Source organism: Solanum dulcamara, chromosome 11, assembly GCF_947179165.1.
Source record: "Solanum dulcamara chromosome 11, daSolDulc1.2, whole genome shotgun sequence".
Classification (NCBI taxonomy): Eukaryota; Viridiplantae; Streptophyta; class Magnoliopsida; order Solanales; family Solanaceae; genus Solanum; species Solanum dulcamara.
Genome location: NC_077247.1, coordinates 40,483,513 through 40,627,691, shown reverse-complemented (window position 1 = coordinate 40,627,691; position 144,179 = coordinate 40,483,513). Strand labels below are relative to the sequence as shown.

At 33.7% G+C, this 144,179-nt stretch overlaps 9 protein-coding genes across 11 annotated transcripts; 6 read left to right on the top strand and 3 right to left on the bottom strand.

Annotated features, from left to right (window-relative positions):
• The first annotated feature begins 8,113 nt into the window (after positions 1–8,113).
• On the top strand, positions 8,114–9,160 carry LOC129872573 (E3 ubiquitin-protein ligase MPSR1-like). Its single transcript, XM_055947531.1, has 2 exons — positions 8,114–8,982; positions 9,092–9,160. Exons 1-2 carry the CDS (start codon positions 8,278–8,280, stop codon positions 9,158–9,160), a joined length of 774 nt encoding a protein of 257 aa, XP_055803506.1. The 5' UTR covers positions 8,114–8,277.
• Positions 9,161–28,969: 19,809 nt separating this feature from the next.
• Positions 28,970–30,013, top strand: LOC129872572 (uncharacterized). The gene has a single exon (XM_055947529.1). The coding sequence runs from the start codon at positions 29,291–29,293 to the stop codon at positions 30,011–30,013; it is 723 nt and encodes a 240-aa protein (XP_055803504.1). The 5' UTR covers positions 28,970–29,290.
• A 5,649-nt stretch (positions 30,014–35,662) lies between these two features.
• LOC129873310 (uncharacterized protein At5g19025-like) lies at positions 35,663–36,740 on the bottom strand. The gene has a single exon (XM_055948380.1). The coding sequence runs from the start codon at positions 36,445–36,447 to the stop codon at positions 35,791–35,793; it is 657 nt and encodes a 218-aa protein (XP_055804355.1). The 5' UTR covers positions 36,448–36,740; the 3' UTR covers positions 35,663–35,790.
• Positions 36,741–66,817: 30,077 nt separating this feature from the next.
• LOC129874734 (cyclic dof factor 3-like) lies at positions 66,818–71,055 on the top strand. 2 transcript variants are annotated; one of them, XR_008762951.1, is made up of 3 exons: positions 66,818–67,094; positions 68,543–69,968; positions 70,581–71,055. XR_008762951.1 is itself a non-coding variant. In XM_055950076.1 (2 exons), the coding sequence occupies exons 1-2, from the start codon at positions 66,957–66,959 to the stop codon at positions 69,812–69,814; spliced, it is 1,410 nt and encodes a 469-aa protein (XP_055806051.1). In that variant the 5' UTR covers positions 66,818–66,956; the 3' UTR covers positions 69,815–70,211. The 2 variants fall into 2 exon arrangements, 1 of the variants encoding a protein (XP_055806051.1); XM_055950076.1 differs by lacking the exon at positions 70,581–71,055 and having other exon boundaries at positions 68,543–70,211.
• Positions 71,056–75,779: 4,724 nt separating this feature from the next.
• Positions 75,780–82,611, bottom strand: LOC129874111 (uncharacterized). Of its 2 annotated transcripts, XM_055949341.1 has the most exons (5): positions 82,100–82,611; positions 79,025–79,136; positions 77,171–77,646; positions 76,353–76,597; positions 75,780–76,257 (listed from the first exon to the last, which is right to left on the bottom strand). In XM_055949341.1, exons 3-5 carry the CDS (start codon positions 77,620–77,622, stop codon positions 76,016–76,018), a joined length of 939 nt encoding a protein of 312 aa, XP_055805316.1. In that variant the 5' UTR covers positions 77,623–77,646; positions 79,025–79,136; positions 82,100–82,611; the 3' UTR covers positions 75,780–76,015. The 2 variants fall into 2 exon arrangements, with proteins under 2 accessions (XP_055805316.1, XP_055805315.1); XM_055949340.1 differs by lacking the exon at positions 79,025–79,136 and having other exon boundaries at positions 82,100–82,610.
• A 9,817-nt stretch (positions 82,612–92,428) lies between these two features.
• Positions 92,429–93,022, top strand: LOC129872570 (probable calcium-binding protein CML46). The gene has a single exon (XM_055947528.1). The coding sequence runs from the start codon at positions 92,429–92,431 to the stop codon at positions 93,020–93,022; it is 594 nt and encodes a 197-aa protein (XP_055803503.1).
• A 2,901-nt stretch (positions 93,023–95,923) lies between these two features.
• On the top strand, positions 95,924–102,167 carry LOC129872112 (KH domain-containing protein HEN4). The gene is made up of 8 exons (XM_055946988.1): positions 95,924–96,062; positions 96,877–97,472; positions 98,245–98,673; positions 98,767–99,024; positions 99,603–99,866; positions 100,020–100,111; positions 100,415–100,483; positions 100,663–102,167. Exons 2-7 carry the CDS (start codon positions 96,897–96,899, stop codon positions 100,461–100,463), a joined length of 1,668 nt encoding a protein of 555 aa, XP_055802963.1. The 5' UTR covers positions 95,924–96,062; positions 96,877–96,896; the 3' UTR covers positions 100,464–100,483; positions 100,663–102,167.
• Positions 102,168–106,050: 3,883 nt separating this feature from the next.
• Positions 106,051–110,101, top strand: LOC129874344 (pentatricopeptide repeat-containing protein At5g15280, mitochondrial). Its single transcript, XM_055949605.1, has one exon. The coding sequence runs from the start codon at positions 106,084–106,086 to the stop codon at positions 109,924–109,926; it is 3,843 nt and encodes a 1,280-aa protein (XP_055805580.1). The 5' UTR covers positions 106,051–106,083; the 3' UTR covers positions 109,927–110,101.
• A 15,710-nt stretch (positions 110,102–125,811) lies between these two features.
• Positions 125,812–127,696, bottom strand: LOC129874458 (casparian strip membrane protein 1). Its single transcript, XM_055949744.1, has 3 exons — positions 127,362–127,696; positions 127,095–127,218; positions 125,812–126,203 (listed from the first exon to the last, which is right to left on the bottom strand). Exons 1-3 carry the CDS (start codon positions 127,586–127,588, stop codon positions 125,976–125,978), a joined length of 579 nt encoding a protein of 192 aa, XP_055805719.1. The 5' UTR covers positions 127,589–127,696; the 3' UTR covers positions 125,812–125,975.
• Between the last annotated feature and the right edge of the window lie 16,483 nt (positions 127,697–144,179).

Sequence of the window (144,179 nt, the reverse complement as noted above, 5' to 3'; positions counted from 1 at the left end):
AAAATCAACGGGCCATGAGAATGAGCAGAGGCAAGGCAAGGGCAACAGGTCCTTCTTCCAGAAGAAGCCTTCCAACTATGCCTCATCTACCGCCAGTGCACCGATGCCGCAAAACAGGTATGATCGGCAGGGGCAAGGTTGCCAGAATTTCAGACCCCAGGGTTCTCAATCCCAAGCTAGCATGGGTCAAGGTGCGCAAGAGAAGCCACCATGCATCAAGTGTGGCAAGTTTCACTTGGGAGAGTGCAGAGTGGGAAGGATGAGTTGTTATAAATGCGGCCAAATAGACCATTTTCAGAAGGAGTGTCCAGCATGGGGGAACAGGGCCCAATATTCTACCACCGCACCACCGACTAGAGGTAATCAAAGGGGCACTACTTCAGGCACCGACGGAGGTACAAACCGTTTATATGCCATGGGTAGTCGCCAAGATCAAGAGGACTCTCCAAACGTCGTGACGGGTATGATTCGAGTCTCTTCTTTTGATTGTTATGTATTGATGGATCCGGGTGCCACCCTATCTTTTGTGACTCCTTATGTGGCTAGTAAATTCAATAAAATTCCTGAACGTTTTCTTGAGCCTTTTAGTGTGGCCACTCCTATCAGTGATTCTGTCTTAGCTGAGAGAGTCTATAGAGATTGTACTGTGTCCATTTATCACAAGGATACCTTGGCCGACCTAGTTGAGTTGGACATGATTGACTTTGACGTGATCCTTGGCATGGACTGGCTCTATGTCTGTTATGCCTCTATTGATTGTAGAACTCAAATTGTCACGTTCAAATTCCCGAATGAGGCTGTCATAGAGTGGAAGGGTAGTCCGATTGCACCTAAGGGTAAGTTTATTTCATACCTTAGGGCCAGGAAGCTAATCTCAAAAGGTGTGTTTATCACATTGTCCGAGTGAAAAGTGACAATATTGAGTCTTCATCCCTTGAGTCGGTTCCGATTGTCAATGAGTTTCCGGATGTCTTTTTTGAAGATCTGCCTGGAGTCCCTTCTGATAGGGAGATCGACTTCGGGATTGATGTTCTTCCTGATACCCAGCCTATCTTAATTCCTCCTTATAGAATGGCCCCAGCCGAGTTGAAAAAGTTAAAGGAGCAGTTGAAGGACTTGTTAGATAAGGGATTTATTAGGCCGAGTGTCTCACCATGGGGAGCTCCGGTCCTATTTGTTCGAAAGAAAAATGGGTCCCTTAGGATGTGTATTGACTACAGGCAGCTCAATAAGGTCACCGTAAAGAACAAATACCCTCTCCCCAGAATAGATGATTTATTTGATCAGCTTCAAGGTGCCACGTGCTTCTCAAAGATAGACTTGAGATCCGGTTACCACCATTTGAAGGTGAGAGAATATGATATTCCGAAGACTGCTTTCCGGACTCATTATGGCCACTTCGAATTTTTGGTCATGTCCTTTGGGTTGACTAATGCCCCCGCCGCTTTTATGGATCTCATGAACCGAGTATTTAAGCCATATCTTGATATGTTTGTGATTGTGTTCATAGATGATATTCTGGTTTACTCCAAGAATGAGGAGGAGCATGCCCATCATCTTAGAGTCGTCTTGCAAACTTTAAGAGACCAGGTATTGTATGCAAAGTTCTCTAAATGTGAATTTTGGCTTGCATCAGTGGCCTTCTTAAGCCACATTATATCTAGAGATGGTATTCAGGTTGATGCTCAGAAAATTGAGGCAGTGAAGAGTTGGCCCAGACCTACATCCCCGACAGAGATAAGGAGCTTCTTGGGTTTGGCTGGCTATTATCGAAGGTTCATAGAGGGATTCTCCTCCATATCATCACCATTGACTAAGCTGACTCAAAAGAAGGCTAAGTTCCAATGGTCCGAGGCTTGTGAGGAGATTTTCCAGAAATTGAAGACTAAGCTAACCACTGCCCCTGTTCTAACCTTGCCCGATGGTACAGAGGGTTTTGTGATCTATTGTGATGCATCCAGAATTGGTTTGGGTTGGGTGTTGATGCAAAGGGGGAAGGTGATAGCCTATGCTTCAAGACAGCTTAATGTTCACGAGAGGAATTACCCAACTCATGACCTTGAGCTGGCGGCTGTGGCGTTTGCGCTTAAAATCTGGCGCCACTACCTGTATGGAGTACATATCGATGTATTCACCGATCACAAGAGTTTGCAATACGTCTTTAGCCAGAAGGAACTTAACCTGAGGCAAACGAGATGGCTTGAACTACTCAAGGACTATGATATGAGCATCCTCTACCATCCAGGTAAAGCTAATGTTGTTGCTGATGCTCTTAGCAGGTTGTCTATGGGTAGCACTGCCCACGTGGAGGAAGGAAGGAGAGAATTGGCGAAAGAGGTACACAGATTAGCCCGATTGGGAGTTCATCTGGAAGAGAACAATGAAGGCGGAGTTACTATTCAAGATGGGTCTACGTCCTCACTTGTGGCAGAGGTAAAGGAGAAGCAAGACCAAGATTCCATCCTTCTCCAATTGAATGGAATTATTCACAAACAAGAGGTAATGGTTTTCACCAAAGGGGGAGATGGTGTGTTGAGGTACCAAAATAGATTATGTGTGCCGAATGTCGATGATGTTTGAGAGAGGGTTATGGCCAAAACGCATAGTTCCAGGTACTCCATTCATCCAGGCTCTACTAAAATGTATCATGACTTGAAGGAAATCTATTGGTGGGGCGGGATGAAGAAGGATATTGCGGAATTTGTTTCCAAGTGCCCGAATTGCCAACAGGTGAAGGTTGAGCATCAAAGGCCATGTGGTTTAGCCCAAAACATAGATATTCCAGAATGGAAGTGGGAGATGATCAACATGGACTTTATTACAGGCTTGCCGAAGTCCCGAAAACAACATGATTCCATTTGGGTGATTGTGGATAGAATGAAGAAATCAGCTCACTTCTTGGCGGTTAAGACTACTGATACCGCAGAAGATTATGCAAAGTTGTATATACAGGAGATCGTTAGATTGCATGGGGTTCCTTTGTCTATCATCTCAGACAGAGGAGCTCAATTCACTTCCCAATTTTGGAAATCCTTTCAGAAAGGATTAGGTTCAAGGGTGAACTTGAGTACAACCTTCCATCCCCAGACAGACGGCCAAGCAGAGCGCACTATCCAGACATTGGAAGATATGTTGAGGGCATGTGTGCTTGACTTCAAGGGAAATTGGGATGATCACTTACCTCTCATAGAGTTTGCATACAACAATAGCTATCATGAAAGCATTCAAATGGATCCTTATGAAGCTTTGTATGGGAGAAGGTGTAGATCTCCCATTAGGTGGTTTGAAGTTGGTGAAGCCGAGTTGATTGGGCCTGACCTTGTTCATCAAGCCATGGAGAAGGTGCGAGTTATTTAAGAGAGGCTAAAAACAGCCCAAAGCCGCCAAAAATCTTACACTGATGTGAGGAGGAGAGACTTGGAATTTGAGGTGGGTGATTGGGTGTATTTGAAAGTGTCACCCATGAAAGGTGTCATGAGGTTTGGAAAGAAGGGGAAACTTAGTCCTTGATATATTGGTCCGTACCAGATCTTGAGGCGGATTGGGAGTGTTGCTTATGAGTTGGAGTTACCCTCAGAGCTAGCTTCTATTCATCCGGTGTTCCACGTTTCGATGCTGAAAAAGTGCTTGGGCGATCCCTCATTGGTAGTCCCTATTGATAGCGTTGGAATTAAGGATAACTTATCCTATGAAGAAGTTCCGGTCCAAATCCTTGATCGCCAAATTCGCAAATTGAGGAACAAAGAAGTCGCCTCAGTCAAAGTCTTGTGGAGGAACCAATTTGTTGAGGAAGCCATATGGGAAGCAGAGGAAGCCATAAAATCTAAATACCCACACCTATTCGTGCCTACCGAGGAGAATGTTAAAGGTAATGACCATTTCCTTGACTTGAATTCATTTGTGCCTTTTTGAGTTTTGATTGATAATTGTTTGAAAATTTGATTGATTGAATGACTGAATGTTGATTATGATTAGTACCCTGAGTCCATTCCTGGCCACTCGTCATTCGAGGACGAATGATCCCAAGGGGGAGATAATGTAACACCCCTCAAAATTTTCCCCTAGAATTCAAACCCTTCTTGTATACGGGTAGGGTCAAACTCGAGTATTGAGGAGAGTATGCATGAGTTGAGATGAGTCTTTGAGAATTTGAGCAGTATATAAGTGAGGTGGGGTCATGAAGGACCCCTAGGATCAAATTTAATCCAAAAGATTCGTCGTGGCTAAGTTTAGGATGAGTTCGTATAAGGGTCGACTTGTAATGACCCTATCTTTTGAAGGACGTCAATCTGGGTGGCCCACGACCTATTAAATCAAATGTCGTTGAGTCTTCTTTCCAACGCCACCAAGAACATAAATTTTGGAGTTCGGAGTCAAAAGATATGACGATCCTAAGATGAACTAGCACGGTATGAATTTCATTTTGGCCTGGGTTGCAACTGCTGGGGAAATGGCCTTGGCGCTGTAAGGGCGCGACGCGCCACTATCGCGCCATAAACATGCCTCAGTAGTTTGGTCCTTGGCGCGATGCGCCACTAAAAGTTGTGTAGGGTTTTTCAGGCCAAATTTCCAAAACCCAGAAAATATGGCCTTGGCGCTGTAAGGGCGCGACGCGCCACTATCGCGCTAGAAACATGCCTCAGTAGTTTGGTCTCTGGCGCGGCGCACCACTACGAGGTGTGCAGGTTTTAGGCGTATGCAGCCTGGCGCTGCAATAGCGCGTCGCGCCACTATCGCGCCAAGTGCATTTTTAGCCTATTTTCAGAACTTTTGAGGAGGGGTAATTTGGGAACTTACCCAAATTATATATATGTTACCCTTGGTCTTTTGGGAACACACTTTGCAGCCTCACCCTCTCTCTAAAAAGCCCTAGCTTCTCTCTCTTTTCTTCTTCTTCTCCATTTCCAACAAAAAGGAGTCCAAGAGCTTCAAGATTTGAGTCCCCCATTGAAGACCCAACCACAAGATTTTCTTCAAGTCTTCACTAGGGTATGTAAGGCTATCTAAAACATGGGTTGAGCCCACCCATGTGCCCTATTCTTGCTTTGAGGTTAGATGTCCATAGAAATGGAGTTTCTTGATATGGTTTATGCTTGTATGAACTTTGTCCCCTATGTATTTGATTCTATATGTGTTGATGTTGTTGAGCCAAGAAGTTCCTAAATTGAGCCTTTATGTGAGTATGAGTCGATGAAGATGAGTTGTTAAATATGTTTTATTGATCTTCTTAATTATGTGGATTATGATGAAGGATGCTATTTTCTTAAAAATGTTGCTTATCTTAAATGGTTGACTTAAAGCCTTGGAGTTGTGTTGAGTTTCAAAGATTGAGTAAATGGATAGAGGAAATGATTGGTTGTGCTTATATGTTGCTATAAATGTGCATTTAAATTTCTTTTGAAAGATATGTCTGAGATTGACCGGATAGTATGATTGGAAAAGATTTGATCATGATAGAGTTGATGAGTTGACAAGGTTGTAATGAGACTTGTCGATATGATTTAATTGAGTTTATTGGATGGAGTTTTATGAGCATTGAGTCTTGGGAGGAGTATCGAGCACCGAATTGAGCAAGAGTAAAGTCCATACTCGAACCCAATAACTACGTCGCCAAACGTAGGGGGGATTGAACCGTTAAAGTCGGATGCTTCCCCGAGATGTTTGTCCTGACATTATAGGACTTGGTTAGATTGGATCCATGATTGGTTGATTCGTTCATACCCTGGCAAGGTATGAACGGACGCGGTAACAACGTCGGTTTGTTGTACTTTCACTGGCTCATAAGTGATGGTTGTCGGGTAAAAGAAACTCCCAAATAGGTCTTGATAGTACTCTGAGTCAGATTGAGTTGAATTGTATGTGATTGGTCCCGTCTAAATCATATTCTTGTTTAGACTTAGGACATTTGATTGAGTTATTATTCCTCTTGAGTTGAGCTTCCGAGTTGATTAATTCTTTCATGATGTTCATTGTATTCGGCCATTTTACATACTCGTACATTCCATGTACTGACGCCATTTGGCCTGCATCGTTTCATGATGCAGAGATAGGTACTAGAGATCATCAACCGGCGCTCCGTTGAAGATCTACCTACACCCTCAGCTAGTTGGTGAGTCCTCCTAGTTTCTGGAGGATGTTGAGCCTTCATGTACAGTTTTGTTGACATTTCCTTACTTTGATTGTTGGTAGCCATGGACTTGTCATTGACACCTCTTAGACTTTGATAGAGGCTTCATAGACTGGAGTGTGGGGAGGTCGAACTGTTATTTTGAAGAGTCTTACTTTATTGTCTTGTTGGGTTGTAAATGTTTGGCCTTCGGCCCCCATATATGAATAGCATTTCTTTAATTGAGTTTACGCTAAGAGAATGTGATTGAATGAATGTGTGACTGGACCAGGTGGTTTGCTCGGAGGTCAGAAATGGCCTTCGGGTGCCGGTTACGTCTAGGGTACCCTCTCGGGGCGTGACAGTTACGTATTGGGTTGTGTTGGAGGTAGAAAGGAATTTGAATTCTGAATGATTTAAAACTGATGCGAATTGAAAGAGATTGATATAAATTCGTGTGCGTGATTTGCTCAATTAGAATTTAATTTTTACGTGTTGTTTTCTTTTAAAGCTCAACAGGCTCATTAAACTTATGTATCATACGTTATGTATCAGTGCTATACGGATGTATCCAGATTTGGAGTTTTTAAAGGGATTTTTGTAAAATTAAAAAGGGTTGTGATAGAATGAAATTAGGCTTATACAGTATGTGATTCTTAAAATTTTTACAATAATTTAACCTTATCTTGACCTAAGAACTGACGGACAAACCCACTTTGTTCATCGATTTTTCAATTAAATATAAAAGTGAATGTAAATTATTTAATTATTTTTCAAAAATTAATTAATTAAATGGATGAACGGAGCAGGCTTATTTAAAATAAATTTTAACGTTATTTCACCAAAACGAACTTCATTCGTCAATTTCTAATTTTTATTACATAAATATATCCCGCACAAAATTGCGCAAAAAAAACTAAGGAACATTTGTTGTTTAATATAAAGATAACTATAAAAACAAATAGACTAAGTTAGTTTTTTCTCAATTGTTTGGATCGATGTAGTCAGTCGGTTTTGACCATATTTTTAATAGTGTTAGAATCAGTTTTGGAGTTGAAAGCGAACAAAATTTTTGATGATGTGTTGATAGCTATCGCAGGTGGCAATGAATATGATCATTGACTGTAATGTAATTAACTTGGTTATTCTTTTTATTACATTCAGTGTTTCGTGTTTGGTAGGAGATTTCAAGAATTTGATTTATATAGAATATTATACAATCTTAATTAGTTATTCCTTGATTGCTTCCAAATGACTAATTTAAAATGGTTGGATGTCTAGAATATATTCGTTACTTTTATTATAAAAGTAATATTAAATGATATTGGCCCAAAAGAAAAGAGAAAAAATGACATTTCTCATATTTTTGTCTATACACCAGTACAAATTAACATTATTTTCCAAGTCCTTTTAATGTGTTCTGTAGTTATACCTCCTGCTAAGCAAGAACAAGTTCTTAAGGAAAGTATGCATTGCATATAATGAAATTTTATTAAGAACTCATGTATTTTTCTTTCATTTTATCGTTAGAGAAGATATTGATCATTAAATTTAAGAGGCAGATTTATTGTCAATATTGGAAGAGCAAAAAGAGATTCTAATGAAGTTGATAACCGCTAAAGATAACAATAAATCGTAAGCTCTTGATATAGTCATTGACAATAATCAATTTAGTTATACTCTTTTCTTCATATAAAACAGGTGACTCGTGAATTATTTACGCATTTACCCCTTAAATGAACCTAGGCGGTACTAATACAAACTCATCGAGCCTTAATGTGGGTCTCAGTCTCAACTTCTAGAACCGTCCGCACAATACAATTTATAAAATAACTTGACTCGTGAATGTTTTACGCATTTACCCCTTAGATGAACCTAGGAATACGACCTATTTGAGCATCAATGTGGGTCCCAGTCTCAAGTTCTAGAACCATCCGCAGACATCTAACGATACAACTTATAAAACAACATAACTCGTGAATTTTTTACGCATTTACCCCTTAAATGAACATAGATTGTGCTAATATGACTTAATGGAGACTCAAAATGAGCCCCAATCTCAAAGTTCTAGAACCTTCTCGATCTCACACAACATCACTACAGCCTATAAAACAAACATTGCCCTTCAATAAAAATAATGAGTTAGTAAACTATAAGTATATATCTTCGATATGGAGGTGAGATCGGAGTACTTACTGCCATCTCTGGAAGGGCTAACCCTAGATGAAGCCAGATCATTGATTCTTCCTCATATTCTACGATTCATCACCTCTACTCCAGAGTCAGAACATACACGTGACATTGTGGTACAGGTGGATGCGACGAACAACATAATCTCCTTCCTCGAAGGTCATCCTATCAATGCAACACCTATTTTGGAAGGGCTTTTACCTGCATCAAAAGCTTCCATTGAAGCGATGCCGATGGTTAAGGTTTTAGATGAAGGGATTGATTGCTCTATTTGTTTGTTGGATTTTGAAAGTGGTGAGGAAGCTAAGGAGATGCCTTGTAAACATCGTTTTCATTCGATTTGTATTGACAAGTGGTTGGGAATAAATGGATCGTGTCCGATTTGTAGGTATAAGATGCCAGTGGACGAACAATGTGAGAAAAAAAATGAAGAAAGTGGTGACGATGAAAGAGGTGATGATGATGGTGACAGTGATATGGAGGAAGATAGAGTGATGTTTGTTTTTGATGTTGTTGTTAGGCCAGATAGTAGAGGTGTAATAGTATCGATATCAGAAGTGCATAGACATTCCGATGATGTGTCGATAGGTGCTGAAAATGGCGATGTATTTGAAGCTGCCGGAGATGCCAATGAATCTGAAGCTAGAGATGGCGGAGATGATGATGAATCCGCAGCTCAAGATATGGTTATTGACAACAATTAATTTGGTTATTTTCCTTATTTGTTTTTGGCGTCTTCTAGTTAACTTAAATATAAAAAGTTGTTTTTACAAATTATTGTGCAATTTTAATTAGGATGACGATCTATTCGAACCTGAACCTAATACTAGAGGTGGTGGAAATGGCGATGAATCCGAAGCTTAAGATATGATTGTACAAAATATTGTGCAATTTTAATTAGTTTCATTTTGATGGCTATTTTAAAATGGTAGAATGTTTTTTAATATCCTTTATATAAAATAAAAAAAATGGGAGTAGAAAAGGGAAATTGGAGAGGAATCAAACTCTCATTGTTTATGCGTTAATCAGCTGAGCTATTAAGATTCCCCTAGAGCCTGATTAGAAAGTTGACACTAATAAAATGAAAGTTCATGTGGTCAAACAAATGAACTGCATTCCCTACTTTCTTATCAGAAAGTTGATATCTATCAAGGTGAGAAGCTCATAACTTCTCTTTAACTAAGCTATTCATAATTTGGTTAGCCTCTCCTTATGACAGTGAGTGATCTTGCTATTTGCTTGATCCATGTATGTTATGACAATTGTGACTCTGAATTCACCATTAATGTTAGGTCTTTGAAAAGCATATATGTTAAACACTATTGAACTCTAAACTTCAACAATGTTAGAAAGCCATTGTCATCCTTGCTGATTTAGAGCCTTCCAAACAACTTGTTTATAAACAAAAACATGTTTCAATTTTTCATAACAGAGGTGAGACGAGTGCATTGATAAATTGAATTATCAATTACTCTCTCTAAGTTTTTCCATATCTCCAACTCCAAGTTTACCATGCTTAGATTTATGTGAAGTAGAATGTTGTGTATCCCATTGAGAGGTTTAATCCTCCACCAATTCTACAGAGTGCATCTAGTATTCTGCATAAGAGCATTGATTCCTATTTCCTAGTAGTGATCCAAAGAAGCTCCACAATTGTCTTGCCACATTTCCCTGCACAAATACATGCTCTAAAGATTCACGGTAAGTGTTACTATAACATTTACACAGTTAAAACTTGTTTACCAAGTTTAGTCAGATTTTCATTAAAAGGTAATTTCCTTTTTAACAATCTCCAAGAGAGGAATGAAATTTTAAATGTAATTTTGTTATGCCACATTTGGTTAATAAAGTTCATTTTAGGGTAGGGAGTCGTGATATTTTCCACACACTCTTATTGGAAAGATTACCGTCCATAGAGTGTTTTTTGACCTTTTTTCCTATTTTCACTTAAATGATGGCATTAACAATATTTTCAGACGACAGGATGATATTCAATTTCTTCACATTCCAACTCTTTACTTCAATAAAGTCACTGACTTTGATCCTATTGGATTTTGAAGTTAAGATAAAATAGATTTATTACCCATTCAATCATCCTTCCAAAAGCTACAATCAACCTTGTTTAATTTCCAATTAATATTGGGTTCAACCTTTAATTTGATACTCTTCAACTTGCTCCAATCACGAGATTGTTCATCTCCCCTTCTCCTAGACACAAGATGCACTCTGTTGCAGTCTTTAGCTTGTTAAAAAATGAGACGTGGAACGTTTAGTCCTGAAGTTCCACCATCTTTTAGTGGCAAATGTATCACTTATGTCTTGTAATCCTTTAATACCAATACCATCTTTCTTTTCAGGTTTGCACAAGTTTTTTGATGAGCTCCAATATACATTTAGAAGAGGACCTGGTACCCACAACTTCAAACAGTCCCAAAATGAAACTATTCAATTGCCCAAACCAAATGTTTCTATTAATTAGCAAATCGGAAGCAACACATCAAAATTGATAAAAGTGAAATGACATGAGTAACCACAATTTTCAGTAATGATATTCAAAATATAAACACAAGAAGAAGATTCAATATCTATTATAAATATATAAAATAGTATTTTTGATAAAAAGAGGTTTGGATAGATCATTGCCTAATCCTTTTAATCATTGCTGAAAAATCAAAAAGACAACTGCAGACAACGAGTACAATGTATTTGGCTACTTTTTGCGACTACTGTTTAAGGAACAACAAAGAAAAAGCCTTAGCAGTTAAAAAATCATATTAGAAAGTGTAAAGCCAAATATATAAATATCTTTCTAATGTTGATATCACTTCTCATTTAGACACTTCCATTGAGACCTAAAAAATGACAAAGTCGGTTTGTCCGTCTATTATTTCATTAAATAATTTAGGAAAAAATTACTTAACTACATACCTTATATATTTATATTTACTATTATTCCTTATCATTTATAAAAATATCAAAAATCCCTCTTTTATTCTTTCTCTCTTCAACTATCCGATACATCCCATTACTCTTTCATAACTATCCTAATTTTTCGCCTAATTTCAAGCCATCGGGGAAGCAGTTTCATTTTTTCAATTTCAGTCCATCTTCTTCTCAAATTCAAACTTCTAAAGAAGGTAATACAATTTTTCCATTCTCATTCAATTTCAATTTCATGTTTTCTTCACTGTAATTTTTTCTTCGATTTTATTTTTAAAACTTTCTTAGTTTTCATCGACATTACTTGATACATATGGATTTCGGTCCATCGTCTAGTATTGGTCTTACTCAGTTAAACCAACATCAAGGAGTACTCATTTCTCTTGACTCTGATTCATCTTGGGAAGGTTACAACGAGAATAGGTCCAAACATCGTAACGATCCCGTAGTCATGGATAAATTACGTGCAAAATTGAAGTCCAAATCTCCAGTGCAAGAAGCACCCCAAGAAGCAGACAAAAAATTTGAAGGTGTTACAACATGCCCTAATCTTCCAAAGGTATGATTTCTTCTATTCTGTATTGTTATTTTTCTTTTTAAATCTCAATTTTTCGTATACATTTCAATGTATCATTCTTAAAGTCGGTAATGATACATTTAGTCTTTTTTTATATGGGCTAAATGTATCAGATATCTTATTTTTGTATCTATTAATGTTGATACACACTTCGTATGATGATACATAAGGTTCTGATACAAATTTTGTTATTATGTTCCTGATAAATAAAATATACTATTTTTTATAATGGTCATGATACATCATGTACTAATCATGATACCTAAGATTTTACTGATTTTGTGTTGTTCATGATACATTAATTTATATTTTTCTGTTGTTTTTGATACATAAGAGCAAAACAAAGTGTCTCATATCAATATACACAAGCTCTATATGTATACTTATTGGTCATGCTTCTGATACATAAATTCACTTTGTATCATATATTATAATGTATCATGCTATGTTATATTTTTAGAAAGTCAGATACATAATGTATCATGTACAAGTCGTATTTATTCATTTGTTCTGTCAATGCAAGGTTTGAAGTATGTGATCAAAAAGATTCCATCACATTCTTTGAGATTCAGTACTACATATACTGCTAATTTTATTGATGATTTCAAATCATCAATAGGTGAAGAAGGTATTCAGTTGTTTAGGCAAATCATCTTTGGTCACTACCTAGATATGCCACTGTGTAACTTTCAATGTCAAATCATCAAATGTCTCTTACTTCTCGAGGTGGAGCAGAAAAACACAGATGAATTGCATATTTGACACGTTCAGGGTAACATACTCCATTTCTCAATCAAGAAATTTGCTATTATTACCGATTTGCGATGTACCTATAATATTAATAAATTTTATTATTCGGATGCATCCCTAAGCAGATTGTTGTCTAAATATTTTTCTGGTGCACAAAATGGTATAAACAAAAGATGTTTGGTCCAACCTTTCCTGATGGGAGGATGAGAATCTAATGAAGACGTTGTTCAAATGGTTATTCTATACTTTATCCACACCTTTATCTTTTCTCAACTAGGTGATTCACCTATTTTAGTTGATGAATTTAGGATGGCAGAGGATGGCAAATATGAGCAGTTTTCGTGGGGTAAAATAACATTTTTCAAACTGATGAAAGGCATGAGGCAGGAATTTACTACTGCCAAACAAATATATCATTTGGGCGGCATGCCATATGCTCTCAATGTATAAATTTACGAATGTGCATCTCAGGTCCCTTCTGAAATTACCATAAGAGTGGGTAATCATATTCTCATAATTCTTAATTGGCGTATTGTTGTGGTTAAGCCCAAATTTGAGACCTTCATGTCTAGCATTTTCAGTGAGGTATATTTTATAAAATCCTATTCATATTTATATCAAATGTATATATCATCTGTTGCTTATTAACTCTAGTTTAAAATTATTCATTTTTCAATTCTGCTCTGATTCAGTATACATAACATTTATGATAGATTCAATAGTTTTTAATCTGATACATTAGATCTATGTCATGAACTCATGATACATACTCTCAATAATCTTGGTTATGATATATTAGATTTCTGTCATGAACTCATGATACATACCGATAATAGTCTTGGTTCTGATACATTAGGCTTCTGTCATGAACTCATGATACATACTGACGATAGTCTTGGTTATGATATATAAGACTCATGTCATGAACTCATGATACATAATGATACTTGTTTTTAGGCGAAATCCATCGGTGACCCCCTAAAGTTAGCACCAACTTTCACTTAGACACCTAAACCAGGAGATGTTCATTTTAGACACCTCAAGTAAGGGTCGAATGTGTCATCTTGACACTTTTTTGACAATCACCAAAATATATTAGGTGTGTGTAATACACTCGCCTGACATGTCAAAAACAACTAATTAAATAAAGACATGTGGCATATAAATCAAAAATAATTATCAAATAGTGACCAATAATTTGATGACACGTGGTATTTTTTTTATCCAAAAATATAAAAATTAACAACTATTAACCCTACCCACCCCGCCTTCATCTTCTCCAACCCCATCCATCCCAACCCCAACCCCTCCCCCACCCCATCGTCATCTTCTCCAACCCCTTCCACCCCAACCCCAACCCTTCCCCCATCCCACCATATCTTTTTCTTCTCCAACACTCACCCAATACTATCCATATCATTTAAAAAGAAAAATATGAAGCTATAATGACAAACAAAAATATAAATCAAATTGGGTCAAAAAAAATCGATGAACCTCTATTTTTTCCGGTAAGATTAATATAAATCTAAAATTACTCACTAATTAACCCCCACCCCACACCCTATCAGTGGTCTTTCAACACCACCCACCCTGTCGTCGTCTTCTCCAAAATTGATATACTTCGTTGTTCGAGTTTTTTTCGGAAGATGGTTAAGTCGCCGGAAAATTTTGACAGAAATCCGGACATAAAAAATAAACTTAAAAATTTAAAAGTAACAAGAACTAGTGAGCACAGTCGCTTTCCATTTGATGCAAAACTGATGGATACATGTAACAATATATAAAAAATGATGAAGAAGAAGAACAATTTTTTTTATAAAAAAACAGCATCTACATGCCTCAGATAGGTGGAAAACACGCGAGGTGCCAGCTGTGTAAAAAGTGTCAAGATGACACATTCGACCCTTACTTAAGGTATCTAAAATGAACATCTCCTGATTCAGGTGTCTAAGTGAAAGTTAGTGTCAACTTTAGTGGAGCACCGATGGGTTTCGCTTTATTTTTATTTTTTCTGCTTTTTACTTTATTTTTTTTCAATATACATGCTTCAATATTGTCCCAACTCAAGATGAAATGGAATCACTTGGCATTCCTGGCAGTGAACCTCGAAGTAAGACTGCCCCTAGTAAAAAATCCATTCCAGTAGAAACGAATAACAAAGACAAAGATGTCATACCACCAAAGCCATCAAAAAGACCTGTTTTTACTACTATAGAACCAGTGGCAAAGTCAATGGCACGAGGTGCATATTTCGGTCAATCGGACCAAATTGATCATGTGGAATTCAAAGCATTAAAGAAGTCTCTAAAGAAATACCTAAGATTTAAGTTAGTAAATATACTTTTAACTAGTTGATACATTCTGATTTTTGAAATTATTGTTTTTAGGTTGACCGAAAGTTCAAGCGACTCGAAAATAAAATCGATTCAAATCATGCGAATCTCTTGAATGCCATTGCGAATATAGTTCACCCACCCCTCCAGGTATAGTGTTTTTTGTTAAAACACTTGAATTCGTTAGTATGTTTTAATTTTTGATTTTTATAACATTGTAGATCCCTAATCATGACATGGCTGGCACATCATCTCCAATTCAAAATGATGATTTTGTTGAATCATTCCATGCAGTTGAAGAACCTCAACCACTCACTGTATTGAAGGAAAACAGTAATGATCAAATTAAATATGATGGCCCCGAATCACATGAACAATCTCATGGCCAGAAAGATATGCAGGTACATAAATCATGTATAAATTCATAAGTCTGTTTTTTTAATTGTTATACTTAATAATTACTTGATACATTTAATATTCATGTATAAGATCTACATTTTCCCCTTTTAATAGTTAGTTACAGATGTAATTGTTATTATTATAATTATAGAAAGCAGAACCATCCAATAATCCACAACAAATGGAGAATGTATCACCAGATGTCATGAAATCAGATGCTGCAGAAGTGTTTGAAGAGGTTGTTGTTGCTTATACATTAAAGTTAATATATCATAACATATTATTTGATACAGTTAATATATATAAGTTTATTATTGATATTATACATTTATTTTAGAATAATGCATCAGAAGAACCAAATATTGACATGAAAAATGCAACTGACACTTCTAATAAGACTGAGAAAATGGAAGAATAGGTTGAGCAAATTGATAAAAATAAAATCAAGCCTGGAATATCGATAATCTTTCCACCTTGTATCTGATTCATTAGCTTTAGTATTGGTTAGTGTTACAAAAAAAAATCAGTCTTATAAAACAGGATTTCATAACTTCAACTTCGATATCGTCCGAAACTAGAAAAGTGGTAGATGCTCTTGTATACGGACTTTCATTATCGGTCACACCATAGACTGTTGTTAGTCATAAAGAAGTAGTCCAGGCTGAATGTTTACTTTGTGATAGCCAACTACCTACCACTCTTTCATCTAAACCCATTGTATTGCCGGAGATGCGAAGACACATCTTCTACGCAGTAGGATGCCTTCGAAGATCTTACAATCTCCATACCTAACAATATTTGGGTCGAGTGAAAAGGGCAAGGAGAAGATATCTACTGAAAGATATCAAAAGTACCCTTTTAAAGATTTTGGCATATGCTATAGTCCTCCAACCGAGATAATTACCAAATACTCCCAATGAATAGATAAATGACTATTAAAATTACATGCAAACAAGTAAGTATTATATTAATAAATTATTAACCCAAACTATTTATTATATAATTACTCTTTAGTATACGTTCTCATTCTAGAAATCAAAGGAGGAACACTACAAAGCTAAGTGCTCTTCATTTGATTTTGAAAAATGGGCTTTGTAATGACATATCCACAAGATAATATTTGATTCTATCTTATGTCGCAGCCAAACAGATACTGGAATGATGAGGTAAGTTATAATATTTCTATCTTTTATAAATATTTGTTGATCTGCCACAAGTTATTGTCTAATACATGTCTATTCATTTTTTTTCAATGTATCTGATTCATAAGTTTAATGTATCAGATACATATTTTACAGATGTATCTTGTGTGTTTCCAACTATGTATCATGTTGTTTATCTAATATTTTCTTACATTGTGCAACACATAGATGTAATATTTTACTACATTCAGAAGAAGTTCAAGATTCAGTTGGCCAATCAGTATAGATACACAACAACAAATTGTATCTTCAAAATTTACATCGAACCTACACACACATGATACTACCACATTTCTGCTTAAATTTCTACCCAAGAAGACATGGCATGCGCCTCAGTTATATCTCATCACGAGAGGTCTGTCAAGAACATAATCAGAGATTTCTCAATCCCTGTCGGCTTGACATGGCAGTTGGTAGATAAGGTATACATCTCAGTCAACTGTGACAGTGATTTTCATTGAGTGCTAGTTGTGGTTATGTTGAGAGAGAGGTTGATACGCGTGTATGGTTGTGTTTCAGTAATGCTATCGACATAACTTCAAGCTAGTGGATTTCTCGAGAAGACTGAGCATATCGATTGGTCATTACTTGATTCATACAAGAATGAATCAACCAAGAATTTTCTTGAACCATATCACTCATTTTGGGTTGAATATGTTGAAAGGCATCGCGCAACAAGAGAGCGAGAGTATTATAGATTATGCATATTTCATTAATTTTTTGTCTTTTAGTTGTTTGAAAGTGGTTTACTTCTGATTTTACAGGGAATATGGTGTATTCATGGCTACTTTCGCTGAATATCTAAGTGATCTATTGTACTAAATGCACAATACCTCCGTTCAAGATATACCTCTTTATTATGGAATTACGGCTATCAAAAGGCCAATGATGGTTATATGTAACATCTCAAAAATTTCTATGCCAAGACTCGAACCATTCTTTGTAGGCGTATAGGATCGAACTCGGTGACTTTTAGTTGTATATATGAGTTAGTATCAATTCCTAAGAATTTTAAGAGTCTTAGATGTATTTTAGGATCATAAGAGATCTCTAACACCAAGTCGATTCCAAAAAATTTTAATCGGCTAAGTTTCTGAATGAGTTAATATAAGAGTCAACTTCAAATGACCATATCTCTTAGAATATAATGAATTGGGTAGCCTATAACCTATCAAATTAAAGGTCTTTGAGTCTTCTTTCCAACCCACCAAGATTGCATTTTTCTGAGTTTCTAGTCAAAAGTTATGCTTGGTTGACCAGAGAGGTCCGCGACAAGTCCGCATCGCGGACCTGCAGCGAACTTGGACAATTTTTCCAGATTTCATTTTTTGTCATCCAGAAAGGTGTGCGACTTGTCCGGTTTTCCAGATCTTGTAGGAAAATTTTGGAAAAATTACCTAATATCTATATATACGAACTTGGACGCATTTTCGGTTATTTCTTTTCAGTCTTTCACCTCCTCAAAACCCTAAACTTCATCCTCCTCTCTCCCAAATCATCCCCTTCAATTTTTCTCTCAAACTCAAATGATTCAAGGCTCCTCATAGAAGACCAAGAATCAAACTTTCTTAAAAGATTCAATCTAAGGTATGTGGGTTTTCATCCATGTGTTTTTCCACCCATGGACCCCAAATATTTTTTCAACTTGATGTTTCAAATTCTAAATGGTGAATTATTATGGAATTTTACATGATGATTCAAAATGCATATATTATGGTATATTTGAAGCTTTTGTGTTTAAATTGTTATATTGACTCTCATTCATGAAATGAAAGATTTTGTTAGTGATCCTATATGAAGGTTTGAAAGATAGTTTTAAAGTGTATATAGTGGGTTGTTTTAACATGTTTGATTCGATGCATTTATATCACTCTCATGCATATAAGTATTCTTTAAATTTATTTGAAGGTATTTATGACTTGAACCCAGCTAGTCTTCCTATGATGAATGAAGTTGAATTGAAAGTTTATGAAGTAAATGCCTATGTTTAAGGGAGTCTTGTGAAATAATTGAATGATAATGAAAGGGCTTTTAGCCAAAGAAATGATTCAATGTGAAAGGACAATTCTCACATATTTGCATCAAATGAAATGTTTTAATGAGCTGTTCCACAGATGATGATTTGATGTCGAAAGTTATACAATGCTTATGTTATTATGATATTTAAATATTATTTTATGGGATTGACCTAGCACTGAATGTAGCATGTAGATGGGGACTCGACCTAAGGGGTCCTTAAGTAAAGTCTCATATTGCATTAACTATGCGCCAACATAGGAGCCCTTGTAGGCTATTTAGGCTAGTGGATCCACAATTAGCCAATAAAGTTAAAGTTAAAGGACGTTGAAGTTGACGGAGTTCTACCCGGCAAGTAATCTCCCCGTGCCAACATAGGGGCTTATGTTGGATTTCATGTAATAGCTCGCATGGTCTTAAATTTTGTTTACGGTCACTTTCCCATAAAATGAATATTTTAGGGTTTCATATGATGATGTCTAATTCATGCATTCACTTATGCATATTGCTTACTCATGTCTCTCTTATGTTCTTCATTTTATAGCATACTCACATACTTTGTACATTCAAAGTACTAACGCATACTTTTACCTACATGATATCACCATGTAGGAACCGACGTCGCTCCTCGACCTCCTCTACATGGCTAGCTCGAATTAGTTTAAAGATTGCTTGTGGTGAGTTTCCATGGTTCGAGAACAACATCTTTTTTATTCTAAGCTTATGTTATGTAGAACATTAAGACTTTTATTAAGACATTTCTTGACACTTATTTTGAGGGTGAGCTAGGGACATGTCTTAGCCCCCGCCAAGTCTTTAATGTAGAAGGTATGGTTGGAGATAGAAAAAGATGTTATGTTGTCTTTGACTCTTATTAAATGTGAAGCCGCTTAGTCCTTACATCCCCTTTGTTTTCCACTTGATTTGTTTATCATTACCAATAAAATTCTTAATGAATTCTAAGAGATTTGGGTGAGGTACCTCTGGGTGTCTCATTCGTCATGTCACGTCTAGGTCCTAGGCTTGGATCGTGATATTATATCAGCAAAAATGATGAACCACCAAAGCCCAAGAGAGATTTCATATCCTGCTCAAAGAGAAATGGTGGATGTCGAGTAGTTTTTTGAACTTGGTAGAAGTAGAATGTAGACATTTGTTGTAATGACCCTAAAGGTTAATTTTTGATTTTTTGTAAAATGACCATTTTACCCCTCCTATTAGTTTCCCCGAATTATTTCTGATCGGTACCAGATGTTGATTTTTAGAAAATCCTATGAAAAGTTAAGTTTTTGGAAATTTTGAATCTTCATAAGTTTTTAGTATTAAAACTTTAGTATTTGGGGTAAATCAGAGTTACAGGTCCCGGAATGGAATTCTGCCAATTCCAACAGCTCCGAAATATCAAAATTGGCTTAGAAGACTTTACGAAGTCAGTTTTGGAGTTGTAACAAAGTTTTGAGGCCTTGAGTTGAGAAATTGAGAAATTTTAAGCCAAGGTTTGACTTTGGTCAACTTTTAGAGTTTTGATGCTCGGAATGGAATTACGACGACTCCGTTGGATTCGAGAGATGGTTTTTGGTCTAGAAGAAGTGGGGGTTGAATTTTTAGAGGTCCCGAGTTCGTTTTGGTATTTTAAAGGCCTAAGTTGGTTTAGTTGCGACTTTTTGAGTTTTGGGTTAATGAGATCTCGAATTCAAATTCTGATGGTTCCATCAGCTCTGGAATGACCAAATTAGGCTAGTAGCATTGTTGTAATGACTATCGAGGCAATCGATACGAGTTTGAACCATTTTACGCTTTTGACTTTAAAAGTTAGCATATGGTTGACTTTGATCAATATTTTAGAAAAACGCACTCGAATAAAAATTTGGATAGTGCGGTTAGTTCCAGAATGTCTATTTTGGTTTAGAACGACCCTTCGTTCTCTTTTCGAGGCTTCCAGACTAATATCGAGGTCTGTTGTGGAATGTGGCTTAAAATAACTCCTGGGTGTGGGACCCACTTTCTATTAAAATGATCTTGTATGAGAATTCTGAATGCGTCATTGAATCCAAAACATCAAATTTAGTGGGATAGCATATCTGGTTTATTTTTATCGTATTTCGAACGAATCCCGAGCACCCCGTCGGAGATTTTGGATTTTTCCAAAATCTGCAAAAATCTGCAGCAACTTTACCTTTTTTGTGGTTTTTTCTCCAACTTTAAAACCTGTTATCTTGAGTTATATAGCTCCAAATTGGGTGATTCAAAAGGCAAACCTGTGAGATTTTTTGAGGAGAACACATTGAAGAGCTTGAAAACTGATTTGGAGTATTTGATTCAGGTAAAAATCTTCATTTTATTTACAGCAGTGTCCATTTTGGGTATGAGTTTTTGAAGAATTTTGAAGAGTTATTTCTTAGCCTATATAAATTTGATTTGGGTGATTCCAGAGGGAGAACATCGTGGAGGTGTCAGAATCTGCTTTTGGCATGTCGTTTAAAGTAAAAAATTAATTTTTAGTTACAAATTTAGTATTTTTCGAAATTAAATTTTGTTGAATTTTGGAAGAGTGTATTTTGGTCAATATAACTCCATTTTGAGTGATTGTTGAGGCTAGGTTGTGTAGTTTTTCACAAGGAACATCATGGTATAATTTGTTTTGATTGGAAGATTTTTGATTTTGAGAAATCGACGCCTAAAGAGGCTGCCTTGTTTGTTTTCTTAGTTAAAATGTGAGAATTGATTGTTTGATCGTCTTGCGTTATTTTTCCACCACAAATTGTGTTATAAATCTGATTTATGAGCTTGGGGTGACATTTATAATCTGTTTTGTGGGTCAAATCCAGAATTCTGTATGTGAGTCCCACATTTTTCATTTTAGACTCCAAAATTGATCCAACTCTAAAAAATATGAAATTAGTGTCTAGACGACCGTATTGACATCGTGATTCTGTTTTTGACAGCGTGACAACATTCTAAGGTAGTTTAAAAGGGAAAAGCTTCGGTACAGTAATTTGGAGCCCGCGTGTTTAGCCTATAGGTTGCCTATGATTTACCTTTCTTTAGATTGAGTTAGAATGTGTGAAAGCATATTGAAATAGTTAGAATTTGGATTGGGTAGTTTGATTGTATATTTTAGGTGTTAGAAATCATGCTTTAGGCTTGTTATCGGGTCGGATATTTATAAGTATGTGTATTTTATCGTTATTTGTTAGTATTATAAGGAGAGTTGAATGAGCATGTTGTTGATACTGTGGGGTATGTTGGCCTTAGTATAGGATGTAAACTTGCTTTAGATGTCTCAGTGTCGCTCCGATGGACTTAGATCCTTGTAGAATAGTGTAGCGGGCTAGTGCCTGGTAGTTTAGCTTTAGTTAGGTGTCACCCTTGCACTTAAAAATATCGTCATCCATAAATCGGTATAATCATGACTTTCATGATGCATCGGCCATACTAGATTTCGTGATCGTTGACTTTGGCTCCGGTTCCAGTTTTGGCGGCATATCGGTTGACTCATTTGAGAAAAGATTTTTGGTACTGTTGTATTCTAGTTGGGAAGTAGAATGTTTGGCTTCATGGAATAAATTATCTGTGAGCATCCGGATACCAAGTCCCGGCTTCCGTTCTGAATTAGCGGGGAACATCCGAGTACTCAGCCCCGGCCTCTACCAACTTGCTAGTATGACGAGCATCCGGGTACTAATCTCGACCTCGATCATACCAATATATACGGCGAGCATCCGGGTACCCAATCCCAACCTCGATCGCACTTATGTATTATGACAAGCATCTGGGTACCCAGTCCCGGCCTTGGCCACTTTGAATATTCGGGTGAGCATCTGGGTCTCAATCCCGGCCTTGACCCCTAAGTCACTCCTAGATTGATTGACTCTTAGAGATTCTGGGTTTGGAAATGATATAGTACTTCAGCTCCTAACATCGCAGATTCTTAGTTCCTACTCTTGGTAGTTATAGCTATTCTGTGTACTTGACGGGCTTATGGGGGTTCGTTCGGGTTTTTATTTAACTTGCGCACGAGTGTACCGACTGGGCTTATGGGGGACCAGTTGGGTATAGTTAGCTGTAGTTCTCATAGGTAGTACTCTTTTCCCCTTTTGATGCTTATGTTGACTCATATTTAGGCTATTCCTCTTTTTCATATTATTTTTACTTTTTTTGCTCAGTCGGCCTATGATGCCTACTGGTACCTGTTGTCTTGGTACTCTTACTATACTCTGCATCTACTTTCATAATGCAGGACTGAACACTAGCTATCGCCGTGAATAGATCGAGCCTGTTGTAGTCAGCTTCGGAGACTAGGGTGAGCACTTGGCGTTTTTGGATCGTCCCTGTCTCCTTTAGTATGGATGGACCATCTTTTGACTTTTGAGACTAGTCAGTTGTTATATATATTTTTGGTCCACTTTCAGGACTTGTACTTGTCTTTTATTTTGTAGCAGTTCTGTACTTGTGACTTTCAGGTTTTGGGAGGGATCTTTAGTTGTTTACATCATGTTTTGGTTTACTTTCGCTTATTCTTTTTGCCTATCTTTATAATTCGTCGCTCTTGTTTAGTTTCTTCCCTCAAACCTATTACTTGAAGTTCCGGGTTGACGGGTTGGCTTACCTACTGGAGGGTTATAGTAGGTGCCATCATGACCTAAGGAATTGGATCGAGACATTTTTTTGGCAGAAATAGTAAATATTTTTTTGGCTATGTAATATTTGTATGATTTTTTTGAACAACTATTGTGTTAATATTTTGCTGTGCAATTTCTTATGCATTCAATGAATCTTAATTCAATGCATTTGATACATTTCTTAAAATAAATATGTATATTCTATGTATCAGATATAAAATATTACTTATTCAAAATGATACATCACATTAGAACTGGTATCAAAAACATACCACTGATGTATCATTTTTATAGATCAGTTATAGGTTATGTATTTGTAACTTATCAAAATTAAAATTTAGATCTTAAACTCTTTGAATCTGAAATGCAATGTATCAAATAAGTCCAAATGAATATCAAAATTATTGTTGATACATAATTTTTTAAAATATCAGATACATATTATTTCTTACGTATCATGTCTTGTGGTAGATACATTTTTATGATATATCATTTAAATGTATCAGTTGAATGGTTATGTATTATTTGAATATCTTTCAAACTCAAATCTCAGTTAAAATGCTACTTATCAATTGTTGTTGAATATATCTTTTTGTTGGTCACTTTTCTTAATCCTCTCTATTTTTAAGTTGAAGTATCTGCATTACTTTCATTATATATTAATTCAATGTATCAGATACATGTCCAAAACAAATCAATACCATTCATGTATCAGCTAAATAATGTTACTTATTCAAATGATATATAACATCGGTTCATAATATTTCTTACATATCATATCTTGTGGGAGTGAAAAGTCATGTATTATTGAAAAGTCATGTATCGATATTCATTGTGACAAACTCAAATTTCAATTAAAAAGCTATGTATCAATATGTAATGTATCATTATTTTGATGTATATAATACATTTCAAAAATAATTCTATTCAATTCAAATATCAGTTATAAATTGATACTTATTCAAACGAGACACAAGAAAAATAACTCTTACACAAACATATGAATTTGAAAGAACTAAATATTCTAATTATTACCAACTAAATATATGATACAAATTATAAAATATAACCAATAAAATGATTTAATACTTCTTATTTCGCCCCAAAATTTAATGTATCATTTTCTAAAACTTCAAATAACAAGTAGTCCAGTTTTAAAAAAGAGTCAGTTACATAACTAAACTATAAATCTCTATTGAATTTCTCAACAATTCAAAAATTAGGATACATTCTTATTCTAAACGATTAAATGAAATTTATTCAAATTCAAGATAAATCTAAATTGAAATTTCAAATTATCAGTAGTATTAATGTATCATAATAACATTGTGTCACTTCGCCTCAGGTATAAAAGTGCAAGTTTGTCGATTATGACCTTCTTATTTACGACGTCTACAATAATTTGTGTTTGATGTTAGCTTCTCATCTGAGTTTTTTTTCTTCTTTTCCTTGGTCGTCTAGACATCCTTTTGAATCTAGGTGGCAAAACTAATTCATTTCAAACATAATTTGAAACCAACAAATCTTCTTTATCAAGCATTGGAACCATTGGAACCTCATAAGTTTTGGCTAATGCATCTAGTTTGTAGTAATCAGAGCAGTATGGATGTATATCTGTAATATTTTTGCTTTTTAAAAATGTAATTGCATGTGCACAAGATATCTCGTCTAGTTGAAATCTTCCACAATTACATATTTTTCGTTCAAGGCATACAATATATCGTCTTGCAGATTCATAAACTGAAAACATAAATTCAGATGGTGGAACAACCTGCAAAGAGTAAGAAAGTTAGAGATACATTACATGATCTAAATCAAGAAATCTAAAAACACATTGATACATCAACTCACTGGTGATACATAACATATTGAGGACAAGATACATACCTTCATTCTTGAACTTTTAGATGCGTTTAGAATCAAAATCTCTTCAAACCTTCTCTCTAATGTTTCCTTTGTATATGAGAAAATCTCTCTATTTTTTTAGTGCCAAGAACCAAATAGGATTTTAGCCTCCTCCAAGAACTCTAATATAGGTAGTTATCGTGCCTCAACAAGGCACTCATTGATACATTCGGCGATGTTTGAAGTCATCATTCTTCCTCTGTTTATTATTGCATGAACTCTAGACCATTTTTCATACCCAACTATCTCAAGGTACTCCTTAACCCTGTAATCAATTTTTTCTACCTTAGCCATCAATTTTTCAAAGTCTTCTTTTCTGTAGAATTTGACCATTGAGTAGAACAGATCACTCAGTATGTTTTTGCTCCTCTTGAAGTTTGTACACAAGTTCTTCCAAAGATGTCATATGCATTCATAATGGGGAACATTTAAAAAACAATGCTTAAACTCTTCATTATACTCTCATTTCTATCCGATACAACACATATTTTTTCCCTCTTTCCAAATGAGTTTTTGAATTGTTGAAAGAACCATGTTCATGAGGAATCATTCTTGGTGTCGATAACTCCATAAGCTAATAGAAATATGCAACCTAATCAAAAAAACTTCAGTCAAATGTTAGTTTTTTCTAATAGTTGAAAGGTCATGTATTAGTGAAAGGTGTATCAAATTAACTACAACAGAATAACAATAACAAATAAATTACCTGCTCCATCAAGTGTGCTTGCTGATATAAAGGTCCCTTTGTAAGCTGCACTAAGATGTGCACTGTCAACCACAACTATAGGTCTATAGAAATCAAACTCCCTCATAAAAGGGTCTCAATGATATGAACAGATACATAAATTAATTTTGTTCTGACTTGTGCATCCTTATATACGAATTTGGGTGCACATTATTGAGCATATGTATGTATATGGGCATCTTTCTATAACCATCGGCAGGTTTACCCCTTATCATCTCTAGTGCAAGTTCCTTAGCTCACCATGCTTGTTGGTAAGAAATCTCAATTCCCTAGATTGCTCTAATATCTTCAATTACGCCATTTGGGTTGTGAATTCTTTTATGATTGAACAACTTAGGAACAGTTACACCACTTAAAAATCCAACTGTAGTTTGAACCTTTGTTAACATCCTATCTCTTAATGGACAGGTATGTTCACTATTGAAGTACCTAATCTTGAATATATCTGAATTTTTTCGACAAGATGCTTTCAAAGTCCAACCACAGCCAGCAGAATAACATACTAAAATATAGCTGCATGTTTCAGATTCATTTAAATTCAAAAAATGTATCACGTATCATTCAAAATCTATAATATTTCACAAAAAAATACCCAATCACATATACAATAATGTATGATGAACTTTATCATATATAAAAAATTGGCTTTTACGTATCATGAATTTTTGGTTGTACATCATTGTGACGTATCATTTAAATGTACCGGCAAAAGATAATGTAACAGAATTCAATGTATCAGACTCAAATTTTATTTTAAAGGCTATGTATTAGAATTCAATGTATAATTATTTGATGTATCTGATACATTTAATAAAATCATTACTTTTGATATACATTCACTTATAATTCAAATTAAAATAGATATTTTAATATGTATCAGATACATACAAATTCTTATGTATCTAACACTTATTAATATCACAATAAAAGGCGGATATCTATAATTTAATAAGCATTTTTTGAACAACAATGTATCATTAACATTAAACAAGAGGAATGTATCACAATAATTTATAATCAATAAACATATATTTGTATCAGATACACAATACACTAAAAGTCTTACGTCGCTTTTCACATCAGATCTCTTTACCTTGAAATTGAAGTTGTGTTTTATTTTGTATTTCACCATAACAGAGATCAGTGTTGATTTATCCTTATACAGTTGCTTCTCCTTTATATTTGTACTATTTACATCACTTATGTAATTCGTTAATTCTAATTCGAAAATGTAACATGAATCATCAATTTTTGATTCAACCACAACAAGTGCGTGTGTATTTTTTCCTGAACCTTCGAGACAGACAATTTCACTTGACGAAGGATTAAAGCAATGTATTTCTTCACCATTTTTATCACTTGTATCAATGCATAATGGATACATTCCAATTCCATCCTTTTTTTCACCTCCAAATACAGTCTTACTCCTATATTGTTTCTAATTATCATTGGAGATAAATTTCCTTCAATTATGTATCGGATTTCTATGTTTTTCCTCATCTCGTCGATATCTAATTCTGCTGCAATAACAGATTTGAGATTCACGAACGAAATCGTTTGACTAACAACTATTCCTTCGCTCTTGTATCGTGCAAAACTCACATCACTCTCAAAATTCCAGAATGGCTCAACAAAATTGTTAAGTTCATCATGTATCAGTCTCTGTTTTTCAAAGAAACAACCTTTGTTACATATTGGGTTGTGTTGGAGGTAGAGAGGAATTTGAATTCTGAATGATTTGAAACTGATGCGAATTGGAAGAGATTGATATAAATTCGTGTGCGTGATTTGCTCAACTAGAATTTAATTTTTACGTGTTGTTTTCTTTTAAAGCTCAACAGGCTCATTAAACTTATGTATCATACGTTATGTATCAGCACTATACGGATGTATCCAGATTTGGGATTTTTAAAGGGATTTTTGTAAAATTAAAAAGGATTGTGATAGAATGAAATTAGGCTTATACAGTATGTGATTCTTAAAATTTTTACAATAATTTAACCTTATCTTGACCTAAGAACTGACGGACAAACCCACTTTGTTCATCGATTTTTCAATTAAATATAAAAGTGAATGTAAATTATTTAATTATTTTTCAAAAATTAATTAATTAAATGGATGAACGGAGCAGGCTTATTTAAAATAAATTTTAACGTTATTTCACTAAAACGAACTTCATTCGTCAATTTCTAATTTTCATTACATAAATATATCCTGCACAAAATTACGCAAAAAAAACTTAGGAACATTTGTTGTTTCATATAAAGATAACTATAAAAAAAAATAGACTAAGTTAGTTTTTCCTCAATTGTTTGGATCGATGTAGTCAGACGGTTTTGACCATATTTTTAATAGTGTTAGAATCAGTTTTGGAGTTGAAAGCGAACAAAATTTTTGATGATGTGTTGATAGCTATCGCAGGTGGCAATGAATATGATCATTGACTGTAATGTAATTAACTTGGTTATTCTTTTTATTACATTCAGTGTTTCGTGTTTGGTAGGAGATTTCAAGAATTTGATTTATATAGAATATTATACAATCTTAATTAGTTATTCCTTGATTGCTTCAAAATGACTAATTTAAAATGGTTGGATGTCTAGAATATATTCGTTACTTTTATTATAAAAGTAATATTAAATGATATTGGCCCAAAAGAAAAGAGAAAAAATAACATTTCTCATATTTTTGTCTATACACCAGTACAAATTAACATTATTTTCCAAGTCCTTTTAATGTGTTCTGTATTTATACCTCCGGCTAAGCAAGTACAAGTTCTTAAGGAAAGTATGCATTGCATATAATGAAATTTTATTAAGAACTCATGTATTTTTCTTTCATTTTATCGTTAGAGAAGATATTGATCATTAAACTTAAGAGGCAGATTTATTGTCAATATAAGAAGAGTAAAAAGAGATTCTAATGAAGTTGATAACCGCTAAAGATAACAATAAATCGTAAGCTCTTGATATAGTCATTGACAACAATCAATTTAGTTATACTTTTTCCTTCATATAAAACAGGTGACTCGTGAATTATTTACGCATTTACCCCTTAAATGAATCTAGGCGGTGCTAATACAAACTCATCGAGCCTTAATGTGGGTTTCAGTCTCAACTTCTAAAACCGTCCGCACACAGCTAACGATACAACTTATAAAATAACTTGACTCGTGAATGTTTTACGCATTTACCCCTTAGATGAACCTAGGAATACGACCTAATTGAGCCTCAATGTGGGTCCCAGTCTCAAGTTCTAGAACCATCCGCACACATCTAACGATACAACTTATAAAACAACATAACTCGTGAATTTTTTACGCATTTACCCCTTAAATGAACATAGACTGTGCTAATATGACCTAATGGAGACTCAAAATGGGCCCCAATCTCAAAGTTCTAGAACCTTCTCGATCTCACACAGCCATCACTACAGCCTATAAAACAAACATTGCCCTTCAATAAAAAAAAATGAGTTAAGTAAACTATAAGTACATATCTTTGATATGGAGGTGAGATCGGAGTACTTACTGCCATCTCTGCAAGGGCTAACCCTAGATGAAGCCAGATCATTGATTCTTCCTCATATTCTACGATTCATCACCTCTACTCCGGAGCCAGAACATACACGTAACATTGTGGTACTGGTGGATGCGACGAACAACATAATCTCCTTCCTCGAAGATCGTCCTATCAATGCAACACCTATTTTGGAAGGGCTTTTACCTGCATCAAAAGCTTCCATTGAAGCGATGCCGATGGTTAAGGTTTTAGATGAAGGGATTGATTGCTCTATTTGTTTGTTGGATTTTGAAAGTGGTGAGGAAGCTAAGGAGATGCCTTGTAAACATCGTTTTCATTCGATTTGTATTGACAAGTGGTTGGGAATAAATGGATCGTGTCCGATTTGTAGGTATAAGATGCCAGTGGATGAACAATGTGAGAAAAAAGATGAAGAAAGTGGTGACGATGAAAGAGGTGATGATGATGGTGACAGTGATATGGAGGAAGATAGAGTGATGTTTGTTTTTGATGTTGTTGTTAGGCCAGATAGTAGAGGTCTAATAGTATCGATATCAGAAGTGCATAGACATTCCGATGATGTGTCGATAGGTGCTGGAAATGGCGATGTATTTGAAGCTGACGGAGATGCCAATGAATCTGAAGCTGGAGATGGCGGAGATGACGATGAATCCGCAGCTCAAGATATGGTTATTGACAACAATTAATTTGGTTATTTTCCTTATTTGTTTTTGGCGTCTTCTAGTTAACTTAAATATAAAAAGTTGTTTTTACAAATTATTGTGCAATTTTAATTAGGATGACGATCTATTCGAACCTGAACCTAATACTAGAGGTGGTGGAAATGGCGATGAATTTGAAGCTCAAGATATGATTGTACAAAATATTGTGCAATTTTAATTAGTTTCATTTTGATGGCTATTTTAAAATGGTAGAATGTTTTTTAATATCCTTTATATAAAATAAAAAAATGGGAGTAGAAAAGGGAAATTGGAGAGGAATTATATGGTGGGGAATCAAACTCTCATTGTTTATGCGTTAATCAGCTGACCTATTAAGATTCCCCTAGAGTCTGATTAGAAAGTTGACACCAATAAAATGAAAGTTCATGTGGTCAAACAAATGAACTGCATTCCCTACTTTCTTATTAGAAAGTTGATATCTATCAAGGTGAGAAGCTCATAACTTCTCTTTAACTAAGCTATTCATAATTTGGTTAGCCTCTCCTTATGACAGTGAGTGATCTTGCTATTTGCTTGATCCATGTATGTTATGACAATTGTGACTCTGAATTCACCATTTATGTTAGGTCTTTGAAAAGCATATATGTTAAACACTATTGAACTCTAAACTTCAACAATGTTAGAAAGCCATTGTCATCCTTGCTGATTTAGAGCCTTCCAAACAACTTGTTTATAAACAAAAACATGTTTCAATTTTTCATAACAGAGGTGAGACGAGTGCATTGATAAATTGAATTATCAATTACTCTCTCTAAGCTTTTCCATATCTCCAAGTTTACCATGCTTAGATTTATGTGAAGTAGAATGTTGTGTATCCCATTGAGAGGTTTAATCCTCCACCAATTCTACATAGTGCATCTAGTATTCTGCATAAGAGCATTGATTCCTATTTCCTAGTAGTGATCCAAAGAAGCTCCACAATTGTCTTGCAACATTTCCCTGCACAAATACATGCTCTAAAGATTCACGGTAAGTGTTACTATAACATTTACACAGTTAAAACTTGTTTACCAAATTTAGTCAGATTTTCATTAAAGGTAATTTCCTTTTCAACAATCTCCAAAAGAGGAATGAAATTTTAAATGTAATTTTGTTATGCCATATTTGGTTAATAAAATGATTTGCCACACACTCTTATTGGAAAGATTGCCGTCCATAGAGTGTTTTTAGTCCTCTTTCTTATGTTCACTTAAATGATGGCATTAACAGTACTTTCAGGCAGGATGATATTCAATTTCTTCACATTCCAACTCTGTACTTCAATAAAGTCACTGACTTTGATCCTATTGGACTTTGAAGCTGAGGTAAGTAAGATAAAATAGATTTATTACCCATACAATCATCCTTCCAAAAGCTACAATCAACCTTGTTTAGTTTCCAACTAATATTGCGTTCAACCTTCAATTTGATACTCTTCAACTTCCTCCAATCACGAGATTGTTCATCTCCCCTTTTCCTTGAGATTGTGATGAAGTTGATAACCGCTAAATTTAGCAATAAATCTAAGCTCAAGATATAGTCACTAACAACAATTAACTCAGTTATAGTCTTATTATATTTGGTGTCTTTACTATAAAAAATTTGATGTGTACTAAGATTGTACGATCTTAATTAGTTTCGGTTTGGTTGCTTACCAAATGACTATTTAAAAGGTAAAAAAAAGATATTGATCATTTATGCCTGTGTATCAATTTGAATTTACGTTGTTTCCCAATAGCTTTGAGAATGCTAAAAGTATTATTTGCTTAGTAATAGTAAGTAATAATGAAAACAAGAAAGTTATAATTGCTAGTGGGTGAAGAGGATGAATATGAAAGAGATAATGCAAGAAGTACATAGATGGAGGAGATGGAGTGATGTTTGTGTTCTATGTTAACGAGATACAGTTCATTGAGATTTGAATTTAGTGTGAATATCGGAGTTATAAACATACACAAAAAATAATTAGATTAATGTGTTACTGCTGCTAGAGTTGTAATGAGTCAAAATTTCAAAATATGACCATTGACAACAGCTAATTTGGTTATTATTTATTTGTTTATTTTTGTGTCTATCCTAATTATATAGGATTATATTATAAGAATTTAATTTGAAATAAATATAATACAACCATACTCCCTCTGGACTAATTTACTGATCATGTTTGTTTTGCATATCCGTTTAGAAAAAGCAATAAGTTTAGGATAGTTTAACTAAATTATCTTTATTTATTTCTTTTCATTATTTAATATATTTTTTTTTATTTTGCACTACATTAATATATCTCCTATTTATGACTTAGAATATATGAACACAAACAACTAATTATGAGTATTTTTGAATGGTAGTGTCCAAAACATATTCATTAGTTTAAAAATATATAGAAATGACTGACACAAAAGAAGGAAAAGAAGAAGAGATGACAAAATTGGTCCAAATTAAAAGAAAAAGACATTAACCCATCAACTATTCTTTGTTTATGTATCAATTAAAATTTACATTATTTTTGAATTTTTTCTATTGTACGCTCTGAAGTGGATTTAGTTAATTTAAGGCAAGTGTGCATTATAAAGGATGTAATTTAGTTATGAACTCATATATATTAACAAAATAGAAAGTTTGTAATGTCAAATACATAGAGAATCATATATTATTGATGTTATTCCTTATTTAGACATCTTAAGCGAGATTGTTTTGTTATTAAAACCTAAGATATATATATATATATATATATATACTAATTATGAAAAAGAAGATAGAATGCGTAAATTTTACATGTGACGATGCCTTGTTAAATATAAAAAAAATATATTCCTTTTTCGATCAAAGTCTAGATAAACTCATAATTATTTATTTCATTCTATTTCTGCTTCTAAAAGTAAATCAAGATTCAAGGTTGATGTTTGAGTTTCAAATATAATGATGTGGTAAAATACTGAATAAAGTAATTATTTATTTAAAAATTTTCTATAGGAGTTCTCATCTTTTGTTCGTTAATAACGAGTCCAACTAATTAAAAAAGAGTACTTCTTTGAGCAAAACAAGAAACAAACAGTATTTTTCCCAAAGAAAAAAAAATTAGTCCCTCCAAATTGTATTCCACCAAAACACCCACCCCTCATTTGGAACTCTTTTTTGCCCTTTCCTAATAATCATATTCCTTCCCAAAATAATCATTAGAAAATTTCCTTCCTTTCAACCACTGCACAAATAATCATACCATCAATCACTGAAACGGGAGGGCGTCCATGGATTCGTTGGCTCATATACTAAAAATGGATATTTCATTTTACTTATCTATTTTAGCAAAAAAAATTTCATACTATTATTAGTATTAAGTAACTGCATAAAGTAGTATTAGTTAAATTTAAAATTTTAAAATATCATTAATAATGTTAATTTAGTAAAATACACTTCTACTTAAAGTATTTTTAAGCGCTGTGTCAAATCAACAAGGATCAAGTAATATGAAACAGAGAGTACAAACGGCTAATAATTCCATCACCTATAAAAGGAACTAAGGGTCATTTGGTAAGATGCATTACTTTGTTTGATACACATTTTTAATCTACGTATAACTAATGAGACTGTCAATTCTAATAATTATGTTGTTTCAAGTGGATTTTTTTTTCCCCACCTTTCAAGTGGATATTCAGTTGGTTCGAATTTAGTCATTGATTAATTTTACCATCAGGATACTCCAGCATGGAGCCTAAATTCCATAAAACCCCTTGTATTACTACGGTTTTGAACCCCTTTAAAGATGGGAAGAAATTGTTGATACATAAAATCCAAGTACCCATACACTAGAAGTTGAGAATCAAGGTTTTATGTAGCTAATTGATGGTACAATTTATTAGTACAAGGGGAAATGGTACTCCCCTGACTCTCCATGGCATTCTAGTTTACAGTGTGAACTTCTGCAACCTGAAGTAACAGAACCATCATGTGGATTATTAGAGACACTGAGGGTGTATGTCGTTAGGAAGAAAATGTTTTTCATGAAAAATGTTTTCTAGAAAAGAAGTGAATTTCTTACTTATTTTCTTATGTTCAATACGTAACCAAAAAAATATTATTCTAAAAGCATTTGTAATCTTGACAAATACTATTAGAGGTGGGAGGGAGGTTGTGAGGTGCGGGGTGGTGGGGATGGGGACTACGGGGATTGAGGGTAAATATTATGTATGTTGGAGGGTGGAGAGGACACAATCAATATAGAATGCTTCTCGTAGAAATTGTTTTCCCTACTTCTACTAGAAAAGTCGTTTTCATCATTCTTAAAACTTTTTGTTCTAAAGAAAATATTTCACCCTTCGGGGTGACCAGTGGTTTGGACTTGGGACTTCCATGTTGGAGGTCTCAAGTTCGAAATCCCTTGCCGGTGAAAGCAAAGGGTTTGCCTTTTGGGTCGAGCTTATCGCACCAAGCTTGCCTAGTGCAGATTACCTCTCTTGTGTGATTTGCGAGCTATTGCATAGAAGCGGGGCTTTTACCCTGAGTTTCCCTTGTCATTAAAAAAAATATTTTAATGACAATCAATTAGCTGATATGTATGATTAACGGATTAAGCTGAACCTGCAGAACTCACCCTAGATCTGCCTTTACTCACGAGACAATCAATTAGCTGATATGTATGATTGTCCCATCCAACTTCCAAAGTTCTGACACTTTTCAGTGCAGACTAAGCAACACCAAGATCAAGTCAAATAGTTGCACTGGCATATACAAGTGTTATGTTGTTCAGAGTGGTCCATTGCAGTGATGGTAAAGTGAATTCTTTAGCAGAAAAAGTGCTGAAGTCAGAATGCAATCTAAAGATATTTCCAATCTCAATTGACACCCCACATGAATTCTGTTAGGAAACTTACCGTAACCTTTTAAGAAAATATGTTCCCTAACCATATTTAAGGAAAATTTCGAACATGATCGTCATTCTCAAGAGCTGAAAAGGGAAGGGAAAAACAACACAAAAATTTACCACAAAAGATACTGGTAAAGAATCAAACAGAGTGCACAAAGAGCTGACCTTCGTATTCACATAATTGAAAGGACAAGTATCAAAGTATACAAGCCATACACTAATCGAAGTATCCCCAGAAAGTCCGGACATCATAGAAGAAATGATGTGGCCATGAAAACAGGCTGAAGAACCTTACAGATTAAGATGACAATGCTGAGCAGTTTAAAACATTCTTTTCATTGAAAAACAAGAGTTAAACCTTTGTCTCGTGAGTTAGAAACAATTCTGTCAGGAAAATTGGCAATTACATACGTAGCAGAAGTTGTTACTAGCACTCTTGGATCAAGGCACACTATATAAAGTTGTAGAGTATTTTGCTAGCATATTAGATCAAGAATACAGTGTAGGAATATATTGAAACATTTCAAGAAAGAAGCATACCTTAAAGTCTAGTTGCTGCAATTTGAAGTCTCACTTCTTTTCTTAGCCATAACAAAGGTTCTAACAACCAAAATTTAGATAACAAACAGTGGCAGCTTCGAAAAAGATTGATACTGGAGCCTTGAAGACTTTAAGTGTAGTTAAACTAATCACACACATAAAGCAAATACCACTACTACAGTAGTGACATAATTAAAATGAAAAGGCTAGCAAGAGAAATGATTCCAATATACAAACTACAAATAGCTTTTCTATATAATCCATTTGATTTATTGAAGGAAATAGTATCTTCTTATATTATCTGATCATTATGTCTACTTCAGTATAAAATATGTTTTTACAGATAACAACATTACTCCTATTTCTTAATCTTTCGGGTCTTTTTGGGTCCAGGCACTTCCATTGTACCTACAGAGCATCCACATCTCCCTCGAAATATCAGAACAGCTCTCCCATTAGGAGGTGCCATCCTTTTAAGCTCAGCTTCCAATTCTTTATGATGATCGCGAGGCAACTCGAATAATCCCTTCTTATTGACTCCATCTTTTGGTGTAGGATTTGAGTTCTTAACACAATCTTCTGTCTCTAATTGAATATCAAATTCAGCAGCCTTCTTAAGCCCCCGACAACCTGGTTTCCCACATCTCCTGCCAGTACATACTGCAACTGCACAAAGAGCTATTCCAGCAAATAAAATACTAAGTCCTAAACAGATGTATAAAACTGGAGCTTCAAAAATCTCCTCTTTCACCTCAGAACTGATTAATCTGAGAAATTCAGATATTTCATTCACCAAAAGATTAACAGAAGGATACAACAGAACCCCACAAGCACCAATTACAGCAATCAAAATCATTACATCAATCAAAGCATAACGAGATTGCTGACAAGAATGATTCTTGGAATTGGGCATGTTCTTTTTCTTTTGCGTTTGATTGATTTTCCCCAATTGCTGGGATTTGGCCACTGTTATTTCTTGGTCAACTGGCAGTATTGAGCTTTCACAACAGACCATTTGGGGGTTGAATCAAGAAACTGAAAAAAAATCCAATCTTTAACTTAAATCAACAGAAATTCCACAATCCAGATCAACCCAATCAATAAAAACTCACAGAAGATTGAATTCAAGATTCATAAAAGGGAGGGAAAAGACTGAATTTTTTTACAGAAGGGATACGGTACTTGGGGTAGCAAAGACGGCAAGGAAGATTTTTAAGAAGTCAATAGTTAACCATTTTTAGCACTTCGTATCACAAAAGCGTGTAGTAAGGTTCCTTCGTATGAAAGGGTTCATTTCTTGTATTGAACAATTACTACACGCCAAGGATATTTTCCTTTTTGTCCTATCTATTTGGGCTAGATGGACAAATGGGCCAACTTGGTCCCACACGTTACTTTTATATTACAACAACAATTATTTATTTTTTACTTGATTTGGATCTCTTTGGAAAAAAAGAGATTTTGGGAAAGCTTTTTGCAAAAAATATAAATAATAATAATAATCGGAAAAGTTTTACTATTGCCCTAAGAAAAAAGTGTTTAGTTGCTTGATTTTTTCAAACTTATTGTTTGTGCAAATTTGAAGTTGAAGGGTGATCAACAAGGATTGTGATAGACGTAAAGTGGTAAGTATTTTTATTTTTTATTAGGAATTTTGGATTCAAATCTTTTTAGGTATAAAGTTATTCCAAAAGAAGAAAGATGGGCCGTTATGCCTATGCATAGACTACTGGGCGCTCAATAATGTAACGATAAAGAATAAGTATCCCATCCTTCTCATCACATACTTGTTTGACAGACTTGGACAAGCCAAATACTTCACCAAGGTGGATCTCAAAGGGCTACTACCAAGTGTGCATAGCGAAGGGAGATGAGTTGAAGACGACGTGTGTAACAAGATATGGTGCTTATGAGTGGTTGGTGATGCCTTTCAGCTTAACCAACACACCTGCCACTTTTTGCACACTAATGAACAAGATCTTCCACCCCTACTTAGATCAGTTTGTGGTAGTATACTTAGATGACCTAGTCATATATAACAGCACATTGAAGGAGCATGTGGAGAATTTGAAGAAGTGTTCCAAGTCCTACGGGAGAATTAGCTCTACGTCAAGTGGGATAAGTGCGAGCAGTGGCGGAGCCAAGATATATATGAAGGGGGTTCAAAGTAAAAAGAAGCAAACACATGAAAATAACAAGATTAAAAATAGAGTGAAATGGGGAAGGAAAATATTGATCTTAACCTACTAAATTTAACTTGGCTTGTCATGACATTTTAAGGTTCTTCCGACTTTTAGCCTGCTTCATCAAGCCTTCTTAAATTTTTTGTATTTTTTTTCTTTTATTTTGCAGTGTTCTACTTTATTTTGAATTTTTTTTAAATTCTGAGTTAGTGTCCATTCAATCATATGTTACTTTGAAAACCATCAAGATTCTTTGAAAATGTGTAAGAATTGATTAGTAATATTATAATACATATTAAGAAGATAAATAAATGACATTCAATTTTTTAGTTTATTTAATTCCATTTACTAGGTTAGTCATTTATAAAAAGAAAATGAAATGAAGAATAACTTAAATAAGTATAGTTTAGTTTCCATATATTTAGAATAGAATTGAAAAAAAAATAGGAAGAAAATACTATGAAATTAAAGACATAAAATTTAAATAAATAGTTATTGTTAAAAGATATTGATGACTTTTAAATTTATTCATTTCATTAAATTTAATTTATCTTATTTTATATTTAAAAAAATTCAAACTCAATTTTAAGTTTAATAACAATTTTTTTTTATTTTCTTTGAGTTAATTTATGGAAAAGGAGTTATGTAGAAACAAAACGAGCAATAGAAATAAGAAGAATAAAATATAAAGAATGTGCCTTATAAATTAAACAAAGGCAAACTGAGAAAAAAAGAAAAAAATAATGAAAAACATAAAGAATAAAGTGTCACATTCAATGATTTTTAATTATATAAAAAAAAAGTGTCACGTTGAATTCCAAAACAATCTTTTTTGGTTGGGTTAGGAATCTTGAGATTATGAGCTCAGAAGCTAAGCCCATTTCAGCCTTTTATTGAGACTTTTCAAAGAAAAGAAAATGGAGGAAAAATAATGCTTTGCACAAGACTCGAACCCGAGATGTTTTGTCAAACTTTGAACCCTCTTAGGCATTGAGCTACAATTTTCATTAATATTAAGGGGGTTCATTATAATATATATACTTATAAAATCAAAATTTCACCTTGTATATACAATGTAATTTTTTGGCGAACGAGGTCCAAATGAACCCCCTAACCTGCACATAGCTCCGCCTCTGAGTGAGAATTTGCCCAACATAAGGTGCACTTCTTAGGACACGTTATTAGCCAAGGCCGGTTACGAATGGATAAGGCAAAGGTTCGGGCTATCAAAGAGTGGGAGGCGCTTATAAAGGTAACCGAACTTAGATATTTCCATGGACTTGCTAAGTATTACTGCAGGTCGATAAGTGGATATTTCACCAAGGCCTCTCCACTAACAGAATTATTGAAGAAAAATAAGTCGTGGATTTAGGGCGAGCATTGCAAGAAGGCGTTTGAAGACCTCAAGGCCGCCATATCAGAAGAGCCAGTCCTAGCGCTGCCCGAATTCTTCAAGATGTTCGAGGTACACACTAGACTTTGCCATTGAGGAAGTATTGATGCAAGACAGACACCCCGTTGCATTCAAAAGCCGCAAGCTGAATGAGACAGAACAATGGTTTACTATCCAAGAAAAGGACATGGCAGCCATTGTCCATTGCCTACGGATGTGGAGACTACCTGGCTCCAATTTTATAGGTCAACACCGACAATGTGGCCATTAACTACTTCCAGTTACAGAAGAAGCTCACACCAAAGTAAGCTACGTGACAAAATTTCTGAGCTGGATTCGACTATGAACTGGAGTACAAGCCAAACAAGAGCAATGTTGTGGTTGATGCCTTGAGTAGACAGTCCGAGCTTGCTGCCATCACTACAGCCACTCTGACATTCAAGACACTATCAAGGATAACTTGCAACATGATCCGAAAGAAAAGCAACTTATGGAGCTAACCGCTCAAGGTAAGACAATGTGTTTCTGGATAGAAAATGGACTAATACTCAAAGCCAGGCGGAAGATCTATGTGACAAAGCTTAGAACCATTAGGCGGCAGATCATGAAAGAGAGCCATGACACATTGTGGGCTAGATACCCAAAGCAGCGTCGTATGAGAGCATTGATCAAGGCGATCTACTATTAGTCGCACATGCGAAAAGATATAGAGTGCTATGTGCAGACTTGTCTTGTGTGCCAAAAAGACAAAGTCAAGCAGCAACAATCAGGAGGACTCTTTGAGCCATTACCTGTAGCAAAGCATCCATGTGAAAGTGTGACTACGGACTTCATAACTTGCTTGCCGAAGTCCAACGGATATGGGATGATTACGATCGTGATGGACAGATTCTCAAAATATGTTAGCTTCATGCCCGCCACAGCAGGTTGTACCGCTAAGAAGTTTGCCAAGTTATTCTTCAAAAATATGGTGAAGTATTGGGAATTTTCGAGGCATATCATTAGCAACCGAGACCCACGCTTCACAGGGAAGTTTTGGAGAGAGTTGTTTGAGATTCTTGGCACGGGGTTGCACTTCTCCACCATTTTCAACCCGCATATGGATGGCCAAAAGAATCGAGTCAATGCCTTGTTGGAGTTCTACCTAAAGCACTTTGTGAGCGTTTATCAGAAAGACTATGCAAGACTACTGAATATAGCCCAATTCTCATATAACTTGCAGCAGAGCGAGGCCGCCGAGAGGAAACCATTCAAGTTATCCACAAGCCAGTAGTTCGCAAACTCCACATTCACTGCCGACCGCATTTGAGGGTAAGAGTTTGGGGGCCTATCATATGGACAAGGGATTTAAAGAGCACCTTGACATTTCCAAGTCCTTCTTAGATAAGGCAACAAAGAAGATGAAGAAATTTGTCGACTGCAAGCATCATCCTATAAGCTACAAAGTTGAAGACATGGTCTTGGTAAAGTTCAATCCAAGACAATTCAAGGCATTATGAGGAGTACACCAAAACTTAGTACGAAAGTATAGATCATTACCAAGGTAGACAAGATCTCATACAAGTTGGAGCTACCACCGCATATCATGGTTCATTCCGTCTTTTATGTCTGTATCCTCAAGCCATATCATGAGGACAAAAATGATCCTAATCGAGGACAATCGAGTCGGACGCCTATTACAATCACCGTCTATCATGACTGAGACATCGAGTCCATTATCGACTATCGAGCTAAGCAAAAACAAAGACAATGGGCCACTGCCATGTTCCTCATCCACTGGAAGGGATAATCTCCGAAAGAGGTAACATGGGAACAGTACAAAGACTTGTGGTAGTTTAAAGACAAAATCTGAGAGTTCTTGTAGCAGCAATGTGACGCGGTCATCGCTACATTGGGGGGGAGAGAATGTCATAAACCATCACTTCATCATCTTTAAGAGGGAAGAATCTAGAGTTGTGGAGAGGTTAATAGAAGACTCTAGAATGCCTAAGAGAGTTCTTGAAAAACTTAGAATGCTCTAGGTATATAGAGAGCTCTAGAAGAGGGACTTACTTATAAATATAGAAGGACTTGCATAAAAATTATTATTTGCATTTTAGCTCCTAATAAGTTGTATAAATAGGAAGGGTCATCCATTTGTGCTACTATCAAGCAAAGCAAACAATCTTCCAAGCAATACAAAAGTCTTCTTAAAAACTCTCTTGTGTCCTTCTATCTAGCTTTCTCTTAGCGATCTAGTTTGAAAAGGCTTACTTGAGCCTACAAGATCGTGAAAGAGTTGTGAATAAGTTGTTGAGTGCCGCATGGAAGTCTTAGTTGAAGTCTAAGTCCGTGACAATAGGCCTAATATGGATTATATGGACTTTTACAAATGCAAGTTTTTCCTTAAGCTAAACCTAAAAGTACCTTTTTTTTACTTTTATTTGTTTATTCTTTTAAAATAGTTTTTATTTTTATTTATTATTTTTGATATATCAAGAAAAATAATTTTTTATTTCATATTTTTCCATAACATTAATTATAGGTATTATATTAATTATTACTGTATTTTTAAAAAAAAATATTTAAAATTTATAGTAGAGAAATAAAACTAGTCACATGACTATCATTTTATTTTTTTTCACTTGGGGCATACTATAATTGCAATGGGTATATTTCTGATACTATGATATCAATAGGACTATTCTTATTTAATATTAATTATAAAAAAGACAACATTGCCTGCTATCTGGGTCTTCATGTATTTGTTTGGAGGAGCATGCTCTAGAGTAATCTGTTTCTTACCCATTCTTGAAACTGACTCTAGTAGTAATGATGTCCTTTTTGTCTATAACCATAAAATTAAGGGACTGATTAAAAGTTTCAACTCAAATGAATAGAAAGTATTGCATCTTTTACTTGTCCAATAAACTAAAAATAATTATTTAATTTACTTATTTAATTTAGAAAATCAAAAAATAATTTATTATTTTATGTTGATTTTATCTTTGCTATTAAGTACTATTCTTTTTATTCTATATTAACTGAATTTGTGAGGCAATGCACACTTATTAGAAAAAACATTCAATGACATAATTTAAATCATATTTTCCACTATTATCATTTGTGAAATCATAAATATAATTTTATAAGTAGTACAATTTATCTCCTAAAAAATATCAAACTTCATTATAAGAAAGGGCAAACATAGAAAAAAATTCTTGCATCCATCTTTAACTTTGAATAATTCAATTATTATGAACAATGGGGAAAAAAAACCTGAAATTCAGTTAATATAGAATAGAGGCCTCAAGTTCCCAAATATTCTTGGCAAGTTATTCTTGTTTGAAGTTTTGGTAAAATTTAACCATGCGTTTGACCACAAATTTTTTCAAGTTTTGGTGAAGTTTCAAAAATATATTATTTTGTACCTGTAAGTTTTAAAAATTATTTAAAATACCCATAAGTTTATGTTATCATTTATAATGAACATGTTCCGTTAACAAAAAATTGTAACATAATTGATAACAACAACAACAAAATAACAATATTGGCAAGAGCAATATATTAATCGAATTAAAAATAAATTATTATTTTTTTCCAATATTGTCACTCAAAGTATTCTTTTTCGGGGGAGGTAATAAAAAATTGTTCTTTTATAAAATCTTTTCACATTTTACGAATAATTTTTTCCCGACAAATTTTCATTTCTAGATCAGATGACTGAGAAGACGAAGTGATGGAGTAAGTTGGTAGATAAATATTTAGTTAGAATTAATAAATGATGGATATTTTTATAAAATATAAAAGTTTGAGATAATTTTTAAATTTTTAAAACTTCTCAAATTCCCAAATTCTAGTTTTTTCTAGAACTTGAGAACTTGGAATTTTTGTCAAATATATTTGCCAAGTAATGACAAATTATATCGACAAACACTAATTCTCAAGAATTTTTTAAGTTTTTCTCAAAATCTATTTGGAACCACTAAACGATTACTTATAATAATTAATAGGATATTACCCCTCTATTTATTATTTGTTAAAGGGTGTGCCAATTATTAAGTCAAATATGAATAAATATAGATGGATGGAGGAAATAATAACAAATAATTATTTTAAAAGTTGATCGTATGTTCCTTTGCAACATTTCCTTCCCGGGTAGTTGAATGATGATGGAGCTTTATTACGACCAAGAGTTGTGGGGTTTTGTGTGGATTTTTTATTCTTCTTTAAAAAACGTATGATTCGATCTGTCATATGAGATAATATATTTACTTTAAAGATTACATATATCACATATTTTAATAAGGCTTATCTTATAAATATTCCTTCGATGACTTGATGGTGTAAAAAATTATTTTTATTAATGGTGTATAAAACTTAACTCTAATACACAAACATATTCCTAAATCATATGCACAACATTTACCCTAAATCTTAATTAGTCTGTTTTAACACTTTTTAATGTTAATGATCTAATGACCCTTCAGGTCATTTTTGCCGTAATGCCTCCTTTTCGTTGTTTAGAGCATTCCTGTATTGACCCCAAGTCATTTATGACTTACTAGCACCGATTGTTCGGTCGTCTGGTCGTTCCTTTGGGTTTTAGGCCTGTTTTTCTGTTTTAGAATTTTTATAACTTTAAAAATTGACCTCGGTCATAACATCAGGTAAACGAACTCAGAGTGGAATTCTGACTGTTCCATCAGCTTCAGAATGGCCAAATTAGACTAATAGCATGGTCTGCACGAGTATAGAGGCAATCGGTGCGAGTTTGAGGTCATTTGGCGCTTTAGCCTTTGAAATTTTGCCTAAGATTGACGTTGGTCAATATTCTTGAAAAATGCACTCGGATAAAAATTACATCAATGCGGCCAGTTCTGGAATGTCTAGTTTGGTACAGAACGATCCTTCATGCGCTTTCCGAGGCTTTCGGTCTAATTTTGAGGCCCATTGTGAAATTTGGCTTAAAATGGCACTGAGGTGTGGAATTCACTTTTTGCTAAAATGACCTCGTATTAGAATTTCGAATGCGTCATTAAGTTCAAAACATCGAATTTGGTGGGGAAGCGTGGCTCGTTTGCGCGCACAAGGTTTCAAACAAATCCCGAGCGCCCCTTTGAAGACTTGGACTTGCCAAATCTCATTTTGCACTAGTTGTTTCTAGTGCTATCACTTATGCGACTCTTAGTCGCTAAAGCGACCAGACCCTACATGGCAGGTGTCACTTAAGAGACAGGTCTGTGGGCACTTATGTGACCTGATGTCACTAAATCGAAGCCCACCTCTTAGTGGGGGTCGCTTAAGCAAACTTCGAAGGTCGCTTTTGCGTAGCCTGTAAATTATTTTAAGTCCAAAATTTTCAGTTAGTGATCACATATTCAAACACGATTTCTCCCTCATTTTAAAGGTGATTTGGGCAATTCAAAAGGCTAAAGTATGGGGTTTTTTGAAAGGGGCGTTATAGTGTGGTCGGAATTAGCTATAGAACCTTTATTTGAGGGAAATCTCTCCTTTTGCTACTACCATTGTTGTATTTTGAGCATGTTGGTGAATTTTGATGCATGCCTATATTGGGACTGATTCGAGCACCAAATTGTGTTCCTTTTTGGAACATAAGTTTGGAATAGCGTTTGGGACTTTTTTACGGAGTTAATTCCAGAATTATCAAAGTGGGTTCCTCATTTTCGATTTTGACTCTAAAATTGATCAGTCTCTGAATTTGATGTTTTAATGTCAAAACGGCCCTAATAGTGTTGTATACCTATTTTTAATAGTGTGATAGCGTTCAAAGGCCGTTATAAAGGGGAAAGTTGTATACCTTTTTTGACTTTGAAAAACAACTTGCATTCTCCCACTTGAAAATTTAATTGAGAATCAATTAAGTTTTCACACCATCCTTTCTACCCAACTACTGCAATGTTACGTTTCTGCTAGGCCAATAGAAGATCGACACCATATGAACTTATTACTATTGATCGGCTTCATAAACATATCTGCTAGGTTGTCATCAGTGTAAATTTCACACTGCCTTCTTCCATCTTCTCACAGACAAAGTGATACTGAACTCGTATGTGCTTTGTCCTTGAATGAAATGCCAGATTCTTTGCAAGATGCAAAGCACTCTGACTGTCACAAAATAGAGCAACCTTCTCTTGTTTGTGCCCGAGATCCTCCAGTAACATCTGCATTCATATTGCTTCTTTGCTAGCTTGTGTAGCTGCTACATATTCTGCTTCAGTCGTAGATGTAGCCATGATAGATTACAATTTTGAAACCCAGCTTACAACTCCTCCAGCAAGAGTAAACATATAACATGTGGTGGACTTGCTTTTATCAAGATCACCTGCATAATCTGAATCTACATAACCTTTAACAGTAAAGTCTGATCATCTATAACACATTGTAACATCTGAGGTACCCTTGATATATCTCATGATCCTCTTAACAGTATTCCAATGCTCTCTACCAGGATTAGCCATGTATCGACTAACCACTCCCACTGCTTGTGCAATGTCAGGTCTTGTACATACCATGACGAACATTAAACTTCCCATTGTTGATGCATACGATACTCGACACATCTTCATCCTCTCTACTTCATTGCTATGACTCATACTTGAGGATAACTTAAAATTAATAGTAAGTGGGATAGAAATTGACTTACAATCTTGCATCTTGAAGCGTCTCAAGATTTTCTTCAAGTAGTTCTTTTGAGAAAACCAAATCTTCCTATTATTTTTGTCTCGGTGAATTTGCATCCCTAGAATCTTATTTGTTAGTCCTAAGTCCTTCATTTCAAACTTCCTAGCCAACTGTGCCTTTAAATTTGTAAGACGATCTTTGTTGGGGCCTGCTACCAACATGTCACCAACATACAACAGCAAAATAACAAAATCTTCATCACCAAATATCTTGTAATAAACACAAGGATCTGAACTATGTCTGTTGTATCCAAGGCTTATAATGAAGGAATTAAATCTCTTGTACCAACATCTCGGCGCCTGTTTGATACCATATAGAGATTTGTTCAACCTGCAAACCAAGTTCTCTTTTCTCTATTCTTTAAAACCTTCTGGTTGGAGCATGTAAATTTCTTCTTCAAGTTCTTCATGAACAAATGCAGTTTTGACATCTAACTGCTCCAAGTACAAATCAAATGTAGCACACATCGCCAGGACCACTCGAATTATTGTGAGCCGAACCATTGGAGAAAATATCTCATTGAAGTCTATACCTTCTTTCTGAGCGAATCCTTTCACCACCAATCTTGCACGATACTTCACCACTTGATCATTACCATTGCGCTTGATCTTGTAGACCCATTTATTTCCAATGGCCTTCCTTTCTTATGGTAATTGAACAAGATCTCATATTTTATTTTTATGAAGAGCTTCAATTTCTTCTTGCATTGCTGCCATCCATAGAGATGATTTTTGGTCTTTCATAGCCTCATGAAAAGTTGAAGGCTCTCCATCTTCTGTTAATAGACAGTATGTAATATTGCTCTTCATAGAATAATCTGAGTGCCAAGATAGTTCTCTTCTCTCCCTAGTTGACCTTCGAACTTGTGGAGTTTCGATCTTAGCTTGCTCTTCTTCTTCGTGATCTGGTGCTGCTTCAGAAGAAACTGAAACTTCTTCTATTTCTTCAACTTTAACTGTAGTAGTCTCTGATTTTTCTTTTGAAATACTACCTTTTTTTCTTGTATCTTATTTTCAACAAATACAACATTCTTGTTGATTACCACCTTGCGGGCAGTGGGATCCCACATGCGATACCCCTTGACTCCATCAGCATACCCTAAGAAAATGCATTCCCTGGATTTTGGATCTAACTTTGATTTTTCTTGGGTGTTGTACATAACATAAGCAGGACTTTCGAATATATGTAAGCGAGAATAATCAGCTGGTTTTCCTGTCCACATCTCCATTGGCGTTTTCAGATCAATTGTGGTTGATTGTGACCGATTGATCACATAACATGCGATTTTGACTACTTCTTCCCAGAATTATTTTTCCAACCCTGTAGTTGTCAACATAGCTCTTGTTCATTCCAATAAGGTTCTGTTCATCCGCTTTTCTACTCCATTTTGTTGTGGAGTATATGCCATCGTGAACTGCCGTTTAATACCTTCTTATTTATAGAAGTTATCAAATTCATCACCAGTGTATTGTCCTCAATTATCTGTCCTCAAACACTTGATCTTTTTCTCAGATTCAAGTTCCACCCGCGCTTTGAACTGTTTGAAAACTAGAAAAACATATGCCTTTTTCTTGATGGATACACCCAACTTCTCCTAGAGTAATTGTCGATAAATGACATGAAATATTTCGCTCCTCCTGGATGGTGCGTATCGTGCCATCATACATTTTTATTTTGATGGACCCAATACCAATAACATCCAAAGCATGATCGTCTCCCATGAATACAGACCCTCCTGATATAGGATTATACTGATGGAACCATTCTCTCCAGAAAGTCATGTGCCATGTTGCTCCTGTGTCGATGATCCATACATCAATGAAACGTTCTCTGCATTCATTATTTGATATTGCATCACTAAATAAAATAACTCCATCATCCTAGGTACATGCAACATTCCCTTAAGCATTTGATGGCTTAGGGTGTTCACTCTTTTTTTTGAATCGACAATCTTTCTTGAAGTGTCCTTTCTTGTCAAAGTTATAGCAGTTGATATTCTTTTTACTTCTTGATTGAGATCTACAATGATTGTGACTCCCACTGAGGCCACGTTCCATTGGTCTTCCTCTCACCATCATCAAAGCTTCAGCTTGCTGCGAACTTGCTTGTCTATCTTTTTTATTTTTGCACCGATTTTCTTCTTCTAAGACAGTGGCTGCAATTTCATCGAAAACTAGACTGTCTGTATTGTTCGTCAAGTTGATGATGAGTTGATCATACGAGTCAGGCAGACTTTGAAGTAGAAGCTCCGCACGTTCAGTCCCCTTTATTTTGCAACTCATTGGTGTAAGTTGCAAAAACAGAGTATTCAAAGTATTGATGTGTTCAGTAAGTGACATGGACTCTGTCATTCGAAGAGTATACAATCTTCTTTTTAAGAAGATTTTATTATGCAAAGACTTGGCCTCATACAATCCTGTAAGAGTATCCCATATTTCCTTCGCAGTCCGTTTTTCAGCCACACTAGACAACACTTGATCAGCTAGTGCTAAGTGTAGATCAGCAACTGTGTTGCTGTCTATGTCATTTCACTTGCTATCATCAGTAAAGTCTATAGGCCTGCCTTCAATTGCAATTAAGCAATTATCTTTTCTCAATATTGCTTTTATTTTTATTTTTCACAATGAGAAATTAGTCTCGTTGAATTTTTCAACGTCAAATTTTGTTGTACTCGACATTGTTATTTTCTTTACACTCTTTTAGATTATTTCTGAATATTTTTATGAACAATCGTGACAAACTGTACCGTCATCGAAATTTCCTATTCACGTAAATAGTACTTTTCGTCAAATTTTACTATTCACAAAAATTTACTATTCACAGATAATACCTTCGCATAAAATAGACAGAATAACCGAAGGCTCTGATACCACTGTTGGAGAGAGTAAACACCACAACTAAAGTTTGATATGATGAAAATAATGAAAATAAATTGGAAATGAGAATTTTACGTGAAAAATCCCTCAAATAGATAGAGGAGAAAAACCACGGGGTAGAAAGATTTTACTATTCAAATATGGAGTACACTTCTCTCAAAATAAGGATAAAATAACAATTAACACTCATCTCTTGTAAAAGGAACAACTCACTAAAAAGGACACTCAAGGCTACAATATTTATCTTGGTGTATAACTCTCTTTGTATTCTGACTCTCTCTTTCTAGGATGATTTAAATGAGGGCAAGATGCCCTCTATTTATAGGAGAATGAAAACACGTAAAAGAATTTTATGCGTTTTCATATTAGGAGGAAAACGCGTGCTAGCAATCCAATTTTAACAAAAACTGCCTACTTACCTTCCTTTTACTTTTTCAACCTTTTTTTTCTTCCTACTTTTCCCTTTTCCCTTTTTTGACTTTGAAAAACAACTTGTAATCATGTGCTAATAGAATTCCAGTATGCGAACAAGGGCAAAGAAAAAGATGAAGTGAGTTGTTATTTAGGAACGTATATTCATGCACTTCAGTATGCGCAATATTTTGATTTATGCATAAAGAGAGGATTATCCCAACTAGAGTTGTCAATATTGGCCAGCCCAACCTATTTTGGCTTATTCCATAAAGGCTTTAAAATTTTAGGAATCAGCTCGGGCAGATTCATTATTTTGGTAGGTAAAAAATAGTCAGCTTGGGCACCGATATATTGGTCTTACAAAATTATGGAGAGGATTGGGAATGTCACTCATGAATTGGAGTTTGACGGTTGATAATCTAGATGTTTGAATGATTTAATTGATATAGTTTCGATATTCTATTCGTGCGTAATGATGAGAATGATGAAGGAAATGTCCCTACTCTTGACTTGAACTGATTTGGCTATTTTTGAGTCGGAATAGTTGATTGTTTAGAATTCTTGATTTGGTTGATTGATTGATTTAAATGAGTCTCTATTGTTATTCATTCCTCGATTCCAGCTTTGCTTGATCTTCATTCGAGGACGAATTATCTCAAGGGGGAGATAATGTAACACTTCGGAATTTTTTTCGCAAAGACTCAAACATTTCTTCACATGTGTGTGGACTCAAATCGAATGACTTGTAATTTTATATATGAGTTAGGATTAATTCTTAAGTATTTGAAAGGTATTAGATGTGGTTTAGGGTCATAAGACATCTCTAACACCAAGTCGAGTCCAAAAAATTAGTCTCGACTGAGTTTCCGAATGAGTTCGTATAAGGGTCAACTTTCAACGACCATATCTTCTTTAATATAACGAACTAGGTAGCCCATGACCTACCAAATTAAAGGTTTTTAAGTCTTCTTTCTAACGCCATTTCAATTGCAATTTTTGAAGTTCGGAGTCAAAAGTTATGACCCTTTATCAAAATAGTACTACAAAAATTTTAGGCCTGGGCGATCACTGCAAAAATTTCAGGCTTGGTGCCCCAGTGGCGCCCGGCGCCCCTATAGCGCCAGAAAACAACCTCAGTAGTTTGGTCCTTGGCGCGACGCACCACTATTAGGTGTGCGGGGTTTTAAGCCCATTTTGGTTTGGCGCTGCAGTAGCGCGATACGCCACTATAGTGCCAACAGGATTTTTGCCCAATTTTCCAGATTTTGATGAAGGGCAATTTGGACATTTTTCCTAAATATATATACCCTAACTTGTAATGTTTGGACCATAATTTTTCAGTCTTTTGCCTCTCCAAAACCCTAAACTTCCTCTTCTCTCTCAAATTATCTCCAACAAATTGCCCTCAAGCTCAAGGATTCAAGATCTTCAAGTCAAGTCTTGGTTTCCGGTGAGATGATCTTCAAGCAAGGTATGTACGGCTAACCTAAAATATGGATTGAGTTCTTCCATATGCCCCATAAATGTGTTAGATGAAGATTGTGAAAGGTTTGAAACTTCTATGAGGATTTTCTTGATTTTTTCCTAAACTATAGAATATATTTTTTTATATATTATTAATTGATTGATGATTTTCATGACTTGAATTATAGAATAATTATCTTTCATATTTATTTCATAAATTGTAGCTACATATTGACTACAAATAATTTTTTATCTATAAATTCATATGTATTGATGGTGTTCTTGAGTTGAGTTTTGTTGAGAGTATGAATTCATGTATTCGTTCACATGAACCCAAGATGAGATTTCTTTTTTCATAATTGTCTTGACGTTGAGATTGATGGGTTTTGTGTATATGTATTGATTGGAATGAAAAGAATGAATTGAGATAGTTATAAATGTGAATGGCATAAAAATAACGAAACCTTGGTAGAGCTAGAATGTCATTTTTGTTTCTATAAATGGAATATAGAATTAAATAAGAATTTTGGAGTAAAATATTTGATAATAATGTGAATGACGATGTTTGATGATGATGTGAATGATGATGTTTGATGATGATGTGAATGGTGATTATTTAACATGGGTAGAATGATTGATGAAGATGTATGTTGATGATGATGTTTGAGGTGAAATGGATTGGAGTCTAATGTGACTACATGATATGTGATTTGCATAATTTGATTTGATTGGAGTCATATGAGTATAAATTATTATTTGAGAAGGAGTTTTAAATAAATGATTTGTGAACATTTTTGCATAAACTATTTATACACTATTTTGAGTTTAAAGAATGATTAATTTCATTTTTGATTTAAAAATAGTTTAAGCATGATTTGAGTTTGGAAAAGTCTCTTAATTATTATTTTGAGCATAAGTATTTGGAGTATAAACGAGTTGACAATTTTTACATTAAAACATCTATTTTGAGATTGAGTTGAGTAGTCAAAAACTATGTTTTAAATGCATATAATATTTTCTGCATTCACTGAGTTGAGATGGTATCAAATTCAAAAAGAAGAGTTTGGTGATTGAGATGAGTTGATTGTGAAAGAAGGTCCAATGAGGCCAGAATTGATTGAGTTTTGAAAAGAGTCCAATGAGACTAAATTAGTTGATTTGAAAATAAGTCCTAAGAGACTAAATGAATATTTTGAATATTTTACTCACTTGATGGATATGTGCATATTGAGTCTTGGGAGGAGTATTGAGCACCAAATTGGATAAGAGTATAGTCCATACTCGAATTCCATAAACTACGCTGCCAACATAGGAAGGAATTGGACCGTTAAAGTTGGATGTTTCCCATTTCATTATCTTGAAATGATAGGACTTGATTGATGGATGGATCCATGATTGGTTGATTCGTTCATATCTTGGCAAGTATGAACGGACGTGGCAACGACGTGGCTCATTGTGCATCACCTATTTATAGGTGGTGGGATTGTTGTCTGTTAGAGAAACTCCCAAATTAAGTGGATTGTGCATGATATGATTGGTTTGATTGAGATTGTTTGATGATTAAGTTGGATTGTATAACATTACTAAATTCTAATTTGCATATTATTGAGTTGAGTCCTTTGACTTGATTGTTGAGTTGATTATTGAGTTGATTGTATATGATTGGATTGGATTAGATAATATGTGATTGGATTGTACATGATTGGATTGGATTGGATTAGATTAGACGATATGTGATTGGATTGAATAGAATGGTATGTGATTGTATTGGATCGGATTGTATATGATTGGATTGAGCCGATTGTATATGATTGGATTGGATCAGATTGTATATGATTGGATTAGATCGGATTGTATATGATTGGATTGAGCCGATTGTATATGATTGGATTGGATCGGATTGTATATGATTAGATTAGATCGGATTGTATATGATTGAATTAAGCCGATTGTATATGATTGGATTGGATCGGATGATATGTGATTGAATTGGATTGAATGATTTAATTGAATTGTATCGTACACGATTAGATTGGATTGGATGGTTTATGATTGGTCTCTGTCTAAACTGTGTTCTTACTTTAGACTTAATACACTTTGATTGAGTCCCTCTTATCTTTCTGATTTGAGATATTTGAACCGATGTTATTCTACCTTGAGGTATGTTACATTCTGCCATATTACATACTCGTACATTTCATGTACTGACGTCCATTTAGACCTGCATCATTTTATGATGCAGAGACAAGTTTAAGAGATCGTCAATAGGAGCACCATTAGGGATCTATTCATGCTCAGCTTATTAGTGAGTTTTCCCCTACATTCGGAGGACACCACTTATGTTATTCTTGCATCGAGTTAGCCCTTTTCATTTTGATTTGAGGTAGCCATGAACATGTCATTGGCACCAATTAGATAGTAGTGATAGAGGCTTCATAGACTAGATAGTGATGGGTGGATTGAGTATTTTCTTTCCTTGATTTATTCTTGTCAAACTATTTTAATGACAAAGATTGAAGTTTGATTTGTTGGCTCATTGCCTTTCTTTCTTGAGTTAGATTGTTGATTTGGATTGCCCGCCAAATATTCTCTTTATTTTAAGTCTTCCGCTGATTGAATGAATGAACGGATGTGTGATTAGGCTAAGTGGTTCACTTGGGAGCCAGAAATGGTTTCTGAGTGCCGGCCACGTCTGGGGTACCCTCCTGAGGCGTGACACTTGTTAACCAAGTCAATTTATAAATAAAATAATCTTAACAATACTTATTAAATTTGACTTAAAGCAAAGATTTGGTTGAATGACTTCAATCTGAAATCATTATTATTTTATGTAAATATTTTGGATACAACCCTACAAGAAAATATTTTTTATACTTGGATTTTTGAACTTTATAATATTCATATGCATGGTGTAAGACTTTAAGTCTAAACTTCTCTTGTTATTTTTAGTACTCTATTTTAATTTTTACTTGGACCAAGGGCTAACAATCCCACATTGTTCAAGTCTTACAAACTGACGAACTTATTCATATCGGGCTAAACAACCCTATTCTCAAATGGGCTCTAAATATCTTATCCCAACCCTATTAAATTAGGATAAATTACCAAACTACACATCTTTTATTATCATATTTGCTAAAAGTCCAAACCCTTTAAAAAAATTACCAAAATCCCTTATTTTCAGTTTTCCCCTTCATCTTCCGGATACATAACTCAAAAAACATTCTCTCTCCTCTAAATCATTTTCTCTCGTTCTCTCTCCATCTTCAAAATCCAAAATTTTAAGGAATTTACTGAGCATATCCCTAATTTCTCGCCTAAAATCACTCACACGAGTTAGACTATCATCTCTTTTTGATTCTCAACTGCATTCTCTCTCTATTTTCATAGCTTTGCTGCTTCTGATACATCTATGACCTGATTTCCAATGAACAAATTGGATTCATTTAGGAAAATTGGCCTTTATTTATTCTCTTTCTCCTCTTTCCCTTTCTTTTTCTTTCAGATCTATCCTTCTTCCATTTCATATTTCTCCTCTGTAAGTTCTTGTTTTCTCCCCTGTTTTTGTTTCAATCAACCAAATTTCTATATTTATCTCTTTCCAAAACGTTCTATTTTCTTCATTACAGCTTCTTTAAATTATCCACTAATTTTTTTGTGGTTTTTTCAGCTTATTAAAGAAAAAATTGTTAATGGCGAAGGAATTAGTAATTCTGACATTGTCGAGCTGAGGGGGTTGTTGTGATTTTTTTTGTGTTTTTTTTTACCTTATTGAAGATTTACTGATTCTGATACATCTAGTGTATGTATCAAATTCTTATGTATCAAGCTTTAATGCTTCTGATATATCATATTTTTATATCGAATTCTTATGTATCAAGCTTGACTGCTTCTGATACATCTTATTTATGTATCAGATTCTCATTTATCAAGATTTAATGATTCTGATACATCCTGTTTTTGTAACAGATTCTCATATATCAAGCTTTAATGCTTCTGATACATATTATTTATGTATCAGAATCTCATGTATCAAGTTTTACTGCTTCTGATACATATTGTTTATGTATCAGATTCTCATTTATCAAGATTTAGTGCTTCTGATACATCCTTTTTTGTAATAGATTCTCATTTATCAAGCTTTAATGCTTATGATACATATTATTTATGTATCAGATTCTCATGTATCAAGCTTTAGTGCTTCTGATACATCTTGTTTATGTATCTGATTCTCATGTATCAAGCTTTAGTGCTTCTGATACATAGGATGTATCAGAATCTCATGTATCAAGCTTTATTGCTTCTGATACATATTGTTTATGTATCATATTCTTATGTATCAAGCTTTAGTGCTTTTGATACATATTGTTTATGTATCAGATTCTCATGTATCAAGATTCACTGCTTTTGATACATCTACAACCTATATCAATACAAGATGTTATGTATCAGATTCGGCACTGCATATTCATCTCGATTCGCTTGATAAAAATCGAACTTTGGATTGAATTTTTTGTTCACAGTTATGCTCTGTTTTTTTGAGTTTTTCTTCCTCTTCATAACTGTTACATTTTTTTAAGGATTATTTTCCTTAATTAGCATGGTAATTGATTGAAACAACCAATCCTAACTTAAATTACGTTACTATCCATAAATAACTCAACATCATTAATTATTCTACACCCAAAATCTGATGTATCAGCAAAATAAGTAATGTATCAGAAATATAGAAAAAAGAAAAAAATCGGGTAATTTAAGAAAAATGAGTGATATATTGTAATTGGCTTTTTCACTAGAGGATTTAGGTAAAGTACATATTAAATTATGGATTGAGCTATGTTGGCCCAATGGGCCTAGCCTCTATTGATGGCTCTAATCCCAACATAGGATATAGACCGGATGTTGATACTCCACCCATTCCAATACAGGTATAGATATACTTATATAATGTTTGTACTTATAAATGTATTAATGTTTAAGGTAACAATTTATTTTATTTTCATTTCATATAGTATTGTTTTTATAAATGATGTTCTTGGTGTATGATATATTCCGCATGCATATTTTATTTTAATCAGTATACAATTTTAAAAATTTCATAAATAGTATTCTATTTAATATAAATTTCCAAACAATCTGCCGTCCTTTTTAAGATAAAAATCTGAAGGTAAGAATTTTCATGCCTGAATTCAAAAGAGCCATAAATCCAGATATGTTCCTTTTCTTGATACTTTTAGCAAAAATATATTGAACTTATATTAAGTAAATAGTTCTAGGAGTACCTGAATTGTTAATCAAAGACCTTTCGGCTTCTCTCTTAAGCTTACCCAAAGCCCTGTTATCCTTGTTGATGTCCTTCTCATGCTTCTTCTTAATCAATTTAATGAAGTATTCCATAATTTTCTAGTCCAAATCTTCTTCTACAATGAAGAAATCATCCATGTGTGGTAACTTGTGAACATGGTTTTTTGAAACCGATAGGTAATGAATTTTTAAAAAAAAGAAAACTTACCGATATTATTTTCCTAAAAGCATAATATTTAGAATCAAAATAACTATTTTAACATGTCAAAAATTGAAAATTTACCATATTACTATTTCTGAATGTCCATCGAAAGAATGCAGTATTTCTCTTACATAACGTGACACCTTGTGATAGAGGTCCATCAAAGACATGACAAAAGAACATACATTTATCTCCACTGAAATTAATTTGTAGCATTGTCTATATATTGATCATCAACAATATGTAATATAAAGATTTAGCAACAATAATATTGTTGAGATTTCTTTCGATGTTGTTTGATAATATTCACGTCTCTTTTGTATATCTCAAAGTTTACATATTTCCTTCTTTATTGGTCACAAGATCCTTATACAATCAAGACACATTCAAGTAAATCAACTATTTATTGCCCATTAAGGCTCCTTTAGTTGATTGTTGGTCCCGTTAGGACTCCTTAGTTAAAATATCATAGATAATTATTCAAAGATAACATCTGAAGCAAGGTTTATGGAAGAGAGTCGAGTACATCTTGCTTTGGCTCAATGCACTATTCAAGTGAATAATAGTGCATTCTTTTGAATCAATAGACTTAAGCACACTAATCAGCTCTTCTCGAGCCTGATATCGTCTCTTAACTCTCTGAATACTTTATCTGAAAGTAGCTCATCAATATGAATATGATCTTTACTGTTCCAACCACCTTGAGTATGACGGGTAGTCGGACGGATTTGAACAACACACGAATTAGAAAGGAACTTTTATAGAGTTAAATTCTATCGCACAAACTCAGAATATGAAAAAAGTGAAACAATTCCTAATGTCCTATAGCCTCCTGATTATAAGTGTGGTGCACAACACATCCATAAGCAAGACTCTACTTGACACAGCTTCATAGACTTTCTAGAACTCGTGAACTCTGTGCTCTAATACCAAGTTTGTCACGCCCCGAGAGCGTACCCTAGACGTGGCCGGCACTCAAAAATCATTATTGGATTCCAAGCGAACCACTTGACTTGGTCACACACTCGTTTATCCATTCAATCAGTGGAAGACTTTAAATAAAGATACAAATAGGTGGGCAAATTTGATCAACAATCTAACTCAAGAAAGAAAGGTCATAGGCCAACAAAGCAAACTCCAATCTATGTCATGAGAATAGTCTGACAAGAATAATTTAAGGAATAAAAATACTCAATTAACCCATCTTTAAATAATCTATGAAGCCTCTATCACAATTGTCTAAATGGTGCCAACGACAGGTTCATGGCTACCTCAAATCAAAATGAAAAGACTAAACTCAAAGCAAGAATGACATAAGTGGTATGCTCCGAATGTAGGGGAGGACTCACCAATCAGCTGAATGTGAACAGATCTTCAACGGTGCACCGGTTGATGATCTCTAGAACCTGTCTCTACATCAATAAATGATGCAGGTCTAAATGGACGACAGTACATAAAATGTACGAGTATATAATATGACAGAATGAAACAGGTATCAAGGTAGAATAATATCAGTTAAGATATCTCAAATCAAAAAGATGGGAAACTCAATCAGGATGTCATAAGTTTAAAGCAAGAGTATAATATAGACAGAGACCAATCATATACAATCCAATCTGATCCAATCTAATCAAAGTACTATCAAGACCTATATGGAGTTTCTCTTATTCAACAATCATCACATATGAACCAGTGATAGTACAATAAACCGACGTTGTTTCACGTCTATTCAATATTTTTCTAGGGTAAAGAACGAATCCAATAATCAATCAAGTCCTATCATGTTAGGATAATAAAAATAGAGAAATATCCAACTTTAATGGCTTGATCCTCTCCACACCTACACTGGCTACGTAGTTATTGTGTTCGAGTTGTTACTTACTCTTACCCAATTCGGTGCTTGATACTCCTCCTAAAACTCAATGCTCACAAGACAATCAATCCCAATCAAACCAATCAATAAGTCTCACATAGACTCTGATCAGTTCATCAGTTCTATCAAACCAATCCTTTCACCCAATCAATTATCCAATCATTCCCAATCATTTATTTAATAGTAGTTTGGATAATCCTTTATGACAACATTCAGTTGAAACTATTCAATTGGGTTCAATTATGAAGTTATAAAGGATTATCAAGTTTCATCAAGACTATCATCATGTTCACATCCCAATCACAACCACGCACTCACAAGTTCAAGGCTCTAAATTCAATCCTTAGACATGTACATTCAATATTAGTCAAATTACTATTAGAATTTATGAAATAAGTAGTTTAAATTCTTTGTTCAAGAAATAAGTTCATAGAAAACATCAACTACGCAACATTATGTAAAATATGTTAAATTTAAGGAAATTCTCCAGAAACACAATCACGGGAAAATAATACATTCACCAATTAACCTATCACAATCATGGGGCACATGAAAGAACAAGGTTCATGCCTTAGTTTAGCTTTACATACCTGTAACGACGATTATCTACTAAAAAAATGAAGACCTCTCTTGAAATTCAAGAACCCTAGTTTTTCTCCTTCGCTCTACTCCTCGCTCTCAAAAGTTTTTAAGGGTGAATGAGAAGAAAACGCCTTTGGGTACTGATAAAGTGTTAAACTTAGTCACAAAATGGTCTGGGTTAAGTTTGAGAAAGGTGGAAAAAAGATTGGAATGTTCCTCACTAAAATTGAAAAACGTGCGAAGAAAATACACATAGTGAATGTGTTTTATGAGTAACTCATACAACGCATTCGTGAAGTGTGATTTATGGAAAATTTGGTTTTTGGTCAAATTTTAAAAAAAAATGCATTGTAGGGGAGCAAGTCCGGGACGCGGACTAGCCGCGAACCCTTCTAGAAATGCAATTTTGTCCCAAAAAATTATTTTTTGATCCGATTGGCCTAAAATTCAATCGATACTACTTCCCGATATGATTCTTCTCCCTAATTGATATTTCAGCCTTGAATTGACCAAAAAGTTATGGATGATACGTTATGCGAGCGTGCTATCCTCTAGGGGTATTTTAGAAATTTTTGGGTTATAACATAATTTTACAATATGATAACATTCTAGGTGAGTGCAAGTACTTAATAACGAAGCTAGACATAAGAGGGATGTCCAATGTGTTTTGGGAACAAAACAAAGTAGCAGATGCATTGGCCAAGGAAGGAATGAAGAAGTCAGTTTTTGGTGAACCAACTCTTTTCTAGTTCCTTCGGTGTTTGCACAAAAGGAGATGGAAGCAGACATTTCAGGAACTACTTATGTTAGAAAAGCAAACATTAATTCTAATATTTTACATGGCCGAAGTTAATACTTTCATGCATCCCACATCGATGGGTGTCTATCTTTCTCTGCACTCTTAAAATTATAATATTAAATCTCTTTTGAACCAAAAAAATATATATGAATATATGAGAATTCCTGATAAAATATTAGTTAGTGTCCTTATTGATTTATGAATTCTCTCTTTATTTGAAATGATTTTTTAAAATAATTATTACTTAATTATTGTTCTAATAATGTCAAAACCCCAGTCCACCATCACTTGCACCCACACTAACTCTCCGGTGGGAAAATCATTATTACAGCCCAACTAACAACACTCGCAAGTTATAAGACATTTAAATATGTGGAAGCATGTTTAGTAATAAAGAAATGATTGAGCTCCAAAGCTCATTTTCTCACTTTTCCTCTTATTCCGACTAATCTTTGCTAGGAAAATTTATGGGGTGTTAGATCCATGACCACAACCATGATAATTATTTTGTCTTGATTCAGACTGATTATGTGTTGCTATAACATTTGCTTCAGGGAATGGAGCAGACTCAGTGGGACGGATTTCATGACTTTTCATCAGCAAAGTATTATCTTGCTCAGCCACAAGTAGGCATATAAGTAATTTAGAATATTTCTTAAACCCTTTTTCACGATATTGTTCTTGTAGCAATACATTTGAAGCGTGAAAAGTGAAAAAAAGTCTTCTCAAGTAGGTCATCATCAGTGATAGTATCTCAACATAATTTTAATATGAAACTTACTTTATGAATAGCAGAATTATACTCAATTACAGTTTTAAAATCTTGAAATTGAAGGTATATCCACTCATATCGAGCTTTCGATAACACCATAAGTTTTAGGTGGTCATATCGATTCTTCAAATTAGTCCATAATTCAAGAGGGTTTTTCACAGTTAAAAATTAAGTTTTTAATCTTTCATGAAGATGATGACGGAGAAAAATCATAGCCTTCCCTTTATCTTGGCTTGATACTTTATTTTCTTATATAATAGTATCACCAAGACCTTTAGTGTCAAGGTAATTTTAGCATCAAGGACCCATGAAAAATAATTCTTTCCTATAATGTCAAGTGCCACAAATTCAAATTTTGATAAATTTGACATGATGAAAACTAAAGAAAAAGAATGAATCAGAAATAAGAAAGATAACTTAGTATTAAATTTCTGAAACAAATAAATTTAAGTAGATCCTTAAAATATACTCATAGAAAATAAGTTGTTTACAAATTAATGTAACCATAAAAACAAGTTGTAAGAGATTAGTTTATCATATGCAATTAATATGTTATTTCATTGATCTTCAATCAATTTCAAAAATAAAATCAGCAATAGAAAAATATATCAAACAATAGTCCTAATTGCAAAGTACATAAAATTAGTTATAATAATAACATGATTAAATGAAAATTTAAGTAGTAACATAAGATGTTCAAAAAGTAAAGCATGGTGACATTATTATTATTTGCATATTATTAAATATAAGAATAGCTAGAAGAAAATTGTATATACATACTAAAGCTAATATAACTCAAGGAATAACAACAGAGTCAGATATATTAAATAAAGATCATCAAATTAATTAACTGAAAATTAAATGGATAAGTAAGAACTAAATATATAAGGCATGTGTTCATATACCTAAAATAGAAAATTTATTCGAAGGGGGGTAGAGATTCGTGCTGATAACATATTATGAAATAAAAATAAGATATTACTAGTTAAATAACAAAGAAAAAGAAGAAAAGAGTAATAATGTTTCTTTCATTTTTGATGTATATTTTTTCATTATAAAGAGTGTTATTTATAAGCCCCTCCTCCTTTTTCTTGATCACAAATATTAAAGTGCCACATGAACACCCTTAATTGGTCATTAAAGTGTCACATGGATAACCATTTTACAACTTTCATGATGTAATGACCCCAAACCGTCGTGACTGGTACCCACAGTAACCCTCCGGTGGGAGAACCATTACTACAACCCAACTAGCAAACAATCGCAAGATATAAATAAATTTAAAGATGCAGAAAATCATCCTAGGAACTGAAAGTTAATCGTACCAAAACTCTAAACAACTATAAATCTAAATAGGGAACACAATTCCCAAAAGAGTCATCAAATAACACTAATGTCTGAACATCTAAGTCCCGAAAGAAGGACTAGAATCAAAGAGAGAGAGTTCACGGCAGCCTGAAAGAATAGCTCACCTTTGAACTCGGACACTATCACTTCTCTAACGAGGTCTCCCCACAGCCGACTGAATATGCCATGTAGTCAACAAAGACAAAGCAAGTGTAGCATCAGTACACAAAATCAACAATGTACTGATAGAATCACGCGGCTAGCCAGTAAGCGGATCATGAACAAGTAAACTCAACATAATAAGCACATATACAGAATAATTTAACCAGTGTCATCCCAAATAATATTCAGCAAGACCACAGTTCAACAACCTCAATATCATGCAACTTAACATAAGGGTCTTCTCATGGACCTGCAAACACTTAATTTGTGTCGGAACGTGACACCCGATCCAATACTTGTGTCAGAATGTGACACTCGATCAAGTTATGTGTCGGAATATGAAACCCGATCCAATTATGTGTCGGAACGTGACACCCGATCCAAACATACAAGCAATCATAATTTCTCAACCACAGTCAACATTATTATACCAAGAATAGGTTCATCACAAAACAAGTCAGCAAGTGACCATTTCACATCAAATCTAGCATGTTCCCTATTTATATACACATATGCATACCATAAAGCAATTTAACAAGTACTTGAAACACATACGGGAAATAAAATCATCACAATTTGAGCTTCAACAAATTTAAAGTGCAAGAGCTTTTCCTTTCCGAGTTCATTCCACTTGTTCTTGGTCTAAAAACAGTAAATATATATAAAGGATCAACAAAATGACCTAACTAACACGAATAATAACACAATTCTCATGCTAGGCCAACCTATGATCCTAACCCCCATTCTAGGGCTATTTTCCACCATTAGTTTTTCAAACTAAAATCCTCCCTCAATATCACCCACCATAGATTATGGGTTCTAGGAATCAATTAACAAATTTATGAAGTAAATTACTTACCCTTGACACAAATTGGGATGGAAATCAGTAGGAAATCGCCCTAGGTCGTTTATGGTCTTTCAAAAATGAGGTGGGAATGAAATAAACCGTTCTGGGGTTTTTTTCGTCTTAAATTCATGACTGTCCCGCCAAAGCGAGACCATCCCGCTCTAACGACACCGCTTTGGCCGGATAGGCGGATACAGTGAGCTCGAAACTTGAGCTCCAAACTCCCATTTTACAATACACTCTCATCCCATGGCATCTTAAATCATACCTTTCACTCTAAGTCCAATTTTGATAGTTTTACTCACCCGAATGCGATTTCGCGAAGCCATAAATGCTCTGTATCGTCTTGGTTATCATCTAACTAAATCAGATTACCGATTCGATCATTCACCTATCACCAGGTCACCTCAGACCTCACCTGACTCAGAATTCATCCAAGTCTAGCTTAGGCTAAAAAAAATTGAAGCTACTATCTGAAATTTTCTGGCCCAAAATCTTTTCCCATTGGCCTATCCATAACGACGGAGACAGGTCGTTACACGTGATTTTTTTAATAAATAATATTAGTTTATAAGAGGTCATGACTTATTTGTCAAGATAGAAATTAAAGAAACGAAAAAGGACATAAAATATCTTAAACTATTGAATTTGATACAAAAATACTCTTCGTTAACATTTCGGCTCTAAAATGCGCTTGATGTCGACCTATTGATCATAAAATATCCTTATTTTTTTACGGCCACAGTTAACAATATAATTAAAAATCTCATTTATTACGTAACATAATTTCATTAATGTGTTTTATAATTAATTAATCTAAACTAATTAAATTTCAAATCCGGATCCATCTAATAACCTGATACCCTCACCACCTGTAACCCATTAAACTAAGGAGAAAAAATCATGATTTCCATTTTATTAATTATTCTAAATCTAATTTGTTCAAATTATTGTTCATCTTCTTCATTGAATCCAACTATAAAATCGATCCAAGTCACCTTATTCCATCTTCGAAACCCTCCAAAAATTAAAATACAACTTCACAATAATGCTAAGAACAATAATCTAAATCACCCACTTCTAAACCCTCCATTAGAGGTTCATCCGAGCTTCTATTTGACATCTCCATTAGAGGTTCATCCGGGCTTCTATTTTAACGTATTTTAAACTGATCGGGGGGTTCTTTCTAAAAGTTGTAAGTTTTTGAATAATTGAATATGATTACTGTGAAGCAACTTTGATTTGACATTATCTGATTTAATTTATTTAGTGAATAAAATGAGAAATAAAGTTGAAGAAAATTATTGAAACTTCATTTAAAAAGTCGAAGAATTTCACATCTCAATTTCAATATTTGAAAACTGAAGTTTGTAGATTACTCACCCATTATTAAAATCGTTTTGAAAATCATTTATTGAACTTAAAATTTAGATTTACTTATTAATTTGAGGATGTATTTAAAGGAAACTAAAATCATTGGAGAATTTGGAAAAACTTGAAGAACACCTAAATCTATGAGAATCAAGATTTTTTTCCCTTTAGTTAATTTAGATTTTTAGGCGGGCGGGTATAAGGTTATTAGGTGGATCCAAGTTTGAGCAGGTATAATTAGTTTAGGTTAATTATAAAATATACCAATAAAATCATGTCGGATAGAAAATGAAAAATTTAATTATATTTTTAACTAATGCCATCAAAAATAAGAATTTCATAGCCGGTTGATGTGAAGAATATTTTAGAACCGAAAAATTAACAAATGATGTTTTTATATCAAATTCAACAATTTCAGAATATTTTGGGCCCCGTTTAAACACCAACAAGTTTTTCTTATATTTCCTATCCCATTTCTCCATACCAAAAGTAGAAAATGGGAGCTGGCACTGACAAAGAATTGTACTCCCTCATCTTTTAGTTGTCCAATTTGATAAATTATCGAGATATAATTTATCGTTTTATTTTATAATTTTACTAGATAATTGTATGAGTTATTTTCTAAAATATTAAATTTATTATTTTATTAATTACTTCTGGAGTATGTCAAATAAAAAATAGACGAAGGGAATAATTGTATGTTTTATATCTACAAATTGTAGTCTTGATCTTCTGGTTAATCCTCTTATAAGACACTCATTAATCTTTTAAGCAAGGAAAGTGGAATTTGATTGAAAGAAATATTCATTTCATTCCATTTTAATTGTCGGTTTAATGTTATTTTTCATATTTATTAAGAAAATAATAAATATAAAATATAACTTACTAAGTTAGTTTTATTTAATAAGGGTAAACCGATTTCTTCCTCTTAAATATTGTGCAATAAAAATATAATTAAAACAAACTTTTACTTTACTCTTGACTTCTTAAAATAATTAATTATTTTAAGATAACATTTTTTTTAATCTATAGTAATTGTTAATTTGGGATAGAGGAAGTAAGAAGTAGAAAAAAATAATCCTTAGAGCAATTAAAGTATAAAATAAAATAAAATTGAGGTCATGCGTACATCAAGAAAAGTATATTTGGTCAATACTCATATCTTATTTGTACAGGCTTACACCTCAAAAGAGATAGAAGGTGCATATCTTGGAAAACTACTTCATGGGGATGGCTCCCCAATCAAATATGTTGGAAAGTCATTACTGTTGAAGTGATTTTACTAGGAAGACTTTTTGAATCTGCTATTAATAATAACTGAAAGAATGTGAATTTTTTGTTGATACGATCAAAATATGTGTTGCTACGTTATGAGAGATAGAGTGACGCTTTCAATTATGTTTGATCGTGTTGATTTTATATATATTTCTAGATGTTTGATCAAAATAGCTCATAGATTAGCTAGATTTTCTAATTCTTTGTTGAATGAGATTTCTTAGGTGAGATTTTTCTCAAGCTGGATTGTACACTATGCCCATGATACATAGAAATGTGTAGTTCCTTGATAAAATAATACAAAGTGGTAAGTCTCGATAAAAAAAAAAAACTCGTAACTTAATTTTTTTTGAATTGAATGCGCCATTCATTTTTTTCTCAATCTAAAATGAGAAGAAAAAAAAAGAAGTTAAAAATACGTTGAAATTATTTAAAATTTATTAATTTTATCCCGTTATATTGCTTATTCAAAAATATCCTTGTCATAAGTTAATTAATTAAAAATGGTCTCAAACTTGTCAAATAGCTTAAATATAAGAATAATTATTTCTAAATAAGAGGAAAATGAATCAATGTTATCGTTTTTTAAGAAAAATAATTTTTTTTTGGCAGGAAGGAGACAAATATTAAAATTGATATAACCCGCGGGTTGTGGTTTGCTGTTTCTGCACGCTTTGTGGTGTCCAACTTGCATTACCATCCACAAGAAAATAGAAAAAGTCTCATTAAAGTAAAAGCCGAAAAGTTTGGCGACTTTTAAAATGTGGGGCCCTTTATGAAGAATTTGAGGATGAGAAAAAAAGGTAATGCTGACTCAGATTAAAAAGAGCCCTTCACTTTATTGAGAATCCAAAAAAGCCAGAATAACAAAATCTCCAAAGCCACAAAAAACTTGTGGCTCACAATTATTTTCTATCTTTTACGTGGCATGCCAGCTGTATTTACCACTTTTAATAAGTCTCCATCAAAACAAACTTAATTTACTATTTGATTATTCTCATAAGTTCATTCTAACACTATCCTAAAGTAAATATTTTTAATTAATCATGTTTGTTTTATCTTGATAATAACGAATTTTTTTTGTTTCGATGAATAATATACAAATTTAATTAAACTAAATTAGAATGATCTATTCTTATTTTTGGTTCATATACGTAATAAAATTGTATTAAATTTTAAATCATAATCAACCACCACCATTCTACTCTTATCTCTAATAAAATAAAATTTTATTTAAAATATGCCACCTAAATTTTTAACTTGATAAATTTATGAATTTAATATTATATTTTGCATCAAAAATATTGTGAGAAAAGTTGTCCCACTACAACAACAACAATTCAGTGAAATTCCACAACGTGTTTCTGAGGAGGGTAAAGTGTACGCAGATCTTACTCCTATTAAGGTAGAACGGCTGTTTCCGAGAGACCCTCGACTCAAAAGAAGCATAAAAAGAGGTCAGATAAGTCTAAGAAGTTCAAAGTGATATAAGAAAGCAAATAACGAATAACTCAAATAACGAAAGCGATACAAATAAAATAGAGTAATCAAAGTATAAAAAGTAATAGAGAGATAATAACATAAGTCAGAGCAAAAGAAATTATAGTGCGCTAATGCGCCTACTAATACGGAGGGATAACGAGATTATATATTAGTTTTTTACCCTAATATGAATCATCCACACACTCTTATCTAAGATCATATCCTCATTAAGCTATAACTACATCATATCCTATCTAATTAACTCTCCACAATATTTATTCGGCCTACCCTAGCTCGTCTAAAACAATCCAAAAGCCGTCCCACTAGTAAATAGAAAATAATTTTAACATGAGACCCCATCCCCAAATTCGCCGGATTTGTTTGTTGGATCGTCTCCTCTCTTCTTTCTCTCTCTCTCTCTCTCTTTCTCTCTCCTTTTTCCCAGCTTAGTATAGGAACTTGAAAAAGCGCATACAGTCTTTGTTGTATAATACATGACAGAACTCAAAGACCCTGCAATTAAACTCTTTGGCAGAACCATTCAGTTGCCGGATTCTTCTGGAACTCATGAAGATGATTCTTTGCCTGAGGACACCAACGGAGAAGAAGAAGAAGATGTAGAAGCTCACAAGGTACTTTACTTTTTTTTACTTCCAAAACTAAAATATAATCTGTTGACTTCCCATTGGACTCTGCTTGAGCTCATTCCCGAGCATTTCCCTAGGGTTTTGAATCAGATACAAAATATAAACCTACTTTTTTTAAAAAAAAAATTAATTCATTTTAAAATTTGGTAGGAAAGGGGAAACGGAGTAGGGGATTACAAGTTGGCTAATCAAACTCTACGAGGTAAAAGTTCGGGTAACCAATCAACTCAGCTACTAACATATCTCTAGATTAAATTAGTTCCTTTAAAGGAAAGGGGGTTAAATTTATCCATGTATTGATTAGGTCAGGTACTCACAAATTTCTCTTACTTGGGGTTCCTTTCATCGTGTTCTCAACATTTAGGGTGTTTTTGGCACGAAGGAGAATATTTTCCCTGGAAAATGTTTTTTTGTAAAACTTGTTGTTTCATACTTATTATGTAATGTTTAGTAAGTAAACAAGTAAAAAAAATGTTATCTCAATACGTAATCTAACAAAATACTATACGAGTGGGAGGGGTTGGGGAGTGGAGCCTTGGGGGGTGGCGGGGGTAGGATGGTCAAAGGGTAGTGGTTTGGGGCGTTAGGTGGGTGGGGAGGATACAATAAACATAGAAGTTCACTAATAGAACTTGTTTTTCCACTTACATTAAGGAAGTCATTTTCTTCAACATGGGAAAATTTTCCTCCATACCGAACACACCCTTAGCTCCTTATCTCCGTGAATGCTTTGTATTTTCAAATAGAAAAGGCTTTATTAATTTTACAATGGATTTAACTAGACTCTGTAACATAACTTTTTAGGATCAGTGCAAATTAACATGTTATAGAAGGTTGCTTGTTGTAAAAATATATTTTCACTGTCAATTTTTAGAAAGTTCAACTATTTTACAATTGTAAGGAAATTGATTAGAGTTCAACTTTATTCCATCAACCTAACCAATCATGGTTTAACATCTTTCACATCTCTATAACTCAGATTTGTTTTACTTTCCTATGTTGAGTTCTTTAATGGGCAATCTATTAGTGCAAAAAGAGTAGTTTAGTTCTAAGATTTGCTAAATGAGAAACTTTGACTTCATACCTTTTATTTGTGTAATGCTATGAATACTCAATTTCCACATTCAGTAGGATGCAGATACTTAATTTGTTATGCACTCGTATCCTTAGTTCTCCGTGGTAAATCCCTTCATGATATATAATCTACTATTGGTCTTGTTTTACCTTTGGCCTCTCAACATTTTCTCTCTACAACTTTCACATGCTTCTTACCGACAGAAAAGCTTGGTTGTCTCAATAGTTATAAAAGACTAGTGAAATCTCGTTGAACCTTTTCTTTTGAGATCTCCATATGTTTCTAATAATTTGAATCGTTTAAAAGAAGAGTTTACTGACTTAATTTACTCCACTGTGAAAATGCATCACACATACAGGATGATTTTGGAGGAAAACTGGATGATGATGAGGACGAGATGGAAATTTTGACTGGCAAGGAGTTGCAGGATCAGAATTCAGTTCCAACTAGAACTGATAGTATAAAGGAGCCACCTGTTGATAACGACTGTTCAACAAGACCTTCAAAAAGTGAAGAAGAGCAAGGAGAAGCAAGTAATTCGCAAGAGAAAATCCTCAAAAAGCCAGACAAGATAATTCCATGTCCCCGGTGTAACAGCATGGAAACCAAATTTTGTTATTTCAACAATTACAATGTGAACCAGCCTAGACACTTCTGCAAGAATTGCCAGAGATATTGGACAGCTGGTGGGACCATGAGGAATGTGCCTGTAGGTGCTGGTCGTCGGAAAAACAAGAATTCAGTTCCACATTACCGCCAAATATCCGTCTCTGAAACACTTCCAAACGCACAAACAGATTATCCAAATGGAATACAACAACCTATTCTTGCATTTGGATCCCCTACACCACTCTGTGAATCAATGGCTTCAGTTTTGAATATTGGTGACAAAACAATGCATAATTGCTCACAAAATGGGTTCCATAAACCACAAGAACCTGGGGTTCCAGTTAGTTACGGAGCTGGAGATAATGGAGATGACCATTCCAGAAGATCATCTGTCACTACTGCAAATTCAGAGGATGAAGGTAACAAAATTGTACCGGACATGCTAAAGAAGAACTGCCATAACTTTCCACCTTACTTGACTTGCTATCCTGGGGCTCCTTGGCCATATCCATGCAGTTCTGTCCCATGGAGCTCTGCAGTCCCTCCTCCTGGTTATTGCCCTCCTGGTTTTCCTATGCCGTTTTTCCCAGCAGCTTCTTATTGGGGTTATACTGTAGCAGGTTCTTGGAATGTTCCTTGGATGTCTCCAACTACTGCTTCCCTAAACCAAACACCTACGACTTCTGGTCCTAATTCTCCAACTCTGGGAAAACACTCAAGGGATGAAAACATACTAAAACCTCTGAGCCGCACGGTAGAACCTTCAAAAGAGAGTGATCCTGAGAAGTGCCTCTGGGTTCCAAAAACTCTCCGAATTGATGATCCAGGAGAGGCTGCAAAGAGTTCTATATGGGCGACATTGGGAATAAAACATGATAGTGTTAATTCAGTTGGTGGAAGTCCTTTCAGTGCTTTTCAGCCGAAGAATGATGACAACAATAGGGTTTCAGAAAACTCTACTGTATTACAAGCAAACCCAGCAGCATTGACTCGGTCAGTAAATTTCAATGAGAGGTCATAAACAGTTGTGAAATCATTGAGAATGTTAAATATCAGACAGTGATGGCAAGGCCAGGCAGGAATTCTTCAGCTCAGTAACTCTTAACTACTGTTACTTGTCGGCATATTTTGGTTAGAGCGAGTTCTTCACACAGTAGTGTTGGCGAAAATGTAGGGTAGGTTCCTTCAATTTCATTCAAATCAGAGTAGATCAATATCTTGCAGCTAATATCTCCTTGTGTGAAAAAGATGGGTCCTTTTTGGTTGATAGTGTTTTCTTTTTTCTCTTTTTCTTTCCCATTTTCGTAGTTGATGTATATACTTGTAATTAAGAAAGTGAGAGGTAAACTAGGCTGTTTGTGTTCCAAATTTGACGTGTGATGAATAAGTTGAAGGTAAAATTAAAAAGTTCATTATTTGCTTAATTGTTTGTTCTGAATTTACTATTAATGCATTATGAGTCTATGACGAATGGACTGTCAGTAGATATTTCCTGATGATGCTTTAACAAGTTATTTTTGCTCATCTCTAAGAAATGGATCTTAGTTTATTTGAAGAACTGCACCTTTCAATTCTTCCTCTAGGTGTCAGCCTTTCATGTCTGTAAATTGAAGGGTAATGCATTATTTAAACTCTCAATGGCTGTCCTTTCTCAAACTGCTTTAAATTGCTTTATTTAAACTGAAGATCTATCAGAAACAACCTCTCTATCCCTATGAGGTAGGGTAAGGTTCCTCAGATTACACTGGGTGTGTTGTTGTTTATGGTGCTTAGAGTAATGTTTTCAGTTTCAGAGTGCTGTGCTAAAAGGATTCAAATAAAGGCATTAGAAGAGACACTTGGTGCATCTTTATCTTTAGCAGGATTTATTCCTTAGTGAAGAACAGACCACCATTTTAGTTCCAGCTAAGGTAATGGATAATTTACAAGTTTCATGTCTATTGATTACTTTACTTCTCAAACCATCTCTATCTATGTATGTAAATAGAGCCTAGAGCTCGGGGCGGAGCCAGCCCTTTGGCTGTGGTCTAATCGATCTAAGCTTCATGTAAGCTTTTACTTTGTCATCTGGTGTAGTCGGGAGAGCTACTATAAATTGGTACGATAAGTGGATTTGTTGTGATCTGTTTCATCCTTGTAATGGGAGAGATGGAGTGTTGAAGTCTTCTGTACAGAAATATTTGCTCACTTTTTTCTCTTCTTTTATGGCATTTCTCATATTAGTGCTGTTATACAGCAAGAGGGAAGGACCTTTGGTACAATTTGAAAGTTCACTCTAGTGATGTAAAAGTTGCAACTCCAAATCTCTTGTGCTTGCAATCAAAGCATGGTTAATCAATAAGATCTTGTTAATTTTTCAGCTTGCAGTTTGCCACACATGGGCATTGTTTTAGTGCATGTTTGGATATAAAAATTGTGAATTTTGAAGGGGAAAAAAAAGGTTGAAAATGGCATTTGATTCAATTGTGTTTGAACATGAATATAAATTTGAGTTGTTTTTGAATTGAATGATTTGAAGTGAAAATTGCTTTTGGAGCTTTAAAATTCCGGAAAATCTATATTAATTTTATTCTCAAAAAAAAAAGTGAAAATGTCCAAGGCCAAACGATTTTAAACATTATTTTAATCCGTGTTTATAGCGAGCCAATAGACAGCTAACGTGTTTTGTTTTGTTTTCTCTACTTACTGATTAATTATAGTACTAAAATATCTAACCCTGATTAACTCATATCTAGCAGTGGGTGGATTAGTTACTTTCATATATTTAGCAGTATCTTGTTTGGTGATTAATCTCAGAGTGCGACAATCTTAATAGAACACTATAACTCTATTTAATAATATAAAAGTTTTTTAAAACCTCCTGCCCACTATACACAAAACCCCATTAAAACATTTTCAAGAATCCTCAATTAATTAAAGCAGAAATAAAAAAGTAAAAATGGGCCGATTCATTTCTCTTGCACTTCTTGTGGCTGCTTTTCTCATGATTGCCATCTCTCAGTGTCACGCTTATCCGATCATTATCTGTCTAAATAAAATGGATAATTTTATTAATTTATGTTTATGTATCAATACCAAGTATAAATTCCCTATGTTTTCTTCTTAGATTAGTAAGTTGTGTTGGAATACTTATTTAAAAATATACGATTTTTGTCTTATCATACATTTCTTTATTTTTTATTTTTATTTTTATATTTGAGCCGAGAGTAAAGTAGAGTTGGAAATATTGGGGCAAAACCCTCCATGAGTAAGCATGCTTGTCAATTTATCTGTATCTTTTTTAAAAAGTAAATTATGTAAAATATCAGCCTATGATTTAGGACTGTTTAGAGGAAATTTTGAATAGATCGAAATTGAATAGTCAGTGTATAATTCATGTATAGTTAAACTATATCTAACTTTTTAATGTATTATCATAATGTATAGTCAGTGTATAGCTCATGTAAATATAGATGAGTGTTTTTAGTTTGGAGCATTAAAGTAATTTAACAGTTAAGTTAGGTGATGTTTTTAATTGAAGGTATTATAGTAATTTAACATTTAAGTTAGAAAGTTAATGCTTTTAAGATAAATTGATGTAGATATATACTTGTTATATACGAATATACACATATTACACATAAAGAGTGTGTTTGGAATGAAGAAAAAAAATATCAAGAGAATTTATATGTAATCTAGTAAAACAATATGAATTTTCATAGATATAATGTTATATAATATTATATATTTAGATACGTATCGTAATATTTATGTGGACTCTATATCTTTGAAAGCTATAAATTTTGTTCATAAATCGCCTTCAGTGAATGTTATTTATGTCTTATCATACATCTCTTCAGTTTTGCTTCCTTTTTTTATATTCGAGCCGAGAGTAAAGTAAAGTTAAGAATATTGGGTCAAAAGCCTCCACGAGTAAACATATTTGTCAACTTATCTGTGTCTTTTTTAAAAACTAAATTATGTAAAATATCAGCCCATGATTTGGGACTGGTTAGAAGAGATTTTGAATTGGTCGAAATTGAATAGTTAGTGTATACTTCATTATAGTTAAACTATATCCAGCTTTTTGATTATATCATAATGTATAGTCACTGCATAGCTTATGTAGATATAGATGAGTATTTTTAGTTCGAAGTACTAAAGTAATTTAACACTTAAGTTAGGTGATATTTTTAATTGAAGGTATTATAATAATTTAACATTTAAGTTGAAAAATTCATGCTTTTAAGGTAAAACGGATTTAGATACACACTTGTTGTATATGATTATGCACATATTATACATAAAAAGTGTGTTTGGAACGAAGAAAAAAAATTATGTCAAGAGAATTTATATGTAATCTAACAAAATAAAATATATTTTCATAGATATAATGATATATAACATTATATGTTGAGATACGTATCGTAATATTTATGTTGGAATGTATATTTTTGAATGCTACAAATTTTGTTCATAAATCGCATTCAGTGAATGCGATTTATGCCTTACCATACATCTTTTTATTTTTGCCTCTTTTTTATATATATTTGAGCCGAGAGTGAAGTAAAGCTGAGAATATTAGGTTAAAAGCCTCAACGAATAAGCATATTTGTCAATTTATCTGTGTCTTTTAAAACAAATTATGCAAAATATCAACCTATGATTTGGACTATTTAGAGGAGATTTTGAATTGATCGAAATTGAATAGTCAGTGTATTCTTAATGTATAGTTAAACTATATCTAGCTTTTTGAATGTATCATAATGTATAATCAGTGTATAGCTCAAGTAGATATAGATGAGTATTTTAAGTTTGGAGTATTAAACTAATTTAACACTTAAGTTAGGTAATGTTTTTATATGAAGGTATTTTAGAAATCTAACATTAAAGTTAGGAAGTTCATGTTTTTAAGGTCAAATAGATGTATATATCTACACTTGTTATATACGACTATACACATATTAAAGAGAGTGTTTGGAACGAAGAAAAAAAAATTATACCAAAAAATTTTATATGTAATCTAGCAAAACAATGTAAGCTTTTGTAGATATACTGTTATATAATATTATATATTAAGATACATATCATAATATTTATGTTGGACTGTGTATCTTTGAAAATTACAAATATTGTTCATAAATCGCATTCAGTGAATGCGAATTATGGCTTATCATACAGTTCTTCATTTTTGCATCCTTTTTTTATATTTGAGCCGAGAGCCTTCCTCGGATCCTGCACATAGCGGGAGTCTTAGTGCACCGGACTGCCTTTTTTTTTAAAGTAGAGTTATGAATATTTGGTCAAAAGCCTCCACGAGTAGGCATACTTGTCAATTTATCTGTGTCTATTTAAAAAAGTAAATTATTCAATATATCAGCCTATGATTTGGGACGTTTAAAGGAAATTTTGAATTTATCAGAATTGAATAGTCTGTGTATATTTCATGTATAGTTAAACTATATCTAGCCTTTTGAGTGTATCAAAATGTATAGTCAGTGTATAGCTCATGTAGGAGTGATTTTAGTTCGGATATTAACGTAATTTAACACTTAAGTTAGGTGATGTTTTTTAATTAAAGGTATTATAGTAATTTAACATTTAAATTGGAAACAGTCGCCCTAGCTTTCAAGGTGGGGTTAAGTCTACGTACATTCTACCCTCCCCAGACCCCACATGATAGGATTATACTGGGCTTGTTGTTGTTGTTGTAACATTTAAATTGGAAAGTTCATGCTTTTAAGGTAAAATAGATGCGGATATACACTTATTATATATGACTATACATATATTATACATAAAGAGTGTGTTTGTAATAAAGAAAAAAAATATGTCAAGAGAATTTTATATAATCTAGCAAAACAAAATAAATTTTTGTAGTTATAATATTATATAATATTATATATTGAGATACATATCGTAATATTTATGTAGGACTGTATATCTTTGAGAACTACAAATTTTGTTCATAAATCACCTTTAGTGAATGTTATTTATGGTAACTTATCGTATATCTCTTCAATTTAAAAACAATATTTTAGCTGAAAGTAAAGTGGAATTATGAATATTTGGTGAAAAGCTTCCACGAGTAGGTATATTTATCAATTTATCTATGTCTTCTTAAAAAAGTATATTATGTAAAATATCATTCTATAATTTGAGACTATTTTGAGAAGATTTTGAATTAATCATAATTCAATAGTCAGTATATATTTTATGTATAGTTAAACTATATCTAGATTTTTGAGTATATCATAATGTATAATCAGTGTATAGCTTATGTAAATATAATTGAGTGTTATTAATTCGGAGTATCAGTTAACCTCTAATCTCTATGGTATCTTTATTTCAATAAATGCACCTTACAAAAAAATGACTTCTTTTCACAATTTTAAAAGCTGTGAGTCGGGGGCTTTTTTACGGCTTTACCTCTTTTAAATTTTAGTGTTTTTTTGAGTTTGGTGACTTGCTCTCTATTCTTTAAGGCAAAATATATAATTATAGAAAAATAAATAAATTTTTCTGGCTTTATGGATTTAGCCTTTAGGAGTTAGGACTAACAAAGGAAAAATATATAATTACTCTTATATATTATGATAAAATATTAAATAAGGCTAATATACCTAAAATAAAAGTGTAAGTATGGTAATTCTTAACGGGTTAACTGTTTACCCGATAAGGAAATTGAATAATCCGCCCCCACACTAATAAGCCATTAATTATGAAATTTTAATTCATTCCTCAACTGTTTATTCGATAACCCAATAACAATAAGCCAATTTTGCGATTGGCTTATCAGTTATGATTCGATTTTAAACACCCCTATTAGGAAGTTCATGTTTTTAATGTAAAATAGATGTTACACTTGTTATATATGAATATACACATATTATACATAAAGAGTGTGTTTGAAAAAAAGAAAAAAACAATTTATCAAAGATAATTTATATATAATCTAACAAAGTAATATGAATTTTCGTAGCTATAATGTTATATAATATTATATATTGATAAGCGTATCTTAATATTGATTTTAGACTGTATTTCTTTGAAAGTTACAAATTTTATTAATAAATCGCATTCGATGAATACGATTTATGCCTTATTTATATCTCCTCATTTCAAATCCCCTCCGAGTAGAAGCAATTCTTGTACTTTTTGTTAAATCTCGGGAGAAAAATAAGCACATCTAAAGAACGAAGAGTGTACTCGACCACAAAAATTGGATATTCGTTGAAACATATTACACAAAACATTTGAGTCTAGCAAATGTCAAATAGCCAGTATGACCTCTTGCCTCACCAGAAGGCCTAATCACTACCATAGGAGAAGAAGAGCATTCAGTCCCATTGCTTGCTTCAGCAGAACCCTGCCTCCTCTTCCGTGGAGGATGCTCAATAGAATCCCCTCCATTTACTGGGCAGCTCTCTAGAATCTTTTGTCTAACTTCATAGGTGCGTAGAAGTACTTCAAATGTTCTTATATCTACAAAATCAAAAACACTTGCCAAATGAGGGTCTCTAGTTTCTATAGCAGCCTTTTAAACTGAATGAGACCAAGTATCTAGGAAAATAACATACCTGTAAAATGTGATATGAGCGCTTCACAGGAGCGTTGTACTTGCTCAATGCATGGAGAGAAGGAGCACAATACCCCATCTGGTTTCAACATTTTGCCAGCAGAAGGAATGGCAAGCCAAGGTTGAGGAAGGTCTAGGAATACTGAATCTGCTCTCCCACAAAACTCATCAGGGAACCCTTCGCCCTGTATATCTCTTACTCCTACTGTGACCAGATTGCTCAACCCTGTTTTTTCAAAGTCCTCCCTATATGCGGAAATTTTAAACACGAGTTAAACTCACATAAAATGAAAATTATACTGAGCTCCTCTATCTCATTCTTCATCTTTTAGATGGGTGTGCGGAGCTGATTGGAAAAAGAATGTTTTTCCTACTTGATATTATATTTGCATGAAGACAAAAAGTGTTGAACAAGTTTTCTTTGTTAACTCTTGCAACCTTTTGGAAGATGTTTCTTTCCCGCTTCTCTAGAGCAACTCCTGAAACCTTGTTACTTCTTCATCAAGCAGCAAAAAGGAAACAAAAATACTTTGCAACAAGAATAAATCCTACGACAATGTTCTTCGTCAGTAAAAAGAGCCCCTAGTAAAAGAAGGATTGATTCCATTTTCTAACCTCTTGAGGAGTGCCCTACAACTAAAAATGTGTTCAACGTGAGTTTTAAACATCTTACTAAAACTAATATTTTGCACTAGAATGACAGAAAATGATAGTAGATGAACTTAAAACCAACAAAAGCTTGGGAGAAATCAACCTAGAATAATTGTCAACTTAATGACTGTAAATCCACAAATAAGTTCCTACGTATTAGGGTCTTACCTAGCTGAGGCAGCTCTCTGTTCATGGAAATCAAAGGTATAAACATGGCCAGTGGGGGCAACAGCCCTTGCAAGCGAAGTTGTCAAAGATCCACTTCCAGTACCAGATTCAAGAACCACACAACCAGGAACGATCTCCAAGTACATAACAACAAAACTAATATCAGCTATATAAAGAATCTGGGTTCTGTGACTCAGTACTAGCGTCCATAGCTCAGGAGTTGGAGCTAACAAGTAAACAAAAGCACCTTTGTTACTCAAAACCTTGGACCCAAAAGGTTTACCTATCCAATCAGAATGCTTAAAAGCACCAAAACGATTCTGTAGAACCCCATCCTCAGTGACCTTCACTGCTTTCATTGTGTCATGCCTCTCATACACAATGACCAAATCTCCATCTTTAATAAAGCACTTAAACGATAATTTATTTGCTGGGTCAATCGGAAGAATCATTTCAAATGGTTGAATCTTAATCACCTGCCAAACATAACCCAATAATTACTCTCGAGCTACAAAAACTGCAGAAAAGAAAACAACAGAAACCCAATAAGCTACGCAACTTGAAAAACAGAAGTGTAACCTTAACAATTCATCAAACCTAGAGCTTATGGGTTCCGTCAACCCTGTAGCTTTAGTCCAAATCTTGTATTTGTCTTAAGAAATCCGTTGAATATGTGCAATGTTTCTTGTAGTTAAAGAATACTTGGTTTGCTGTATATTACAATCCCATTAGCATAAGCCATTAGGAGCACAATTTCTTCTAGAAACCATGTACTCTGTCCCACGTTTTCTCCTAAAAGAATGTGCCAAACCTTGGGTACTATGAAATTCAAATCAAGTCATTTGCCTACCTTTTGGGGGAAGGGGGGGGGGATTGTTTTGCCCTTTATCCTTTTTCTGGAATGAGTTACGTGTTTTCTCTCCTACTTCTCTGAATAGTCCAAATTACTGAAATGATTAACAAAATAATTGCCTATCTAGTTGCGGAGACCAATCTAAATACAGTAAAGTACTGATCATCTATTAATCTTTTAATCAGAAGGATTTAGTGTCTTGTTTAGGATCACGCTTCAACTCCTAATTAATATGATTATTTTTGCACGCTTACCCCGAAACTCGTGCCGTAAAGGACGCTCCATACCTCAGCAAAGCTCGCCTCAATGCATTTGCCTTATCTCCCCTTTCATATAATGGTGGCATTCAAATCAGCTATAATGAATGTTCCCTTCCACCGGTACAAGTACCAAATAACTTTATCTAAGCTTTCTATCTCTGTGTTGAGATTTGAACACTAATCTATACAAATTTCACCCTCTTTATTGACCACTAGGCTAATGAACTAAATAATGATAATCTTTTTAGCATTAAAAAGTACAATTTTAACATCTACATTCTCTAGATAATGCAAACACTAAATTTTAGATCAAGTTCTCAACATGTTTTATGACAGACTCCTGTAAAAACCACCAGAAAACCAAAGGGAAGCTGGGTTCAGGTATAGTGACAATCAGAAAGAACTCCAAAAATACCATATTATCATAACTAAATACTGGACCTAAAACACAGAAAACATTTTTGCTTACAAGCTGGTTCAACAATAAATGGCAGAAACATAACATATAAATTTTGGATAATTCAATTCTACATCAGACCTGACGATCCATACAGGAATGAGAAGCTCCAATCCTCGACCGCCAACTAACTAGTATTGAACTAATTGCTTTGGGGAATAACTATTAGCACTTACATATCAAAGAAAAGGTATAAACAATTGAAGCTAACAACACAATATCAACATGAAAAATTTTAAAATTTACGCATGACTTCATGAAAGAATTTACTCAACCCTTTTAACCTTTGTTAGTTAGCCCCTCAGAGAAATTAGTCCTATCCAGCCCATCATACGTGCAATGTAATATATAGCAAACCTAGTAATCTTCTGCTGCTTTCAACATAAGCCCTTTCTTCTGTATTGTTAACAATTCGTCAAACATAGTATTCTTATATCATGACTTCAAGAAGTTAACAGAATCATAAATAAGTATAAAGTTGTGCACTCACTTTTTTCAAATTCTAGATACGCCCCTGTATATGAGTTCTTATAAACGACTTCGAAGACAGAAAATACCCAGAAACAAACAGAGGACGTATGAGATTCTTCTATGCTCACAGTTTCAATGGAAACAACTTTCAGCCACTGGGAAATATGAAGATGGAAAATGGCTGCCATTTATCTAGGGGGTTACTTGGAACGGGATAGAGAATGAATCTTATTCGGGTTGATGGCTGCCATTTATCTAGGTCCATGTTTTGGTGGGCTAAAAAATTGGGTTTTGGGACTTGCCCAAACTGACCTAGTGACTCGCCTAATTACCCTAAAGTAATCAAGTGCACATCTAAATCCTAAAGCGGAAAAGAGACAATATATCATGTACTATCAAAAATAGTTTAAATATATCATTTGATTGGATTTCAATTCAAATATATCTTTCACGTCATACTTTTGAGTAGGGCTGGGCGTTCGGTTGGTTCGGTTAATAAATTTCGGTTGGATTTTTCGGTTTGGTGAAAATGTTAACCCAAACCAAACTAAAATAAATTCGGTTCGGTTTTCGCAATTTAGGTCTGATTTATTTTGGTTTGTAAATTAAATTAAATTAACATTGCTTTTTTTATTTTATGCTTAAAACAAGAAAGTATCCATTTGTCAAGTAATAAAGTCTCACATAAGTAATGTTGGTTATGTGACTCACAAAATAAAACTTATCTTGTATATAACATGGTAGAAACAAAATAAGTAAATCAGTATATGTACCATATTATATAGTGTTTCCATACAATACATAGTTGAACAAAATCAGTTTTCATAAACATTAGGTACGCAAGGTACTAAAAATTCTTTTATTACTAATCTATACAATTTACACGCAAATTCATACACATATCTACTTGATGTGGAATTGGGCGAGATTGGATTGGAGAATATCACACTCCAATCCTAATTTCGTAAAAAAATTTGATTGAAACTCTAAAATTTCAGTTTGAGATTCATAATTGTTGCTATTGATGTTTTCTCAATTTGAAAATTTGTGAACACTTTAATAGTGATATTGAAGGGCTCATCCAATCTTCTTTATTTATGACAAAACAGGGACATATTTATAAGTAAAGCATCCTTTCAGACATTAGCAGCTTCTTACCAGAAATTCCGAATAAGATTTCTAATATATGACAAAAGAGAACAAACAAACAAACAAATGGGTTGGAAACTAGTATTACACAGTCATGTTATCAAACCAAAACGCATAAAACTCGAGGCCTATTTCAGAAACAATTTGAAAAGATTTTCCTCCATCAAATAAAATTTGTTCTTAATCAAGTATGAGCTTACAAACAGAGGCATAGAATGAGTAAGCAATCTTAATAATAAGGTTACAAACAGAGGCATAGGACTGCGATGAGATAATCCTTAATCATAAAATATCGAGTTGTAACCAAGAAAAAATATGAGCAAAATTCAGGTTGTAGAAGAACAATAACCCATACTACTTACTAAGCAAGATTAAGAACTAGGAGTTATTCAGCGAGTTTGTCCAGAAAAAAAAATCTTTCACCACGAAAATAAAGAAACATTCACGTCAACCTATTTTACACATATTCTATAGAAAAGAAAAAAGAAAATAGATTCATAAATAATTCCATAGTTCATAACTAGACTTTGAATTCTAAAGAAGTACATTTAATCATGCTTAATTTCATTTCAAACAGAAAGTTTCCGATTGGAATTATGATATAAGAGCATAAGCATGTAGATTATAAAGGGATATGAAGATTTATGCATTTCCAGATCCTCCCAAGAGACAGTTCCCTTTAAAAAAAAGGTTAAGCTCAAATAGGTAAACAACAACAACATATGCAGTGAAATCCCACAAGTGGGGTTTGGGGAGGAGCTCAAATAGGTAAAGTAATCAGTTATTAGGGAGGATAGCCGTTTCAAAAATTATAAAATAATAAAGAAGCTAATGGCTGATTCTTAAACTCAAAAAATGCCACAAACCTATCACAAATTAAGGAATAGATTAGACTAACCTAAGATTTAGCAAAAATATTCATTCTTAAACAATACTGACTACAAATTTTCCCTTTCCAGTGAACACAAGAAACAAAAGATGAAAACTCCTTGAAAAGTACTGAGAACCGATTTATATTAGCACTAAATCCTTGAAGAATAGCAGGAAAGGAGCAACATGCTTGAAGTGAAAATCAGAGTAGCAAGGACATACTTCATTCGTAAAGGATTAATATGTCGAGGGCTCAATAAACTGGCAAAGATCTAGGCTACTTTTCCTAAAAAGGAACTCAAACAGCGAACGAGATATATCAGATTACAATTAAACTTAAACGCTTAGCAGATTCATGACATATTAATATACAAAACAAACTGGTAACAACACTTAAACACATATGATGGTGAATTAAAAATGCCTTTGTTTATCTTTGTGACACTAAACGCATTTATCGAACCCCACAGATGCAAACAGATTTGAACAAAATCAAAATAGAGACTCAATAAAGTAAGCAAAGATTAAATAGATATTCAGAGAACCATATTAACAAAAGATTCAGCCTAAGAGAACAGAAGCAAAAACCTTAAAAGCTGGAGCTAAAAAGACTAATAGCTGTTTGGATTGACTTATTTTAAGCCGTTTATAAGTTTGTTAACATTTTATAAGTGGAAAAAGAAAGTAGGCCAACTTTTTTTTATTTATAAACTATTTTTAACTTATAAACAGGTTAAAATAAATTCGTGTTTAAATATACTCAACTATTTAACCGGCTTGGATTAGCTTATAAGCTAATCCAAATGACTCTAAATATACAAGTCATTTAAAGCAGGAAATATAGAATATCGAGAAGAGAGAGGGATTACCTTCTTCGGAGCAGCGAGCATGGGACTATGAGCTTGACCACAAAGAAACTTCCACCAATCGCAAGCTTGACTCAAGAAGAAGAGAATCGACACCAAACTTAAAAGAGAACTAGCCTTGGAATTTTTTAATCCTATTTCGATGCTATTTTGTGTGTTTTTGACTATTTATAGGGGAAATCTGGTGGATTTGGGGGGGGGGGAGGGAACGAGTGGGAAAAAGGGGATTTTTGAAATCTTTCACTGGACAAGAGATGAGGCCATTGATGGTGAAATCCGATGGACCAAGCTCGTATCCGACAATCTCCGAGATTTTTCCTTCTTACCAAAGCCGAACAGCAGAGAGAGAGCCGTTGTAGCTCTGAGGCTCCGCTAAAAGGGGAAAAGGGGACGTGGGTGATGGGGATGTGATCGGCACCTGGCCTATGGCTAGGGTTGCTCACTGTTCTCGCTGTTCTCTGTGTTAGGCGTGAGAGGAGAGAGAGAGGGGAAGAAGAGAGTTGCGGGTGTACTAATAAATTGAATCAAAAAAATGTTATCGATTATTGTTATTTGGTTATTGCGTTAATGAATTTTTAATTATTTTATAAAATAAATTAGGAAAAATTATGCGATATAACAAATATTATTACTATATTATGTATTTAGGGTATAGTTTTAAAATAATTACAGTTCACAGCAAACATAACAATTTATTTACGCGGTATGACAAATCTCGCTTGCCAGATATACAAATATATATGTATATCAGTTATCATTATATAATTTTTGTGACAAATATACATATACAATTCAACAAATATACATATACAATTATGTTCTCTCCTTCCCCTCTCGATCTCACTCGCCTTTCTCCTACCTCTCTCGATCTCGCTCACCTCTCTTTTCCTCTCTCTCAATCTCGTTTGTCATATATACAAATACATATGTATACCAGTTACATATATATAATTTTTTGACAAATATACATATATAATTATACAAATATACATATACAATTCGCCTCTCTCCTCCCTCTCTCAATCTCACTTGTCTCTCTCCTCCTCTCTCTTAATCTCGCTTGTCAGATATACAAATACATATGTATACCAGTGTTTGTTTATTTTGGTCTATAAATAATTTGTGGGTACAACGTTTGTATAATTCGCTACAACTTTTATATAATTCTCTACAGCGTTTGTATAATGACAAATTTATGTTTGTCATTATAAGTAATTATGGAAACTATACCCATATAGAGTAATTATGCTTAAAATATTTGTTATATCTAAAAATTCTCCAAAAAATTATTAGGCTATTGGTTCGATATTGATTTTTAATATTGAGTTATTGTATAAACCGATAACCCATTAAGACAATAGTAATTTACTATTTTACCCCTAAATAAATATTAAATATTAATATCAATACCTTATTGGTTATTACCTTTACTCTTTAGCTTCAATTCACATTATTGTCCTACTTCTTTTATTTGTGTTGCAGTTGTAGAATTCTTTGCATATTAGTCACTATTGTTTATATTTTATGAGTATTTCGTAAAGTTATATTTTATTAGCATTTGTTTATTGGTTAAACCGAAAATCGAATCGCTAAGGACCAAAATCGATAAAAAAATATCTTATTGATTTATTATTGGTTTAGCATATTTCAAAATTGAAAACCGATAATATATTAAATCGAACCGAACCAATCGATGCACACCCTTAATGTAGACGTATGTATAAAGTACTGGACATTTGAGCTCGTGTCAGCACGGGCTAAATATATGTTACTTATTTTGTTTCAGTTAACGTGACATAAATAAAATTTTGAGACTCAATTTTTTTTTTATGATTTATAAATATGTTAAGTTATTAATTATTATAATTTATAGTACTTTCTACATAATTAAGATAATATATGTTACTCTTTTTGTCCCAATATACGTGATATCGATAGAATTTCGAGAGCTAGTCAATTTCTTATGTCAGGACCCTAACCCGTCGTGACTAGGACCCACACTAACCCTTCGATGGAAGAACCATTTTTACAACCTACGCTAACAACACTTGTGAGATATAAACTATTTAAAGATTTCGGAAACAGGTCTAATCAATAAAAAATATCGAGTTCCCATAAACTCAGAAAATGATCTAGTCAACAAACTTAACATGCGGAAAACATCCTAGAAACTGAAAGTAATCGTACACAAAACTCTAAACAACGAACAAGTCTAGAAGAGGGAATGCAATCCCCAAAAGAAAATCATTAAGAGTTAACCAGTGTTTGAACATCTACATCCTCGATGAAGGACTATGATAAATGAGAGAGTCCACGGTAGCATGAAAGAATAACTCACCATTGGACTCGAACACGATCACTCCTCTTGGTGAGGTCTCTCCGCAACGGCTAAATATGTCATGTACTCAACAAAGACAAAACAAGTGTAGTATCAGTACACAAAATCAACACTGTACTTTGCAGGCTTGAAGTCATGCTTGAAATCATGTTAAAATCTATTAACTAAACTAAAAACTAACTAGATCTAACTAAGCTGCATTGAGAGAATTGTAGAGAACATGATCAGAGAAGAAAAAGAAGTATTATCATATTTCAATTCAACCAACACTTAGGAGTATTTATACAATGTAACAATACAAGTTAGCTGTAGTACAGTGCTAACAAACCACACTTAACAAACTAACACTTACTTAACAAACTAACTCTAAAAGAATGAGTTAGTTACAACTAACAGTAACCAACTGATGTGACGGCTAATTTTCAGCTGGATTTAATACCTCCCCTCAAGCTAGGATGGAAGATATCACGAACTCCTAGCTTGGAAAGAAGGAACTGATGTTGTGTTATCCTCAATTCCTTCGTAAGCAAGTCGGCTAGTTAGGATTTGGTCCCAACATACTCTGGCTTGATCAGCCCATACTTGATTTTTTCCTATTGCGAGGAAACTGGCAGCCGGGTGGTGCCAATAGAATTTTTTGACTGCTTTTAAGAAAGAATAAAAGGAAGTTCCTTAGAAAATAGTTTAACATATTACTATTAGGTAAGAAAAAGTGTGAAATAATAGTTCAACTTCTATTATTTGTTCAAGTGAATTATTCTATCAAATAGTATGAATGGAGGAGCAAATAGCCTTTTTGTTGACCGAGGAAAAAAAATATGTTATTCTTGGTAGGCAGTAAAGCGGGGAAGAGGAGAAACAAAAAAAGTACATCTATAAGCTAATGTGGCTACCTCCCTATAAGCATATTTTATACTAATATTTATATTTTATAGTAACTTCTCATCTATAATAGCATCCTCCCTCACTATAATTATTTTTGGGGGTAGAATTTCTCTTGGCAATGTTCTTGATTAAATGTGTATAAATTACTTCCTCCTCCTCCGTATTATATTTGCTTGTCCACTTTAAATGTACTAAATTTTGTCTAAATGTGAACATGAAAAAGGTTAACCATGGAGAGTTTTTTTTTTGGAACTTTACAAGGTGATCAATATTTTTTATATTTTAAAAAAGAATTGATCAAGTCTATATTGATTTTATAAATTGACAAATAATTTGAAACAACTATTTTCAATAATGTAAAAAAGGATAATACAGAAAGAAAGGAGTAGTTTATAATAACCAAGTACATTTTATTGGAGATATAATTGTAATAAATTTTGTAAATTCCAATAAAGAATCTGAACGTGGAATATTATGAATTAAAAGATGGCGATGGGGGCAGAAGAGGGGGTGGGGGTGTATTCTCTCATTTTCACATTTCACCTTGAATGACATAACCTGTAACTGATTTTCTTATGTTGGGGCAAGCTGCCCAATCTGAATCACAAAAGATTTTTAGAATTATAACTGGACCCTTCTTCAATAAAACACCATGACTTGGTGTTTTCTTCAAATATCTGAGAACTCTTAATGTTGCATCCCAATGTGATCTTTTGGGGTGTTGCATAAATTGACTGAGTACTTAAACAGGAAAGCATATGTCAAGTCTAGTAATCGTCAAATAAATTAATTTTCCAACTAACTGTTGATATCTGTGAATATCATCTAGGATAGAATCATCAATGTTACCAACTACTAAGTCATATTCTACTGTAGTGAGTTTCATGTTCATCTCCATAGGAGTAGAAGTTGGTTTTGCTCCACTCAACCCAGCTGTGGAAAGCAACTCCAATGTATATTTCTTTTGATTAAGTAATATCCCTTTTTCTGATCTCATTACTTCAATCCCTAAGAAGTATCTGAGTTGTCCTTAGTCTTCCACTTTGAACTTGCTATGCAAAGTTTGTTGTGCCTCATCATCATATGTTGATTACTTTTGATTATCAACAAGTCATCAACATAAATTAGGATTATTACTATATCAGTGCCAGCTTGTTTAGTAAACAAAGAATGATCATGTGAACTCTGATTGTATTCTGCTTCTATTAGGGTTGTAGTCAATTTAATATTCCGCGGTCTAGAAGCCTGTTTCAAACCATATAAAGATTTTACAAGCTTACAAACTCACATCTTCATATAGATCACTTTATAGAAAGGCATTGTTGACATCCATTTATAATAAAGGCCAATCCTTTGAAGCTCCAATGCTAATAATAGTTCTCATTGTCACCATCTTTGCAACTGGTGAAAAAGTCTCATGATAATCCAATCCTTCCTTCTAATTATAGCCCTTGGCTATCAATTTTGCCTTGAATTTATCTATAGTCTTATCTGCTTTGTACTTGATCTTAAGAACCCATTTTGAACCAATAGCCTATTTCCTAGGAGGCAAATCAACTGTTTTCCAAATGTGATTACTCTCTAAAGCACTTATTTCATCTGTCATAGCAGCAACCCATCTTTCATCCTAAGAAGGCTCTTTGAAGGACTTGGGTTCCACAAGTGAAGAAAAGGCACTTAGGTAAGATTGATAAGGATAGGACATGTGTGAGTAATTAAGGTAGTATGAAATAGGGTAGAAACAACTAGTAGATGGCTTAGATAATTTTGAAGTAGTTACATAATCACTAAGCCAAATAAGTTGCTTAGTATTCCTAGTGGGCCTAGTGTGTATTTGTGACTGATCAGTCAGTGATATAGGGGCCTGAACTTATGGTGGGACTGGTATTGAATGTCCTTCGTCTGAATTTTCTTCAATGGCAACATCAGCATCTACTGATCCAGGTGTTAAGGTGTTTAGCTTATGTGTATCAGGGGATTCAGGAGACTGTGTGGGTGTTGAAACATCAGCATTCACCTCTACTAATTGTTCCAACACAATAGGCTCAGCACATGTAGTTGGAAGAGCTGATTCAACAGGAGTGACTAACTCAAACATGTCCAGGTCAAGTGTTAAGTTTTCTTCATGATAAGGAAAAATGTATTCTTTAAAGGCGACATCCCAACTTACAAAGAAAGTTTTCTCAACTAGGTCATAGACTTTGTACCCTTTTTGAGTTTTTGAATACAAAAAACGCTGCTTTTCTGGCTCTAGGAGCAAACTTGTCGCCTTTTGGCAATCTACTTAAATAACACAAATAACCCAATACTCTTAAATGATCAAGGTTAGGTGTCTTGTGATGCAACATCTCATAAGGTGTCTTCCCTCCAAGTACACTGGTGGGCAGCTTATTGATCAAATACACAACAGTCTTAACATATTCTCCCAAAAAATGAATAGGTAAGGAACTCTGAAACCTTAGTCGCCTAGCTACTTCTAGGATGTGCCTGTATTTTCTCTCCACTATCCCATACTGTTGGGGAATGTAAACACAATTAATTTGGTGCACAATACCATGAGATGCAAGCAAATCAATACGCGAAGAATTGAAAAATTCTGACCCATTATCAGAACTTAAGATTTTCACAAACAAGTCAAACTGATTTTTTATTAAAGCAATGAAATCTTTTAGAACTACAATGACTTCACTCTTAGAATGAATTATACATATACATATGTGTACCTACTATGATCATTTACTATAGTAACAAAGTAGTTCTTTCTGTCATGAGTAGGCTTGCTATAAGGTCTCCAAACATCAACATGAATCAATTCAAAAACTCTAAGTGTTTTACTATTACTGACAGGAAATTTTAATCTACATTGCTTTGTTAAAGGACAAATCTCACAGTTGTGTGACACATACTTGACTGAAAAATGCTTTAATGACTGAATATTTTGCATTACTCCAGTTGATGGATGTCTTAATCTCAAATGCCATAGCTTTGCATCTACATATGCATTCTCAGCAACTATTGCATTTATTGTGGATTTTATTGATTCCTTCAATATGTACAGGCCTTTCTTTTTCGTACCAATCCTCAATACCTTTCCATTGAAGAATCTTTGAAACACACAGAAATCAAGGAAAAAGGAGATTGAACAAGAGAGTACCCTGGTTAATTTGGAGACTGATAGTAAGCTGGACTTGAATTCTGGTACATACAGAACATTCTTAAGCTTATGACCTTCTAATATGTTGATAGTTCCTGTATCTTTGATGTCACATCTATTCCCTGTTGGAACTTGAACTCCACAAGAATCACTATCTTTAATCTTCGAATAGTAGTTAATAAATTCTCACTAGGTGTAATATGATATGTAGCTCCACTATCAACTATCCATTCATAAATTTTACTTGCTTTGGACAATAAAGAGGTGATACCTGACATGTTAGTAGCACAATCTGATGTTCCTGTTCTATCCATCTTGTTAACTAGATTCTAGATTCTGATATTGAGTTGGTGACATATGTGTTGAAGTTGCACTATTGGAAAAATCATCAACATTCTGTCACGTGTGCATTTGCAGGTTTGAAGTCATGCTTGAAATCATGTTAAAATATATTAACTAATCTGAAAACTAACTAGATCTAACTGAGCTACATTGAGAGAATTGAAGAGAACATAATTAGACAAGAAGAAGAAGTATTATTATATTTCAATTGAATCCACACTTAGAAGTATTTATACAATGTAACAATACAAGTTAGTTGTAGTGTAGTGCTAACAAACTACACTTAATAGACTAACACCTACTTAACAAACTAACTCTAACAGAATGAGTTAGGTACAACTAACAGTAACCAACTGATGTGACAGCTAATTTCCAGCTGTATTAATCCAAATTTCAGCTGGATTTAATATTTTTTTTAAACAAATAAAAATCAGAGATAACCCTCCTGATTTCTTGATATCCCCCCCTAGAGTTTAAAGTTTCTCTTCCTCAGTCCTCACTCCCTGACTGCTTTGTGTTTCTTTACTTTTAATCATTGGTCTACTTGAATATTTTTTTACGATCTATGTGTGTTATGTAATTCGTTGTATAGTCTTTTGAATTTCATGACAATCAACATTACTTCTTGTTAGATTAATTTGTGCTATACATATAATATTTCTTACTTTAAAATGTAAGTTTGTATTCTACTACAAATATCAAATGCATAAAGCGAAACTATGTGGTGCCCTTTAATAATTTTTAGAATTTTAATGTCTCAAGTGTCCATATTGTTCGTGCCTTGTTCTTGACCATGTACACTGACCTTGATAACCCATTATTGTTTCAGTTTCCATCCGATTTATTTAATCAAGGGCCAAACAATTTGGTTCTCACATTTTGATGCATACTAAAAGTCTTTGCTTGTTCCAATCTTGTAAAAAGAGAACCTAGAACAAAGGTGATCGATCACCTATATTTCTCTTGGGAAACAATTGAATACAACATAAATACTATCAAAACTTAGAGGATCCAATTCAGTCCCAAGCTGATCTAACCTTGCAAATACATTATTCAAAATGCTCAAAAATTATAGGAGAAATTCTCCCTACTGCTTCAAGGGTTAGCGACAGACATAACTTCTTCGAATCCTACCATCAAACATGGGGTGAAACTTTTACATAAAACTTACGAGGAATTGGTTAATCTGTAACTAGCATTAGGACAGGGAATGCCTCCTACTTCTTGATGGATTGGATTTTGATTCCCCTGCATTGGAAGATCTGGTGCAATTCTCAATCAACATAGGTGAGTTTAATTTCATAATTTTTTAAAAAATAAATAAATAAATAAATAAATAAATAAAAAAAATAAAATATATATATATATATATATATTAAATTTAGAGCTATGGTATTAAATATATTCCACTCCGCGTTAGAATATTCGAGTTTTTGTGTCTTTTCAACTTCGCAATAAATTTTATACTACCCTGTTAATCGTTATTATAATAGTCCATCTTTGATTTTTATTTTGAAAGGGGGTGGGGTGAAAGGGCTATTATTTCTTCCATTATAATAAAAATCTGAATGGGTAAGTGATTCTAATCTCATGTTCTGAATAAATGAAAGCTTATTATTAGAGATTGTGGTTAAGTGATATGTGTGTTTTGCTTTATAGATTTTGAATTCAAGATGTCAAATCACTTATAGTAGGAATTTGAGAATATTTAATTCTTAAAATAATTTATTTACACGAATTCAAATTAATCAGCTACTAAATCTGATGGTATTAGATTGGATGGAAAAAAGAATAGCTGCAACTTATCACCAATTCATTCCTAAAGCAGAAAAGATGAAAAGGGAGAAGAAAGTTTTCAAACGAAAAAAGATTTATAGCTGCCCAAATTGGATCATAGAATTAACAATATACAAAGTTCATTTTTTGCATTATTAATATCAGGAGATTAAAATAATTTTATCTTCTGACTACAAATGTTTTTGAATATTTTTTATATATTACTCCATTTGTTCTTTTTTACTTGTCACATTTGACTTGACACAGTTATTAAGAAGACATGCTATAAGAGTAAAATATAAAAAGAATAATTATCTTTTCTTGATATATTAAAAGTGAGAAGTAAAAGTGAAAATTTATCTTTAAAATAGCAGACAAGTAAAAATAAATAGATGAGTGGTTATAAAATATTGAGATTTATTACACTTCTTATTTAGTTTTAAAATATGTAACTCTTACTTGGCAAAGTTCAATTCCTGAAATTTTGCTTTTATTGATTTTTGTTCTTAGTATTGAAAAGTTGAATTTGATTTTCCAAGTATTTAAAAATATCCGGACCAGAAAAACTTGATAGGAAAGTTAAGTACCAATGGTTTCAACTTTTCAGTCAAGGACGAAAAAAAAGAGGTGAGGAAAAAATTGATCTACAAAAATATTTAAACCAAATCATATTAGTTGATCATCTTAAATAATAGATTGTGTTGATAATTCGGTCATTTTAATATATATTATATTATTTGATGTAAACATAATTTATTTATTTTATAAATAAAAAATCTAAGCAAAAGTATGTAAAATGCAACAGAAATTCCGTATATGGGTTGGCTACAGAAATTTCTCCTTTTAATTTTTTTTTTTAATCATTCGATTAATTTGAATTCACAAGTCATAACATATAGGATTTATTTAGGAAAAATCTTCCCTATTAAAATTTTTTTCATTTGCAGAATTTGAACTCAAATTTTTTATTTAAAATGAGTCATTTCATCCGTTCCATCGCATGTCTTCCTTGGAGGTTGCCAGAGAAATTTCAATACATCCTTTATTACTGCATAAAAAGCTACACTTTATCGCGGAGCAACTTCCTTGTGCTCGTCTATCTTGGATAGTTTTTACATTTTTTTCTGGAATTTTTATTATGGAAATTTGTTTAAACCTAGAACTATTATAATTATTTAATATTAGAAAAATTATTTTCATAATATTCACTTAAAATAATAATTAAAAATAATTTCCATTTATATTCATATCTAAATACAGCTCTAATTTTCAAAAAGTATTATTTTCAACATAAAAATAATTTATTTATTTTTTCAGATTTCACAATTCTTGTATTCAAACGCTCACCTAATTACTTCCTCATATATAGTCAAATAAAGTTACTACTAATTTAAATAATCAAATCAAATCAGAAAAGTAAAATTGAAGTATTAGAGCTAATATTTGATCTATATATTTGTGTTTAGTATTTTCAATTTTATTGAAGTCATTTGTGATCAATCAAATATTACAGTATTTGTTAATTATTATTAAAAATTTCGCTAACATCTAAATTAAAATAATATTGATGCATTCGAATTCTTTAAATTTTGAGTACAGGGTAACACATAAATAAAAAAGGAATGAAAACAAAACAAAAAAGAAACAATATATGCTTTCCCTATAAGTCCTCTCCGCCCTACACACAACCCTTAAAAAGAAAAAAGAAAAAACACATCTTCTTTCCTCTGTTTCTCAGTCACCCTTATTGTAACAACAACAAGGGAGGAGGAGGAGAAATTAGAAAAATCTTCTCCATTTTTTCAATCCAGAAGCTCCATTTAGGCAATATAGCCAAATGGCAGCTTCTACCTATCTCAATCGATTTTCAATCAAGAAATTATCAGTTACTACCCTTCCCGTTCCTCTCGCTATTCATGGCTTAGTTGGCTTCTTTTTGTTGTACATAATTTTTGATTGGGGAAGAAAATTTTTGAATTTCTTATCCCAATCACAAAAATCCAAATCAGAAAAAGGCAAGAATAATAATACATCTCAAAATGTGTCTTTTCTGTTAGTTGATGGAAGTTTATGCACAGAAGAAGTAGAACAGATAATGGGTAAATTGGGAATTTTTTGTAACCCAGAAGGTGATAAACTTCATGAGAGGTTCGATTCCGACAATTTTCGCGATTTGTTTGGAGATAAAGAAGAAGAAGAATATGATAATGATAATAATAATAATAATAATATGCAGGAATTAGAAGAAGCATTTGATGTATTTGATGAGAACAGAGATGGTTTCATTGATGAAATAGAATTGCAGAGAGTTTTGTGTGCTCTTGGATTTAACGAAGCTGCAGAATTGAAGAATTGCAGGAAGATGATCTTGGCCTTTGATGAAAATGGAGATGGAAAGATCGATTTTGAGGAATTTGTAGAGATGTTCTAAATTTTTTGTTAACACCAGCAAATTCATAAACTAGTTTAATGTGAGTTTATTGTTTTTGCCAAACAAGAAAATACCACTATATTACTATAAATACAAACTACTGATCCCATTCTTTTGTTGCATATGTTTTTTTTCTTCCTTCATATTTTCATGAAATTTTTGTTATAGACACATCTTTATTGTGTTAGTGTTATTATTCTTATAGCGTATTTGGATTGTATTATTTTTAAGCAGCTTATAAGTTGAAAATTGCTTATAAGTAAAAAAAGAAGTAGGTGTAGGTCAACTCTTTTTTTTTTGACTTATAAGCTGTTTTTAACTTATAAAGTGCTTAAAATAAGTTCATCCAAATAAACTCAACTATTTATTGAGGCTTATTTTAATCACAAAATGACTTTAAATTGGCCAGTCAAACACTCAAAAAAAACTAAAAACAGCTTATAAGCAACTTATAAGCCTATCCAAACGACCTCATATTGTTGTCATTGGTGCGAGTAGTTGTTTGGGTAAATGTTGGTGTATATGTATTTTATTATTAAAATAAAATATTAAATGCATATGTTAGTTGGTATAAATTCGGATAAAAGATGACTATTAATTTTTGTAACTTATATGATCATTAGTTCTTATAATTCTCATGGTCATTAGTTTTTTGTCACACATATGATTATTAGTTTCTTGTAATTTATGTAATATTTATTACATTTATCTACCCATATTACTATCCCTCATTCTATCCATTGATTACATGAAAGACTTCTTCACTTATAAATAATGATGTATCTTCCTTTGTGCTGGGTATGAGATGAAATATGTTATGTGTGATACAATATTGTAGTGTATGGTAGTGAAAGAGAGAATTGTGACAAAAAAAATATTATAAGTCTACAATTATATTCACTATATAAAAGAGAGTATTTATATGTTGAATGAAAGTGTTATGATGTGTAATTTTTGACTTTTCAATTAATTCAAAGTTGCTTGAATTATATGATGTTATTGGATTATTGTATGACGAAGGAGACAAGTCAAGTAATATTTTTTTAAAGAATGATAAATACTCTAAAGGTACCAGCATACGGAATAAAATACTTTGTTGTTAAATAGAAGATTCAGAAACAAAGAGCATTAACTAAAATGATCTGCAATCAAAAATATTTTAAAAATATGTACATATAATGAGTATTAGTTTTACTTATAATTAATGTGCTTTTGATGTTTTGAACCGAGAACTCAACCATGTGTTGCTGATATATATTAATGAATTTTTGTTTGTCGTAAGGATATATATGTTATTATTTTGAGATTTTACTGAATAATGCCTTTTTGAGATATAATTGTATATAATGTTAATATATATTTTTTTAAATTTACAAATATGGTATGATAAGTTACTAATGTTTATAATATATGAAAGGGAATATGCAACACAAAATTATGTATAATCGTCATAATTCGTATTAGTGATTGTCATATCATGACATTCATATTATAAAAGAGATTTATTTTATGCGCAACTGATAAATATTATTAAATATTGATATTATGTTGTCATGGAGCCAGTTCAAACAACTTTAGTTTTTTTTATTAGTTTATATATGGCTCAATTAATGAAAAACTTATAATTAATATTTAATGAAGAATAAATCATGTTCTTAAGCTTAATGAATGTACTAAGTGAAGAAAGCAAACCCCACCCTCTCTACTCGATTTTTGCTTTGTCAATTAATAAGTCAAAGTGGTATTTTCATATCTGAGAAATAATATTTTGGATTATAAGAGTCCAAAAACTTATAATGTTTAATCTTAATTGGATCATTAGCTTTAACACTTTTAAAATTCATATCTAAAGATTAGATGAAAAGTACTTTAGTAAATTAAAATGTATATATAAGAAGTTATAATAAATAAGTTGTTTGATTATAATAATGATGTTATAAATATATTATATTAGCATGGATGTCCATATCTTTAAAATGTAATTCTATCATTATGAGTAGTAATATATATCCACATTCACATCACCTCCTCATTTATTTTTCACACCCTTTGATTTTACAACAACTAACAATAATAATAAGAGCATATAGCGTGAGATAAATGAAATAACATTTAAAGTTTTATGAATTGGATTTAGTTGTGCAATTTCTCATAAAACATGGAGTATTTCCTATTTTGGAAAATGATTAGGGACTTTGTCTATAATTTTTTTTTTTATTTTTTTTGCTTGAATTGAACCACAAAAAATATATTTAATCAAAAAATTTCGGAAAATTTTATTTTCAATTTTTTCAAGAATTCAAAGAATTTCAAAAATAACAAAAAAAATATTTTTACTTTAAATTATTCTTATAAACTAAAAAACAACTTCAATTTATTTATGACAAAAAATAGTTTCAATTTTTCAAATATTATTTTTTAACTTTAAAATTTTTTTTTTTTTTTTTAATTTTTACAATAAGAGACCGTTTGGATGGGCTTTAAGTTGGTCAAACCAACTTATAAGTCCCTTTTTAGCTTTTGGACGTGTTTGCCTAATTCTAACTTTAAGCCATAAAATTCTTAAACTCAGTTAAAAATGAAAAGTTAGGATTTCTAATTTTTTTTCTAAGTGCTTAAAGCCATTTTGTTTGACCATGAATATTACTTTTATATCCCTTATATTTTAATTAAATTCCCAAACTACCTTTTTTATTCTTTTAACCCTAAAATTCAAACACTTATTTTCAACATAAACAATTTTATCCAAACACTCAACTGCTTATTTATAAAAATAACTTTCAGCACTTCAAAATTCTAAAAACATTTTATACATAAAAATTATTTTTTTTAAGCCTATCCAAACGGGCTCTAAAACTTGACTACTTTGCGTACAAAATATTACGAGAAAATTCAGACCAGAAAGATATTTATATAGCACGGAAGGACGTGGCCGAGCCCTTACTATTTCGGGTCAAAACCCTAGCTGCTATTAATCAACATCGCTCAGTAATTTCTACCGTCTGTTTGTTCTTGCATATTACCCAGCGCTTATTCTCAGGTATTTTCTACAATTTACATCTCTTATGATTTTATCTCTGTATAGATTTTCTTATCTTGTTGAAATTAATTAGGAATTCCGAATGGATAACGGAGTATTTATATGTAATTCCATAAATCTGTGATTAGAATCCTATTCGATGGAGTTTAGCGACGACCTTATTTTCAGATCTATGTTTCTTTTCAGATCTGTGTTCTTTGTTTTTACCCTTTCGAGAGATTCTTCTTCTTCTTGGTAAACTTTATTTTGTTTATCAACTTTTTTGTTTTTATTTTTAGCACAATTATTACATTCGAAGTAAAAAAGAACAAGGAAGAAGGATTTTTCTTGAATTGACAGTGTCCTTGATCTGGAATTCGTGAATTGGTCAATTGTGTATAGGCTCAGACAATATGTGATATCGGCTTGTGTCTTGCGTTTCCGCTTATGTACAAGGAAATTATAATGTTTACTCTGATAAGGAACTGCATAAACATCCAATTTTATTGTTTTGTTGATGTCAGAATCTTTTTTTACCCCCACCTAGAAGAGATCTAGAAATTTGGAGATCCTGCTGATGTAGGATGCGTATGTCGAACACATTGTATCATGGATATATGATGAGTATTTGAGGAAATATGACATGAAATTGGATGGAACTTTGGCACTGTCAACCTATTCTAGTTTCTTTGTTTGGACTGTAACAGGGTTTTGGGAGATGCGTACTTGTGCTGATGGAAAATTATTTTCTATCTGACATAATAGAAGTTTTAGTAGGTGGATTTATTCTTCATGGATTTATGACTTTTGTTTGCAATTTTTCGATGATAAACAGTATTTAGTCCATATTTTGCAATGGCTGGTCGACGGGATAGCTATGGGAAGCGGTCTCATTCTCAGTCAGATTACAGTGAAAACGGGGGGAATAAAAGGAGAAATACTAGAAGTGACAAGGATCCTTTCTCTATTGGCCCTGAGGATACAGTATATCGGTACTTGTGTCCAGTAAAGAAGATTGGCAGCATCATAGGTAAAGGTGGGGAGATTGTTAAACAATTAAGGGTGGATACTAAATCAAAAATTAGAATTGGAGAGACAGTACCTGACTGTGACGAACGTGTTGTCACCATCTACAGCTCAAGTGAAGAAACAAATGAGTTCGATGACACTGAAGATCGTGTTTGTCCAGCTCAGGATGCCCTTTTCAGAGTATATGATAAAATTATCAGTGATGACACTATTGATGAGAATTCCGAGGAAGCATCACAGGTTACTGTTAAGCTCCTAGTACCTTCAGATCAAATTGGATGTATTATTGGGAAAGGGGGACAGATAGTTCAGGACATTCGAAGTGAAACTGGTGCTCAGATCCGTATTTTGAAAGATAAGCATTTGCCTGCATGTGCATTGAGCTCAGACGAACTTGTGCAGGTAATGCAGGATCACCTTCATATCAATCCTTTTGTGTTACTTCTGCAACATCAAATTTATACTCTCTTGCAATAAATTTTGTTGGTTAGTAAGTTTGATTACGTTCTTCTTCTTCATGCTTGAACTTGCGGGCTATCACATTTCAGCCTAATTACTTTGGGTATCTTCTTTTACAACTTGTTTGACTGTTTGATTTAGAATTTAAATGGATTAATCATGCTGCACTTCTGTTTCACACCACCTCTTGAAATTTATTATTGACAGCGCAAATTGCATAATCACACACACACACACACACACACATGGATGGCTCTGTTTCTTTAGTTATAAATATATGGCCAATTTTCTTGATAGTCGTTGGTCTATCAAGCTAGGACTCAATTTTTTTTCTCATTGCGCTTATTAGTAGTTGTAATATCTCTCTTGTAGTTTCCTGGCCTTCAATTTCTGTTACTAACTGTTGTTTCTTGTACCACGATTATCATATTGTTTTGTTGCTATCGTTTGTTTTTATTATTATCTGTTTCTTGTACTTGTGTTACCTCTTTTTGGGACTGCTATGGGCTATTTTTCCTTAAGCCAAGAGTCTATTGGAAACCACCTCTTTACCTCTGAGGTAGGGTTAAGGTTTGCGTACGCTCTACCCTCCCCATACCCTACTTTCTGGGACTGAAGTGCACTGGGTATGTTGTTGCTTAGTAATGTGGAATTAGAAATAAATTTGGCTGAATTAACGTCACTGCTCATCTGATTGCTGGTTACTTGGTTTTAGATATCTGGTGAAGTTGCTGTAGTGAGGAAGGCTCTCTTTGCAATTGCAACTCGTCTTCACAATAATCCATCTCGTACACAACACATTCTAGCCTCCGATGCACCAACTGTCTACTCTTCACGCAGTTCACTTATAGGTCCTGCTGGTGGTGCTCCAATAGTGGGAATAGCTCCGCTAGTGGGGCCGTATGGGGGTTACAAAGGGGAGAGTGGTGACTGGTCAAGGACTTTCTACTCAGCTCCAAGGGATGAATCATCTTCAAAGGAATTTTCTCTTCGTTTAGTGTGTCCTGCTGCAAATATCGGAGGTGTTATTGGCAAAGGTGGTGTCATAATAAACCAAATTAGACAAGAGTCTGGTGCAGTGATCAAGGTTAATAGTTCTAATGCTGAAGGTGACAATTGTGTGATTAATATTTCTGCAAAAGAGGTAAGTATTTCTACTCAAATGGATGTTTATCGGAATATGCAACTTGAGGATTATTGTTCTCTCAGTAAAGATGCGGTTTTATGCTTTGTCTAGTTTTTTGAGGACACATATTCTCCCACAATTGAAGCAGCACTGCGCTTGCAACCAAGGTGCCGTGAGGAAGTGGAACGGGATTCAGGTCTTGTATCAGTCACCACAAGGTTGCTGGTTCCAGCATCTCGAATTGGCTGTCTTATTGGGAAAGGAGGATCCATAATTAATGAGATGAGGAAAATCACAAAAGCTAATATTCGCATTCTCTCGAAGGAAGACCTTCCGAAGGTTGCATCTGAAGATGATGAGATGGTACAGGTAATTATTCATTGTTAATAGTAATTGGGTACTTTGTATATGTCAAGGATATCCCTCACTTGATCAAAAGGGGAAAAAGGTCAGTGGTTTCTCAATAACTTTCTCCCTCCCTCTTTAGAAATCCGGCTACTGGAGTATGAGTATACAATATGAATGAGGGTTTCTGATGTAGATGTTGACATCTTTGAAAGCCATACGCTGCTATTGCCTTTGGATCCGTATCTGTTCTTGATTAGTTTTTGGGAAAGGAGTGTGCATGAATGGAACTATTGTTTCATAGGGTTTGTCCTTTTCCCCAATCCTGTGATGTACTCACTGTTCCCCAAAATAAATCCTCCAAAGAGGGAAAAAAGAATGCTGATGCAAACATACTTTATGTAGTAGTTCCTTTTCTTTCTTGTCATTCCTGGTTACTTATACTATCATAATTGGTCTCCACGTTTTTCTAAAATTTATTTAGGAACTTCTTTCATGCTCTTATATTTATCATTATACTTGTTATTTTGCTTTGAAGAAGTTACTCAAAAGACTAGTTTTCGTAACTGAAGCCAATTATATATACTTCCAACATTCATCAGATATCAGGAGATCCCGATGCTTCAAAGGATGCACTCATGCAAGTAACATCACGTTTAAGGGCTAATCTTTTTGAAAAAGAGGGACCCATGTCTGCCTTTGTGCCAGTTCTCCCCTACCTCCCCATGTCAACAGATTCAGATACCTTGAAATATGAACACAGAGATACTAGGAGACATGCACGCGAACATTCCTACTCAGCTGGTTATGGTGGTACTAGTGATCTTCCACATGCTGATGGTTTTGGAAGTTATGGTACTCTCCAGGTAAAACTTTGTTTCATTGGTTAGTCAAAGGAGTTTTTGGATGTTGCAGTGCTCTCCTGAAGTTTTGGGATTTGTTTGTTTCGGTTGCTTTCTACTATTTTTATGGAATGTCCATGTGCTACTTTCGTTATTAATTTCTAATTCCATGTGCAGAGTAGTAGTAGTGTAGGATATGGGGCATATGAAGGATATTCTCCTGCTTATCCAAAAGAAGGATATTCTTATGGGCGTTCCAGTGGATCTGGGTGAGTCTCTTGCCTTCCCTTCACCAGTCTTGGGTAGGTTTGGTGTCCTATGTAGTTCCGATACTGTGATCATGCTGCCCATGATTTTCTTGAAAGAAAAACAAGAATGAGCTCGTAGTTTGATATTAGGTTCTTACCTGTTTGTCTGACCTAACGACATTCTGGTTTGAACTTGTCACTGGTGATTTTGTTCTGTCCATTTGTTGGAGAGGATTTCTTATTTAGCTCCTCTACTTTCAACTGCTCTAAAGAAGTCAAAGTTGCTTCTCCAATTCTTATTCATTGTTAAGTTTATGTTAACAGGTCATCAAGGCAAAACTCTGCCCCTCGGAGAAAAAGTTATGGTTACTAGAGCTTGTAACAGGACCACAGGTAGCTCTTGAATTATGGTTCTATTGCATTGCATCTTTCATTTAGTTCGCTGGTTTTATATGCCTAGCCCCACTCATACAGAACTTCTAAACATTTTGGTATGATGACCTAACCTATCTTCCAATTATAAAACTAATGGTATTCTTTTCCCTTTGTTTCCTTTCCCTCGCTACAAACAGCCGAGATATCTGAAGCCTGAAGCCTGCCTACTGTCACCTTTGATGAAGCCACATTGCCTAAACCAGATGACCAGATGAATGCGGACATCAAAAATCATTGCCTACCTTGATGTTTTCCTTAGCAGGACCATATCCGAAGATCTTACCTACTATCGAAATTTGCCATGCCCTGACACCATATACTTCCAAGCTCAAATTCTTGTGCTTCCAAGAACCTGTGTAGCCAGCGGCCTCACCCTTTCTTCCCTTTTATAGTTGTACTATAGATGAATTCAACTCTTAAATCTCGGCCATGTGTCCTGATGTCTTGTTTTCAGTTTATTTATTTGTATGAATCTACTGTTAGCTGGACCTGTCTTTTAGATGCTCTAGATGGTGCAGATTTCCAATTGTGTTTTCTGGTTTTGATTATGATGCAATGTTGGGATACAACCTTTCAAAATGTCTTTAGTAGTATTGCTATATTACTTACTAGAAAGCCTACTACATGTTTCTTTGTTATGTGATAATATTCAATCATGATTTGTGAAAATCCTTTCCATTTTATGGGCAAAAGTTCTTGCTAAAAGTAGATCGCTCTTCTGAAGAGGATGTAGTGGCTATGAGAATGTGCATACAGCTTAATCTACAGGGGCAGTTCTCTGTAGACACCGGATCTTCAATGCACTGATCTGTGTGATTTAGTGGTGCAAGATGTTTGAGTATGCCAAAATGCAGTGATATAATTTTCACTGCCTTTCACTGTGGAATCTGATAGCTTTTGGGAGTACTGGTTGGAATTAAATTGAAGCAGGTAAAAATCTCATGGTAAGTCTCATATTCTTTTATGATATGCTTACTTTTGTTATATAAGATTCACCTATCAAACCAAAAAAACATCTATGATACGATTTGGCTGCAAGCTCTGATATTTATTGCAATGAATTAACATATTTAGTGGAATTTACACCTTTATGCAAAGATACGTAGTCGTATTTTCTATGCGTTTGTTTGATGAGAATGTTGTTTCAAAATCTGCTCCAATTTGAAGTTAAGCCATCTCTTCTTCGTCTGTTGGATACAGTCAGTTAGTTTACTTGTTTTGCTGATGCCTTCTATTATTGCTCCTCGTATGCAATGCTCCATTATTTGTTCTTTCTTATTGAGAGTGGTGGTGGTTGAGTTGGAGGGGGAGGCTGTTTCTTGAAGAAGAGTATTTTAGTGACATTAGAGGATACTTGTTTACAAAGACAAATCAAATCATGGGGTATGAGAAGATTATCTCTTAACAAGTATTGCAACCCCCCTTTCCCGACACAGTTTCTTTGAATCCCTCCTGGTGTGAAGGGTACACAGGTTTGGAAGTTGTTCTAGGTAGTTGATTGACTGGAGTTGCATCAGGGTGTGGTATAGTGCCTCCTTATATGGCACAGTTGTTTTGCAGGGCGATAGATCTTTGGTCTTTTGTAAATTTTTTTCTTTGATGTAATAATCAAGTATTTGTAAATAAAACCATTTGGACGTAAGATCTTGCCTAATATTGGGATGTAATACAACCAAATGACAATACAATCTAATTGTAGGACATGATCGGTACTTCGTGCTCGAAAATAGATGTAGGCACGTAAATGCTAATTGCGTCGTGGTTTATAAATAGTTTGGTGATCGAAGAATGGGTTATGGAAGGGATTATTCAACATCTTAGAATCATAGTATTTCATTAACAATAATAATGTTAATCTTTTTAAATATGGCTTCCAATAATGTAGAAAACGCGACAAATTGTGCATCTCTTGTTCTATCGTACAGGCTAACATATCAAAAATTTAATGTAAAATGCCAGTACAAGAAACGATAATTAGATTGTCGCTCTTAGACTTGATTTTCTTCGGCTTTATGATTCAAATCGAATCAGTTTTTTTAAAATACTGTGTATTAAGTTAAATACTGCACACATGAATTAAAGGGTTGCCATGATTGAATGCAACTCTTCTTTTTCAACCCCCCAAAAAAAGAATGCGAAAGAACTACTTATATTTAACCTATACATATTGTTTTTTATTTGGTTATACATGTATGTATGTATTTGCTCATGTCTTGAACATAATCGGTTTTACGCACATCAATTAAGGAAGAGGAAACTAGGATGCTTTTATTTGAAGTTTGCCATTCTGACTATAATTTAAATATTTTAAATATTATTTGAAATAGCATGATGGGAACTGGCTTAAAAGAATTACATGTTGCACTCTTTAAATAAATTGGTCTTAATGTTTATTCCTTAAATCAGTTGATTCTATTAGTTTTGTCCTTTAACAATTGAACTTATGCCTAGTGAATATAGTTTTTCTTTTTTTAAATTGAAGTCATGGAATATTATGAAAATATGCATTTACGCACTATAAAAAGGTTATTTATAATAAGGGACAAAAATTAAAGACCAACACAAAATAAGAGCAAAAGCACAAATGCCCTAAAGAAGGGATAATTACCCAAAATAAACTTTGGTCAACTTAATTACAAATAAATATTGGCCAGTTTCTTTGTAGACTTTCGTCGTCTTCTTCTGCTTTGTCCGTGTTCTTCTTCTTCTTACATCTTCTACTTCTACTTCTGCCTTCTAAAAAATTCAATCTACCACAAATGTGAATTATTTTGAGTTAATTATATAAAAGATTCCTTGGAAACAGCCTCTGACAGAAATGCAAGGTAAGGCTGCGTACAATAGACCCTTGTGGTCGGGCCCTTCCTCGGACCCTGCGCATAGCGGGAGCTTAAATGCACCGGGCTGCCCTTTTTTTTTTTATATAAAAGATTCAAAATATTGAGAAAATTTTATATCTAAAATTTGAGACTATTTAAAGGTGATTTTGAATATAATCAATGTATACTTCATGTATAGTCAATGTATACTTCATATAGTTAGGCTATATTCAGCTTTTTGAATGTATCATAATGTATAATTAGTGCATAGCTATGCTCATGAATAGGTAAGCTATATTGTGTAGTTAGTATATATTTTTATGATTTTTTGCAAGACATATTGTAGAGTTCATGTATATTTTGTATGACTTTTGGTTGTTTTTTATATAAGTAAAACATAGTCATATTTATTGTAAACTAATTACTTTCTTGTACATATTTAATGTCAGTGGCGGAGCCAGGATCTCTAATAAGGGGTTCAAAATTTGAAGAAATAGACACACAAACTAGTCGAAAGGGGTTCACATCTACTATTTATACATAAAAAATTATTTTAATCATATATAAATAATATAATAATTACCGAAGGATTCGAATGAACCCTTGGCCATAATCATGCTCCGCACCTGTTTAACGCTATCCCCTAAAAGCGACACTTTGTGGAATTTTTTCAGAAGTAATGACTGGTGAAGTTATTGGCAGAAGTTATGCCCAATGAACTTACGCACCAAACAGAGTTTTTTTAAAAGGTTTGTCTTGCAAATTAGACGGTATTGAATTTATATCTTAGGACAAACATTCTCTAGAAATATTTGCCTTGCTAAATTAGATTAAAGACCAACGATTTAAGAGTAAAAATTAGAGACTTAACTCATTCCAAAATAGGGAATATTCATGAAAAAAAGAGGAAAAACTAAGTTCATACTCCATAAAAGTAAAATAATTATAAATAAATATTTTTTTACAATTTATATCCCTCAAAGTATGTGACTCGCGATCATGATATCATCGCAGTATCAATATATTGACATGGTATCATTGAGGTTATTTCAGTCTGTAATAATACCACCACAGTATATTTATATACTGTCATGATATCATTGATGTCTACTTCAATCCTTCAGTGATATCATAATGATGCCATCATATATTGACAAGGTATCATTAATGATTGTTTCATATAATTAGTAACACTCCTCAAATCATGTATGATACTATCGAAGTATGTGAATATATTGCTGTGGAACTACTCATTCTTTAATGATACCATAACAACATATTTATCTATTACCATGGTATCATTCACCAATGAGTAGTCCTTCAAGTATGTATCATGTATTAACGTGATACCATCACAAATGTTGAATGATACATCATAGCATATATATACTGTGATGGTATCATAAAGTTTTTCCTAAGTCATTCGATATTAAATGAATGATACTACCACAGTATATTCGTATATTATCATGATATTGAAAATCCTTAATGAGGTACTTTTAAAATCCTTAATGATACCATAACAATATATTGCATAGGTTATGGTATCATTAAGGAATCAAACATTTAGGAAAAATTGCACAAATATTGAATGATACTATCATAGTATATATATACTGTGATTGTATCATATACGTTAATTGAGCCTAGAACTAAAGAGGGTACAAACTGAATGATACTATCACAGTATATATATATATATATATATATATATATATATATATATTTGATGGTATCATAAACGCAAATTGGACCTAGAATAAAGGGGGTACAAGGGGTAATTAGTTTGGGCGAAGGGGTATGTAAAGAAATTATTTAGGGGTGGGATATGGGGTGATAGATAGTTTGTTTAAGGAAAAATTACTTGATTGAGTGCTTTTTAAAAATTAATTAGTGATTTTAGAGATATTTTATTTATTTATTATCATTTATAACAATATATAGCAATATTATGATAAATCTACACTTGTATTAAAAGTGAATTATGCATACAATATAAATATATTATAAGTGTTTTAAAATATATATTATGTTTGTGTAGTAAGAAACTAACATAATGAGCCCGTTTGGATTGGCTTTAAGTTGGTTTTGACCAACTTAAAGCCCCTTTTTAGCTTTTGGACGTGTTTGTCTAATGCTGACTTTAAGCCATAAAGTTCTTAAAGTCAGTAAAAAATGAAAAGTTAGGATTCCTAACTTTTTTCCCCAAAGTGCTTAAAGTCATTTTCTTTGATCATGGAAATTACTTTTATATCCCTTATATTTTAACTAAATTCTCAAACTACCTTTTTTTATTCTTTTAATCCTAAAATTTACATCATAAACACTTTTATCCAAACACTCAACTGCTTATTTATAAAAATAACTTTCAGCACTTCAAAGTTCTAAAAACACTTCATACATAAAAACTACTTTTTTAAAGCCCATCCAAACGGGCTCAATGTATTATAAGTCTATTAAAATATGTGATAAATGTATTATCCATCTATAAAACTTGTATTATATATGTTTTATAAATAGTTCTCTGCAATATGTATTAAAACTGTATTATAAATGTATTATAAGTGTTCAGTGAAATTATTTTTTTATTGCTATAAATGGTAAATATTTTCTTAATATTGTATATTTTTGTAAGTTTCCCTTTGTTTAAAGGGCCATTTTGTGTAGTTTTTCCAAAAAACAACAACTGGGCTTGATCACCTTGTACAGCCCATAATCAGAAGCCCACAAATCTCATACATGAACTTTGAAGAAGCCCAACGACAACAGCCAGGAATCAAGAACAGAACTAGCAGTGTCGTCCCTGCAACTCTTTTGACACATCCCGGCGGTCGAATGCTTCAAGCTCTTCTTGAATTCCGACAACACAAATCTCACATCAAACAGGTTGGTTCACTTCTCTTTTACCTTTCTTCTTCTTTGCCCAGAGAACTTCAACTTCAACAGTTTCATCTACTTTCTTCATCTGCTGCAAAACCAACATACACTAGCCAATATTCATCTTCAGCTATATCATCTGGTGTTGAAAAATCTGTTAAATCAGGGAGTTTAAGCTTTTCGGGTAACAAAGGTGAGATCTTGGACAAACCCATCATCAAAGATTGCCTTCTTAGGCTATCTGAGATCTCCCCTTCAACTATTCGTAGATTTTGGAGAGTTTCTGTGTTGAATCCTAATGATGTTCTTGAAATTTTGTTGGGTTTTCGAAATGATAGTGGAGTTTTTGAGGTTGAGGTTAAAAAGATTGAATCTTTATGGGGAATTTATATGTGGGCTAGTAAGCAGAGTAAGAATTTTAAGCATCTTACTAAGGCCTCTGAGATCATTGCCTCAATGCTTGTCCATGCCGGGTTGTTCAAGGAAGTTGAATGTTTGGTTTCATTGTTGGATAGCCAAGGAACTTTCTTGGATAATCATGAGATTTACAGTAATCTAATTGAAGTGTTTGTGGGTGATTATCGATTAGAGAAAGCTATTGCATGTTTTGATCGAATGAGGATACGAGGTGTATCCCCATCAATTTCATGTTACAGGGTTATCCTCCAATTTTTGATTCAAATACATGAAACACAATTGGCATTTCAAATTTATGCTGATGCTATAGATATTGGGTTGGGAAGGAATGTATCTGAAGGGGGCATATATGAGGGTGTTATCAGACTGTTATGTGTTGATGCGAAAGTTCAGGATGCCAGGAATCTGGTTAAGAAGGTTCTTGTTTTTGGAATTGAACCTAATTATTCAATCCTTGATTCTATTGCTTCTGGTTATTGTAATAAAAGAGATTATGATGATCTGCTGAGTTTCTTTGTCGAGATTAGTTGTATGCCTGATGTAACCATAGTCAATAAGCTCATCCAGTCTGTCTGTGGACAGTTTGGTGTTGCAAGTGGGAACTCATACGTGCTGAAGTTAGATCAACTAGGTTTCTGTATGAATGAAATAACATTTGGGATTTTGATTGGATGGGCGTGTCGTGAAGGAAAACTGAAGGATACATTCTTTTATCTCTCAGAGATCCTGTCAAGAAATCTAAAGCCCCATATATATTCCTATGATGCTATTCTTAGTGGGCTTTTCAAGGAGGGTATGTGGAAGCACTATCAAGACATTCTTCATGAAATGGAAGATCAGGGAGTAGAACCCCAATTATCAACTTTCAGGGTTCTATTAGCTGGATTTTGTAAAGCTAGGCAATTTGATGAAGTGAACAAAGTGGTATCTAAGATGGTAGATCGTGGCTTGATCCAACTATCTCCTACAGAAGATCCACTTTCCAGAGCTTTCAGATTCTTAGGTCTTAATTCTTCTGCTGTGAAAATCAGAAGAGACAATGATATAAGATTTCATAAAGCAGAATTTTTTGATAATCTTGGGAATGGGCTTTATCTGGATACAGATGTGGAAGAGTATGAGAGAACTATTGACAAAGTCTTTCATGACGCCATGCTTCCGGATTTTAACTCCTTTTTATGGAAGCATTGCTTGAAAAAAGACATGAAAGCTGCTGTTGTGATGGTGGATCAAATGACTTCTTGGGGGCAAGAAATATCTCTGGGTACTCTGGATGCCTTGGTAAAAGGGTTGTGTGCGTCCAGTACTTGTATTAAGACCATTTCTGGTCTGTTGGAGAAAGTTCCAAATTTGACATATCAGCTTGATCGAGAAACTCTAAATAAGCTTGTTCAGAAATACAGCAAAAAGGGCTCTGTCCACAGGGCAAGAGTAATCTTGCATGGCATGCTGGGTAGACATCTAAGACTTGATAGTGAAACTCATACTGCTCTGATGATGGGCTTATGCAAGAAGGGGGATCTGAGAGGTCTAACTTCTTACTGGAAGTTTGCACGAACTAATGACTGGTCACCTGATTTGAAGGATGGAAAAGCACTCTTCAGTCACCTATGCAGGCGAAGACGGCTTAATGAAGCACTGGAGCTTTTTAATACCTTACTGGTGCTCTACCCTGATGAAGTATGTGATGCTTTTCATGTGTTCCTTGAAGAGCTCAGTGCTAAAGGGTTCACAAGCCCTGCCAAGGTTCTGGCAAAGGAAATCTTAAGCCAGGGTTGTATTTCTAGTCACTCGGCTCATAGCCATCTTATTCAGAAGTTTTGCAAATGGAGAAGTTTTGGAGAAGCTGCTGTTGTCTGTGATAACATGCTTGCTAAGGACTGGATCCCGCCCTTGGATGCATCTCTTCAATTAATTCCTCAGCTGTGTAGATCCGGTAATTTTGACAAAGCTGTAACGCTGAAAGATATTTGTTTAAGAGACGAGCCTCCTGCTGTGCTTCCTTTACACTGTGCTTTAATTCATGGGTATTTCACGTCAGGCAGGGTCAGAGAAGCAACCAGTCTCTTCCAAGAGACATTGGCAAAGGAGCTATTTCTGAGTGTCGAAATTTGTGATGTTCTGTTTCAAGGCTACTGTCAGGCTAACAAGAGGAAGAAAGTCGAGGAGCTGCTTGGTGTCGTGATAAGTAAGAACTTAGGTATCAGCATTTCAAGTTACCGCAATATAGTGCGGCTGATGTGTACAGGAGGCAAGGTATCTACAGCATTGTGCCTGAAAGAACATATGCTTAAACAAAGAAACCCTCCTACAGCCGTGATTGATAACATTTTGATTTATTCCCTTTTCCCAACTAATAGAACGTCAGTTGTGAATACTCTTGTACATGAGCTCCTAGGTAAAGGACTGCAATTAGATGAGGTGACTTACAATTATCTCATTCAGGGGTTCTGTCGGTGTAAAGATTTGTCATCTGCAACGCGATATCTAAAATATATGATGGAGAAAGATCTGAGGCCAAGTAACCGTAGTTTGAGAGATATGATCAAATGCCTTTGTTGTTATGGGGAGCTTGAAGAAGCTTTAACCTTGAGCAAAGAAATGGAGTTGAGAGGTTGGAAGCATGGTTCTGTCATTCAAAATAATGTAGTGGAGACCCTTCTTTCTCATGGTAAGCTAGGTGAAGCGATAAACTTTTTGGACCGGATGGCAACAAAAGGCCTCATTACTGAAAATATCGACTATAATTTTCTTATTAAGCGACTTTGTCAGCACGGGAGGGTAGATAAATCAGTATATCTTATAGACATCATGTTGAGAAAAGGGAACGTGCCAGAGTCCAGCAGTTTTGACTGCGTAGTTCAAAGTTTCTGCACTAGGCATAAATTGGATGTAGCCCTGAATTTCCATGCTGAGATGTTATGTAGAAATCAAAGGCCGAGCATAAACACTTGGAGCATTCTGATCAAGAGCTTAAGTGAAGGAGGACAACTTGCAGAGGCAGAGAAACAACTCGATTCAATGGTTCAGCTTGAAGAAATACCGAGGAGGGAAACATATTCGTTGCTGATCAACATGTATCGCTCCCAGAACAATCTTAACAAGGCATCTGAGCTCCTACGTTCCATGCAATGTTGTGGTTATGAACCTGACTTTGAAACTCACTGGTCTCTGATAAGCAATTTGAGGGATTCAAGTGATAATATAACTGATGGGAAGCAGAATGGAGGATTTTTGTCCAGATTTCTTTCTGAAATTGGATTTTCTAGAAAGAATAAAGGGGGATGACATATCTTGTACCATATTTTGTGAATGAATAAGATTATTGTTTGCTTTTCTCCTTTTAGCTTATAAGCATCTTTTGTTTTAGTTAGTCTGAGTGCAGAAAAGTGAAATTGCCTCTGTCATTCTTTTATATGTATATCTAGATCTCACTTACAAGACTTAGTAGGCATTTGGACAATATTTAGTCCGAGTGGAAAAACTGGTAGTTGAAGTTGAAGTTGGAAAAAGAGCCATCGGAAGTAAGTTGTGTTTGAATATGCACTTCAAGTTGAAAGATTTAAGAGCTAATTATATTATATTGATATGATAAAAAAAGGAAAGGATTACACAAATCTCATAGAATTAAGAACTAATTATATTATATTTCTATTTTTTTCTAAATTATAAAAATTCCTTAAATTTGGTGAAATTCGGATACATCCCAAAACGTCCTGATAAATCACATAAAGTGATGTATCCGGCCGATACATCACGTAAAGTTGTGTATCCGACTAATACATCGCATAAAGTGATGTATCTGACATTTTGATACATCACGAAAAATGATGTATTTGACCGATACATCGCATAAAGTAATGTAACCAACAGATACATCGAATAAAGTCATGTATCCGATCGATATATCACGTAAAGTGATGTATCCGAGAATAGGAGAGAGCAGAAATTTTTGTGATTTTTTCAAATGATAGGAAATTTTAAAGAATATGTTAGAATAAGTTGTGTGAAGGGGAGCCTTGGAGTAACTGGTAAAATTGCTGCCATGTGACCAGGAGGTCACGGGTTCAAGCCTTGGAAACAGCCTCTGGCAGAAATGCAAGGTAAGGCTGCGTACAATAGACCCTTGTGGTCAGGCCCTTCCCCGGACCCTGCGCATAGCGGGAGCCTTAGTGCACCGGGCTGCCTTTTTATGTTAAAATAAGTTGTGTATTTAGATAATTTTTCCATAAAAAAATGGAAACAACAAAGTTGATTAAAAACACTTATCAGATCGTTTAATATAAAATAATATCTTTTATAGGAAATAATTAAAAATATTCGAATATAAGTTGGCTCTAACTAATCAATGAAAACGTACGAGATATTGTAAGCAAAATGGTTATTTCAAAAGAATTATTATTTTTAAATTAAAAGGGTTTTAAAAATGTAACGGAGAAGTTATATTTTTCTTAGAGAGTTGGCAAAGAGAAATGAAGTGTTGGCACATAATAACAAATGGTTTCTTGCATGAAGCTTTGTTGTCCATGACACTTGTCACTTGGTTAAGCTTCTTTCAGCCTTCTTTTATATATACCTCACTGTCACGGACTTCAACTTCAACTAAGACCTCCGTGCGGCACTTGGCAATTTACTCACGAATCTTTCACGATCTTGCAAGCTCAAGTAAGCCTTTAAGACTAGATCGCTAAGGGAACGCTAGATTGTAAGAAAGACAAGAGAGCTTTTATGAAGAAGGCTTTTGTATTGCTTTTGGAAAAATGCTTGATTGCTTGATGGTTTGCTACAAATGAATGTCCCCTCTATTTATACTACTCCTAAGGAGCCTAAGTGTAAATAAAATTACTATACAGGTCCCTCCATATTTATAAAGAAGTCCCTACTCTAGAATTCTCTACACATTCTAGAGAATTCCAAGTCTTTCAAGACTTCTCTACAAGCTTCTACAAGAATCTAGAGTCTTCCACTAACCTCTTCAAGACTCTAGGTTCTTCCACCTTCTTCAAGATCAAGTGGCGGGTCATAACATCACGTTCTCCTCTTTTTTTCCCTTTTGTCTATCTCATTTAATATTTATTTTAATTATTTCTTATCCTCCTAATTTAACTTAACTTGTTGATGATATTAATTAATTTGCTGATTTTTGTATCCTCTATTTAAATAGAGAATGCTTGTTTAATCCTGGAGAAACGTTTCACATCGCTGAAATAGTTTTTTAGAACAATGTCCAGCATGACTCAAGTATTAATTGTGTTCTACTTCAAAATATTATAGTAGTAATATCCATCTAATTTTCGGTACTATTATTTTGCTAAATAATAAGTTATATTATTGTGATATTTAATTATTCTCCAACAATCTAAGAAACTATGGCAGCGGATTCTACTCATAAAACTATTTTTGATACTACAAATGTTGGAACTAACGCTGCTACTCTAGTTCCGGTTGTTCTACCATATGCTAAGCCATTTTCGGATGTCTCCAATATTGAAATTTTTGCTAACGAAAATTTTAAAAGATGGCAAGAACGTGTTTTCTCTTTACTCAATATTCATGGTGTCACACATGCTTTAATACATCCTCAACTAGATGCAAATGTTGATAAAAAAATTATGAAATCATGGCAATACGCCAATAAGGTATGTCGACATGCTATATTGCAAAACTTATTTGGGAAGCCTTAATTAAGAAATTTACCGCTGAAGATGCTACCAAACAAAAGTTTGTAGTTGGAAGATATATCAATGGCAAATGAGTGACGTAAAGAAGATGAAAACTCAAATCAATGAATATCAAAAATTGCTTGAGGACTTAAAGGGCCGAAGGAATTTCTCTACTAGAAAATTTTGCTGCTGGAGTGTTGATAGAAAAATTGCTTGAATCATGGAATGATTATAAAAATAACCTGAAACACAAGCAAACAAACTTCACTATAGAAAGATAGTGACTAACATTTTAATTGAAGATACTAACAGAAAGAAGTCTTTTAAAGCTAAACAACTAGCTCTCAAGGCAAATTTAGTGCAAGGTCAAGGCAACAATAATAGCAGGTATGGTAATAAGTCTCATGGTTACAAGCCTAATAATCCCAATTTTAAGAAAAAAAAGTTGTTGTTTTACTTGTGGAAAATCAGATCATCATGTAGCTCAGTGTAGAAAAAGATTTAAAAATAAAGAAAAAGGTTACCTTCCCAAAGCTAACTTAGCTGAAGGAGATGATATTATTGTAGCTGTCATTTCTCAGGAGAATCTTGTAGCACATATAAAAAAATGGGCGATAGACTCTGGGGCTACTCGTCACATCTGTGCAAATCGAAAAGCGTATGCCTACTATACACCAATAGGAGATGAGAATGAAGTAGTCTACCTTGGAGACTCAAGAACTACTAAAGTATTGGGTAAAGGTAAAGTGCTCCTGAAACTCACTTCAGGAAAAACTTTAGTCCTCATGGATCTGCTACATGTTCCTACAATACAAGCAAATCTGATTTCTGTAGCTTTGCTAAACAAAGCTGAAATTAAAGTGTCATTTGTATCTGATAAGATCATACTAACAAAAAATAATGTGTTTGTGGAAAAAGGCTATTATAATTGGAGACTTTTTGTACTCAATGTTTTCAATAACAATGCATCTATTTCTGCTTACATGGTTGAGTCTATTTCTTTATAGCATGCTAGATTAGGACATGTTAATGTCTCATATATAAAGAATATGCAGTCTCTTGGTTTGATATCTGATTTAGATTCAAATAATTTTGAGAAATGTGAAATATGTGCTGAAGCTAAAATTACTAAAAAGTCATGTTTTTCAGTGAATAGAGAAACTTAATTGTTATCTTTAATTCACACTGATTTGGGTGACTTGAAATAGACTATGACTAGAGGTAGTAAAAGATATTATGTGACTTTTATTGTTGATTTTTCTAGGTTTACAAAGTTGTATTTGCTTGAAAATAAGGATGATGCATTTGATGCTTTTATATCTTATAAGACTGAAGTTGAAAATCAACTTAGTAGAAAACTTAAGAGAATTAGATCGAATAGAGATGGAGAATATAATTTTTAAATGATTTTTGTGAAAAAAAAGAAATTATTCATGAAGTAACTCCGCCTTATTCGCCTAAGTCTAATGGAGTAGCTGAAAGAAAAAATAGAACTTTGAAAGAAATGATGAATTTCATGTTAATTAGTTCTAATGCTCTTGATAATTTATGGGGTGAAGCTATATTATCTGCATGCCATTTACAAAATAGAATTCCTTATAAAAGAACTGATAAAACTCCTTATGAATTTTGGAAAGGTTATAAACCTAATTTGAAATATTTAAAAGTGTGGGGGTGTCTTGCTAAAGTTTTCTTGCCTAAACCTAAAAAGAGAAAAGTAGGTTCTATAACTGCCAATTGCATGCTTATTGGATATGCTGAACATAGTGCTGCATATAGATTTCTTGTCTTGAAGAGTGATGTGCTTGATTGCAATACTATTATTGAGACAAAGAATGCTGAATTTTTTGAACATATTTTTCCACTATGTGATAAAATATCTCATGCACCTGTTGAAAGAAATAGTGAGTCTATTTCTGATATCGAGGAACTGCGAAGAAGTAAAAGGCCAAGAAAAGATTATTTTTCTTATGAAAATGATTTTCAAACTTTCCTTGTTGATAATGAACCGTTAAATTATTTTGAAGCTATATCTTCTTCTGATGCTTAATTTTGGAAAGAAACAATAAAAATTGAAATTGATTCAATTATGAAAAATAATACATGAATTTGGACTGATTTATCTCCTGGTGCAAAACCTATTGATTGTAAAAGGATCTTCAAAAAGAAACTTAATCCTGATGGATCTATAGATAAATATAAAGTTCGGTTAGTAGCAAAAGAATTTTCTCAAAAACAAAATATTGATTATTTTGATACTTCTGTAACAGTGACTAGAATTTCTTCTATTCGAATTTTAATTGCCTTAGCATGAATTCACAAGCTTTTTGTTCACCAAATGGATGTAAAAATAACTTTCTTAAATGGTGATTTAGAAGAAGAGATTTATATGGTTCAATCCGAGGGTTGTATTATTCCTAGACAAAAAAATAAAATTTGTAAACTAATTAAATCTCTTTATGGCCTTAAACAAGCTCCTAAACAGTGGCATAAAAAATTAAATCAAGTTTTACTAAGAGACACTTTTCTTCTGTTGAAGTGGATAAATATGTTTATACTAAAATAGTAAGCAATGGCTAGGTGATAATATGTTTATATGTTGATGACATGCTTATATTTGATACAAGTTTAAATATTATGAAAAATATCAAATTATTTCTGTCTACTAATTTTGCTATGAAAGATCTGGGTGAAGTAAATATTATATTGGGAGTTAAAGTTATAAGGAATGAAGATGGTATAATGTCGTCACAGGAACATTATGTAAAAAGACTTCTTAATTTGAGGTGACACCTGTAGCCACTCCTTATGATGCTAACTCACAATTGAGAAGAATAATGGTGACTCAGTTGCTCAGTCTAAATATGCTATGTGCAGATTGAGTAGATATACTCATAATTTCAATAAAAAATATTGGTCTGCATTAATTAGACTAATGAAATATTTGAAAGGAACCATGAATTATGGTATCATGTATTATGAATTTTCTTCTACATTAGAAGGGTATTGTGATGCAACCTGGATCTCTAATTCAAATGATACAAAATCCACTAGTGGATATGTGTTCACCTTAGATGGTGGTGCAATATCATGAAAATCAGCTAAACAAACAATCATTTCTAAATCGACTATGGAGTCAGAGTTTGTAGCTCTGGATCTAGCTAGTTCTAAGGCTGAATTACCAAGAAATTTCTTAGCGAATATCCCTTTGACAAAGGATGAGTTCCCTTCTGTGTTTATACACTGTGATTGTCAAGCCGCAATTGCTATTGCGAAGAATAAATCTTACAATTGTAAAAGTAGACACATGAAATTGAGGCATGTTGTCATTAAGCAGCTGCTGAGAGACGAAATAATTTTTATTGATTATGTCCTGAATTCGATCGATTCACTGACTAAATCCGTGGGAAGAAAATTAATTCTTCAAACCTCAAAAGAGATGGATTTAATGCCAATGTAATTGTCAATAGAGATGGTAACCCAACCTATATGATTGGAGATCCCTTGAAGTAGGTTCATATGGATAATAACAAGTCAATATTGACACTGCGCACTAACTAAGAGTGCTTGAACTGCTCCTGATTATGAGAGAGAGTTATTAACTCTTAATGAATTCATAGTCCTTAATTAAGGATGGTGTGTTTAAAGCAGTATACACTTGATGAGTTCACCTATATGAGAAGTGGAGTATGGCCGCTCCTATGAGACTTTGGCTTAGTCTCTAGAGCTCTCATGAGTAACCAGTGTAACGACCCTTTAGGTCGTTTTGAATAATAGGGCTTTTTATTTCATAAAAGACTCATCCCATAAATTTTTAATGGGTATTTTGGAATATTCAATAACTATGATTATTTAGTTGAGGGGTGAATTTAAATAACTTATTTAATTAGTGAGTTAAAGTGTTAATTTAATTAATAATCTATACCAATTATTAAAGAAAAAGGATGGGGTTTATTAATTTTGATACACAATTAATTAAGAAAAGAAAAATGAGCCAAACCCTAACAGGAGACAACAACGAGAAAGCATACGACGAACAGAATCAAAAGCTGGGAAAAAAAAATACGGAGGAAGAAAGAAAAGAAAGGGAAAAAAAAAATAAAGGAGAAGAGAAAAATAGGAATTTTCATTTCAAAGCGTCAAGGTAATTATTCTCATCCTTTACACTAAATATTTATGCGATTATGAACATATTTTTAGGGTATATTGGTGGAGAAATAATGCTAAAATAAGAAAATATGACCCTAGGGTTCTTCACATAAAATCTTGATTTGGGGGTCAAATAACGATCCGTTTTAGCTGAAATTTGACATGTGAATTTATTTTATCATGAGTGAACATAATTGGAAAGAAAATTTCAGATTTGACTTCAATGTCTCGAGGCGACTTTTTGATCCAATTTTTGATCCGAAAATAAATATAGCTATATGGGTGTCATTGGATTCGTATTCTTATAAAGATTATGTATTTGAACAGATTTTGATCATTCGTAAGCGTTACGAAAGGCTCAAGTTTTAAAGTGATTATTTAATTTAATTGAGGTTTAACCCTAGTTTTGAAATTCAAAAAATATGGGAGTGGACATGTTAAGTGGCATCAAGATTAGGAACGTATTTATAGAATTAGGTGAGTTATTGGGTCTAGGTTAAACATATATATAATATTGGTGTTTACGGATTAGTTTACTTATAAATATTATATATTTGATAGATTGAAATTGGTCTGAGGCATTGAAGAAAGCAAAGACATTGGTGGATTAGCTTGCTTTACTTCGGTTCTTCGGTTGAGGTAGGTTATGGTTTTTATTCTATATCATAGATAGACTCTTAATAGTGATTGATATTCATGGAGTAATATGTGTGAAGTTTACTACGCATTTAATTATTGTGGTTTGAATGGTTGATATGTTGTTGTGATTGGTCTGAAATCTCGAGGCCATGAAATTCATAATCTTGAACTTGCCCTATCAAAAATGGTGCCTTGAATAAAGAAGGCTTGATGAAATATTGTTAATGAAGTGGAATGTAATCATGAAGAATGATAAATTAATTATATTTGGATCGGGTGTCACGTTCCGACACGGTATATTTGAATCGGGTGTCACGTTCCGACACGGTATATTTGGATCGGGTGTCACGCTTCGACACGGTATATTTAGATCGGGTGTCACGTTCCAGTACGGTAATATTAAAGGAAAATAAATTAAAATTACTTAATACTATCCAATCTCCAAAAACTCATATTTCAAAAGAGTGTGATGTGGAGGCTTGAGTCCTTATGTGTGATTTTGATATTGTTGACTGGTTATGTAATTGTTCATTGGTTGCCACCTGTTAAGTGTTGTTGTTGATTTTCCACTATTATTTTATGTATATTAATTTCTATTTTGAGTCAGCCGATGATATCTACTCAGTACATATTGTCCTGTACTGACCCCTACTTGTATCTTTTCTTGTTTTATATTGTGGAGTGCAGCGAGTGTTCCACAGACTTCGACTCGACCTCAGCTCTAGTCCGTCTCAAGTTCATCGGATTTAAGAGTGAGCTATCCTTCTAGCTCGTGATGGATTCTCTTAGTCATGACATGATGTCCTTAGTGTTCGGGCACGAGCTATGTCACTTATTTTATTTTAGTGTTTGACATTCTAGACTTAGTATTTAGAATTATATGTCCTTGATGTGATGACTTTCAGGTTTTGGGGAAAACGTATTTATTTGAGCTTCCGCGTTATTGTTATTAGTTGGGGTTTGTATCGTTGGTTCTCCTACCAAGGAGGTTAAGTGTGGGTGCCAATCATGACCCATTTTGGGTTGTGACAAACTTGGTATCAGAGCCTTAGGTTCGGTGATCTCATCACATAAGGACAGGTCTAGTAGAGTCTTGCGGAACGGTACGGGGACGCCTTTACTTTTCTTCGAGAGGCTACGGGACTTTAGGAAAACTTCATTCCTTCTTTCTTTCGTGCTATTACTTGAATCCAATTGGTATCTAGGTAATACAAATTGGTATCTGACCTTCTTCACTCTATTTTCGCAAATGTTCAGAACTAAAATAATAGCATCGCCTGAGCCAGCCATTAAGGCTGTAGCTAGAGGTGGTTAGTGACGAGAGATCATGGTAGAGGTCGCAGGAAAAAGCCCACCAGGGACAGAGATCAGGCAGCTAGGAAACGTCTTCTGACTTCTTCATAGAGAAGTATATCCCCTGAACCTAGAGGGACAAGAGGGGAGATGAGTTCCAAAATATAGAGCAAGGAAAGATATTCATTGTAGGTTGTGAGATCAGGTTTCGTTCCTTATCCAAATATGCAACTCTGCTTCAGTCCAGAAGAGCGGATTTTGCCACTTTGTGAAAGGATTGTGGTCAGAATCTCTATTGCAGTTTCATAGATTGAGTGTATATCAAAAAAGGTCAGGATATGACTACTATAATGATATCGATGCTTACTTGGTTAGATTATGGATTGTGTTACTTGTGCTAGCGACCTGACCTATGAAAGAATGTATATCGCTTGGGATAGAGATAGAATGGGTCGAATTTGATAATGTTTTATAGTTATTCAATGAGTAAGAAGGTGCGGATCATTTGAGGTACGATCTTCTCGATAGGTATAATGTGTTCTAGGGGTATATCTTAGATACGATTAATGCGTTTAGGTTGTTGAGTATATTTCAAACATTCTAAATAAGGATCGGTGACTTTATTGTAAGCTCTGAGAGAGTGGATCGATATAGGAACGACAAGATTATGGGTACAAGAAGACCCAATAAGTAAACTTGGGTAAAGGCAATCGAAGATTTTAGTAAGAACGTGCATATAAAATTGGGTTAGACCTTTGGAAGTGGTTGATTTTATGATAGAGTTGGAGGGGGTGAAGCCATATAGCTTCGCTACAGAGCCCATTGTTATGCTTTCCCTGGGATGTCAGAGGCAGAGACATTCGATGCTGTTATCACAGGTACTCTTCTGGTCTGTGATCGCTTGGCTTTTGTATTATTTGATCTTGGATCCATATTTTTTTATGTATCTTCCGCATTTGCTGATGGACTCGATTTACATTGTGACTTACTTAACATGCCTATTCGTGTTTGTACTACTGTTGGTAAGTCTGTGCTAGTTGAGAAAGTGTATAAGTCTTGCCTTGTGACTTTTGTGGAGAGCAGAACTTATGTAGATTTGATTATTCTAGAGATGATTGACTTTGATGTAATCTTGAGTATGACTTGGCTCTCTCCAAATTTTGCTATCTTAGATTATAATGCTAAGACTATGACATTAGCCAAGCCTGGGATGGATCAATTGGTATGGGAGGGTGACTATCTTCCCGCTCCAGGACGGATTATCTCTTTTCTTCATGCTAAGAGGTTGGTAAGTAAGGGTTGTTTAGCCTTCCTAGTACATCTCAGGGATGATAGTTCTGGAGTGCCATCGATTGAGTCTATTTCGATAGTGCGTGAGTTTATGAATGTTTTCCCCGCATATTTACCTGGTATGCCACCTGATAAAGATACAGATTTTTGTATCGACCTGGAGCCCGGCAATCGCCCTATTTCCATTCCACCTTATAGAATGGCTCCGACTGAGTTGAGAGAGTTGAAGGCCCAACTTCAGGTGTTGTTGGGTAAATGTTTTATTAGAACGAGTGCCTCTTCTTGGGGTGCTCCAATTTTATTTGTGAAGAAGAAGGATGGTAGCCTTCGTATGTGCATAGATTATAGGCAGCTGAACAAGGTAACTATTATAAATAGGTATCCTCTTCCTCGCATTGATGACTTATTCGATCAGTTGGAGGGTGCTTGTGTTTTCTCAAAAAAAGATTTGAGGTATGGTTACCATCAACTGAAAATACGGGCAACAGATATATCGAAGACTGCTTTTCGAACCAGGGCACGTGGTTTCTAAGGAGGGAGTGATGGTGGATCCCCAGAAGATTGAAACAGTGAAGAGTTGGGCAAGAACCACTAATGTCTCAGAGGTAAGGAGCTTTGTTGATTTTGCTAGCTACTACCGCCGGTTCGTCAAGGAATTTGCTTCCATTGCTTCCCAGCTGACCAAGCAGAAAGTTCCATTTATGTGGTCGGACGAGTGTGAAGAGAGTTTTCTGAAACTCAAGACCTTATTGACTACTGCACCGATTCTTGCCCTGCCAGTAGAAGATAAGAATTTCATTATTTATTGTCATGCATCATATTCCGGTTTAGGCGCAGTGCTAATGCAGGAGAAGAATGTAATTGCCTATGCTTCAAGGCAATTGAAGATGCATGAACGTAATTACCCCACTCACGATTTGGAGTTGGCTGCGGTCGTATTTGCATTGAAGTAGTGGAGACATTATCTATATGGGGTAAAGTGTGAAGTGTATACAAATCATCGCAGCTTACAACATGTGTTCACTCAAAGAGACTTGAATTTGAGGCAGAGGAGGTGGATGGAATTGCTAAAGGACTATGATATTACTATTCCTTATCATTTGGGAAAAGCTAATGTAGTGGCCGATGCCTTGAGCAGAAAAGTAGAGAGCATGAGAAGTTTAGCTCATTTGCAGGTTTCCAGACGTCCATTGGCTAGAGAGGTTCAAACTCTGGCCAATAGCTTTATGAGGCTGGAAGTAACTGAGAAAGGAGAATTTTTGGCCTGTGTGGAGGCAAGATTTTCTTTCCTTGGCAAGATTAAAGAAAAGAAGTTTGATGATGAGAAGCTGAGACGGATTCGTGATATGGAGAGGCCAAAGAGGTTGTGATCGATGAGGAAGATGTCTTGAGGATTAAGAGGCAGGTATGTGTGCCCCGTATTAATAATTTGATTCAGACTATTCGTGTATAGGCTCACATTTCGAGGTACTCTATATATTCTGGTGCAACCAAGATGTATCGCGATTTGAGACAGCATTATTGGTGGAGCAGAATAAAGTGTGACATTGTTGATGTTTTTTTGGCCCATTGTCCAAATTGTCAACAGGTAAAATATGAGCACCAAATGCCTGGAGGGAAACTTCAAAGAGTGCCCATTCCTGAATGGAAGTGGAAAAGGATTGCAATGAATTTTGTGGTCGGCCTTCCAAAGACATTGGGTAAGTTTGATTCGATATGGGTGATTGTTGACCGGTTAACTAAGTCTGCTCACTTCATTTCAGTCAAGGTGACTTATGATGCAGAGAAGTTAGCCAAACTCTATATCTGCAAAATTATTCGATTACATGGAGTTCCAATTTTTATCATATCAGATAGAGGTACGCAATTTACTTCTAACTTTTAGAGGACCTTGCATGTTGAGTTAGGTACTAGATTGGATCTTAGTACTACATTTCACCCTCAGACCGATGGGCAGTCCGAAAGGACAATTCAAGTGCTGGAGGATATGCTTCGTGAGTGCGTAATAGATTTTGGTGGTCATTGGGATCAGTTTCTACCCTTGGCAGAGTTTTCGTATAATAACAGTTATCACTCGAGTATTGATATGGCTCCATTTGAGGCATTGTATGGGAGGATATGTAGGTCTCCTATTAGTTAGTTTGATGCGTTTGAGGTAAGACCTTGGGGAACTGATATTTTGAGGGAATCATTAGAGAGGGTGAAATTCATTCAGGAGAAACTTCTAGCCGCTCAGAGCAGGCAGAAGGAGTATGCAGACCGAAAGGTCAGGGACATGGAGTTTATGGAGACCTATGAAGGGTGTGGTGAAATTCGGTAAGCGAAGTAAGCTCAGTCCGAGGTATATTGGGCCGTTTAAAGTTCTTAAGCGTGTTGGAGAGGTGGCCTATGAATTGGCTTTACCTCTGGGTTTGTCCGAAAACACCCAGTGTTTCATGTGTATATACTAAAGAAATATCATGGTGATAACAACTATATTATTCGCTGGAATTTAGTCTTGCTTGATGAGAAATTGTCTTACGAGGAGGAGCCTGTAGCTATTCTTGATAGGGAGGTCCGCAAGTTGAGGTAAAAGGAGATTGCGTGTGTGAAGGTCCAGTGGAGGAATCGTCCAGTTGAGGAGTCCACTTGGGAGATTGAGGCGGATATGCGTGGAAGATATCCACATCTGTTCGTCGAGTCAAGTACCCTTTTCAACCCTCGCTCTTTTTTTGACCGTTCGAGGACGAACGGTGGATAAATTGGTATTTGCTGTAACGACCCTTTAGGTCGTTTTGAATACTAGGGCTTTTTATTTCATAAAAGACTCATCCCATAAATTTTTAATGGGTATTTTGGAATATTCAATAACTATGATTATTTAGTTGAGGGGTGAATTTAAATAACTTATTTAATTAGTGAGTTAAAGTGTTAATTTAATTAATACTCTATACCAATTATTAAAGAAAAAGGATGGGGTTTATTAATTTTGATACACAATTAATTAAGAAAATAAAAATGAGCCAAACCCTAACAGGCGACAACAACGAGAAAGCATACGACGAACAGAATCAAAAGCTGGGAAAAAAAAATACGGAGGAAGAAAGAAAAGAAAGGGAAAAAAAAAATAAAGGAGAAGAGAAAAATAGGAATTTTCATTTCAAAGCGTCAAGATAATTATTCTCATCCTTTACACTAAATTTTTATGCGATTATGAACATATTTTTAGGGTATATTGGTAGAGAAATAATGCTAAAATAAAAAAATATAACCCTAGGGTTCTTCACATAAAATCTTGATTTGGGGGTCAAATAACGATCCGTTTTAGCTGAAATTTGACATGTGAATTTATTTTATCATGAGTGAACATAATCGGAAAGAAAATTTCAGATTTGACTTCAATGACTCGAAGCGACTTTTTGACCCAATTTTTGATCCGAAAATAAATATAGCTATATGGGTGTCATTGGATTCGTATTCTTATAAAGATTATGTATTTGAACAGATTTTGATCATTCGAAAGCGTTACGAAAGGCTCAAGTTTTAAAGTGATTATTTAATTTAATTGAGGTTTAACCCTAGTTTTGAAATTCAAAAAATATGGGAGTGGACATGTTAAGTGGCATCAAGATTAGGAACGTATTTATAGAATTAGGTGAGTTATTGGGTCTAAGTTAAACATATATATAATATTGGTGTTTACGGATTAGTTTACTTATAAATATTATATATTTGATAGATTGAAATTGGTCTGAGGCATTGAAGAAAGCAAAGACATTGGTGGATTAGCTTGCTTTACTTCGGTTCTTCGGTTGAGGTAGGTTATGGTTTTTATTCTATATCATAGATAGACTCTTAATAGTGATTGATATTCATGGAGTAATATGTGTGAAGTTTACTACGCATTTAATTATTGTGGTTTGAATGGTTGATATGTTGTTGTGATTGGTCTGAAATCTCGAGGCCATGAAATTCATAATCTTGAACTTGCCCTATCAAAAATGGTGCCTTGAATAAAGAAGGCTTGATGAAATATTGTTAATGAAGTGGAATGTAATCATGAAGAATGATAAATTAATTATATTTGGATCGGGTGTCACGTTCCGACACGGTATATTTGAATCGGGTGTCACGTTCCGACACGGTATATTTGGATCGGGTGTCACGCTTCGACACGGTATATTTAGATCGGGTGTCACGTTCCAGTACGGTAATATTAAAGGAAAATAAATTAAAATTACTTAATACTATCCAATCTCCAAAAACTCATATTTCAAAAGAGTGTGATGTGGAGGCTTGAGTCCTTATGTGTGATTTTGATATTGTTGACTGGTTATGTAATTGTTCATTGGTTGCCACCTGTTAAGTGTTGTTGTTGATTTTCCACTATTATTTTATGTATATTAATTTCTATTTTGAGTCAGCCGATGATATCTACTCAGTACATATTGTCCTGTACTGACCCCTACTTGTATCTTTTCTTGTTTTATATTGTGGAGTGCAGCGAGTGTTCCACAGACTTCGACTCGACCTCAGCTTTAGTCCGTCTCAAGTTCATCGGATTTAAGAATGAGCTATCCTTCTAGCTCGTGATGGATTCTCTTAGTCATGACATGATGTCCTTAGTGTTCGGGCACGAGCTATGTCACTTATTTTATTTTAGTGTTTGACATTCTAGACTTAGTATTTAGAATTATATGTCCTTGATGTGATGACTTTCAGGTTTTGGGGAAAACGTATTTATTTGAGCTTCCGCGTTATTGTTATTAGTTGGGGTTTGTATCGTTGGTTCTCCTACCAAGGAGGTTAAGTGTGGGTGCCAATCATGACCCATTTTGGGTTGTGACAACCAGGCACGCGTATGGCCTATTGGCGCAAAACCGTGTTGAACAGTAAAATTACTGAGGTCAAAATATGATTGATAAAGTCTCTGACTTACAATAAAAATTATTGATTCATAGAAATATTATATTTCACCGATAGTTCTGTAAATTAAATTTTATCAATCTAAGTTTGGTTCATAGTTCAAAAGACACCAAATCTATTACATTTTGCCCATGCAAATCCAGCTAGTTAAATTCTTTTTCTACAAATTCTTTTGAAATATGTGAGGGATTGTAAGCAAAATGGTTATTTCAAAAGAATTATTGTTTTTAAATTTAAAAGATTTTAAAAGTGTAATGAAGAAGCTATGTTTTTCTTGGAGAATTGGCAAAGAGAAATGAAGTGTTGGCATATAATAACAAATGACTTCTTGCATAAAGCTTTGTTGTCCAAGTGTCTATGACACTTGTCACTTGGTTAAGCTTCTCTTTGGCCTATAAAAAGGGCATTTCTCCTTTGGAATGAATAAGTGTGAAAACAAACTTTCAGCCTTCTTTTATATATATCTCATGTTCTCCTTTTTTTTTTTCCCCTTTTGCCTATCTCTTTTAATGTTTATTTTAATTATTTCTTATCCTCCTAATTTAACTTAACTTGCTATTAATATTAATTAATTTGCTGATTTCTGTATCTTCTATTTAAATATAATTAATTTGTTGATTTCTGTATTTTCTATCTAAATAGAGAATACTTGTTTAATCCTGAAGAAATATTTCACATCGCTGAAATAGTTTCTTAAAACAGTATCCAGCACGACTCAAATATTAATTGTGTTCTACTTCAAAATATTATAATAGTAATATCCATCTAATTTTCAGTACTATTATTTTGCTAAATACTAAATTATATTATTGTGATATTTAATTGTTCTCCAACAGATATATAGTCCAAAACCATGCCACGATTCTCCTTAGATCTCAGAGATATTTTATATTTTAGTTTTGTGAGAAGAAAATAGATTTTTGATGAGTAGCTTGTTAAAAACTAAAATTGCTAAGATCTAATTCATACTACTCCCCCCCTTTTCAAATTATATCTTGTAATTTCTAACCATAGTTATCTCAAATTATTTATTATTTTAAAATTTCAAATAAAAGTGATTATTTCTTCCATTTTATTCTTAGCTGTAATTGTTCTTGAAAATCTATAAATACAAGGTGATATATGATTGTTAAACTACACATAGTTAAAATTTCCTCTTAATCAAATTTTAATAAGAGACCTGTCATACAACATATGAACAACATGAGCGCCCGAGATCTCATAATGCAAACAATTCAATATATATATAATTTCTTGTACAGAAGAATCATTGATCATTGCACACAAATAAGAAACTTGAAAACAAAAAGAGAGAAAGAAAGAAAGAACACAACACAATACCTAAAAAACCATGTTAAACGTCATGACAGATACACTCAAATCTTGACAAGCATAAAATTAATGAATCAACGATGGACGAGAAAGCGCGATAGCGTTGAGGAAGATCAAGAGTATGATGAGTACAACTCCTGCAAATGACCCAACCAAAGATCCTGATGTTCTATGGCAGAAGGAGTCATACTGTTGGCAGATTGGGAACCAGTTTGTCTTTGTATTTCCCTTGTGTGCTAAGTATACTATTGCTGCTGATGCTGATGCTCCCGCTGCCAATAGCACAAGCATTGCCTTCATTCATTTCACCAAAGGTTAATACAAGTTTTATGTAGCTAGATCGTTTAATAAAGATGATTAAATAAGTAGACTTGTATGATAAACATGATATTCTCTTTGATTGATTCCGAATTAGTTGACATGTTTTTACTTTTCGAGAGTTAAATTATGCAGATTTTGACCAAAATTTTCAAATGTATTTCTCCTGATCCATCAAATTTGACAATACAACCTATACTACTTTTCTTATACATTACTAAAAAATCACTATTTTACCATTGAAAAATGTTCGATAGTTATTTCCATAGATATTTTGATTAAATCTGTAAAAAAAAATATAGTAATGTTTTTATATGAAAAAATTAGGAAGTTTCTAACTATTTCAGTGAGAATTTGTTTCCACCATGCATTTTCTTGGTGAGCTGATTCGGCAGAAAATGAGGAAAAAAAATCATGTTTTATAGCACAAATTTCCCACTGAATCGTGATGGGAAAAACTTTTGTTTCAAGTAGTGATAGTTTTTGAATTTATAATAATTTTAACTGTAATATATTGAATTGATTTAATCCAATTTAACTTTTAAAATTAATCAGATTAACACTCGAGCTACGAAACATGACAACTAAATTTGGGAGGGAGGGAGTAATTAACTTGGTAGAAAATGTAACTAACATTTGGTTAAACATATTGATAGTGCAAAAAATTAATAATTATATTCAGTATATAGGTGAGTTAAATCATAATTTGAATATTAATTTACTTCAGTTTATCGGCAATAAAAAAAAAAGAAAGAGTTTAAATTAGTGATGAGATATTGTCTACACAAATAGTTCATTAATTTAAAAGGTAATTATATGGAGTAAGTAATTTCTATGATAATCTGATAGTGTAAAAAATATTTATACCGCGTCAAAGAATATTAAGGCTATCCTGCTTGCTTGTGCGCGGCTCCTCATGATGTGGTAGATGGACAGCCCCAGAGAAAGTACTAGATATGCACTTACTATGGCATTTGCCACAACAAAGAACCTGTAAAAATTAACATGTGGACTAGTTAGTTACTAAGGTCCATGCATCTAAATTGTTTATAAACATAATAACATGTTGATTAAAAAATCGGTATAAGTTAGTTTGACCATCTTATAAGCTTTGATCAAATATGAGGTGCTTACGTAAAGGTGGGAAGATCGTTATACTTGGCCTTGAAACCAACAAATTGAGTGAAAAAAGGAAGTGTTTCATTAGTAGTTCCCATGGCAATGGCACTTCCTAATGTGGCAATTATGGCAATTATCCTTATAAACAAGTCTAGTATAGACATTCCTCTATTCACCCCACTTTTTGGAATTGAACTTGTAATCTTTGAAGCATGTCCAAGTTCAAGAGCACCTGCCTTCATTTTTTTTTCCCTTAAAGAGTTGCTAAAAATATTGTAAGAAATTAGAGGGTTTTTAACAAGAAAAGAAGAAGAGGAAGATTTTGGTTTTAGGTATGAGTGTTTGGTGATTGGTTTAGAGGGGTGACATACCAATTTATATGCATTGAGAAGCATATTATATAGCAAACCTTTTTGACTTTTTCCTAAAATGTACCAGCTAACTAAACATGTTAAGCCAAGTGGCATCATTCATCATGAGGCAATTCATTCCTCTTTGGATTTTAATATTTTATGTCTCATTCTATTGCCAATTTTCTATTTTTTACTTGTACTTATCTCTAATTTAACTCATTTTTCTATAGTTTTTTTTGACCCAAAAAATCAAAAAAGCATGTCACAACTAATTACTGTACAACATTATCTGCATCAAATACTCTCTCAATTTCATTGTTTTTTTTGTCTTAGTTTGATTCAACATCAAATTAAGACCACAAGAAAAGTTTTGAATTATTTTATGATGTATCATAAATTAAAGTATGTCACTTAAATTTTGTGATATTAAATATGTTATTTTTATAAAAAAAAAATGTTATATTAAGAATAAAATGTGAATGCTGAAAACCTCTTCTTTTTTAAAAAATAATAATTTGGGGAAGGGATTACAAAGCGGAATCGAACACTCACTAATCAAAAAGGTGAAAGTTCAAGTAGCCAATCAAACTGAGCTACTAAAATTCTCCGTCAATGCTGAAAACTTATTGAATATAAGAAGATGATATTTTTTTGAAATAAACTAAAAAAAAAAGTATACACATATATTATAGATTGAAATGGAGTACCCAATTTGAACTCAAGGAGTATTGAACTGTGTGACTTTATCTATTTGATTGTAATTTTAACATTTTCTTAAATATATGTGCCTAGCTAATTCTTTTTTATGGGTCAAATTAATAATTTATTTAATAACGGTGTGATTAAAAAGGAACATCTTCTTTATTATGTTATGATATTATGTTAATTAAATTGTGTAACCACATCATGAGAAAAAGTACTAATTTTATTTACTTAATTGTAGTATTGTTAGCATACATAATCCCATTTTCAATTTAGATGTGATTCGTATTCTCAATTTAGAAACTCATATGTCGTATTAACTTCAAATATATATTGGTACTGTTTTTATTAATCAAATGGACTTCGGTCCAACTTTGATTAAAAATAAAAAATAAAAAATTTAGAAGTGTTGTTGTTGCTGTTATATTGGAGCCACTCAACATTAATCACCATTTTTAGCCTCTGAGTTTAAGTACAATATTCCAGTTAAAATATCAATAATTTTTTCTTAAAAATACTTTCATTTCATATCTTGCCAAACTATTTATCACTAAAAGTGGTAATATGATCGCAAATTTGCCTTTAGCATGAAAATTTACTTACGAACTATAATTTTTTAATGTGAATTTAAATTAGTAGACGAAAATTAAAATAAATATTATATATCCTGTGCATAATAAAAGCTTAAGTGTACCGGGCTATCTTTTATTGTATACTCATTTCAAACTGAAATAAAAAAATAAACAACTAGAGGCAAAATATTTAACTGCCACAACCTACTCTTGTCACTTTTTAATAATGTCACCTGCTCGTACTTGCTACGTCAATTAATGTACCTTTGAGGATTCCAACTCCATTATTAATTTTTTTCCCCATAAATGGAATACTTTTATTTTATTATTGATAGAAAAGGAAAAAAAAAAGTAGCTTGCATGTGTGTGATAAGATCCACTTCTTATACCCATTTTTATTAGCCTTTTTATTAATTGAATGTCATATCCTTGTGCACATGGGGTATCTAAGATAAATCAGAGCAAAATAGACATTTAATGATAATAATTTTTTTTAACAGTAATATTTATTTTTCATAAAAATATTTAGTGATAGTTAATTAATTAATGTCATTATATTTAAAGTTGATAAAACATTTAGCAATATTTATATAGAATATTTATTATTATCGCTAAATATAATATAACGATAATCATTAAATAATTATTATAAAATTCTTTATTTGTTGTACCAATATTAAAAGGGATTCATTCATCGTAAATATTATAAATATATAATCAATATATATATATATATATATATATAATATTAAATATTTCATTGACTTTTTCTTATATTTAAATTCTATATTTTGAAATTTTGTTAATGAAAATTCTGCCTGTCTCGGCTTGTGCATGTTATGCAAATGAAAATACCGTCGTAAAGGTATCCTCCTTTTTGGAGAAAAAGATTAAAATAAAGGTTGATTAGTTGGATAGTGGTCTATGTGAATATTCTTTCTTGCTAACCAATCCAATTTGTTCTAGCTATAATTCCTTGGAATAAGATATACGGCCCATTTGGATGGATTTTAAAAAAATAACTTTTATGTATGAAGTGTTTTTAGAACTTTGAAGTGCTGAAAGTTACTTTTATAAATAAGCAATTGAATGTTTGAATAAAAGTGCTTATGCCGAAGAAATGAGGAAAATGATGTGAATTTTAGGGTTAAAAGAATAAAAAAGATAGTTTGAGAATTTAGTTAAAATATTAGGGATATAAAAGTAATTTCCATGGTCAAAGAAAATGGCTTTAAGCACTTAGAAAAAAAAAAGTTAGGAATCCTAACTTTTCATTTTTGGCTGACTTTAAGAACTTTATGGCTTAAAGTTAGCATTAAGCAAACACTATAATAAGCTAGAAAAGACTTATAAATTGGTTTGACCAACTTATAAGCCCATCCAAACGGGTTCATACTAATTATATTTATATCATTATGGTGACATCTGAAATGAAATAGTAGCTCGCTTCAACGCAATGTAACTATCTGGCTAAATACGTTCACCTCTTCTTAAATTTATCAATAAATTTTATTTAAAGACATATTTGAATCGCGGCCAGCTTATAGCTGAACACATGATAAAGTGTTTTTGTTAGATAATTTGAATTTTAATTTTGATTTTTTTTTGCATATTTTTAAGTGCCTATTATGTAAATTATCATATTTTTTATTATTTTCATTCATTTCAAAAAATTTCAAAAATTCATTCTTTCCATCCGGATACATTAATTCAGTAATCTGGATATATTAATTCTGATTCATAAATTATCTCTATGTTCAATGTATCATGCTTTAAATGTTACTTGCTGATACATAAAAATCCTAATTAATGTATCTGGAATTAATACTGAATTAATGTATTCGGATTACTGAATTAATGTATTTGAATTACCATGTTTTTTAAGGGATATCTGTATATTGAAAAGGGGTAGGAAAAAATGGTAATTATCCCTCTACATTATGTGATTCCTAAAAAATAAGGAAAAATTATCTAAATACACAACTTATTTTACCATATTCTCTAAAATTTCCTACAATTTGAAAAAATTATAAAATTTCCTACTCTTTCATATTCTCTGATACATCACTGTATGCGATGTATCGGTCGGATACATCACTTTACGTGATATATTAGGAAGTCAGATACATCACTTTACGCGATGTATTGATAAGATATATCATTTACGTAATGTATCGGATTGTCGGATACATCATTTTACCCGATGAATCGATCGGATACATCACTTTATGTGATGTATCACAACGTACGTGATGTATTCGAATTTCACCAAAAAGAAGGAATTTCGAATAATTTTTAAAAGAATAGGGATAAAATATAATTGGGAAGAAGCACTATGGGATTTAGGTAAAATTTACTTAAGTTAATCACATAATTAAACATGACACCTACTTATTATACACATCAATTTTAGTTGAAACATGCTAGAGGTTTTATGAAATTATTGAGACTACTAATGTGTATAATTAAGGAAGGTAACATATTTTAAATAATTAACTTATCCACGTAATGGACGCTATAGAACACGAGTAAAAAGTTTCCAAAATTTGATCGGAAAATGTCGAATAAAAATACTTTATCATGTATTCAGATGCTCAATTAGAACAAATCATAATTCGACTGTCCAAACAAAATTCGTTCATTGACAAGTTTAAGAGGTTGCCGATATATTCTACCTAAATCGTGAATTCATGGCATAAAACATTTCTCCTTAAAGACGAATTTTACTTAATATCTTGAATCAATCGAACTAAAATTCTGAATATCGAATGAATTTATATATGAAATAACTACTTTACCCTACTACCCTTATTCGGAACTTGGTTCCTAAAATGCAGTAAATAGTAAACAACAAAATTAACACGACACGAATTTATCGTGAAAAACTCCGTGCTCAAGGGAGTAAAAAATCACAACCTACAGCGTATAGAATTTCAACCACCAATCTTCACTAATCTCTCAAGAGCAACGTTTCAGATTATAACTCAACAATCTGAGGAACTAACTCGAGTACCTCAACTCAACAGTTCACTCAATTTGTTTTAACTACTCTCCAAGAAGTCAAACTCGCTTTTTGTTACAAACTTCACCCACACAACTACTCACTTAAATCTAGAAATTATTACAACTCAATAATAACCCTAAAACAACATCAACTACAATCTCAATAATAAATAAAAGTTATTAAAACTCCGTAAATACTCCTATTACAAGAATTAACTTTGACACCAAACTATCTCCACGTAATAGCTTGAAACTGCTTGAGTTTCGATATTCTCTTTTTGCTCCTTCTTGCCTTAGCAATTTCTCAATTATGTGTGTAAAAAAGTGTGGCTGAAGCGTGCCTTTTTTCACATATATGGTACAATTTCTGTACCCTAATTTGTAGCCTCCTTTTTCTTGTATGTAACAGACTCTTAAAAAAATCTTACCAAAATAAACTATTTTCCATGACTAGTGAAGGTCGTTTTGAGTAGGACTGCTCTTGCATTGATCAACTTTTTTTCAATGAATTATTGTGCATTCCTATATGCGACGTTGGTATAATTAAGATCACCAATCCGTAATAATATCATGAGCTTAACCTGATTAACTGGAATCTGGTTCACAAGTCAGTCATCAAAATTAAAATATCAAAATCCCTAGACTTCACATTACATATGCAATAAACTTTGTTATAACAATCGTTCATCGTAACAATATTTTATTATAATGATCTGATTTCTTTAAATTTTTCATGTCATATTTTACTTTTCTAAAAGAAAAAATATATTTAAATGGTGTGCATCACTTATAGCCATAACTTCACTAGCAAAGGTTGTTGTTTTTTGTCTTTTTATACATTCATACTTTTTCTATTTATTTTTTGGTTGGTACTTAAAATTATTAAATTAATTTTTTACGTATCTTTTGCTTATAACAACTAAAAGAGATTTAAATATCAAATGTCAATGTACATATATAATAACCTCACTGAAATAGCCAGGAATTTTCAAACAAACGTTGTCATCCTGCCACTATATATAACAAAATTGTTTGACGGTATAAAATATGTTATCACAAATTTTATGTCTATCTTTTAGATTACTTCTTGAGTTTTGAATATTTACGTAATGTAGTTTGATTTGACGCGAAATTTAAGAGGAGACATAATCGACTTTCAAATATTCTTTTATTTCAAATATTCTTTTATTTTCTGTTACTTATTTCTAATATCACTAAATAAATGTCTTCGAGTATCTATTATATTTACTATGCTGTGTAATTATCTGATTGTATATCCTAGCATTCTTCTTGTAATGGTTCAGTTATTGTGCATAGGTGTATTATATATTTATGAAGCTAAGAAAGTTGGAACTTGCATGATTTCTTTTGTGGAGTTTCAAGATTAATCATATATGAAAAAAATACTCAAGTCTGTTTATAAGTCAATTATTGTAAATTAAATTATTTCACAAGTTGGTGTAGACCCGTCAAACTTTTAATTGTGTGTATGACGTAATTTGATTTGCATATACTTTCTTCGTATGTTTTTACTTACCTAATATTGACTTGACACACTATTGAAAGAATAATAAATAAAATGATAATTTTATTAATTTTTGAATATAATAAATTCGACATTTAAATGATTATAGTTAATAATAAAAATAAATTAAAAATTTAGTAATTTTTCTATCTATCTTTATTTGTCCACTATACTAAAAATGTCCGTTCGATTTCTTATTGATTCTCAACCAGCTTTGAGAATAAATGACTCACTACGATTCTTTTACCATGCCCCCTGTCCTCCTGATGAAATGTGAATAGATGTCCATCAATACTTGTCAAATTTATAAAATATCAAGAGATAATTTTAACTTAGTTTCTAATTTACCCTTATCATTAATTAGTAGTCATTTTCCTATTACATTTTTAAGACATTGTATTTATTATATTCAAAAGGTGATATGATAAAATTGTCCTTCTATTTATAGTTTTTTAAGGACTATCATCACGGTTCTATTCATCTCCAACCCTAACACCAAATTTTACACCACCAAATTTGGTGTAAATCAACTCCAACCCACTACACCAAATTTTATACCAAAAAAATCTTTTTCTCTCTCTTCATTTGTAACGGCCCATAGGTCGTTTTGAGAACTAGAGCTTTTTGTTTCATAAAAGACTCATCCCATAAAATTTTAATGGGTATTTCGGACTATTCGATAACTATGGTTATTTAATTGATGGGTGAATTTAGATAACTTATTAAATTGATGGGCTAATAAGATGAACATAGTAGAGCGATTTGGTGTTGAGTTTGTGACATACCGATTTCAGGAAGACGCTAAAATGTGGTGGCGATCTCATATTGAGTGCCGACTAACAAAGGCACCACCTATGACTTGGGAATCTTTTTCTGACTGTTTCATGGAGAAGTATATTCCCTGGACTTTGAGGGACAAGAGGAGAGATGAGTTCCTAAATATAGAGCAAGGAAGGATGTTTGTTGCCGCCTATGAGGCCGACAAGTTTTGTGCATTAGACAGTTATGCTACTCAGCTTTGCTTCTGTCCAGAAGAGCGGATTCGCCTCTTTGTGAAGGGATTAAGGTCAGATTTACAAATTTTAGCTTTATAGGTGGTTGTTTCAGCAAAATCTTTTCAAGAAGTAATTGATTTTGTGATAGAGGTAGAGGGGGTGAAGCCAGATAACTTTGCTAAAGAGACAACGTTCAAGAAGTTTTGTAAAGGGGGTGAGTTTAGTGGTTCTTACTCCAGAGGACAGAGTTCTGGAGATTATTCGGCCTATCCTATTCAGTCTTCTTTGCAAGTTTCAGATGGAGGTCTGTTAAAGACTAGTCAGCTCTTTTCTAATTTTGGGGGTTATCTTCAGTCTTCTTCGTCTTCACAAAGACCTACTCTTTAACCTAAGACTTGTTACGAATGTGGTGAGCCTAGACATATCAGAAAATATTGTCCAAGGCAGAGTCAGGCTTGGCATGATCTGGATTATAGAGCCCCAGTAGCTAGAGGTGGAGGCAGCGACTATGGTAGGGAATGTCATTCTAGAGGATGTGGTAGCCAAGGTCGTGGTGGTCGCTTGTTCGACCGGGGTTGCGGGTAGGTTGGAACTACTGGAGGACAATCTGACAAGAGAAATGGTCAGACAGGCGACAGAGCCCATTCAATGGTTTTCGTATTGTTTGATCCTGGATCCATATTTTCTTATGTATTTTTTTGTATTTGCGGATGGACTTGATTTACATTGTGACTTACTTGACATGCCTATTCGTGTTGCTACTCCTATTAGTGAGTCTGTGCTAGTTGAGAAAGTGTATAAGTCTTGTCTTGTGACTTTTGTGGGGAGCAGAACTTATGTAGATTTGATTATTTTGGATATGGTTGACTTTGATGTAATCTTAGGTATAACTTGGCTCTCTCCAAATCTTGCTATCTTAGATTGGATTGCTAAGACTGTGACATTAGCCAAGTCTGGGATGGATCAATTGGTGTAGGAGGGTGACTATCTCCCCACCCCAGTTCGAATTATCTCTTTTCGAGTGTCACATTTTGGCATGGTAATATCAAAGAGAAACAAATTAAAATGACTTAATGCTACCCAATCTCAAATAACTCATTTTTCAAAAGAGCGTGATGTGGAGGCTTGAGTCCTCATGTGTGATCTTGATATTATTGACCGGTTGTGTAATTGTTCATTGTGTTATCACTTGATCTTGATCTTGTTGGTTGTCACCTGTTAAGTGCGGTGGTTGATTTTCTGCTATTACTTTATGCATATTGATTTCTATTTTGAGTCGGCCGATGATACCTATTCAGTACATGTTTTTCTGTACTGACTCCTACTTGTATTTTTTTATTTTGTGGAGTGCAGCGAGTGTTCCATCGACTTCGACTCGACCTCAGCTCTAGCCAGTGTCCAGCACATCAGGTTCTAGGGTAAACTATTCCTTCTAGCTTATGTTGGATTCTCTCTGGCATGACATGATATCCTTAGTTTTCGAACACATTAAGTTAATTATTTATTTTGGTATTTTATATTTTTAAATTTAGTATTTTAGAATTAAATGTCCTTAAAGTGATGACTTTCAGGTTTTGGGAAAACGTATTTTATAGACTTTGTAGTTTTATTATTTGTTACTCTCACAAATTGAGCTTCCGCAATATTGTCATATTTTATAATTTGGAGTTGTATCGTTGTAACATCCCCTAAAAACGTTGTATATGATGTTTCAATTTTCGCCTAAACTTGATACAACCTCTGTATTTTGGGCATAACTTTTCATAGGAATATCCAAATTGAGTGATTCAAATTTTTGAGTAACCACAAGATCATTACTTACAACTTTTATGAAGACCATATTTTAAGATTCGGAGGCTAAGTAGGTCAAATAAATTAATTTTTGTAAGGTAGAATGTTGTGATGGAAATGAGTGTTTATAGAAGAAAAATCATATCTCACTGTAGGTTTATCCAAATTAGTTGATTTTTGAATGATATGAAACTAGACTTCCATATCTACAATTCTTATGAAGACACCAAATCCTAATAAAGAATTTATCTTATTCAAACGCAGCTCCCAAAAAGAGTATTCTGTCAAAAAAATAACTCATTTCACCTACCATAGAAAGATCTAGATACATTTGACATCACTCATGACATAAATTGTCCTCCATTTAACATCATTCATGACATCAATATATTCCACTAAATTTTCAGAATTTTTTTATAATTATTTTATTTATTGTTAGGTCCCTCTTTCCCACCTATAAATACCCACCTTATTTCCTCATTTTATTCATCAAGCTTTCTCAAGCAAATCTTCTCTCTATACACTTCTTTACACATTCTCAAATATAGTTTTATTTCTTAGTAGTGAAGAAATACTATTCCGGTGATTCATATACTCCGAGTAGTACACAAAACGTTCCGACAAGGAGAGAAGATAGGACTCAAGAGTGTTCATTAAGTCTTTCGGTACCAACTAAAGCTTCGGTTTCCAGGTATGTAAGGCTTCAATGAGAGTATTCCTTCCACTCTCATGTCTAAATTATTTTGATTATATGATAAATTATGTTTATTTTCTTTAAGCTTTACTCTAAGTCATGTGGGTGTTTATCCATGGGTTCTTCCACCCATGTAGTCCAAAAACTCTTTCAATTAAGTCTCTTGGTTTCAAGTAATAGTTTCTTATGGTAATTCTTATTTTTACTTAATAGTATGAATCATGGTTAAACTAATAATTATTGGTCTATTTTGATGCAACATAATTTCATATGTATGAATTGATGGCTTGCAAATAATTCCTCTATTTATCTATTTAAAGGTTCTTGAAATTCATGGTGGGTTGTTTAAAGCATGATTTTTAATTAATGAATTTCAAAGTATTTATGTATATTTATTTACATACATATTTGCAAGTTGAAGTGATTTGAACCCACCTAGTTTACTATGTTTTTAATAAAGTTTGACTTGAAAGTTTTGACTCCAAATAAATATTTATGAAAGCAATATCTATGATAAAAAAGGGAGTCTTATGAAATGAAAGAATGATGAAATGATATATGGATTCTTTATGCAATAAGGACAATTCTTGCATATTTGAATTATCAAATGTTTTAATGAGCTATTCTACCGAATATGATATTTGAATTCTCAAGTTATATGCTATGAATATTTTAAAGTATTAAACTATTCCGTGGGATTGACTTAGCACCGAATGAGGCATTGAGGTGGGATTCGGTAAGGGAATCCTAGTAGCAACCCCTTGTCTCATTAACTATGTGTCAACATAGGAGCCCCTGTAGGCTTAGGCTAATGGATCCATAAATAGCCCTTAAAGTTAAAGTTAAAGAAATGAATGAAGTTAACGGAGTTCTACCTGGCAAGTAGTCTCCCCAGCCAACGTAGGGGGTTATGTTGGATTTCATGTAATAGCTCGCATGGTATCACCATGTAGGGATCGGTGCTCCTCTTCATTCTCCTCCATGTGGCTAGTTGATATTCCATTGAAGACTACTTTTGGTGAGTTCCCATGTTCCGGGAATAATATTCCTTTATCTTTCTAGCTTATGATATGTTAAGATATTTTATTATGGCATTTCTTCTATTATAATTGAGGGTGAGCTAAGAACTTGTCTTAGCCCCATTAAATCTAATAGTTAGAGGTATTGTTGGACATATGTAAGTTGAAGATTTATTATTATGATTTCCGCTTGTTTATTTATCATCATTACCTATAAAAGGCTAAAAGAATGCTAAGAGGCTTGTTTGAGGTACTTTCGGGTTCCTCATTCGCCATGTCACATCTAGGCCCTAGGTTTGGGTCGTGACAAACTTGGTATCAGAGCCTGAGGTTTTGAATGATCCTTGGAAGTCCAACATGCCGCGTCGAATAGGTTCTTGTTCATGGTTGTGAAGTGCGCCACAATTATGAATAAGAGACTATGAGGCATTTAGGAAAATTTTCACTTCTTTTAAATTCATGTCGTGCCTTAGAGCATCCTAAGCTTTCCTTTAACTAATGACCCATTTTGTGTTCTTTAGATAATGACTCGTGGAAGACCACCTCGAAGAGCAAGGGTTGACGATGAGGACCAAACTCCTCCGATTCCTAATGCCTAACATCATGAGGATGGGGTAACCCATGCCGAGTTTCGCAGTGTTATTACTTTGTTAGCTCAAGTCGTAGCTAACCAAGGGAATCTAGGGGTTCCTCCTCCCCAAATGCAAAATCCAGCCTCTAGAATTCGGGATTTCCAAAGGATGAATCCACCCGAGTTTGATGGTTCTAAACTAGATGAGGACCCTATGGAGTTCATTAATGAGGTGTACCAGATTGTGGCTATCATGGGTGTGCCACCAAATGAGAAGGCCGAGCTAGTGGCCTATCAACTCAAAGGTGTAGCTCGAGTGTGGTACGAACAATGGGTTGTTGAGAGGGATGAAGAAATAGGATCGATAGGATGGGAAGAGTTCAAAGGTGCCTTTCTAGAACGCTTCTTCCCATTAGAGTTAAGGGAGGCCAAAATCCAAGAGTTTATCAACCTCCGTCAAGGGAGTATGAGCGTGAGGGAGTATGCTCTCAAATTCACTAAGTTGTCAAAGTATGCTCCTTTTATGGTCTCTGACCCAAGAGCTAGGATGAGCAAGTTTATTTCCGGTGTCTCAAGCTTGGTGTCCAAGGAGTACAAAATGGCCATGTTGGTCAAAGAGATAGACATCTCTTGGTTAATGACTTACGCAGAACAAATCAAAGAAGAGAAACTTAGAGAGAGCTCAAGGGGGTTCAAAAAGGCTAGAATGGATGGTGGAGGGTTTAACCCTCAAAGGTCCGATCATGGTAACAATGGCAAAGGTCAAGGTGGGCAACGATTTATGGGACAAGGTTCCACCAATACTCCTCCTCCAAAGTTCAACAAGGACAAGAGTGGTAAACCAATAATTCCAAGAGAGAATGTTGCTACTCAAACTTTCCCCACTTGCAAGAAGTGTGGAAGGACTCACAAAGGGGAATGCTTAGCCAGATCCAATGCATGCTTTAAGTGTGACAAGCTGGGCCACCATGCTAAGGATTATAGAGATGGTGGTGGTAGGACTCAAGGACAAATTGCTCATGGTCAACAAGACCAAGGAGGTGTCCAACGCACCAATCGCTTTTACGCCTTGCATGGGAGATAAGAGATTGAGGATGCACCCAATGTCATTACCGGTATGTTAAAGGTCTTTTCTTTTGATATGTATGCACTATTAGATCCGGGTGCAAATTTATCTTTTGTTACTCCATTTATTGCTAATAGATTTGATGTTTTACCTGAAATGCTATTAGAGCCTTATTTGGTGTCTACCCCTGTTGGTGAGTCAGTTATTGCTAGAAAGGTCTATAGGGGTTGCCTTGTGTCTATCTTGCATAAAGTTATTCCTTGTGATCTCATTGAGCTTGACATGATAGATTTCAATGTCATTCTAGGGATGGATTGGTTACATGCATCTTATGCTTCCATAGATTGTAGGAATCGTCGAGTCAAATTCCAATTTCCAAATGAGCCTGTTATTGAATGGCAGGGTCATGATTTGGTGGTGAAGGGTCAGTTTATTTCTTATCTTAAGGCCCGCAAAATAATTTCTAAGGGATGTATTTACCACATTGTGAGGGTTAGGGATGTCAACTCTAAAAGTCCTTCTCTTGAGTCAGTTCCTATAGTCAATGAATTCCCCGATGTCTTTCCCGATGACCTTCCTGGTGTCCCTCCCGAAAGGGAAGTTGATTTTGGTATCGATCTCCTCCCTGATACCCAACCTATCTCTATTCCTCCTTACCGTATGGCCCCAGCAGAATTGAAAGAGTTAAAGGAACAATTAAAGGACTTGTTGGATAAGGGGTTCATAAGACCAAGTATTTCGCCATGGGGTGCTCCTGTTCTATTTGTAAGAAAGAAGGATGGGTCACTTCGAATATGCATAGACTACCGGCAATTAAATAAGATAACCATTAAGAATAAGTACCCACTCCCTAGAATAGATGACTTGTTTGATCAATTGTAAGGGGCAAGTCACTTCTCCAAGATTGACCTTCGGTCCGGCTATCACCAACTACGGGTAAAAGAGTGTGATATTCCCAAAACAGCCTTCCGAACAAGGTATGGTCACTATGAGTTTGTGGTGATGAGTTTTGGGTTGACGAATGCACCGGCGATGTTTTTGGACTTGATGAATAGGGTGTTCAAACCTTACCTTGATACCTTTATAGTAGTCTTCATTGATGATATTTTAATTTACTCTTGGGGTGAGGAAGAACATAAAAATCACTTGAGAGTTGTGCTTCAAATATTGAGAGATAAACAATTATTTGCAAAATTTAGTAAGTGTGAATTTTGGTTAAAGGAGGTAGCATTTCTTGGTCACGTAGTGTCCGGTGATGGAATCAAAGCTGATCCTAAGAAAATAGAGGCAGTCAAAAATTGGCCTAGACCATTATCTCCTTCAGACATTAGGAGCTTCTTAGGTCTAGCCGGGTACTATAGACTGTTCGTCAAAGGCTTTTCTTCGATCTCATCTCCTATGACAAAATTGACCCAAAAGAAATCCAAATTCATATGGACAGATGAGTGTGAGAAGAGTTTCCAGACCTTAAAAGATTGACTTACCTCTGCTCCTATTTTGACTCTCCCAGAAGGATTAGAAGGGTTTGTAGTTTATTGTGATGCTTCAAAGATTGGTTTAGGTTGTGTCTTAATGCAAAACGGCAAGGTCATAGCCTATGCTTCTAGGCAATTAAAGGTGCATGAGCGTAACTACCCTACCCATGACCTTGAATTGGCGGCCGTTGTTTTTTCTCTGAAGATTTGGAGGCATTACCTCTATGGGGTGCATGTGGATGTGTATACTGATCATAAGAGTCTTCAGTATGTGTTCACCCAAAAGGACCTTAACCTAAGGCAAAGGAGGTGGCTAGAACTCCTTAAGGACTATGACATGAGTGTGCACTATCATTCGGGTAAAGCTAATGTGGTTGTTGATGCACTTAGTAGAGTGTCTATGGGGAGTATGGCCCATGTGGATGAAAGTAAGAGGGAGTTGGTGAAAGATGTTCACCGATTGGCTAGATTAGGGGTGAAGTTGTGTGGTACTAATGTGTCACGCCCTGAGAGGGTACCCTAGGCGTGGCCGGCACTCAGAAACCATTTCTGGCTTCCGAGAGAACCACTTGGTCTTATTTCTTATTTATTCATCAGCGGAAGACTTAAGAATACTAATGTGGGCTAGTCATAATCAAAGGAAAAATAGATAACTTTTATAAGAACTAGTTTCTAAGGAGAACTACTCCGATTACATCATCAGACTCTGTCTATGAAGCCTCTAATACTCTTAGATGGTGCCAATGACATGTCCATGGCTACCTCAAAAGAAATATCACACTCAACAATAATAAAAGGATAAGGAGTTCCTTCGAATACAAGAAGGACTCACCAAATAGCTGAAAAGAAATGATCTTCAACGATGCGTTTGTTGAGGATCTCTAACACCTGTATCTGCATCATAAAATGATGCAGGTCGAATGACGTCAGTACGTGGAATGTACGAGTATATAAAATGGCAGGAAGGTAAGGACAGATATCAAAAAAACTCCTCTCAAGAAAACTCAGCTCAGAACTCAATATCATCTCAACATGAATATGTAATGCAAGTTTAAAATATAATAATAAAAATAATAGTAATAAGCAATGCTTACTCAGTGGGAGTTTCTCTAACCGACAACCATCACTTATGAGCTAGCGATGATACAACGAAGCGATGTCGTTGCCACATCCATCCAATACCTTGCTAGGGTAAAGGACATCACCATCTTGGATCCATTCATCAAAGTCCTCTTTTTGGGACTTAAGAGGCATAGCCTCCATCCTACGCTGGCTACGTAGTTCTGGGGTTTGAGTCAATTAAACTCTTACCCAATTCGGTGCTCAATACTACTCCCAAAATATGTGCTCATATTAAACTCATCATCTAGTCTCATTGGACTTTAATTTAAATCATCAAACTCATCTCATTTCATGTTCATCAATCATTATACTTCCAAAAACATCATTTACATCTCATCAAAACATCTTGCTCAAAATATCATTTTCTCAAATTCATTCAAATTCAACTCTTTTGCTTTTTCAAAACTCAATAAAATACATATATAGTATTAATTCATATAACTCTCTTTTTATCAATAAAAATAATAAAAAGCCAACATCTTTACTCAAAACATGTGTAAAAATATTCATGAACATCAAATCAATTAGGATTCATGGGAAAATAGCCATGAACAATAATTCCAATAATATGAGAGATAACAATAATAATAATATTAATGCATAAATATATCTAACTCCATAGAAGAAGAATTAATTCATTTAGAATTCAAGATTTGGATAAAACTCAATTATAACTCAATTATAATAAATTTAAATATTGGGCGCATGGACGAACTCAATCCGATGCTATGAAAGCCTTACATACCTTAAATCCGAAGGTTTACTCCGAATTGGAACACTCTTGGACCCCTAGCCTTTTTTTCTCGCCGGAGCGTTTTGTGTACTACCCGGAGTATAAGAATCATCGGAATAGTATTTTTATACTACTAAAACTAAAACTATATTTGAGAAGAAGTATATAGAGAGAAGAAATGCTTAAGAAAGCTTGATGAATAAAATGAGGAAATAAGGTGGGTATTTATAGGTGGGAAAGAGGGACCTAACAATAAATAAAATAATTATAAAGAAAAATCTGAAAATTTAATGGAATATATTGATGTCATGGATGATGTTAAATGGAGGACAATTTATGTCATGCATGATGTCAAATGCATCTAGATGTTTCCATGGTAGGTAAGATGAGTTCTTTTTAACAGAATACTCGTTTTCGAAGCTGCGTTTGAATAAGATAAATTCCTTATTAGGATTTGGTGTCTTCATAAGAATTGTAGATATGGAAGTCTAGTTTCATATAGTTCAAGAATCAACCAATTTGGAGCAACCTACAGTGAGATATGAATTTTCTTCTATCAACACTCAATTCCATCACAGCACTATATCTTGCAAAGATTAATTTATTTGACCTACTTATACTCCGAATTTGTAGTTATGCTCTTCATGAAAGTTGTAGGTAAGGATATTGTGATTACCCAGAAATTTGAATCACCTAATTTGGACCAACCTATGAAAAGTTATGCCCAAAATACAGAAGCTGTATTATTTTAGTCGAGAATTGAAATACCGACATACAACATTTTAGGGGTTGTTACATAATGATGGGGGTATGGTTGTTCAAAATAGGTCAGAATCCTCTTTGGTGGTGGATGTTAAATCCAAGCAAGATCTTGACCCAAAGTTTATCGAGATAAAGAAGTTGGTAAAGGAAAAGAAGATAGAGGTCTTTTTCCAAGGGGGAGATGGGGTTCTATACTACCAAGGTCGGATATGTGTTCCAGATGTTGATGGCCTAAGAAGTTTGATCTTGATGGAGGCTCATAATTCTAGATACTCCATTCATCCCGGTTCAACAAAAATGTACCGAGACTTAAAAGGAGTTATGTTGATTTGCTTTGTGTGTGTGTCCTAACAAGTAAAGTTAATATAAATTAATCTCTGAGTTATTATTTTTCTTAACAAACTTTTGCCAGATAAGAAGTTGATGGGAAGCTGCTTGAATGAATGTGCA

Bases quoted from the DNA above. Each gene is read 5' to 3' on its own strand.
- LOC129872572 (XM_055947529.1), top strand. From the start codon at position 29,291: ATGGAGGTGAGATCGGAGTACTTACTGCCATCTCTGCAAGGGCTAACC.
- LOC129874344 (XM_055949605.1), top strand. From the start codon at position 106,084: ATGAACTTTGAAGAAGCCCAACGACAACAGCCAGGAATCAAGAACAGA.
- LOC129873310 (XM_055948380.1), bottom strand. From the start codon at position 36,447: ATGGTCTGTTGTGAAAGCTCAATACTGCCAGTTGACCAAGAAATAACA.
- LOC129872570 (XM_055947528.1), top strand. From the start codon at position 92,429: ATGGCAGCTTCTACCTATCTCAATCGATTTTCAATCAAGAAATTATCA.
- LOC129872573 (XM_055947531.1), top strand. From the start codon at position 8,278: ATGGAGGTGAGATCGGAGTACTTACTGCCATCTCTGGAAGGGCTAACC. The intron at 8,983-9,091 runs GTTATTGACAAC...AATTTTAATTAG, and splicing joins AATCCGCAGCTCAAGATATG to GATGACGATCTATTCGAACC.
- LOC129874111 (XM_055949340.1), bottom strand. From the start codon at position 82,120: ATGCTCGCTGCTCCGAAGAAG. The intron at 76,598-77,170 runs GTAAGACCCTAA...TTCCGCATATAG, and splicing joins CAGAGAGCTGCCTCAGCTAG to GGAGGACTTTGAAAAAACAG. The intron at 76,258-76,352 runs GTATGTTATTTT...TTGATTTTGTAG, and splicing joins GCTCATATCACATTTTACAG to ATATAAGAACATTTGAAGTA.
- LOC129874734 (XM_055950076.1), top strand. From the start codon at position 66,957: ATGACAGAACTCAAAGACCCTGCAATTAAACTCTTTGGCAGAACCATT. The intron at 67,095-68,542 runs GTACTTTACTTT...TCACACATACAG, and splicing joins AAGATGTAGAAGCTCACAAG to GATGATTTTGGAGGAAAACT.
- LOC129874458 (XM_055949744.1), bottom strand. From the start codon at position 127,588: ATGAAGGCAGGTGCTCTTGAACTTGGACATGCTTCAAAGATTACAAGT. The intron at 127,219-127,361 runs GTAAGCACCTCA...TAATTTTTACAG, and splicing joins AACGATCTTCCCACCTTTAC to GTTCTTTGTTGTGGCAAATG. The intron at 126,204-127,094 runs GTATAAATATTT...AAATGAATGAAG, and splicing joins CCTTAATATTCTTTGACGCG to GCAATGCTTGTGCTATTGGC.
- LOC129872112 (XM_055946988.1), top strand. From the start codon at position 96,897: ATGGCTGGTCGACGGGATAGCTATGGGAAGCGGTCTCATTCTCAGTCA. The intron at 99,025-99,602 runs GTAATTATTCAT...AACATTCATCAG, and splicing joins AAGATGATGAGATGGTACAG to ATATCAGGAGATCCCGATGC. The intron at 100,112-100,414 runs GTGAGTCTCTTG...TTATGTTAACAG, and splicing joins GGGCGTTCCAGTGGATCTGG to GTCATCAAGGCAAAACTCTG.